Source organism: Pagrus major, chromosome 2 (assembly GCF_040436345.1).
Source record: "Pagrus major chromosome 2, Pma_NU_1.0".
Classification (NCBI taxonomy): Eukaryota; Metazoa; Chordata; class Actinopteri; order Spariformes; family Sparidae; genus Pagrus; species Pagrus major.
Genome location: NC_133216.1, coordinates 23,136,644 through 23,258,993, shown reverse-complemented (window position 1 = coordinate 23,258,993; position 122,350 = coordinate 23,136,644). Strand labels below are relative to the sequence as shown.

Below are 122,350 nucleotides of genomic sequence, written 5' to 3'. Positions count from 1 at the left end.
TCCCTGCGAAATCTTATGCAGCAGCTCACTCCGATAATCCACAAACACAGCCGAGATCAAAGCCGTGACGTGGTGCATTTTAAATCTGGGTTTAAAAAACAGGCTCCACTCCTGGTTCCTTTTGGCTAGAAAAACTATTAAATGGCCGATTGTTGACAATAGAGAGAGAGACAAAAGCTGTTGGATTGCTCACATTCTCATTAAAATGTTTTACTTGAATGAAAATATGAGGCAATGGAGGTTTTTTTCTTTCACAGTACATCTGGGCTAGCACATGTGTATAGAAGAGTTCTGTGGTACTTATTTTACTGGGGCTCATTTGCATGCTGCAGTGCTGTGTTGGGCCTCCAGTCTTGTTCGACAATGCTCTGTGAAACCTGCTGTGAAGCTCGGGCAAAACGCTTTTTAAAATTCCTAACTCCGCTCACAGTGAGAACATTACAGAAAAATGCTTTTTGAAGTCCCACAAATATTTCATCATTTAACTGTGGTTACTTTACCTCTGGGTTTTTCCACCTGTAGCTACTATTTAATATTTGACATGGGATATTTAGTTTCCCCACTATGTCTGTCAGGTAGGTCTTTGACACATTCCAGAGTCATGTAACTATTTGCATATAGACACAGAATAAAGTAAATGTTAGAAATATAATATTTGAAACAAATCGAAGCTGTCGATTTCTTAGTCATTCAACAGAAAAATTATTTGATTTCATCAAGGAGTGCAGGCAATTCAATGACATGATCTTGGTCTTTAGGAAATTGAGCTGGGTATTTTAAACTCTTTTCTGATCATTTAAAGGTCCAGTATGTAGGATTTAGTGGATTGCAACCAACTGAAAACTCACTCTCCCTTATGTTGGCCACTGAACATACAAAAAACCCCCACAATAGGCCCTCTTCAGAGCCAGCGTTTGGCTTGTCTGTTCTGGGATGCTGTAGAAACATGGTGTTGCACCCTGTCGGAGAGGACCCGCTCGCTCCGTAGATATAAAAGGCTTATTCTAAGGTAATGAAAACACGATTCTTATTTCAGGTGATTATACGCTAATGAAAACATAATTATGAATGTTATATTCCTGCCAATAGATCCCCCTAAATCCTACACACCTTTAAAGACCAAACGGTACTTCAATTGATAATCAACAGAGTAAATGTGATGAAAGTAATTGGTAGTTGTAGGCCTAAAATGGATGCTACTGCATATAGAGCTTGACTCTGCAACTGAAATGCCTGTCTATCTAGGAGAAATAATTGTTTGAAAATCAAGTGTAATATGTAAGTGTAAGTGTTAAACGGATGAGCAATGAATGATAAACAGGATGTGTGTGTGTGCACTACAATTACAGTATGATCACAGAAGAAGTGGCAGCATGACCAGTAGAGGGCATGTCTTTACACATGGGGCCACATTATACGACTTGCTGGCAACTAGTGTAGTGAGGGAAGGCTGGATAGGATGTGGCTGATTAGATTTAGTATCTGGAGATTGGAGATCATTATAGATTAAGTACAGGGAATTTGCTGTGTACAAGTCTAGAAGAAACAAAGGTGTGGAATACTTTCTTAAGTAGTTTGGAGAGCCAGTGTTGAATTTCCGCCATCTCCCGAAACTCCTTACTTGATATCAGTCAAATTTGAAACAGAAGGACCATTTAATGTTCCTTAGACAGCTGTATATACAGTAGTGAACCCTCACTTGTCTGTGACTTCAACTTTTATTTATTAAAAGTTCATTTCTGTAAAACAATGAATATTTAGCTGGTCGTTTGGTCCATAAATGATGAATTTTCCCGGTATTCAGCCGCTGAGCAATCAGGCTGATAGGCTGCAGAGTCAGTTAAGCTCCTCTGCAAGGTAATTAGATTCAGATAATCCAAACAACAAAAGCCATAATCCTGCTCAAATTCACTGCATTCTGTTGGTGTTGAACTGGCAGACCTGTTAACAAACTGCAGCCAGAGAGATTATAAAACTGAGCTGTTTATTGGATCATAAGGCACAAGTTTACCCACATTAATGTCATGCCATATGCCATAGTGAGAACTGGATAATGCCTCGCTGACACAGGGATATATAGATTTGTGTTTGTACTGCATATGTGTGTCATCCTTTGATACATCTTTTGTTGACTGATGTAAAGGGCTGGATAGTTTTATTATTTTTCAAAAAGATGCGGATGTGAAAAAGTTACAGATAAAGTAGAAAACAAATGAATAAATAGAATCATGAAGAAAGGATGAACCCGTAGCAATTAGTTTTGATTTGTGGTACAGTTTTGTTTCATGCCAGCATTGCTCAAGTTTAAATCTGTACCAGCAAAGCATCACGTCTGTCAGTACTTTGTTTCGTAATACCGTGTGTATGCATTTCACAGCCACGCTGCAAGTGTTCCTCTCCAAGGGCATCACCACGGAGCCTGGCTCACCCAAAGGCCCCAGCTAATGAGCCAACGCAGGGAAATTGATTTAGTCTCCACCTTCCTATCTCCATCCCATGCAGGCCAAAGATAAAACAGGGTGAGTCCCCGGGGTCATGGCTCAGTAAAGCCCTCCAAAGTCATTTCCTTCCCTCTGACTGAAGAGCCAGATTAATTATAGACCAATAAAAAGTACGATCAGGTCTAATTAGTGAGCATATTGAATAGATGGAATCCTGCACTGTTAGCAGTTACCTTAATGGTTGTAAAGATGCACCTGTGCCCTATTTTTCCTCAGGCTCCTGTAATTTATTTCTCTTGTATGACATTTAAAAGAACATTCAACATGCAAATCCAATATGTGTGAGGTGATATACTGAACGAGCTAATGTGCTAATCTTCATTAAAGATTTTCCAATATAGTCAAGGTTTTATTATCCTGTAAGGGAGTATTTGTGCGTCAATACCATCAGTGTCAAAGACAAAATATTTCAAAGCACAATACATTATACTGTAGAGGAAATATGAACAGTAAAAGCCCTAAAGATCTTCTCCTCCCACACACGGTGAGGTCAAATGTAAGCTGCTACAGGCTCCTAAAAATGCATATGATTTCCCAAAGCTTCCATTATGATGATTTCCTTGTTTGCTACTCAAGGTTAGATTATTCATCTTTCAAGCACACTGGACTTCTCATAGTAATTTCTGGGTCCTGCCTGTGTAGTAGACTCAAAAAAACAGTAAATGTATGTAAGAGTTTAATTGAATCTACAGATCAATGGTCAGTCTGTCCTGAGAAAAAAAGGGATGGATGTCTGTAGCATAACAATATGCTGCTGATCATCTCAAAGGTGAGTTTTGCATATGTGGCTTGAAAAAGGTTTTCGCTCACATTTAAGTGAGTAAAATCAAAAGAATATACATTTTAGAAAATCATCAGGAAGAAATACAATAATTACTTTTAAAATCTATTTGCTCTTTTACCTTAGAATAAATAAAATACACAACTTTTCTCAATTCTTGCCTACATCTCATATTCTTAAAGTAGTTAGTATTTTCACTGTTCATTGTTAGATTGTTAGTTTCCATAGCACTAAATGTGGTGTAGATTACTGTCCACATGGTGGCACAATAGCATCACTCTTACTAACACATACTGAGCAATTATTTATGAGCAGAGCACTGAAAGTTTAAATAATGCAGTCACTAAAGATTTTAAGCTTTTTAGTAACGGAGAGTTTGTCATCAGGTGAGGTCAGGGTCCTGCCAGACAAATGAAATGATGTTGAAGCTACAGGCCAAGGAGTAGTGCCAAAACAAATCTCTCACATCTCTGATACTCACACACACACACACAGACACACACCACATGCTGTTTCATGGTCCAGCTCCCAAGGTTAAGTAGAGTGTGGGAAATAAGCATGAAAGTTGCCTTTTAGCAGCATTCACAGGGTCCAGACATGTCAGGGACGATAAGTGGGGAGATGCTCTCTGTCTGCTGCTTCGGTGGTCTGGATTATTAATAGGGATCAAGAACAAGTTATGAAAGATGCCTATTTGAAGGAGGTGAGTCATGTGTAGCTGTCCAAAATTGCATTTGCAAACCTTAGCCTAGTTTTCAGCAGCTATGTGTGGAGCATACAGGAGAAAACATTGTATATTCCATAAGAATGTCACTTCAATGCACTCTCAAGTCATAATCACATTGCATTCCTCTGAATCCACCAAAATAATTATGCACCCTGAAAGGATATAAAATATTGATGAGTGATCCGTCTTGTTCTCCTCTCTGGTCATTAGACCACAAAAGTAAGACTCAAAATACTGCTTCAGCAAGCAGCTAATCTTGCTTGTCGCAATCTGTTTGCACACACACTGCTGGTGAAAAAAAACTATACTTCTGGGCATTAAAATATTAAAGGCTGGTCTGTTTATCACAGTGCAGCTATAATGTAGTAAAGCAATTGTTTCACAACCATGTATTTTATTGCTATATTCATCCCATGTGTGTAAATAAACAAAGCAATTTTATTTTTATTATGAACCTACTATCATAATACTTTAACAAGGCTCATCATATGAAGATATCCAGCACAGACACCTACAGACACCACATAAAACACGTACACAAAAGCACAACAAGTGAGTATACACACTACACTGTCATAAAATGTTTTTTGAAATGACAAACAGTTTTTGTTTTACCAATCCTCCCTTTAATAACAACGCGGCCATCTGTATTCTCTCCCAGGGCTGTAACTATGAGAAATATGATCGCAGGTATTCTATGCTTTTCTGTCACAGAGTTAGATAACATAGATACCACCCTCATCTGTCCTTAAAATATACAGTATGGCTATCACCAGCAGCCTGTTAGCTTACCTCAGCATAAAGACTGGAAACAGGGAGTAACAGCCAGCCCTGGCTCTGTCCAAAGGTAACAAAATCCACCTGTCACTAATTAACACGTTATGGCTCATCCAGGTGGTCACGTATTGGACTATTTCTCTGCCAGGAGCAGTTACCCAGTAACTAGTGGAGACTTCAGGAAGTTCCTGATCCCAGTTAAGAAATAGTCCACACCCCTGTAAAATTAGTTTTCGTGTGCTGCATTTGTCATCTTTTATGTGCGCCAGGCTAGCTACTTCCTCTTTTTTCCAGTCTTTTTGCTAAGCTAAGATAACTCGCTGCTGGCTGTAGCCTTACATTAAATGAACAGATATGGTGGTAAAGATATTAAACTTCTAATCTAACCCTCCGCCAGGGAACATATATGTTAATTTCCCAAAAGGACAAAATATTCGTTTAAGGCCTTGATTTCTGTGTCTAATTAAACAGCTGTCCTACAGTTAGGATCCTGCTGCTCCAGTCCATTTATATTGTGGATGCTGTTTTGTCGAATGATAGACGATTATCAAATCAAATGACACAGTGCCACAGAACCTAACAGCCTAACTGTATCATGTAAACTAGAAGACATTATCCGACAGCCATGATAACATACGCAAACCAATTCCCTTTTTTTGTACATACATCTGCATGGTGAATCACACAGCTGAAATACTGATCAGAATGATTCAATTCTAATACACCAGTGGAGCATATATAAACACACACACACTCTGAATTTTCCTCATCCTCGCTTCTCTCTTACAACACCCTGGGACTCCTCTCATGTACTTAAGCCTGGTAATGGCTCCTCTGTATTCAAACACCATTCATCCACCCTGAGAGGAATCAGCCTGTTCTGTCCCTAATTATACCTGTATTAACACCAAATACCCGTGCCTCCACACAGCTGCCTTATCAGAATCAAGCACATCATTTCATTCTCAGTGCATATGCAATATGAAGTAAAACTCATTTTACTAATCCTTCTCAAATGTATGACGTTGGGTTTTTTCCCTCTTGCTGACAAAGAGAAGAAGAGAGGGTGGGGTAAAGTGTCAGTCTGTGACAATTTCTTTCTCTGTGCCACGACTTTTATCTCCCTCGCCTCCCTTCTTTAATCATCGTCTTACATTTGCTTTCCTCTTTCATTGCTTTTCAAGAGAGAGGGGTTATATTGAGCACTATCTGCAGCGCAAGAGCCTTTCAATTGTGTTGTTGAAATGAGGGTTTTAAAAATGGAGAGGGGGTCACATTCATTTTCAGTTCTGTTAAATCAATGGGCATAAATGTTGGCTAATTTACACAAACTGAAAAATATGTTTACATTAGTGCTGAGTCGTTAAATGTTAAGCTGCAACCAGAAGCTCATGCAAGCATACAGCATTCTATTGTAAATCACTGTTGGGCAGAGCTGAAAAGGTTCTGTGAGCCTCCATGCTTTGGTTTTTAGTTTTGATCTGTTGGTGTAAATACAAAAAGGGGAATGTAAAAGTCCATCCACTTGGCAATTCATTTTTTCAAGTCTGTTCCCTCTAAAAACGTAGTTAAATAGGCCACACAATATATTTCCGGACAGTCTTAGACAGTACATTAATTTGTGCCTAATTTTGACTGTTATTCCTGCTTTTAATCTAGTCGACTAGCCTAAGTTTAAACTTTCCCTTTTAATGTCAGGGAAATCTTTCATTTGAAACATCCCTGGTCACCACAAACAACACAAACTTTATCTGTCAGCAGTTTGGTACTGGGCAAGAAGCATGTGGTCATGTGAGAGAGCGATGCAAGTGGTGTGGCTGAAACATACAGTTAATGTGCCGGCCCATAAAACCAAAACAGCAAACTGAAAAAGGCTTAGAAAAGAAGAGTTAGGTGATAACTCCCGGTGTATCTGTTTTTGCTGCCCCTTTTACATTACAGTGCATGTTTTAATTTAATTCAATTTAATATTATTTTATAGAATATTCATCAATGACCTTTAAATATACAGTCCTCCATCAGGGAAAGCACAGCATCATCACTGCGGACCAATGCACCAATCAATTGACGGTATGATATCAGTTTATTAATGTGGACCACCAAGTGACAGATGAGATGGCTTCTGATTTGATTGAAAGTGCAATCATGTTGATTGCTCTTCTGTGCTGTTTGTTTGCAATTAGAGCCTATTTAAAATGGATTGATTATGTTGTGGAGCTACATATACATTTGGATGAATGGGGTTGGTTGTATGGCACAGAAAAGCTTTTACACAGTCAGCAAAGACATGAATGTCATAGTGGCCATCACATCTCCCAAACTAAACAACAAAAATCTTTTTTAGGCCCCCCAAAACACCCATTTTCTGATATAACACTCTGCCGTGGTTAAGTGAGCTCAGGTTCAAGCAGTTTTAGGTTCTAAGTTTTAAAACAATCATATCAGGTGCAAAAAAAAGAAACAGAACTGAAACTGGTTGAAGGATATTTGCGTAGTCTTACCATAAAAGTTTGTCCCAAAATATACCACATAGTTGAATCAACACTATATACATCGACTAGACAAACAGTGTGCATTAAAAGCTTACCACAGGTAGCGTCTGTTGCAGGGTTATTCATTGAAGTGTGGTCCTATTCATCTCTCTACCATTATTTTGGCAGCAGTGCTCTCGAACATACATCTGAGACACCCACCTGGGTCAAGTGCACCTTATGACTATGAAAACATTTTTTGAATGCATTTTAGCCCTTTAGCCATGAGTTGAACTAACCACAGCTGATTTCAAAGAGATTTTCTCAAGGAGCTGGCGCCCAAGAATGGGTGGGGGTTACAGTTAGTACACAGTTTATCACTATGTGCACAGATGTTTTTCCTCATACCACAGCAAGTTCTAATATTCTGCAATGAAAAATATGTATTGAAAAATATGTACTATGGCTATTAAATATTTGGCATCTTATCTCAGATAATTGTTCAAAAACCTTTTTCCGTTAGTTGTTTATCTTTCAAATTATTACAGCTGTGGTATTGTAATTCCACAGAAGCATAGTAGTTTATCACAGTATCCACAGCTGTTATCCATATTACATGAAAGATGTCCAGGATTGTTTTGGCACATCCTGGACTTTTACTGTATATTTAAAGGTACCATGTGGAGTTTGTGACCAATAGTGGTGCCTAAGTTCTGAGGAGCCATTCCATGCATTGTAGTTACTGGTGTCACACTTTGCTATGACATTGATTTCTTAACACGGTCATTACCATTTTGAGTGTTTTAATTTGCCTTACTGTGGCTCCGGTAACTTGCAGTTAAAGGGCTGTACATGTACTCATTGAACTAAAGTTACATACAGTAACTACTCTTTTCCACAAAGGTGTTAAAAGTGAACAAAGCACCCTGATTTTTCTGTTGTTGTCTGCAAGAACCAACGCAAACATCTTTATCTACTCCCACCAGCAGAGGAAGTGAATACTGAGTAGATTATTATCAAGTGAGACCACAAAAACGCTAATTAAGTCGCAGTTGTATGGTGGTGTTAGATAGTTGCTTCTTTTACCTCATAAATCTTTGGCATAGTACAGACACAGGCTTGCAGAGAGTACCAAACAAATGCCAAGTTTATTTTTGGTCTGCCATTAAGTTACTCACAGAATTAATGTTAATTAGTGACAGCTAATATCACCTGCGACATTTTTTATTTTAACGAGTGAAAGGGAAGGTCAGCGCTGACTGAAAATGTGAAGCTGCTGCCTGAATGTTTTGTAAGTGTGAATGTCTGCCAGCTGGAGGGTGCTACAGTTGTTAAGGAAAGCAGTGCTGCAACAGTAGCAGACTGAAGTGGATCAAACACAGTAGTTTTGATCAGCTTTATTCTGCTTGATAACCATTCTTTAAAATATGTCCAGATCAGCCCTGATACCCATACACACAAGTGTTCTTTTATTTTAATCTAGCAGATGAGTTAAAAACTTGGAGACAATATATATCATGGAGTTTCTGCCATGCACTGGGATTGGGTCAAACTGACATTGGTTTCATGGTCAGGTTGGCATGGTTCATGTCTTTCCTTGTAAACTTAAATAAAAGCCCAGGAGAAGGCTACTTGGTCATACTTGAAAGAAGAGATGAAGAGGAGAGCAGGCTCATTATTGCAGGTACACAGTGAACACCAGCAGATGTTACTCAGCTGACTTGTGATCCTGAGCGAGGAAGAGATTTGCACGTACTGTACCTGTCAGTGTGACCTCACAGCCAGCTTAGTGTACCACATATTTGCATAGAGACTTTTTCAAACACTGCAACAAAGACTTAACTTGTAACTATTTAAATAGAAATAAGGAAAATTATTGATTATAGGTTACTAATTCTAATTTATTTGTGAGTTGTATCATTCTCTAATATAATGAACTGTTTTTGTAACTATGGACATGCTCGGGGACATGTTGCAACAACAGAAAAAACATCTATGAAGAATTACTAGCAAGATTAGACTCGGTTTACTCAGTTGATCCTGGATTCAACAAAAAGGAGAAAAACTCTGCTGACTGAGATTCAAGAGTTAAAGATCGGTCTGAAGTACTCTCGAAATGATATTGATGAAATGAAAGTTGATCAAACCATTTACTAAGCTGAGGTTAAGGATCCTGTAAAATTGGTCTTAGAAATGGACTCAATGGCAGTGGATTCAAATGGAGAACTAAACCTGGTGGAACAATATAGTCATTGAAGGCATCATGGCCGACAAAGCTGATGAGAACTGGGCTGGGACTGGCCACATTGTCTGCTTGTGTAGTGCAGGATGGCGATGTTGCTGAGCTGCTGCGGCTCACTTCCACATAGGCAGCATTGCTGCTACAGTGCGGCCCCAGCCTGCCCTATCTGTTTACATGGAGTTTGTCTTTGATAATTATCAATAAATATGATAATGTGAGAGTTTCTTTACCCCTTTTAAGAGAGAGAAAGCTGGAGGGGGAAAGACAGGGGGGGTGGGAGCGAAAAAAAAAGAGTGCACAGGAAAAAACTGCTCTTCACCTGTTGTGTATATTCTCTTCATGTCTGTGACATATTCTACAGATACAGACACTAAAACTGTAGTGAAATGCTGGTATGATGTTGATATGACTGTCTACAGGTTGTTTTCTGGCCTATTTTTGCCGAGAACCACACTGTCACTGTAAAAATAATCGAGTGTGAGAAGTGCCACTCATGTCGGCATTGTGGCTGCCCTAACCTGTAAACATGGAGGGTGAAATGAAAAGTAAAACGTTGCACCACGCACACGTGCTGCTCACGCAGCCACTTTGACCAGCCTGTAAGACCAAGGTCTGACAGGTATTCATCGCAAAGCTCAAATTGGGTTTGGGCACTTCAGAGTAGAGTGTGCACACGTGAATGCATCATTCAGGGGTGATGCTGGGAAGCCAAGGCTAGTTGTGGGTAAGCATTTGTGTTTAAAAGACAAACAACGTATTATGGCTGAGCCAAGAGCTACGCTTAAGAACACCAGTGTATATAAATGAAGAAGATCAACTGCGCAAAATGAAGAATAAGTTAATTAGGGACATAAATAAGGTAAATGGGAGTGCAATAACTGTGCTAAATAGATAATGCCCCCAGGAAATTCATAGTAAGCCATTCATTGTTGGGCAACTATCTCAGTAGAACCATGTAGATAAAATAATAGGAAAAATGGTTAGAGGAATATCCATTATAAGAAAATGCTCCTCTTTCTTTGCACTAAGTACCACTTTGCAGGTCATATAAGCCTTGGTATTGTCACTTCTTCAGTGCTGCCCAGCAAGCTGATCTTGCCTGGCTGAAAGTGGAAGACAGATTAAAATGCCAATCTTACTCACAATTTTACTCAGGAATATACTGTATGAGTTTCAAAACAACCCTGCTCCCTGTACTCAAGCATAACATTTTCTCCGAACATACTGTACATGATCATGAAAGAAGACAGATTACAAGGGATCAGTATGGAATGTTTTAAAAAAGCAACTAAAGAGGTTACTTTTAGGTAGAGGCCTGCGAAATATCTAGTTATTAACTTCTTCTCTTTTTGGTTTTGTGAAATATATAGTTTAAAGCATTTAGCAAGTGGGGTTATAGATACAACTATTAGTATGTATGCATGGCCAGTAGCTCCTTCAAGCTTTGCTAAATTTTCTTTTTTAATCTGTGATTTTTGCGCTGAAACGTGCATTAGTTATGACAGAAATACATTTGTCAGCATTGGAAAAGGCAGCGTAGTTTTTGGAGTAAGAGCAGCGGATTTAAAGACGATCACTGCCCGTGGCACCTTTCAAGCATCCAAGATGAATAACCGGACAACCGCAGGGGGGGTGAGAGCCGGGATAAGAGCCATGCTAATCCATCTGGGATTCAAGGCTGCTCCTGGCTAATGTGCGGTTGCTGGAAAATGAAATGAGAAGTTAGAAGTCAGAGACTGTTGGGCCCACATCTTTACAGCGACCTGTCTCCACCACAGCATCCTGGATCAAATTCCCGGACCATTTTCTGAGGCAACAGAGCGCTGGACTCAAGCACAACAAGGAGAGGTGGACTCTGTGTTTACATCATTGATGCTCGATGCTCAAACGCAGTCAAAGTTGATGGACAGTGTTTACCTGATGTCGAGCTTTTAATGTGAGGATGAATGCCAAATTATCATCACTATCTTGTCCCTGCTCTTTAAAATCACCACAGTGCAAATTCAAGAAATGCAATACAGAATAATTTCTTTGGTGTATACGTAATTATGTATGTATAAATAACTGTATATGATCTATGTTTGTGTAGCATGAAGGAACTACATACTTAAATTTTCTTATGCAACCCTTGTGTATAATGACAAATACATTTCCTTGATGCCTTGATCTGTGCTTGTATGTATGTATATATGTAAATAAAACTAAATATAAAATAATTTATAAAAAAAAGTACACTTTTTCTACTGTATTCACTGTAATTGTCTATGCATGTGTGCAAAGGGTTTGTATAAGTTACATGGATCCCAGGAAGAATAGTTGTCGCATTGAAACAGCTAATGAGGATGCAAATAAACAATAAACAATCCCAATCGGCTCCACCCAGCATTCCCACAAATCTCTGCAGGCTAATTTGTTCTGTGTCTTCAGGAGTTGTAGGCAGCAGCAGAGCAATTACTGTTATACACACAGTCAACCGAATGTAGAAATACATGACTGTAATATTTCCTTATTAGAACGTTAGACTGTTGAGTTCAGAGATTATGATACTGTCCTCCACATTTAAATGTTTTGTGGCTACACTGATTCCTCATAAGTCTTGCATCAGCTATAGGGTTTAACTTACAGTGTAATCATGAACAGTGCAACAAACAGTGTACGGTACGATGAGCTGCAGGCATAAAAGTGAAGCCATACATTATCAACACCTCTACATTAGTTCTGATGTTAAAGGTCACATTATTAACTAGATACAATCACTCCAATTAATTATAACAAAGTCTACAATATACAGGAGCACACAAGACTGCAGCACGTAACAATGAAAATTTTCAGTCAACAGGGGCACATTGTTCCCTGACCTTGTCAGCTCACATTGATAACATGAATGTATGTACCTGTTAACAACCACGACAGAAAGACTCCATAGCAACTAAGTTATTATTTTCCTATATTCCCAGTAAGATTTCTACAATGGCTGCACATGTAATTGCTGGTCTATATACTGTCAGATTGACTGGCTTGGTCTGAATACTATCACAAAATCACTTTAATGTTAAATCATTCAATGACTGCAGAAAATATTAGTGAATGCTGCAGCTTTACCAGATAAAAGAGCTTTCACGAGCATGGAAGTACAATTAATTATTAAGCATTCAATTTCAACCAGTGAGACATAGATTGAGATTAATTTTTTATTAAAACATGGCTGTTCTGCTTGTTAATCCTGCTTTATAGAGTTTGTGTTCAACTACTGCACTGTACTGTAAAAACACCTAAAAACTGCTTTTTAAGAGAGCTGAGTAAAGTTTCTCCCAGACTGAGGTTTTGTTTCTTGTTGGTCTCTAGCTGCCTGAAGGCAATAAGACTGGAGGCAGGTGACTTCCATCTCTATGTAAACCTCGAGCTAATCTACAGATTAGAGCCGCCATGCTTTACTTTTTAATCACAATGAATTGTTTGTGCCGTTTTAATTCTTGGAGGAATTTCAAGGCTCGTTTGATTCCAGCTTCATTAGGCTGGCTTTACACACATTTCAACATTTTAATTCTTCTTTATTGTTGTTAATTCTCCAACTTTACTGTTGGATTTTATCTACATATGCTTTATTGTGTGAATGGTTGACTTGTCTTCGTCTTTCTTTCATCATTATCACTGTGCATGGTGGGATTAACTGGACAAGGGTAGATATTTGTGTATTTAGTTGCTCTTGTGCGGATGTGGGCACTAATGAAAATCTTGTCCGGTCTTTGGTCCAGTCTCCAGGCCTACTGTTGTACACTTGTCAAAATGTTCGCTGCTCGTCCTTTCTCCACCACCTGCTAATGGTTCAAGTCACTCCAGCAGTATTTATATCCTTTAGACAGCTCTTTCCCTCCCTCCCTCCCTCCCTCCTGCTGTTATGCCCTTAAAGCATAGAGATTTCCAGCATGGAGAGAGAGGAGATGGGGAGGAAGGGAGGGGGGCGTAGTTTTAGGGGAGATTCTCATAATAGCGCCTTGCTGTCCTCTTTCTTCTGTTGTGCATTACGTCTAAAGGCTCAAAATAGAACATCTCCAGAGACCGTCCAATCACGCGTATAGCTTTATGCACACCCGCACACATACAATGTAGCCTATTTTTTTCGTGAGGGGAAATAGGATTTGAAGTCTTACTGTACAGTGACTCATTCTGGAAGACTTATTTTATTCATTACATCCATTTTTACATCACAGCAGAGGCATCCTCCGTTCGTTCTGAATCCCTCTGCACACACACACACACACACACACACACACACACACACTCCGCTTCTGGTTGAATGTGTGAGTACATTTTTTGTCACCCACAAAGCAGGGGATAAATATAATCCAGTTTAATTACAGCGGGAATAGGAAGCAAACATTTCTATCAGCCGAAAGAGCTTAGACTTTCGGACCCTCATATTGTGATATGTTTGAGAATATGCTGTAGTAGGAATATAACACAGAAGCACATGTTTCACTGTGTGGAAAGCAAATAGATTCAAGAGAAATGCTCTGCAAAGAAGCTGACAGGAGTTTGTTGCCTGTGTGTGTTATTTGCATATGTTTGTGTGTCTGTGGGTGCTTGAGCCACAGTGAATAAGAATGCATGCCAGAGCGAGCGAGCAGGCGAGCGAGTGTACAAACGGAGCGGGATCAGGAAGGAGAGCGAAAGAGAGCAGAGAAGGAGACAGAAGAAACACGGGGAGAGAGAGAGGGTGGGGGGGCTTTGTGCGGTGGCCGAGGAGCAGGAGCAAGTCGCGATTCCCCAGGAAAAGGGAGGTGCGTCCTTCCATCTCCTCATTGGGGATTTAAACTGGCTTCAGTCTGACAGAGGATTCCCCCTCGCTCGTGGAGTACGGCTCTCTCCTCTAATGTAACCAGGACTTTGTTGTGGAGCGAGAGAGGCGCACAGGAAGGAGGGAGAGGGACACTTGCTCCTACTTCCTTTGTACCCAACCTGCTTGACAGATGGCACTGGCAGAATGATCTTTGACTCTCACCCAGCGACCGGTCCTCGCTCCACTCACTGAGGTAACGTATGTCAGCTCCTCTCCACAGCTTATAGCAAGTAAAGAAGCCGCATGCTCATACATTCATTCTGCTGCACTGTTTGTCTTGGTTGTGCTTGAATGAATGTGCAGAATGATTACGGCAGATCAGTGTGCATGCAAGTGTGCCTGAAATTTTGGTTCAGAGGACAGGAAGTACTGTAGCTCAGTCACCACCTCATCAGCACCTAGTGAGTGGAGTTATTTATCACGGCTTAGTTGGTGGAAGTGTTTTATCAACTGTGTTTATCAGTGGCGTTTTCTCCTCCGGTGATAGAGGTTTGCTATGTCTGACCTTCATATACTGTGTGCCATGGTAACCTGAGGTCCAGAGTGAAGGGTGGTCGTGGCAAGCTGAAGGGCAGCATCCTGCTGACAGCACTTTTTCTACTGAGTCTGCACCCACCTGCACTTTCCTTTTACCCGCCACCCTCCGTAATTTAAACCGATGTTGCTTGTATCCGAGCCTCGACTGGCTGTAGCAGAGTTACAGATCATGGCGGCACAAGTTGCAACAGAAGCAGGTGCTGTGTTGAAAATACTAGGCAGTGTCCCTGGAGTGGAGTTGCATGTGATGTGGAGTGTTGCAGGTTAAGCATTTGTGGTGTCACGCTCAGAGAGTTTGGGATTTGTGTGGCTCTTGTTCTAGAGGAAGGCAAATAGTGCAGCCTGTCACCTGTCAGACTGGAAGAATTACTGCACAAGTAATTGTTTTGTTTGGCACTTTTTCAAGATACAAAAAGCTATCAAGAAACCAAATCAAGACTGGGGAAATCTTTGAATAATTGAAATAACAGATATATGAAGTGCATTATACTAATACGATATACGTATCTGTTTTAAGAGCAACTGTTATTGTACATTTGAGAAATAGTTGTTTTACTTTTGCACTCCTTCAAACTCAAGATTAACATCAGATGACTTGTTGGCCATTCGCCAGCCTTTCTTTTAAAACCCATGCTCTCAACACAATGTGCTAGCTTCTCTCAAGCAGCAAACACTGTTGGAAATGTATTGTTTAATTTCCTTAGAAAAATAGATGACAGTCTCCGTAATATCTAGTGAAAACCTGAGATTTTTGAATGTAGGGAAGTGTGCATCAGAAACAATAGCTGAGTAACCGAGCTTGTTCTGTGTGTAATAACTCACTCAGCGGCCCTCCCTCACACACAGTCTGTCTATGTCTCCTGTCCTCTAAACTCTGCTCTCAGTGTGAGGTTGATGTTCAGAGGGATCAGAACAGAACACTGATTGGACCTAATAAGTGAAATAAGACAGCGGTGTGACGCTGTAAAATGGATAGCCCAGGCTTTTAACAGCACAAATCTACTCCTGATATTTGGCCACCCACATTGGAGCTTATTCTGTCACCATGCCTTGCTCTGGCTTCACGGTGAATTAATGGATTAATGGAAGAAATGACAGAAATTCACTTCACTGTTGTTGGTAACCTTTCACCGAAGAACACTTTGTGTGGGTTTTTTTGGACTACAAATTTTTGTTTTTTAATGCACTGATGTAGTTTGTTTTACGGTAGATTTTCTAAGTTCTTATGAACAGATAGTCTCATGGATTTAGTCTCACTGGTACAATTTTCATCACAGTAACAGCGTGTCCTGTCATTGTGTCTTTGTGCAGGAAAATGATTCCCCACCTGCACGCTCGCCACAATATGTAGACTGTCAACTAAATGCATCAAGTGGAAATCCGCATCCCGACTGAGATCTATAAATACAAACTAGTTTTTCTCAAAGGATTTAGGACTCAGAAGTAATTAATATGACACATGGCAGCCATACGACAACTTTAAAGAGTATTAACAAAGGAAGGCTTTCCATATGTGCTATTTCTAAAGCACGTACGATTTGGAAAAAACAAAATCAGGGGCAAATCATTTGTGCCTAAACTGCAGGTGCATCCATCAACAAGACAAAACTCTATGAAAACCAAATATATGACACCATACTGTATTTATAAACAGTGTTGGGCATGTCAGTTGAAAACTGCCCACTGAAAAAGTAATTACAATACATTACTAATTACTAATTAATAGGAAAAGTATGTAACGCAGGCCAGAAATAGAAAATGAGATTTTGTTTTAACAAGCAGACTGGATGGTCAGATGTTCAGTATGTTGACCATCCAGCAGCTCACTTAGCCTCTGTGACTCCATACTGAAGCAGAAGTTCCATCCTTAGTTGCGCAGTAACACACCCACGAACAACCTTCCACAAAGCAAATGACTCCTGAATGTACCAGTAGCTAATGGTTATAAGCCACCAGAGAACACACAACACTACCACTATGGAATTACTGGGGGTGGCATTTCAGCTGAGACTAGCCACTTCCCACCACCTCCAGCTCCTCCACCTACAGTAACTCCCAGTAAGACAGCAAACAAGTTCGGCCATTAATGTTAAAGTAGTTATTAATAATGTGTAATCCCTCACACTACTCATTACTGTCTCGTGTCACAATGGTCATATGTTCAATTCAACCAACAGGAACCTGGTGGTCTTACTGTGTATGTACAGTATAAACAGAAACAGGTTGACAAATATTGCAACCTACACTGCGCCTATACCTACTATTCTGCAGCAGTTTGCACAGTGAGTATTAAACTACTAACATTCCCTTCTGTGGTAAGTTCCACACCAAAAAAAAACCTCTCTTTATTTCATCTATCGCTTGTTTGTATTCATTATTCATACTTTAAATAAGGTTTAATATGAATTCAGCATTCCTCTGATTTGAAAGGACTTTCTAGGGAACTGTAACTCTGAACGTCTAATAAAAACCAAATAGTAAGACCAAAAACTGCAAGGACACAAATAGCCTGGTTGTTTTTCCACATCACACCAGATAATAACAGAGCCATGCGAGTCATACAGAACTGAGACCCTCACAAAGCATGTGTACCAGAAATACTACACTTTGAGCTCATTAAATATTAAGCGGACATGGCAACACAGACGTCGGACCCTATTCAATCACAACAGATGAGGACAGCCCCGAGCCTTGATACTACAGTGTGTATAGGAAGAATAGTTTGACGTAGACACAAGAAAACCGGCGAGTGTTTAAATATTTTACTATTATTTCCATATGATTTCCTGAGGGCTGTGGTTCTGAGTTTTGATCATTTAGTTATTCGTATCAATACATATCGTCCCCCTTGTACAGAGGTATCTGCAGGTGCACAGCTCTTTGGTATTTCGCGAGTGTCATTCGAATGTGTTTATTTTTAGCGTTCATTGACCCTGCTCAGAATGAAGATTGATGTTGGATCGCCTCCCTCCGTATTCCCAGGGTCACTCTCCTGCTCTGTAGCACCCATACTGAAACTCACACCATAAGCTATAGATTAAGGACGCTCTGGCTTCCTGTGTCCTAGACAAAGTGGCAAAGCAGGTGATTTGTAGCCCCTGCAGTGCTGTAGTTGAACCAATTCCAGCCTCATGTGAGAGATCCGTGACAATGTGACTGTGAGATAAATGAATGCCCTGTAGGAGGTCAGAGGTAAGCAGAGATTAGAGGTTGTGCTTTGTTGTTTAAGTATGACCTTTTTCCTCAGGATGGAGAGATTACGTTCACAGTGTCCAGTATGTACAGAAGATCAGCTTTGCATCGTCTTTTTGCAATCGTTTTCACTTTCCTATTTGCATTTTAATATTACTATTTGTAGATTTAATCCACGGCGAATGACAGGTGTTTGCACAGATATATTTCATATATTTTTTCTTTCCTATTTTATTTCAGATTTCGAAACAAAACAATCTTCCATTTTGTCCTTTGTAGAAGCAATTATCAGCATTAAATACGAGAAGAAAATACACAAAATATGCTTTGTATTGAGTTAAGGTGCTTTACATAATTTTTCAGCACAATGCTCTGTACTGTTTTACGTTACCTCGTGTGTTCAGGTTTTCTTGTTTTCTGTTACGTTTGAGCTCAGAGAGGTTATGTGATGTAGAACCACCATCATCACATATTTATCCTTGCCAACAAGCGATGGCTATCCGCTTCGCCCCTCTCTGCTCACCATCTTGCTGTGAGCAGCTGCATTATCATTATCTTGACTCCTTCAGCCATCTGGAGAGCATACATTTTCTCCTCTTGGTGTGACACTCTCCTGTAGGAGTGTTTAGAAGCACCGTGTTACAGCACTGTTGGTTCAGACTGTTGTTACGTACTATAGGTGCTTGATGCTAAAGCCTTTTCTCTCTCTTCAAGTGCCATACAGTTCATTTAATGAAACCCAACACTCAAATGGCCTGTGTTGAAACTGTGTAATCCCTCTTCTAATAAACACTCTTTATTCACATTCCCTGACTGACTAATCACCTGCTCACTCCCTAATAAAAATCAAACGCTTGGAGGGGTTAGCATAGTTGGCATGTTTGACTGGTATTAACAGGTGATACTTTAAGCCAGATATCTAATTGCGGGAAGACATGCTGAGTTTTATTAAGTCCACAATTTAATTAGTACCACACAATGGATTACAAGTTACTGACTTACTTTAATGCTACTTTAAGATTGAGTGGCTGTTTTAAGTTACCTCAGGAATTTGGCATGTTAGCATGTTGCTAGTTTGTTTAATATGGTGAGTATTAAGATACAAATGAATATTATGATTTACTTAAATGATTCAGTTCTCACAACAAGGGCTTTACTTAACTGTTTGATGAATAAAAGTTGATTTTAATATAAAAGTCACTTGATATCAAAGCGCAGTAACAGGAACAAAGGCTCGCACTGTGTTCTCTGTTTTGAAGCATGTGGACTCTTCTGTGTCTTTTTGAGGCAGTAGTTTTTCTTACGGCAGCCTGGAGAAGTTGAATGAGTAGAATGGAGAACAGCCGAGGGGTGTTGCGGTTTTCATCTTAATCTCCTGAGATAGTGAGAGAAGATAGAAGACTCCACACTAATGAAAAAGAAAATTATATTTTAGAACAGTTGGGATTAGAGAATTTGTACTCCTTTCATAGATATCTTGCATTGACCAAAAACCCTCCTCCATCCTTTATATCAGTTAAAAAGGAAGAAAACTGACAAATTCTACTACCCCTGGTCGGTGGATTATCTGTCTTAAAACCTCTTTTTGTTATGTATAAGCCGAAATATTTGGACAGACAGCCATTAACAGAGCGAGATGGCAAGGGACGCATACATCTTGAATTACTTATGAAGACAGGAATCTTACATGACCTAAAACAATTTAGAAAATGGCTTATGTCAAAGGTCTATGCCCAGGAAATTGTATTTGCCCTTCCTGCTTACATCTCCCGCTTTGTGCTGATTGTGTGTGGGTAACTTTATTCCTGATATTATAAAACATATTTGTTCAATTATGCTGCTCTGTACTCTTTTTCTCAGCAAGTTGAATAGAAATTATACCATCCAATGATCGTTTAGCTAATGCAAGGAACCCGCTTAGTGTGCCTCTGGGAAATTAACAAGCGGCTAGCACGCAGAACCAACTTCCTACATGTCACACAAGAGAGCGGATAAGACAGAAACAAAAAGGAGAGGGTGGGCACGGCACTTGCTATAATTAGCAGCTGTCATCTTGATGCTCGTACGAGAGGAGAAAGTTTTTATGATTTTGCTTACTGCAAGCAGTGGTTGTCTATAAAAACTGCCCTGATGCCCATTTAACCGCAGCAATTTCCAAGTATTGTGTATATTCAGATTGCAGATGGTGACAAAGTCATGACTGCCCTTTCTGCCTTTGTGTGTTAGTTAAACCCTTTTCCACTTTGTAGATAACCTTTGGAGACTTGGCATCTACTGCCAGTGGTCAGCCCACACAATAGGCCGCAGTGGCAGTACAGTACAGCCCATAAGGAGCAGATGCTTGGCGTGCTGAAGTCTAGATTTAGATGCCACGGATAGATTTGGAGGATCTCTCTTCTACAGCTTCGAAAATTGAATCAACATAATTAATGACAGGCCTGGTGTTACACAACATCTGTTTGATGAGGCAAATTCCAGTTCCTGATAATGAAAATGGTGATTCAGAATGGAAAAGTGTGAAGGAGTCAGAGGAGGAAGGAGAGGAGGGGGAAGAGGTCCACAGGCAAGATAGAAAGGCTGGATGTATGAAAGATTAAATGTCTAGTACAGACATTCATACTTTGTAATGGGCTGTTGACATGTATTATGGCTCAGACATTCATGTCTCACTCAGGATGAATTGTGAGAACTAATGTGATTCCTTTACATCTTCATCATCAGGTCAATCCTTTAATATGCTGTTTGACCACATACGAGCAGAACTATCAATACTAATGGCACTAATGTACTTTGTATTTAGTGTTTATTAACGAATGTTAGCATGCTAACATGCTAAACTAAGATGGTGAACGTTGGAAATACTTGCTAAGCATCAATATGTTAGCATTGTTCCTGTTAGCATGTTAACATACAAATGTTAGCATTTAGCTCAGAACACTTCTGTGCAGCCTTACAGAGCTGCTAGCATGGCTGTGGACTCTTAGTCTTGTTTTTTACCCAATTTTGCAATTGATTTATTTACTTTGGGAGTTTTGTTGATGTAATCCTTTCCTCTTATACTACAAAATAATTACACTAACATCTACTTATCCCACAATTCATCCTCAGCACTCCACCATAAAAAATGTTTTCATTTAATGACTTACCTGATCTGGATAAGTCAGAATCTGACCCAGTGACAGACTTTAGGAGTAACTATAATATAATATTTTTTTTTTTGTTTAAAGGGAAATTAAACAGTAATCAATCACATAAAAGATATGTCTAAAACCCAGTCAATACTTATTATATTCAAAGTCTAGAAAAACAGATCCCAGGCTTCCAGACATTCTTTCAACAAACACAGCTTTCTCTATTTTTAGCCTTTCGCTCTCTCAAGAGAGTTCCCCCTCCTGTTCTTGTACATTTAGACCGGTTTTCCCAACAACACAGAGGTCTGTGTCTGACATCCCTTTTTTTGTAGGCAGGCCATACTGCCACTTGTGTGTCACTAAAATCCCCGTGTCACACAGTTAACTTGTTCCCCAACACTTGTTTCCAACCAAGCATCAGATGCACCATCACCACAGGAGACGCAGGTGCCTGGATTGTCTGTGGGCCTCGCTGTCTGCAGCGCTCACCTCCTCAGCATTGACATCAGATCCCTCAAGAACACCACTGACAGCAACCTTTCCTGTTACTGCTACCACCATTTTTTAATCTTTGTCTTGTTCGACCAGTTTGTCTCCTACTTTCATCCTCTTTTTTTATTGATGTTGCTGGAACAAACTGTTATTTTTGTCTTTGTTGTGGCTGATCTTTGATTACCCTCAAAGTTGTTAACTGTATTTGTTTTCTCTTGCTGCTTCTCTACTTTGGATTCTAGTGTTATGGACTGTTGCTTTTTGTTGAACTAGTTTTGCTGTTTCATACAGGGGAAATCCTATTGGTCAACAAAGATGTAAATAATTAATTTACATAGCTCTGTTGTTGCCGTGTTCTCCCTAATCACCCATTCCCTGCCTAAGACCAAGGCTTTTGAATTTGTAAACAGTAAACAGTTTTTACCGTACCAGAATTTTCAACTATACCTTAATATTTTAGTATGTTATATAAAAAGCAAGAGCTATTGATATTAAGCTGCAAATATCTGCTTTTAGGATATAATGGGAAAGACAAAATGAAGCAGAACTCCAAAAGCACTGGGGTGTGCTAGACTGTAAAGTGGTATGCAGGTGAGAGGGTGTGTGAACACTTTAGTGGTGTGAGGATGGCTGAGAGCAGAAGAGAAACACAGCACACAGACAGTCAGAAGGGAGTTATAGGAGCAGAGCTTTGAAGCACATCCATGCCCACCAGTCTACCTGCAAGACAGTCTAGACTACATGCAGGCCTCACACGCTGAGATAGCTGAAGCAGGCCGGAAGCTGTCAAACATATCACAAATTTAATGAAACAGGTCCCAGAATGGCATCATTGGCTACAATGACACTGTTCATTAAAATCGTCCAACTTTGGCTACTGAGCAGTCAAGCGTACCGAATTTGTTCCGAGTCTGTTTTTAATGAGACCCGGCAGCTCTATTCAGTCCCTCATGCAGTTTCTGGCTCCTTGATATCTGTTGCATTTCTTACTCTCTTTCTCCATTTTTGTGATATTATTTGAAACAACATAACACGGTACAGAGTTTTGAATTTTATGATATGTACTTTTTAAAACTTTTCTTTCACTCACTATCTTGGTTTGTTAGATGCAAGTTAACTGAAGAGATGGATGTGCACACCTGCAGTTCTCTCATACACTGACACGCTACACACACATCGGTCATGTGACAGTGTTTGCGTCATCAGCTCATCCATTGATAGGAAGATAATAAAGTGTTGTTCTATGGTTTTCTCACTGTGGTTGTGCCTCACCACTGGAAATCTAAATGAATGAGCACACGTTAAGACTTTCATAACGACCTTTAAGGGATGAGTGTTTTGTATTATGTCACTTTAACATTAACTGTAAGCATTTAAGTACACGCTATATAAAAATTTGGTCTATTGTTTGAGGTGCCTTTTTAACAGTTTTTACAGGTTAATTAACATGTATTCAGTGCTATCCAGACGGCATGTTGTTCTCTACAGTCGCAGTCAATACCTGTTTCTTTGATCTAGCTGTATAACGACAGTACAGCAGAGCGAACACAGACACATGATTGCAGATTTATGTGGAGCGAGAATATGCCAAATGGTGCTGATCCTAAGTGGAACTGAAAAATGTCTTTGTCCTGTCAATTAATTTATCATCTGGACGATGGACTGACTCCAGCTCTGCTCCATCTGTCGAGCTGTCATTGGTCGTCACAGACTAGTGATTCTGACCCCCCCCCCACAAGGTGACCGTTACATGTCCTCTTCAAAACGATACAGTAACCTGAGATTTGGCCAATTTGTTATGATGTTTTTTTCTGACTTGTAGCGTACATAAATGTCCATTTGGTTTTCAATATGAATGAGTTACAGAGTTATGAGTATTTCCCCACAGACACAAATCAGAGCAAATCCAGAAATATGGGAGTGAAAAAAAGTTTTGTTCCAAAATGTTTTATGCACATTAATTAGATCTTTCTTGTCCAGTTGACAGCATTTCAAAACCCTCCTCGCTTTTTAAGACCGCATTTAGACTTGCAGGACTCATTTTCAACATTATTGCAATTACGTATTTAAAAGATTACAGTCGGTCTCAGTGGACAGTCAGGCGGTAATTGTGACAATTATGAATGAGCTTTGGCTTGTGGATGATACACCCAAGGCTTTATGAATAAGATAAGAGGTGAGATCTGCTCAAGTGTTGCTAGAGAAGGAATTACACCATTTCCTTGAGTCTGGGGCTGTGACACCTGTTGACTAAATGTTTTTAATGCGGGATCCTAAGGCACTCCATTAAGTGCTATTATGGATAGGTAATGTAAAGTCTGCAAAGTATTGACTTCCTGTGTGCTTTTGTCGCGAAAATCAATATCTCATTGTAGCCTATATGTGGTAATTGTAGTCAGAGAGGTTGTTTAATTGAATATATTAGAGTTGTATTCTACAGCAACAGGACTGCATATTGATTCAGGGAAAATTCAACAGAATTGAAGACATCCATTACTGTCAAAAGTAAAACATTTCTCCATTAGTTTCTAATGAGCAGTTGATGCTGTGGTCTCCAGAGATGCTGAATATCTTCGACGTTTTCTTCAGCTACAGCTGGAAAGGTGCCTGCTATTTCAGCACTAATTACCTACTTGTAGCTGTTTCCAGGTGGTTATTCACTCCTGACGGGCGCTGCTTAATAACATGTCTCTGCTTTCACACTGACACATCAAGGTTTCTGGTGGCTTGTAAAGAACCTCAAGACATACATCAAACCCCAGTCTAAAAATAGCAAGTCAACTTTTGCAGTCTTGTGTTTTTCTCAGAACGCGTCGAAAAACATGCAAAAAGTAGATGATTCAAACTCCTGAAAGTGATATTAGAATTGTCACACTGATTTCATTACAGCTGCACAGTTCTCAACTTCTAATTAAATATATTGTGAAGGCTAAAAGAAAACAACCTGGTATATCAGCATTTTATTTATATCTACTTGTGCTGTTGTTACAATTATTACATTCTGTACTTAAGAGATGAACTCATTGACTTTCTTCTTCATTGCTCTTTCATATTACGTGTTATTGCGGGAGATCTCATTTGAAACAAATAACCCTAACATGGTTAACACTGAACCTGACTGTAATTACACTGCACATAATTAGACAATTTGAAATCTTCTCTGTAGCAATACAGTTAAAGGGCCACACTTGAGGGAGAAGGTTAGGTGAGGGTGTAGATAATTACATACTTTTATATTCGAGACGAGAGCGGTTGTCAGAGTTAATATATGTGATTACCCTGCCAGCATAACCTGCCCAGTGCTCTAAAGGCCCAGTCCGGATTGATAGCTGCATGGATAACTGGGCTAGCTAGCTAGCAGCTAAAGTTAGCAGCACTTAGCAGTTACTCTAGTGATATGCTACCCCTTGTTTGTTTGGGGTATGAATTTGACAGGTTGCCAATTCTCACGTATCGCACCTTTAAAGAGCTTTAAAAAAAAAAAAAAAATTACACATTTTTATTCAGTGACAACTGGGCAAACTCTATCTGCAGCAGGAGATCAAGGCAGAGTTTCTGTCAATGTCCAGATTCTCTGAATAAATAGCTAAATATGAATCAAGGTACTATTGAAAACATTATTTTCATAAATAATTCTGAAGAGCTAATATTAATTTCCCTTATCAAATCAACATCAGCCATATTATGAGGCCAAAAGAACTTTATATGACCATCAGTAAAACGTCCCCTGTGTTTTTTTCAGCCACTTACAGTCATTATAATAAGCCCACAGTGACAGTTTTATGTAAAAACGGTTCACTGTTTACTGTAGAGTGATAGAGTTAACATGCTCCATCACATCAAGAAGGGGATGCTCTGGAGGGGTAGATTGAAACATTCAAGGCTCATTATCTGTGCTGAAGTAGCACCCATGGGCACCATACCGTACAGACACTGAATCAGCCTCTAGTCTTCAACAATTAAAAAAAAAGAAACAAATTCTCTGATAACAGAAATAGCCACGGCTTCTGTCTGCCAGCTGACTTTAATTACCCAGTGACTCTTTATAGTTTCCAATCTCAGACACCGTCAGGTTTACGTTTAGTCAGTGCTCTTTCTATGATTATTTTCAGTCTATGACAGTAAGGTTGATAGATTCCTTAGAGTGAGTGTGTCTAATGATTTAAATCTATGGTAGAACTGCTATTGAAGGTGAAGATCATCACTTTACTGTGTCAGCCTGCACCTTTGGCTTTAGAGGTGTTAAAAAAAGTGTAAATCGAACATCAAATCAATATCTTCATCACCTCTTCTTGTTTCCAGTATTGTATGTTCTGTTTCATTATAATCACGTTCAGCCATTTCTCATGGCTGTCTGATCAGCATCCACATGTATGACAACACATCCCTGATACAGGATACGTTGAAGTAACTAAGTAAGTAAATCTGCATGAAGTGTAAAATACACACAGACAGAGCCACAGGGACATACTGAGCAGTTCACATGTCTCTGGGAGTGTGATTCTCACTCCTATGACTTCATCACAGTTTTGTAAAAGAATATTTTCTGCTTGTCATGGAAACAGCAGATTGTGTCTGTCTGCAGACTCAGTTGCACACTGTTTGTCATCTTGTTACAAAAAGAGTCATTTAACATATTCAATCACTGGAAAAGACTGGAGGATCGTTGCCAAAAGCTTTTCAAAAGAGACTGAAATCCTCAAAAAGTCAACAACTGAGTTTCAGCTTCATCCAACAATGTGCAGCTCCCCGAGGTGCTTCGCTCTACTGCTATGACCCAACAAACCAAGATACATACAGCAGATTTAAAGCTCTATATGCTATTATTTCCTGCTATAGAAACCAGTGCTGTGCTGGTGTATAATATAAAAACAACAAACGCGGTATAATTCACTTTGTTGCACAGAGATTTGCAGCTGGTTCATCTATAACAGTGGCAGGCCATAACGTCCAGGCGTCATTTTGCCATAATCTCGAGGATTTATGATCTGCGTTGCACTGTGTTGGGGAATGAAAGTATGGAGGAAGATGAGGATCAGTCTTTCAGGCAATGCCAAGCTTATTTGCGGCTATATTCTCATTGCTTGTGTCACCAGAACAAGATGTGATAAATTAGAGTTTGTCCTTGCTTTGTTTGCGGTTTGGGTATTGAAACTATTTGCATATGTTTTTGTGCATCCTCTCTGTACGTACTCTAGCTGCATGAAGACATGTAAGGTAAATTTGAAATATAAGGTTTGTATATTTAATTTACCATTGGCTGCCAGATGATTCTTATGTTTATTTATTAACAACACCTGTATTTTGGGAGAAAACTGGTTTTGTTTGTCACATTAACATAAAAGCAATCAATATCTGAAACTTTTTTAATTTGCATTCCTATCAGCTACTTTATAGCTTTGTCCATATTGCAAAATGCAAAACACTCTCCCTTACCCTTATCACATTTTCATCGGCGTAATCTTTTTATTGCCTCCCCACTCACCCATGCTGCAGATAAATCCCCCTTTCAAAACCTCAATTACGACAAATACAGCATGAAGACAAGTCTTCACATTCACAGTGCTCCTGCGGAATTTTCCGTTTTGCTTGCAACTACATTAATAATTCATGTCTGGCCCCATTCAGACAAGTGGCTAGGTGACTTCAAATGTTGTTTTATGTAATAAATCAGTGGTGTTCTTCTGGTACACGTGTTGTCAGAATTATGTCCTACAGTCTGCTGTGGAGCAGCCCAGTAAATTAACTTGTTAAGCAAAACATTTTTTTTTTAAAAAACGACCTCATTACTTCATACCTCATTTCATAACATGAACAAACACAACACAACACAGCCAGACTGATTTAAACAACACTGCTTCTGTTTTTTTGAGTGAGGCTAAATTAAACTCTACGTCTTCCTCTCCCTGTTGAACCACCTAGATGTCAACATTTATTTTGAGATTTTGTGTTTGCCTTCCCAAATTTAGTAGCTGCTGTGAGCGACTCCTTTAACAGCAAGCTACAGAGCTCCTCATGTGGTCAATTACCATGAAAACCTGAGAGGCCAATGTAACCGTTATGCATTTTTAACAACCAAATTATTCATCTGCACTGAATTTAAACCACTGGCCAGAAAATCTTCTGGGTATTTATACCGTCTATATCATATTATATAAACCTAACTAAATACTTTATTATCAGGGCCCCTGCTGTCTCTGCTCAGTAGGCATTTCAACACCAAGTTTTAACAGCTCTATGTCTCACTTCTCTCTACTTGCCCGCCCTTACAGCTCATATAAATACTGTCTGTCTGTCTTTTAGCAGGCACTCCCAACAAACATGAACAAATTTCTATGGAATTTTGTAGACAGATGAGGTTCTGCCAAGAAACGAGTGATATGACTTTCATGCCAGTAGATGATTACTATGTTACAGTGTAATTTGTGGCACTAAGGTCAAGACATACTTACAGTATGGACACTATGTAAACACTAACTGCTGCTAACTGTAATTGCTTTTAGCTCAGTTAGCCATCCAGCTAGTGGTCCTTAGCTGACTCTGACCAGACTGGGAGCTTGGGGCGAATGCTAATGAGGAGTTGTGCCAGAATGGCCACCAGAACCGAAGCTGGGCAGGTGGGTGAGCAGAACATGGCTCAGCAGCCTCCCAGCGAACACAGTGCCAGCAAACTTAGACTGCATCTGAGCACCGAGCATCAATGATATAAACACATAGTCCACCTCTTCTCATCACGTGTGCTGCGGTTTGTCAGCTCAGAACACGGTGGACCTGTCGAGTGCAACAGCTTGACAACTTGTTGAGGCGGAGACAGGTCTCTGTAAATATGTGGGCACAATAATCTCTGATTTCCCGTTGCTCGGCCAGCCAGAGTCTCATTTTGTCCATTTGATTTCCCTTCGAACAGACATTGGCCAGGAGCAGCCTTAAATCCAAGCTATATTAGCATGACTCTTATCCTGGCTCTCTTCCTCTCCTCCCTGTGGTGCTTTGGCTAGTCAAGATGGATGGTTGAAAGATGTCGTGGGCAGCGAGCATCCACTGCCCTAATCAAAAATCGCACTTCCTTTTCCAATGCTGATTAAAAAAAAATTCTGTTATAGGTAATCCGATTAAAAAAATAAATAACATATTAAAAATGAACATGTAGCTATGTTTGAAGGAGCTACCAGCAGCTATGTCTGCATGTTTCTTCTTCACATGCTCTAATACATTTTTGAGTGTAAAAATTAGACTAAATATGAGTCATTTTGTACATGTTGACTCTTCTGAAACTTGAAATTAGTGGGATCTCAAGGTTCAGCCGATAAAGAGACTGCAAGAGAGAGACTACAGTATGAGTGAAAAAGCATTAACCTTATGAGCCTATAATCCACGTACAGAAGTAGTTGCTCGTGATTTTCCTCACTGCAACATCATATTAGTGATAATTATGCAAATTCAGTCATTTATTTGTGTGTATGCAGATTTGTATACAGTAGATGTGTTGTTAGTATTAAGAGTGGCAAAACCTGCTTTGACACTTAGTGGGATGAAATGAAGGAAATCAATGTATTTTAAAACAACATTATTCTTCCACTATGCTGTGTTGAAAATAAAACCCACTAAAACAAGATTAGTGTCTTTTATCGCAGTTCTTTTAATCCAAACTCTTCTGCAATCAATAACAATACATGCAACATACCAGTGAACAAACTTTAATAATGCGAAAGAGAAACTGTTAAATACACCGTAGCAGTGAACGACCATCCATCTTGCTATTGTTACTGGGGAAACCAAGCAACATTATCTCAACCCCACGCCTGTTCTGTATATTTCTTACCTCATATCTTGTACACAAACTGTATGTGAAAGAGTCTTTTCATGAATCAGTGCGGGGAGGAGTGGGAGTAGAAAATAACAACCACAGATTCCTCTGTCTCCATTCTTCTGGAGCAGCCTGATAGGCGGCTGAAGATGAATGTGATGTTGGAGCACACTGCAATTATTTTAGCAGGATTGGTGCAAAGCCGGCATTTTCTCCTACATCCGCCACTGTTTGTCTTTCAGTTTCTCGCTCCGTTTTTTCCCCCGTTTTCCTCCTTTTTATTCTTTATCTCCGACACTCACAGACTCATAGGAGCACTCAGTCATACAGTGCAGCAGGGTGTGCAGTAAAGCTATATAGGCAATTTAGTTGCTTGTTTACCATATCGCTCACTATTGTTGCCAGTGCTGTCAGTGCCAGACAGCTTGAGTCTCAAAAGTGTACAGCGTTTCAGGTGATGGGTCAGTAACAGGGTAAACCTGACAGCAGTATAGAACTGAGAAATTAATGTGGTGAACCTGAGAGCAGTTCAGCCTTCAAGAGGAAAATAAGGTCCCCAGGACACTGTTTGAAGCTAGAAAGGTGGCAGGGTCCGCCAAATATAAACAAAGTAAAACAGTATGAAATTAAGTTGTCCTTTAAGGTCAGTTTGTTTATTCAGTTTATACAGTCATGAAAACGAAGCAAGTTTTTTGAATTTAGTTTGTTTAGACAAAAAAAATAAGATCTTTCTCTTCTGGTTAAAATTGGGTTGTTACATGTCAGGTCATGTGCAAACTCATACCAAATACACCTACAGTATACTCATAAGACTAATGAGTAAAATAATAGAAACACCCTGTAGAGTGATAAAATATCTTTTTGAGGCATGTTGTGCTTTGTCTTTAAGACAATTTTGGTTGCTGGACTTTGTGATGGAGCTTTTGGATGTGTACATACCACAGACACTACCTTTTCTTATTCCAGTGTAAAAAATAGAGGGCACCGTACAGTGGATAGAACTCACTTCCAGATTTCAGGCACCCAAATAAAATGGCGGAGGGTGAATAAAGTGCACTGTGTAGTAAACAGGGAGTGATTTGGGGCACAGCCATTGTATACCGAATCTGCTCTTATTTTGCCCGCCTTATCTCTATAGGCAAAGATGCTGCAGCCGCCCTGTGCATGTGGGCTAATAGAGAACTCATATGGGCTTTTATGAGTTCATAAGCTGACCAGTTGGCAGTAATGTGGCGTCTATGAATGGCAGAGTAGTTGCAGAGTGTGTGCCATGAATTACTCTCAGTGACTGCACATTACAACAACAGCACCTACAGTGATTTCCCATCCCTCCGAGCCCTGATTCGTTGAAACAGAAGCCTCTCACAGTCTGACCGGAGTCTCATCAAACAGTAGCAATGTCTATCCAACTTAGCACACGAGCACACGACTCTGGCACACGAACATGGAAAATGTGTAGGTGATTAGCAGGAGCAGGAAATTTGTTTTGAATCCAAATGAAAAGAAAAATCATTGTGTCTCTAATACGGAAGCCAAAAACGGCTGTAGGTTCAACTATTATTTTAGTGCCATTATCTCGAGATCACAGCTTATCTCGAGATAACAAAGCTCATTTTCTCGTGAAAACAGGTTTAATTAACTCGTTACCACAAGAAAACGAGCTTTGTTATCCCGAGATAACACAATAATTAACTGTTGATCTCAAGATAACAGTATTAAAAAATAATAGCACCTTTGGCTGTTCTTGACTTCCGTACTCCAAAGCTCTGATTACCCTCTTATCAGTCAATACCAGTTCTTCATAAAATTGGGATCTTATTGTCGTCACATTTTGAGCTGCAGTTCATCATAGAGGTTTGTGGCTAGCTTCAGGTTAGTTATTTTAAAATGTTAATTGCAAAATGTTAAACGTTATGTTTCTCTGCGCAAACCTTTATCTTACTTTTTAGCAGGACTACTCCAAATGCTGAAAATCACAAAATCTACATTTGCCTTAGATAATTAACTGACTTGAAGTTGAATATTTGATTCCTTTGCTGCGAATATCAAATGTATCTTAATCTCATTGCCCTCAAGGGTCAGGACCAATAGTTAAATATTCTTCATGCAAGTGTGAAAATCCATTAACTGTCCCAGTGGAGCGGTCTATATTTAGTATCTGTATGTCTGTGCTTCTTTCTTGTCTGTCTCTAAACATAAAATACAGTTAGAGTCATCCGACAGAAAGTTGCATATGTTGTTTTTAAAATATCATCTACTTTATATATGGCTATATAGCAAGTTTTTCCATTGTGTTTTGGAGTCTGAGGAAATGTGTTTGTTTGATGCATGGGCAGATCTTTGAAGTTACGTGGACTGAAGATGTAGAAGAACAAAACATGATTCATGCATCAGAATGCTGTTAACCCATCTTTTAGCCCGAGAAAAGCAGACTAATGGGAGTCAATCAGAAGCCGTGTTTTTGATGAGATATGGGAGTTAAAATATCTTAAGTGGATGGACTGCATAATATATTGAATTAATCTGCATGATAAAATAGCGCTGAAATGGAAATCCCAGGCCATTTGTGGTTGGTCTTTGTTCAGCAAATGCACCTGTGAGATCAAAATGCATCTCAAAAGTGAACCGACGCTTCAGTCAGCCTTTTTTCTCTCGTAAGAAGTCTTTTTTTGTGTGACAGTGAATGATGTTGATTGTAATCAGATAATAACTGCAGATCTGTCTCTGTCTCCTCTGTTGGACTGTCTGCCTTTTTCCCCTCGTTCTCTTTCTTTCTGTCACTTTCTCATCAATAGAGACATTGTTCAAGCAGTCCAAGAACTGAGTTGTTTCTGCCAGACAACAGCGTTTTGCATGCTCCGTGCACAAGGCTCCAGAAAAAGTCACACTCTGAGAGGGAGGGATTGAAATACACAAACACACACAGTTTAATCACACACTGGCAGTCAGACTGACAGCCCACATTGTTTGTCTGTAACCTTTAACCCTTTGTTCTCAAAAAGGCGGAAAACTTCAGACTTCATAATCTGTGACATAACAAGTCACTGCAGACTGTAATCTTCACTTTTTGTGCCATCTTTTGAAGCTTGTCAGTCGCTGATGAAGGTCAGCTTGATTCTGCTGAAGAGGATCAATTGAAATTTGGATCCATCTATTGGTTTTGGAAAGCTCACATAGGATTTGAAAGGGACATTTGGAAATGCACAAAATGAGAAAACATCCACACCGCAGGTCCAAGAAATCCTGCGAGACCATCACTGTCTCTTGAAGTCCACCTGCATGAGAAGGTACATTACAGGGGCAGCAGAAAGAAAACATGAAAGCAGACCTGGTCTATATCACAACACAAACACAGCACAGATTGTTAGAAAGTCTGGTGGTTCTCAGGTAGACATCTGAGTGAGTGTGCACCCTGCTGGTGTGCTTCTCTGCCTCTTTCTCTGTAGCCACTATACTACTGCTTTGTTGCACATATAACAAGAGACCATCTTGTGATGAGATCACACCAGCTGTCACACCCAACATGTTCTGACCTATAAGTACTCAGTAATCAGAACTACATTTTTACTTAAGTACCCAGTAGTCATGGGTCGGTCCATGCCCATCACCGAACTCAGCCTATATTTTAATCTCAACTACACACCTCTAAAGTCTCTTGTAAAGTTCAGTATGTTCTGCTGTATTGTATGAATGTTTTTTTATCTGTTTTCTATCCATTGTACTGTAGAGATGGGGTTGCTGTGGCTCATGAGGTAGACAGTCCATGTCCACGGGGGGTTATGAATCCCAATTTGCTACCAATAGCTGCTCCATGACTGTGTGTGTGTGTGTGTGTGTGTGTGTGTGTGTGTGTGTGTGTGTGTGTGTGTGTGTGCGTGTGTGTGTGTGTGTGTGTGTGTGTGTGTGTGTGTGTGTGTGTGTGAATGGCTGAGCAGAGATACTGTTGTGCCGTTTATTCAGGAAACCCTGGAATCCTGGTGAGCAGATCAGCACGGCAGCCTCTGCCATCAGTGTACGAACGTGCGTGCGTGGCTGAATGTGGCGAGTGATTTTGAGTGGTCTGTAGACCAGAAAAGCACTTCTGTATATATATGCAAGGCCATTTACAATTCATATTGTCTTTCTTGGAGCAACACTTATACAGCGCTTCTAAAAATTATTCACACTTCTTTTCCTATTTGATATTTTTTCAACATCGCCTTTTCACAGAGTTGCTTGGAGTGTCCCTTTGTCTTCATTGTGGAGGTTCTGCAATAATACTGACTCACCAAAGTTGGACCTTCCACATACAGTATTTATATTATAATCAATTAAAAAAGCCTCTGACTACAAACACTAGATGACACCATTTAATTATGACTTCTACCAGGTGGCTGCAACAGTGATGATTAAGATGTGTCCTATTAAAGCTGAGGCAAACATTTTGTATTTTATGTTTGTAATTAATATAGATTACTTTGTGAGATTAAACTGTCTTTTTGAATCATTACTGTCATTAAAGCCATATTGAATCTTTTTTTGATTCAGTGCTGTGAAACAATAAAACAAAAACTTAGATTATTTATGTTGACACTCTAAATCCCCCAAAAATATCTGATATCACAACTGCTGTAGAAATGTTTCTGTCCAGCCTGACCTGCGTGCTATCTGTGCTGCGTGTGGATGATCAGCAGCTCAGTGTTTAAACGCCAGAGCTGCTGATCCACGGATCCTACACTGCATGAATAACAATGAATTATAGCTGAGAAAGCAGGTGTATTTCCCGCAGCTCTCGGGCCAGTAAGAGGTTAAAAGAAGGGAGGTCATTCGCGGTGCTCGGTCAGACACTGATAGGTCACCGCTCAGTGGTCTGCTCTCCGCGGCTCTCATCCGTGAAGTAACGGGGCTGCGGGTCTCCGCCTTCGAGATGCACTGATTTGAGTCTGCCAAACAAAGCAGCCGACTTCAGCGGACTTATTTAACCTGTCAGCATGGATGAGGACCGTCTGTGAAGCTCTCCTCTGGGCTCGGAGCTGTGCGAGTTTAGCGGAGGGGAAGAAAGTTTGTGGAAGTTGTCGAGGTCGAGTCGAAGGTAAAAAAAAACAAAAAACATGTCAGACTTTAACCTTTTTTTTTTAGGTTTGCTGCTTTGCTAGAACTGATATGAGTTGCTTTGTCTTCACATGTCAATCTGAAATGTGAGTTAAAACCCGGAAAGACGAGACTTTAGTCGGTAACGAAAGACATTAGATGGATGAAAACTCAGCGCGACGTGCTGTAGATTGACACTTTGTAAGTCGTCACCGATGAATCACGCAGTTTTAACAGTGTGTCTCCAGGTAAACAGCGTTTCCCCACAGTAAAGACATAATGATAGGCTTTAATTTCCTGCATCGTAGTGAGTGAAAGGCTGTATGAGTGCAGTTCCTGTCTGAGACAGGTGCCGCTGTGTGCGCATCACCACACTTTATCCACTCTTACAATAAACACATCTATCTGAAAACCATTACTGTAATAAGAGACCTGCCTGCTGTGTGTCCGTACTGGAGCAGGGGATCCCTGAGTCTTTTAACTTGGGCTATCTCAATGAAAGAGGCTGTTGTTGTTGCATCAGTCGCGGGGTTGCGGGTTCGATCCCCGGCTCCTCCTGTCTGCATGTCAGTCCATTCACCTGGTGAGACCACCGTCTGATAGCTGACATGTCTCCATCCTGTGTAGCCAGAAAGAAGGTAATGGCTTCACCTGGGTATTTCTGTTTGTTTTCTTTTCGTCATGTTTTCATTTTTATTTTCAGTTTCTTTTTTATGTTGTTTTATTATATTTGCATTTTATTCATTAATTCTTATAAGTAAAGTGCAGTACACCTAAAAATACAACCAGTTGCAGTGTTGGGGGACTAGTTTGTACATGTACTTAAACTAGTACGCAAACTACATTTTGCAGTAGCTTGTTGGTAGTTCAGCTAAATTCATATTTGGATATTAATTCAAGTAGTGAAACCACTTTTTTGCCATTATTTTATGTGGTTGATGGTGGTGTGATACTGGAAACTACAGACATTTAAGGGCCATAAAAGGAAAGGTTTTTTTTTGTATTTCATCATCTGTAAGTCAGAGCTGACATTTCTTGCACTTTTCCATAAATACTGGAGTATTTTATTGTTCTGGTTGATGTATGACCAGTGAACATGTGGGCACTTTTTGCAATAAAGTCAACTGAGTGGCATGTTTTGCTGGCATGTGATGTTTTTGTATTGTATTTGTTTCTAATGTCCATTGGATACATTTTTAGTAGTCTCGTAGTTTGAACTACTTTTAATTAACCAAGCCAGATTTCTCCCTCGTGCAGCGATGCTGGCGTTCAACCTCTTCTCTTGCAAAGTAATTAAGTTTGCAAAGCTATGCTTTCAAAGTAGCTTCCCCAACAGTGACTACTCGTGTATCTTGTTTTCTCATATTTCACTTTGTAACTTTCACTTTCAAAAACCACAGTACTGATGATGCTGAACAGATCAAAATAGGATTGCAAGCTCTCCCTGTGTGAATGTAGGTCATAACTCGATACATGTAGCCACCTGTCAAACAGTGATCCTACTCGTTACGAGTCTTAACCTCAGCATTGTTTGCAATGATCGCTTGGCTGTACTGTGTTCGTTAGAAAGTTGTAACAAAACATTGCTGGTTTAAGTTCTATAAGTTTCAATAAAAGGCTTTGTGGAAGCCTTCCAGTAAGCATCTTGTTACAGTTTGGTCTCATTTGTTCCTGACTTTGGTCATATCTCCTGTGTACACCACCACTTTGTTTGTAGTTACCTGTACAGGTCTGCTGGTGTGAAGGTTAGGTCAAAGCACACATTTAATTCCCAGAGCCAAGCAGGGGCTAGTACTTTGAGGAAGCCGCAGACCAAAAGGAGACAAGTCACCATTTATGCATATGTAGCTAAGTAATTAGAATATAGTCTTGAGGAAAAACAACAAAAAACAAGCTTTGGTTCAGAAGCTATTGCAACTATTGTGAAATCGTAGCGATTTCTGAAGTCACAGATGTTTTTAATGAAGACTGTGTGGTGAGTGGGTGGTTTTTATAATGTCAGTGCTATCGTGCTGTTTTAGAGGACGTGTCTATGGTGTTATACACATGCAGCGCAGCATGTGTTGAGAAAAAACTCTTCAGGGGAGCTCAAGCTGAATTTTTAGTTTATCCCCATGTGTCACAGCATGAGCTTGTTCAGCGTGTGTGTATGTGTGTTTTAGTGTGGTTTTGTCTTTGCAGGTGCCCTTTGATTTACTTAGTGAGATACGATAGCCAGAATTCATCGTCTTTTATATTTTTGCTGTCAGACAGTATGAACATATGACATTTGATACAAGGATTTGTCCTTTCTGTACGGCTCGTAGCCCTGGGGTTTGTTTATCGTAGCTTAGCAAAAAATGGAAACATTTTAACAACCAACCTATTTATAGCACACATAATCCTTTACTCATTGCACTTGCAGAATATAAACAGTTTAACCATCATGTTTTGGGAAACAGTAACAGTGGGTGCTGGAGCTATTTTTTGACCAACACAGTGGAGCTGCCACCTCACACATCTCTACCATGAACTAGATCAAAGAAAGCATGAATGTGTCTCTGTTGTGGAGATTTGTTCCTTAGGGAAGGCCTGTAGCTGGCTGGCAGTGAGACAACAACATGCTCCCAACGAGAGCGGTCAGTACTTTGTTTGTGGCTGTCGCTGTAGCCAGCTCTCTCTCTCCCTCTGAATAAGACCACTTTGAATGCATCTCACAGTCTCAGTTTCCGACAGCTCCTCTTCTTCTCTCAGCTGTTTGTGGCTGTCAGGCCTGGGAAAATGCCTCTTAACCCCACAGGAAATGACAGTTGGTGAACAGACAGAGCTGTTGCTTGCAGTTGTCTCTACCTCAGTTGTGCTGCAGTTAAAATGGTTTTCTAGGTGCGTTCAAGGATGAGATTCTTGAGGGTGATTTGGGGTGTTTCTCTTTGGTTTGGTTGGGGTATTTTTTTTGGATAGAAACTTCAAAATCCCTTTGTTTGCACTTGCTGATTGTGTTTGTATTGATTATTTTCCTGTCTTTTACTTTGGTGACCCTCATTATAAACTTCTCTCAGAGTACATTTAACATGTAATACCTACAACCTACAACTACTGTCATTATTATTATTTACATTGTTCTAATGAAAATGTCTTTTACAGTTGACTGTATATACTATATACAACTATCAGTTGGAATACCTCACTATGAGAAGCAGATTAATGAATTCATGCAGAAACAAAGAGAAATAATGACAAAATTGTGTCAGCAAGCAGCGCACTCCACTGGATTGTGAGCTAATTAGTGAGTTCTGTGAAGTTTAAGCTGTGAAGACGAGTTGTGGGCTTGGATCTAGAAACTGGCACAGTTTCACATCCTCAGATGGAGAAGATTATTATGTCTGCAGGGGCTCCACAAGTGGCACCACCTGCTGATTTTTGTGTCATTTTCCGTTCCAGTGACAAGATAGGCTGGTATTTTGCTTTAAAGTCAGAAAAGGATGAAAAGATCTAATTAAGAGCATCTTCAAATCCAAAAAGAACAACCTGCCAGTTATTTTAGGTTTGATGTTTTCAGAACCTCCAGACTTCATCACAAGTTTGGAGCCACTCACACAGGATCAGTGCAGAGTTGGTGCAGCCAGATGGAGAACTACGACCACATAAGCACATCACTCATACTAGCAGCACCAAATGTAAGAGGCAGTATAGCATGACAGATCCAAATATAATGACTTGTCACCACTTCATTTACTACCATCACCTAATGGCTCTTAATTACTGCCGTAAAAATGAAATCTAATAGAGCCAATCGGACCTAATTCAGACAAATCTTGCTGTCATGTAGGTTAAAGCGCTGTAACGAACAATAAACTGTCTCTGTGTTTGGTACCTTGCATGCAGAATCCAGCACTCTGTAACTGAAGCCAGTTTGATTCCTCTTTATATCAGTGATTGACTTCTTCTTTTTCTTTTTTTATAGTATCACTGCATTTATTAAAGTTCTTTAGTGCTATTTTGGTTTTCTGGGATATGTATTGCGATATAAAAAAAAACAGGACTTTTTGCCAGATAACTTGAAAAGCTCAATAGAGGCTATACACATGATGACACAGAAGGCAGAATGACAATATTGTCAATATCTATCGAGTGCTGCAATCTTAATGCTCAGCATTAAAAAATACCTCTGAAATGTTAAAGAGCCGAGTAAATTTGCAATGCACATCCTGCAATGTCACTGTTGCGCACACATTGCAGTGTGGATGCAGAAATGATATATTGTTTCACCCTAACTCCTACACCTCCTACACTTTTTAGTTAAGTTCTTTAGTTTAATAATAGGCCATTTTATGGGTTTATTTTATGTTGTTGGATTCTCCTCAGTGTGTACTCTTTACCTTACTTTGCCTTGAAAATTATCCACTGTGAATCAATACAGCCTGATATGTGTACCAGTGGGGAGGATGTTACATGCTTCGTTTTGACATTTCTGAACTTTATGGAAAACATTTAGGTACAAAATGAGGCATTATTCTGCAACTCAATGACCTTCTTTTTTAAGGGCTGCAACTAAGGATTTATTGTTTTCAGGATTATTCAATTAATCGCTATAATGTCTATAAAATTTCAGTGACTCTTCATTCAAGAAAAACAGAAAATCTTTTATTTTGAGAAGCTGGGGCCAGCAAATGTTTGACGTTTTTGCTTGAAAAAGGACTACTATGTCACTATTTACTATTTTTTAATCTTAAATGTATCATTCCTAATGCATGCACTAAATTAAAATGCAACAATTGTGGAACCAACCAACAACCAGTCATTTGATTTATCTGGACTCCCTTTCATCATAGTTGTAACTCCAGTTCTGCTAATATGGGTCTCTACTACAGCCTCACAAACTGTATGCAATACCGCATGCTGTGTTATAAAGAGCTTTGCCTGTTTCCATAGTGTATCAAGGCTATTTTTAGATAGAAGGGTGTCTAAATAAGAGATGAAAGCACGGGTTTTGATCAGTTCAGCAAGTCTCTATGGATGTCGACCAAAGAGAAGGAGGAGGCAGCCCCTTTTTATGTTGAGAACTATGCGACATAGGATTGCCCGCCAGCTCTGATTAATAAGGATGCACTTTTGGCATATCATGATATGTCATGCCTTTTAAGTAGCTGTGTTGTTTTGTTTGTATATGAAGCCTAATGAAAACCCTTTAAGTGCACCTTGTAGCTTTGTTGTGTTAATGTAAGTAGTAAATGACTATTATGACTGTATTTATACTTACATTGAAGCCATTTCACAGTTAAATGGCTGGTGAAAGCATATTTGGGCTCCATTAAGAAAGAGAGTAGTCTGTTTTGAATGCAGTCATTCACAGTACAATGTGTTCCTTCACTCTTTACAGCGAGTTGGTGTGCAATCAGATCCCAATGTGACTGGAGCTCCAGTAAGATATACAGTAGATTAGCACAGGAAAGGGAAGAGGTAAGATGGGGTGAAGCCTGTTACGTGAGCAGGGTGTAAAATCTAATCATAGCCTCACAGTGTATGTAATATTCTTCCGTCACCCTACTAGCTCCCTAGTAATAACACACTGCAACCGTGTTTTGTTGCGTGATGCACTCCTTCATGAATGAGTAATTGCTCACTGATGAATTTTTGTTTGGGGAGCAGGTTGTTTTGTATGGATGACACATTGCAGCACATCAATAGCATCATGCCTGTGAGAAAGACATCAGTCAGACGAGTATAAATATTTCATGTGAAAACACTATTTCACCTAATTCATCTCTTTTGTCTTTTGTTCATTCTTTTTTAAAACAGCACTTTTGTTAGATGAAAGGGTCCCACATTAAATACATCAAATTTCCCTCTTACATTCTTTTTTGCACGTGTGGTTTATTTTCTCCAAGTATCATAATCACCATAAAACACATAATAATGTGTAATTGACAGAACTAGTCCAGTGCCCCTTTGAAAACATGCTGTTCGGCACAGATTATCTGATAATAGAGGGTTTACAGATCCAGCTATGTTTTATGTTAGAGTACTGAGGAGGAACTGAGGGGCCTCACTGCCTGAGGAAAGAAGCTGCTCTGTAGTCTGGTGATACAGTACTAAAACAAAGTTTATTTTATTTCACTATCCTAACTATACATGCAAACAGCTATGTTTAAAAAAAATTGTAATAAAAATATATTTGTTTTTCTTTCACTTGTTTCCAAAACGAATTCAGCGCCAGGTAAAGATCTTTAGACACAGGGCAGTGGTGTTCATACCGCTTTTGTCCACAGGGGCTGCCAGAACCAAGAAAGAATAAAAGTTCCTTGTCGCAGCTTTAATGCGACCGTTATACACACATTTAAAAACTGCTAGGGTCGGTATAAAAAGTTTTACTCTTGAGTGCACAGAGAGGACATACTTCCATACCCTTTGGCACTTCCTGTCATTTGCTTGTTGTTGCATTGGTCATAGATGTTTGCTGCAGATACCAATGCTGAATCTCTGATTCAGCCTTCCAGCAGCTCTCTGTCCATTACCTTCTTCAAATCTCTGCAAATGGTGTCAAAATACTTTTACTTACCAGGGAGAAGAGAGAATACGTGACAACATATGTACTCTCAAATTGCATTCACTATCACAGCTGTGATCAGTCGCATTGTAATCATTGTGCTTTAGTTTCATGGAACCCCTGTATCAGGTACATTTTTACTGCATCCAGTCCTTTATTATCTATACAGATATGTACATGATTAGTAAGGATTGTTCCAGCAGCCTGTTCATTGTTCTAGTTCATTTCATACTTTATCCACCATGTCAGAGATTTCCCAGTCCTAAGATGCTCTATGTCTTGTGGCCTTGTAAAGAATCCATCTGAGTAATCAGAGCACTTTATGCAGCATGTATTTTCATGAGTGTTAGTTTAATCAGCATTAGCATTCCTATGTAATCTGCCCACGGTCTTTGACATTGTGCTGATAGGGACACAGTGCTAAGAATAGAGAAGCAGGGAACAATAGAGCTGAACTCTGATGGTCAGTAATGACGCGTGAAAGGCAAGCAATCCCATGGTTGTTCTGTGCTGTGAAGCCATCACGGTGATGGAAAACTGTGCTCTCTGTCTCAGCTGTAACAGCAAAGCCTCTCTGTGGTAGGTCCATCTGTTGACTCCACTAACGTATGCATGGCAAAGTGCACGAGGCGCTGAGACACAAGATGGCTAGACCATTAGGGTCCGTCCCGCTGTGCACTTTATTTTTTAATATTGTGACAGTGTACTTACACTGCACAGGTGAATCAACATGCTCTCCAGCTAGAGAGCAGTGTTTCGCAGATTCATGCTGTTTCTCTTTTCTAACCCTCTTTCTGTAAAAGTATCAACACATGAAATCATGGCATGGGCCTTGAAACCACAGTCTTTAACTACATTCTCACCCATGTCCACTTGCTCAACCATGGCATCAGCTGTTCACCTGAGTTGAGCCCGGCGATGCCAGATTACGACCTGAGGCTGCTAGAACGTGTGAAACTGTAACTAGAAACGTTGTCTGGCCATGGTTAATGCATGATGTTCCCCCACTTCCACACTCAGCCTCCAGGTCGGTGTGTTCTGTGTGTGTGTGTGTGTGTTTGTGCGCGCATTTGCCAAGGTCTACTTTGCATTTGTTTATACAAACATAAACAATGCTGTGATGGAACATGCATGAATAATGTTGTCATCTTCAGCAATGCATTTGAGAACACCTACCATAATAAATATTAAACAATGAGATCATGATTATTTAATAATGCAAGTGGAATAAATTAATAGTTCATTATTATCTATATTAATCGATTCTAATTTAATCATGTGTAATGCCAAGGACATTACAAGTAAGAAACAATAGATTGTTTTGTTAGAAAATACATGATTTAAAAAGAAATGTTGGGTTCTGATAACTCTTTCATTTTGTGCGTGTAGTTAATTGTTGGGTTGTTAAAGCTCAGTATCTAACAGTTGATCAAATCTTTATGAGCCTTCTGTGTTTAGTAACAGAATGCAGTGTACAAAACGTGAGATCATTTAGATCATGTAATTATTGCGGAATATCATTCAATGAATAATATGCAGCTCAGGTTCAACATCTATTAACTTTTATTAAGGCCTCGAGGTTTTAGGTGTTAAACTTTCTCATTTCTGTCATTTAAAAACACTAAATGATGTTTTGGTCCTGCAATAATGTGCAAGAAGTTTAAATAAGCAGAAAGAGTTTCATTCACAAAGAACAGGAATTTGCACACTGAAGCACACAGTATTCCTGCCTTTTAGCATTGACCTTTAAACAGTCCAATAGCTTTAAGTCAAATATTTGTGAATGAATCCATGCTGACAAAATCCAAGGGGATTTGAAGGGCTATCTCTATTACACTGATAACAATGTTTGAAGTGGTGGGAAAGGGATAATCTGCCAGTTATTGCTCGTCTGACTCTATTTCAGGCCAGTATATGGTTATTACTGTGTCTTGGATAAATATAGGCAAATCTCCAAGTTACCTTTGTGTTCAAAGTTATTAAAAATGTCTCCATGCAAGTTCTAGTATGAGCCAAGCAAGTCTCAGTCATGTGCATAGTGCTCCGTGTCCCTGCTGATATTCTGATGGCTACAGTCAGTGTTCTGTGTTGGGGCTTGTTGACTTCAATGCTGCCTTTGATTCAACTGATCAGGCCACACTGATGAACAGAGTGATGCAGTGGGTTGGTGTGGTTTTAACGGTTAACATCTTTCTCTTTAAATAGACAACCTTTGGTTTTCATTTGAAAACCTTCACTTGCATGACTCAACGATTGATTATTAATCTTTTTCTGCAGTAATGTTCCCACTGAAACACACAGTATTTGTTAACAATACATTCAAATTCATTGGTACACTGAGGATAGTTGCAAGGGATAGACTCATTATCATCCTGGCAGATTTTCCGGGGTCAATATTCAGCATTTTTCCGACAATTGGTATTGGTGTTTTTTGTGTCTGCTTGCAGATAAAATGAATTGAGTAAAGAATGCACTTCTCTGGCCCTGATGCAGCATCCGTTCTCACGCTATAGTCTCACTCACCATCCCGCCCACATCGCTATCTGATTGTTACACCTCACAAATAATAACCTATCAGCACTGAATAATCTGAAACTGCAAAGTAGCTAATAACTAAAGTTATCAATTAAATTAATTAATTCAATTGTAGTTAGTTGCATTCCATAAATGGCTCATCTCAACTTTGACACTAAGAGTATCTGTCTGTTGATGGTTAAATGTTGAGTTTTATTAGAGACTAAAATGAGTGGCTCAGATGACATTTCTGTTGTTTTGCTTTTTAAAAAAATCAATACATAGTTGGACAGTGGACTTGGTGCAGAGAAGTAGAGTCACAGCACAGAGTAGCAGGAGTCACATTTAATTTGTAACAGGACAAGAGTAAGGACAGTTAACTGACAAGACAATGGTGGATGGTGGATGGTGGATTTGTTATGAAAGCGAAAAGCAAAAGCGCCTATTTAGCGATATTTTGGATTTAAGCCCAATGCAAATAGGAAACCTGATAACGTTAATGAGGAAAAAGGAGTTGGTTACCTCACTGAGAAGTTGTGTGCAGCTTGTTGCCTGCAGCTCATCATCTTAGATCTCCTCCTTGTACCATTACTTCCACAGACTGAATAAAACCACTCCCAGACATATTTAAAATGTATCCGCTGTCAACAGATGCCTGAAATGACCGTTATTTTGCTCCGTAGATGCAGTTTTGATGAACAGTGGTGGCACTAATCTCACAGAACAACGTATTTCCCGTCACTAGCCTACTTCAATAGTAAAATTCAACTCGTGTTTCTCCAGTGAAATGCTTTTAATGTGAAGCTGAAGCTGCATGAAATGTTCTTGTCTTCTCTTGTATAAAGACTGTGTACCAGTGCTGTCACAAGCTTTTTAATTGGTGGGAAAATGACGTCACTGCGGCAACCCTAGCTCCCAATTAATTTCTCCTGAACACAGAAAGTGATGAAAGTTAGCTTTGCCTTATTATATCGCAGCAGTTCTTGAAATCTATTTTTAAAGTCCAAGTTTCAGGAGGAAGATATGAGTTTTATAATCACTTAAGCTGCTTGGCTGCTCCTTCATAAAGCCCCCTGTGGAGTGCTTTTTGTTTTGGCCTTACATTTTCTTCCCTGTTGCTGTTGTCAAATCCCTCTTCTGTTAAGTCTTCTTGATCATCCTGGATAAGATCAGGCCTTTTCTCACTTTGTCCCATTTAAGAAAAGGCTTTTCATGCTTTCACTTCCTCCAGGCTAGATTACTGCATGGTCCTGTTCCTCTGTGAGTGAGAGCAGCAACAAAGCTTATATTTACATTAAAGAGCCCATTCATTCAGATTTCAAATTGATTACACTACTAGCCCTCTCCACATTTCTGATCTTCTAAATAAATGCCAGCTTCTACAGCAGAGATGTTGCTTCCTCTAAACCTTTAGGCCAGAACGTAAACTCTACTATGCTTTGCTGTGAGTTTTAGTAGATTAATTCAATTGGGAAATAGATTCACATATTCTCAGTAGTAGTGGTATTAGCAGTAATAAATGGTACTATTGAGTTGTGAAAATTTCTTTGCAAACACTGCATGCTCTCGCTTCTCTCTCAGTCTGCACATAACAGCTCCCCTTGCTTTTTTTTTTTTCTCACCTCATAGACGCCCAGCTGAGGAAGCCATATGTGCACAGCAATTATTCTAGTGATGCTAATGTCGCAGGCTGAGAAGAACGCAGATGGTTGTGCTTAGTATTGACTTTTTGTCTGCGTTATTTTTGATCTGGGTTTCCCAGAAGGCTCCCACTCAACCCTGACAGCTTGCTTTGTGATGGTTTTTCTCCTGTACTCCCATCATATTTTTATTTCTCTGCTCTGTTTGCTTGACAGTGTTGGCCCGCATTCAGCAAAACTCAAGAGTGTATCATTAAACAGGCAGTCAGCACATCGGCTCCTAAGTCAAGGTCAGACATTTGGTGAGAGGGTTCTTTGTAAGTCTCCCTCACTTCGGTATTAACCCATAAAGCAGTTAGCCACCACATGGGTAACTATTGTGTACCGAGGCAGTAATCAATAGAGGTTATCTCTGATTTTGTTTGTGGACATTGATAAAACATTCAAGGGTCTGTGATACATTTAATGTAATTTTGAGGGAAAAAAAGGTTTAAGGCATTGATTAACCTGGGCTGGTGAGTGGTGGTGAATAGGCACTGTATGTTTAGTAGATCAGACTTTGGTCATGTAAGTGTGTTTGTGAATCCCATCAGAGGTTCTGCCTGTTTCCTGTGATTGGTTATCGTGGTATCTGCCTGTGTGTGTGTGTTCCTGTACACGCCTACCTTTCTGATTATCTGCCTGTGTGGTTGTTTGGCTGCTTTACTTGGTCATCATCACCCTCAGCCTTGCCTGTACCTTGCAATCCTATCACCTCCCTTTAACCTGTAGGCATTAACCGCGTGGAGACAGCGACACACTGACTGGTGCAAGAGAGACTTCTGGGCACAACCTGGGCCGAAAGCGTCTTCTTCTGCTGCAGCAACTTCAAAATGGGCGCAAAGTGACAACAAACAACCTCCAAGCCTTTTCACAACATCAGCATCAATATTCAAGGGCTGACAGTTGGTGCCTTCCTCTTTAGCATTAGCAACAGCAGCTAAGGTAACAGCTTTGGCAGCTTAGACAGTAGCAGAGCCAATGTGTAAGTGCGGGTGTGTGTAATTTGGCCTGCCTGTCCCTGGGGAGGACCGGCAAAGGAGTTGTGTTACACTCCCCGTCAGGCCTTATACATGTTTCATCTGCTGCTCTCAGAACAGAAGCCCCCTTTGTTATCTAATCCAGCCCTCTCCTCCCCAGCCTGAGAGACTGAGTTTACTGCCACAAGACTGCTCTTCACAGTCTGTCAGCCAGCCACTGAACTGATACATATCAACCAGCAGCTGAGGAGCAGCACAAGGACTTGGTCAGCCCCAAGATACCTGCTATCAGGACTTTTAAGCTAGCCTTTCAGTCCATTGGCTGGCACATGGAGACGACTCTTAAATAAACAAGAACTGAGCGGGCTGTTTAAGGTCCACCAAAGATTGTCAACAACTCTATATTGTGCCTCATCTGTTTAGCACTGAACCTCAACTTTATCTAACAGCTCTTTAAGCTGCAGAACTGGAGAATTTTCAATTCTTGTAACCAAGGATCTCACAAAAAGACACTTTGAGGGTTGCATTTTAACTTTAGAAAGGTAGTCAGGACCATGAGTGACACTCTTAGACCCCCTTCACTCCAGGTAAGCGTTCCAAAGGATGCCCCAGCGTACTCAGACGGAGGAAGCAACGTCGTGTCAGATGGCTCCATGCGATCCAGCTCCTCAACCCCGACGCTCCGACGCAAGCGCTTCAAGATGCGGCGCATGAGGAACGTGCCCAGCGAGAGGGAGATGGAAAAGGGGCGGCTGACTGTGGGCCACGTTACGGCCCGATCACGCTCCAGCTCCAAGGAGTACCTCCAGCTTCCCTCCATTGAGATCACGCCATCCAGCGACGAAGATGCCGTCTCTTCCTGGTCGAGATGCTCCACGCCCAGCGCCTCTCCGCGTCGCAAGCGTTTCCTGTTGAGGAAGTGGCTGAAGGTCAGAGAGAAGAAGGAGCAAGCCAGTGACAGCAGGTTGGTATGGGCCCTCCCGAATCACCTCTCCCCATTCCCCTCTTCTCCCCACATCTTCCCTAATACCTTCATACTGCTTCAAGGCTCCTGCTACCTGCACTAATGTGTTGTATCACTAACTGAAAGAGGGGTAGTAGATAGTTTAATGCCTGTTCAACATTGGCCACTGAGAAACGAAAATGTCTTCCCTTCTTGTATATGAATGCTTCAACAACAAAGTACTCTTCAGTCTTATTACTTTGTGACTCAACAGTGATCTGATTAGGGGAAGAGTAATTCTGTCAGTAATTCATCTGGATGTGATGCATTCCCCTGTATTTTCTTCCAGTCTTGTGTTGTAGCATGTGTTGGACTACCTACACTCACTTGAATATAGTCCTGAAAAACAACATCCGTGTAGAAAACCCCAAATGACGCATGGCACCACTTTTAAGAAAGCTGAACGTAGATCTGAAATGAAAAGACCGTCTAATTAGTTTTTTTAAATTAAAGCTGATTCATCCTGATGCTTTCATTGATTTTGAGTCAACAAAGTGAACTTGTTGCTTCCTCTTGGGAGCATTAATGTACACTCAATGTTGTGTTTAAAACTAAGCGCTCAGGAGATACCGTACGGACATTCAAAACGTAAAGGTCAGCCTGACAGCAGTACTAGAAGAAAGGTCGAGGGGTTTACAAAATCAATACTTTTCATCCATTTGGATGCATTGTTGTGCAATAAACTGGCATCAAAGATACAGTATGTGTGGTGACACTAGAGGAAAGGTCATGGGGTCAATAAAGTTAATCAGCCCATTTAAAGTATTCAAACAGTTTCAGTAATGTGACTTTCTGCAGATTGAAGGTTAATAAAAATGCAGGTCAAAAGGTTTCCAAATACCTTTTGTCCTGCATTTTTATTCATCCTAGTTATGCAAAAGTTTCAGTTGTCAGTCTGAATTAAGGTTAGGCTGAATGTGAGACAGAACAAAAGTATTGTAACTGGATGTACTGTACTAAAGATTTCAATGAAGCCCTACAAAGCTGATGAAAATTTACAAAATCTCACAGACTCGATCAACTTCATTTATGGTTCTATGAGCTACTTATGTAGAGGGACCAATGTATTACAAAGATAACTTGATGAGTATACCGAAATAAAGTTCTGGTTTTATAGAGGGGTGCAAAGGATCACAAAACTCTTAAAATCTCAAAACATAAATGAATTATTCAATACTCAGTTGTTATATTAAAGTGGACAAACGACCCCACCTCTTGGCAGGAGATGTCATATGCTGACATACAATTACCTCACTGAATCTCCAGACTTTTTATTTTGCTTTTTTGGTAGTTTGTTCAATGTGACTGTAAACTAATTATATTGCTTTAATGACGCAGACCAGCTGTCTAGATTTTATAAGCTGTCGGTGTTTACGCAACCTTTTACTACAAGCAGAGAGATTGTTTTTGACATAATTCCTATACGTATTTATGCTGTTTACAAAGTTCATTATTAGAAGATAGGTCGGCTCAATTTATGTGAACTATTAATGCTAAAATACCCTCAGTTCCCGAATGCATAACCAAACTTCATTCTAAAATCATGTCTTTCAAATTTTGCAATTAATCCGCGGTTCACATGCGTGCCAAACCATGTGCAGCATCCATACGGATCACGGATGAACTACGTTCAGTTATACCACTCATGTTAGAAAAAGCTTTTTAAAAGGTTTTTAATAGTTTACTTTATGAGCATGTGTGTGTTTGTGCTGCAGCAATAAATTAAGTCTAGATTGTAATTTTACCTGAGAGTCTGTAGCACAGTGCTTAGAGCCTTCACTATGTTGCTGTTATGAAAATATTGTCAACTTGAGCAATTTTTTCCTTTTGCAGAATTCATACAGTATATCAATTTCAATTTGATCTTTTGCTTGATTCATTGTACTCTAATTAGCCACAGGAAAATTGGTCCAATGTGCCCCACTTTTGTCATTTTTGGCCATTATTGGACAAGTGCAGTTCTTAGAGATGACAAATTGTGTATCTGGTAGTTATTTCTCCTCTGTCATTGCTGCATCCTATGAGTTATCCCTGGTAACAGATGGCTGCCAGGAACAGGTTCATTACACACTCCATCAATGTGTTATCTTTGTCTGAGTGGAAGACACCATCTCTCCAGAGGCACGAGTGCATAACCCCCGACAGCCTCCCTGAGTGTGAAATACTGTCATTATCCAGCACATCATAAGTAAAGCTCGGCTCCTGCTCAGGGTGTAATGTGGCCTGTTCTAACAAGAGCTCCTCAGCTTAATACCACACTGTGGCGCTAAGATGACATGACTCCGCCTCAAGCTGCTGCTTGCTACTAGCTGCGTGTGGTATATAAAAAATTCTACAGGCTTAAAGCAGCGTAAGAGTGACATAAATAATCCAGATCTATATGTTTATCTTCATTTAAGTTGTACATGGTGTACAACTTTACATGACAAATTCTCCTTGTTATGCGTCCTTGCGTATAGATATGTTCTGATTAATGCCAGCACTGTTGCTCACATCCGTTTATTATTACAGCCTTGGGTGTCTTTATTTTTTATTGATGTACGTAGTTTTTGACAACCTGTTTCACAATAGCACCATGAATGCACATTGGTTCTGGTGTTATAGCCATGCAGAGTATGGAGCATGGTCATTTGTGAGCATAAGGAAGACTCTCACTGATGATATAATACATAAGATTCAGCTCATGTTGCTCTAATATTAGCTACACCTGCAGCAATGCAAGGCAAGGCACATTTATTAATAAACAGACTTTCAACAACAGTTCAAGGTGCTTGTCACAATAATAAATGCTATAAGAAGCTAAAATGTTATGCAGCAGAATAAACAGGGGAGTAAGAAATATAGTGCAGCTACTGTCTACGTCAACACACCCAGTTTAATTTCATAAAGGGCAGAATCATCAGAAAAGTTTTACTTAACTTAATAGAGTTAGAGACAAGGCTGCTGATTGTCTTACTGGTGCCCAGGACAAGACGTTCTCCAAAGATCTGAAAACTTGGATGATGTGTTTCACTTTCTTGGACACAGGGCCAGGTTACACTCAAACAGAACTAAGTACTTCAAAAAATCAAAGGTATTTATAGCGAGCAAGGTGAAAAGCCAACTGTCATAGATACACTGCCGCCAAATAACAATATTTTTATCAGAACATGCAGGTGATTTAAACGGATTCTTCTGACAGCTTGACTTCCCAGAAAAGCTACTTTATAACTCTTTGTGGTGTAAACTTGTGTTAACTTAATTTACGCAGATTGAAAAGATTGTAGTGAGCTGTGGTTGTATCCATCCTATAAACATTGTAACTCCAGAACTGTTCTGCCTTCTGGCAGTTTGGCTTTTTGCCTGTTTAAAGTTATTTTGCATGATAGCACATGTGGGCATGGACAGGTTGCAGTCAGTGTGTGATAAAGAGGCACTAAGTTAAGACTGTCTGCACTTTATATACATTGTTTCATCTCAGTTCATGTCAGATTCTATGAAACTGACACCACAGTGCGGTGGATAAATGCATAATTTCTGCACTTTGCCTTTTAAGGGTATTTTGTATTCTTCAGTTAGACAGATATTGCGATGTATTGTCAGATGATTCTCTTGCAATGTATTGGTCATCACAGAATGTATCCCGAATGCACAACATGTTGTGAATCATATGATATAGTGAGTTACTCTGTGATTCCCAACCCCGAGTCACAGAGAAGGGCGACATGGTGGCAAACGTTGAAATTATGGGAATAACGATACACATTGTCAGACAGTTTCTCCTGGAAGGCATTTATAATGTTGGACTTGGTTGATCATGTGAGCAGTGATAGAAATAGTTGTGTAACAAATAAAGTAAAGTGAGCTAGATAAAGTTCAAACCATGTATACTTCCTCACCTGGTGACCAATCACAATGTGAAGTGGGTGTGAGTGTCAGATTGTCCGTTTTGGAAAGTTCCTAGAAATTGACGGCTGCAGCTCCCCCCAACCATTCTGACGTCAAATTAGAGTGCTGTGAGGGGGTTTCATTTCCTTTTAGACCATTCAACAAGCACTGATGAAGCATAGTGGCTTAAGTGAGGACTGAAATGCAGCTACAGCTGTCTGGCTGGCATTTTAGACTTAAAATACAAAGATTACTATCACAATAGGTAAAATGAGGTCTGGCTCCCTGACTGCACAAAGAGTTCTGGCTTGGTTTATAAGGTGAGCTCACTTTTAATTTCCCTTCTTTGGCACCAGTGACTGATTGATGACATGTATCTTTTTTTTAACTACATGGTTTTGCTAAGGTATGTTCAAATAATACTTATTTTACTCACCATAACCTGCAAATGCGTTCTTAAGTGCACATGTCAAACAGCTGTACGTAGTGGAACAGGCAAAATCAAAGTGACACTACATCAATGTTGACCCACTAGTGTCTCATACAGTATAAATGGCTTGTTCTACAAAACAGGAATTTATTTTAATCTTTAAGGAGAAGAACTTTTGAAAACCACTTTTCAGATTTTCATTTTATTTTTTATGAATCATGTTTTGAATTTTAAATCTGAAAACACAATTGACTCAAGTACTAGTACATGAAGAGTTTATGTAGGTTGTTGACTAACGTATGCAGTTTGTTCCACTGCTGCCTGTGGTGATTGTGCCTGGACTATATACCATATATATTAAACCATTTTATTTAAATATTAACTCGAGGCAAGACACACTTATTGAATAATCCTATGTATGTATGTGTGTCAATTTAAGTCTGACTTAGCTATGATAATTGATTATAGTCTGACAAAAGTAGCAAATGTAGCAAAGTGTTGACTGTGTGACTGAATCTTAAACACCAGTGGTGTGTGGCAAGCCAGTGTAATGATTACATTGTTTCTAGCTGCAGCATTCCTGCCAGCTTCACAGATGCTGGACCTTTACCTCCAGCAAGGATAACACTCATGGCTGCACAGCACTTTGACCGTCTGGGTTTGTTTTTTTCCTTGAGTATTTTGGTTTAAGAAAAATGTTGTCGCGTAAACTGCAGCTTGTCATTATTTTCATCATGCAGTGTGAACACTCTTAACATGGTGTTCTGCTCATGGCAACAGCACAATTACTGTAAGTATTCAAACACATTTTATTAAGCTTTAACTGATTTTTTTATTTTTTTATTCTGCAGTGCAAAAGATGCATGAAGATATACAGCAATGATTAAAGGTGGTCAGAAATTAATTGATGTAAAAGCAGGCTAATTCAGCTGATGGAGAGATTATCTGAAATACTTTATGAAATGTAGTTATTGGTTTAAGCTTTTCTGATTGGGTGTAAAATCAAGAGAATATTTTTGATTTTGATTTGAATCTGCTCTGACCTCAAGTGGAGCCTGGTCCTCGATGTTGCATTGTTTTATCACATGTGTCGCTCACATCCTGTGTGTATGTGTGGATTGTCAACGTTTGTGTGTAAGATTGGGAACAGTGGAAGCTTGCAGACACAGTGGAATCTGCTGTTCAGCAGGCTGATAAGAGTAGAGCTATTTTGAGGAAGTGGTGCAGTATCTTTCACCAGGCTTCACTGCTTCCACCTCGCCCAAACATTTAAATATTTCAGACACACAACTGCGCGCAGTTACCATCAGAAGAAATGTTAATAAGTCTGCAAGTTCTTCAAATTGTTTCATCGCAGAAGCAGTAAGATGATGAAAAGTAGCTTCAATCACTTGTCAGTTGAGAACTAGCAATTTAACTGCCTCCATGGTCTTCAATAGAATGAAAAAGCGTCTTTGCAAACCATCAGTTCATACAACTTTCAATATATCAACATCAATGACAGCCACATATTTAAAGACTAGAAGTCTGTGACTGCAAGATAATGTGATGCTTAAACATGCAAATACTGTTTAATTTGTGGGGGTTTTACTGGGCACTGTAGATTGTTGTCACGGCAACTCCACATTGAAATTGAACGTGTTTTGTTCCGCCTCCTTGCTATCATATTCAAAGGGCACATCAATTGTTTATGAGTAATGAATAATTCGGTGAGGGCACATGTCAACTTTTTGTCCTCTTGATTTCGAACGAACATGCGCTTGAGACGGGGACGCGAGTAATAACACTTGCATAACTGGAAACAAACACATCTGCTTGTACAGCACACGTGTCTTCCCTCTGAGAGAACAGCTTGCAGACATGCCGCACCTGCTGCAGAGGAGACTGGAGCTGAGATATGAGGGAGTGGAGCTGAACTGATATTCCACAAAAATGATCTTTTTTCACCCAATGTGGGCTGTTATGTGATGGTGAAAAGTCAGCAGTTTCTAAATGAGTCCCCTGATAATATTCAGTGCGGAGTCTTTTAAAGAGCATTAATCTTATCTCTGTCCTGAGTCAGCATACATGTGCAGTATCATTTTAATATGGATCCATCACAGCTGCTTAAATGTAGGAATGGCACGTACACTGGACTTAAATTCTTACTTCTTAAGTCTTTTTTTTCATTGAAATATAACATTTTTCAACCTTAATGCAGCTATATTTCTCCCTTTTTTTAAAGCATAATACATTTGCCAAGCAGCTGAGATCATTTGTTTCCAGTATTAATTAGTTTAAGTGGGTAAAGATAAATAGATATTGAAAAGATTATTTCACCTCTTTTCAGAAAAAATAGCATTTCAATGCTTGACACAAGGTTAAGTGGTTGCATAATGTCTACTATAGCAAACTATATTCAGAGAGCATCTTTAGCGTACCAAAATTATCTCAACTCTCAAAATCGGCTTTTTTCATACATTAAAGCGTCCCCTCCAGCCTCGAGAAGCGCATTGCTACTGGTGGAATAGGATTAGAGCACCCTGTGGAGTTAGAGGGGGAATTAATGAAGAAACTTTCCCAACAGACCGGCTTTATTCTGGCAAGTGTTGCTGGAATGACAGGAGAATCCAAAAAAAGGGAAATCATTCACTGACAAATAATGTAATCTCAATCGTGTGCATCTTAAAGTAACTAGTTAACAATAATCTAAACATAAACTTGAACTTGCATCGTTATTTGTATGGTAATTACAGTCACATATCTCTTAAACATGCTTTCTTTAATGATGTAATGATTCATTGACACTCCTGTAACCCTCTTATGTATTATCAGAAGCCTTATCTCTTGCATAGCCCATGTCATGTAGCCCCCTCTAGTGTTATCACTTGATACTTGCATGTACAAGACAGGACTTCTGCCACTATGCGGACCAATATGCCATATACTGTACATATTGGCAGTTGCCGTATATTTTTGATTGTTGCTGTGTATATTTGATGAAGGATCTTGAATTGCTAATGTTTGGCCAAGCAACAAAACATTTATGACGGACACTGTGACATTTCCCTGCAGGTCCCTATAAAATGTTGTGTTAGTAAAACATTAATCGTTCAGTTTATACAAGGAGGTCTATTTATGCCATGCATGTTTGTCTCCTAGTGTTTCTTGTGTGCAGGGGCAAATATTTCATGGCAGTTTACATAGTAACTAATAGATGAGCTAAAAAGCCTGATTCATGAGATTTCTCACATTAACTTTTTCCTTGGATAACACAAGATGAAATGAACATGCACCATCAACCAACCGTGCCGTAATGATTGACAGCCTCACATCTCTTTTTTGCCATGCAGCAGCCAGCAGAGCAGTCAGCAAAGCAGCCTGCAGAGCAGCCACGAAGATGACAACACTCGCTTCCTGACTCCATTAATCCGAGAGGAGAGGTGAGCAACATGTGTATGTTGTTGTTTGTATGTGTGCATGTGTGTGTTATCTCTGATTGGGCCTCATTCTCAGAAGAGAGATTCAAAGAATTAATGAAAATGTGATTTGAGGCTGATGATTAAATGACTGCTCAGGCACTGAATGTTGGAGATATACAGTGAATGTTAAAACTTAAATTATTTTTTATAGCTTTGTTACAATGGGTTCAAGTCAGGACACACACAGGACAGTTTTTGTGTCTGGTCTACTAGGTCACGTTTAGCTTCATGCTACTGGGAAGAATAATCAACTCAAAATGTCAACATTCCCTAATTTCTGGCCACGTCAGTCTGTCTTGCATGTATTCTCCACCAGAGGGCGCTTCCTCTTCATATTAGTGCTCAAAAGCTTTGCTACATAACCCGTCTCTGTGTGTTTGTGGTGGCTTTTAATTGTTTTCCATTTTTTGTTCAAATGCAAGCCTTCAGCCAGCTAACATGATTGTGTTGGAAGAGACTTATCTGTGCAAATGAAGCAATGGCATGACATTAATGAGGACAAAAGAGCATAGAGGGTGTTTGTGTACTTGTACTTCAAAGGTATATTACAAAAAAAGCCTTTTTGTCAGTATGAACTGTCCTTTTTCCAGGTATCTGCCTATTTAATAGTATGTGTAACTACTCCTACAGCCTCTACTTCCCTATAGCTTATAGCTTGAGTTGAGAGACAGGCAGTATCATTAGCTCTGTATCCCCTTGGAATATGCTGCAGTTGTCACCGGGGCACCAGTGACGGGCTTGGACATAAAATCAGTCATTGAACCTGCTGTGTAGGTGTGTGTAGGTGTCTGTTTTAAGCACGTGTGTGTGTGTGTGTGTGTGTGTGTGTGTGTGTGTGTGTGTGTGTGTGTGTGTGTGCGCGCGCCTGGTGTCTTGGGATGTGATATGCGGTTTTATACCTCATACCTGCAGTGAAGTCATGTAGCCAGAAGGAAACTCAGCGAGTGATTTCTTGCCTACCGGGGGATTAGGAGGAGGATGTATCAGGAAAGTAGAACTATCTGGATTACAGAACTTTTCATATATATTCATTTTGCCTTGAGATAGTTTTAATTCACAGTATAAAGAGCAGATAAGTGCACTGGTGCAGGGCTCATTCTTCTTACTTGTCCTACAACCTACATTTTAGGGTCAATGATGATTAAAGATAGGATGAAAGAAGTCAGTGTCCAAATATTTAACAGTATCCTAAAGATACAGTCCTGATTGTGGTCTATGATTAGTTTTGTTTTTGTGTTTTTTTAGCCTGTCCTTGGATTAATACTGCTTAGCAGCTAAAAGCTTGCAGATGTTAGATTTTACCACCAGCACATAAATGCAGTTATGAAAATTAAGTGAAGTGAAGTTATTTTGACCTAATTAGATGGGTGTATGAAATGACTGAAGCATCTGATCTAAATCACTGTAAATCTTTAAACTGATTGTTGGACCGAGGACAGCCTTTACACCAAATCACGGCCAACTTTAACCCCGTCCAGCTCTTGGCGAAGGTATTGACCTTGAATTGTATAGTTCTGTCCTCTGGTCTAATACCTAATTTATCCCAAAAATGTTGAACGTTCTGATAAAAGTGGAACTGAAACAGAAAATGTGTAGGAATCCTCTTCGTCTAGCCTCATAATAAGCACCCACTCAGCTGCCTTTGCTCTCTTTGCTCTGTCTACCGTTCACTACACCTCCACTCTTTCTCTCTGTCCTGCACTCTTCCCCCATGTTCCTCTCTCTGGCTCTCCCTCCCGCGCACTCTCCTCGCTCGGTGTCTCCACTTGCTCGAATTAGGAAGCGGTATCTGTCAAACCTATGGGATTTCTCGCTGCTCTTCTCTTTGCTGTGCTGGTGATAGCTAGTGAGGGGCGTCTGCAGCAGCTGCAGGGAGAGCAGCGTTCTGTAGCCGGCTTTAGAGGGCACGGAATGTCATGTCTCCTCTGCAGGTAAAAACAGCTGCATTTCTTGCACCGCTGCCTCTCTACCTGTCTCGCCGCCTCCGTGTGCGCCAGGCTTGTTTTTTGCTCTCGCCGCATCTGTCTGTTTGTCTTGTGTGCTGCAGTTTGCTCACTGTGCTATGTGCAGCTACGTTTTCTGGTGAATTAACAGCAGGCTAATATGTACCACTAGCTGTGATTTTTTGGCTGCCTCTGCCAGATTTTCAGGGCATCTGCGGTGCTTCAGGGAGTGAAGACAGGAGGGCAAGTTTGCTCATTTGCAGTCATTTTTGTGTGTTTGCATCGGAGGCTTCTACTAAGTTCAACTCCCCCACTATAACTGCAGATAGGGTTATGTAATATCACAATGTGACTTTGCTGAGACAGTGTAATATGACTCATCAGTGAAGATGACGCAGCACATGAATGCGAGTTGTGAATCGGGATCACACATTGTGCCCTAAATGGGTCAATTTATAGTATTGTGTAATGTTTATGTAGCACAATGCAATTGCAGTATTTCACTCGAGGTTGTCTATTAAATGCATGCAAGAATCCCCATTATAAGCAAGGCAAGTTTATTTGTGTAGCACCTTTCAAGCACATGGTGATACATAAGACAATAAGACAAGAAATGAAAAAAACACAAGGCAATTAAAGAAGATATAATGAAGTAAGATACATAGGTAAATAGGATTTAATAAAATAAATAGAAGATAAGAATATAAGTTAATAATAAGCTAAAATAGAATTAGACTCATACTTAAAGTACAGCTATAGTGCAGCGCAGGATATAAATAATGGGTCCCAAATTTCATTTAATAAAATGCAGTGTCAAACAGAAAAGCAAACAAACTGCAAATTCTAGCAGATCTCAAGTTTTCTGTAACTTTGCTGCAGATGTGTGGTGCATAAAATCTGAATGCTGCTTCTCAATGTTTAGTTTGACAAACAGGAAGCCAGTGTAATGACCTGAGAACTGGAGTGGCAGCAGTGTTCTGAATCAGCTGCAGCTGTCTGATCTACTTTTTAGAGAGACCTGTAAGGTGTTACACCAGTTGAACCAACAAACGCATTGGACATGTTTTCTACAGTAAGTCCTGCTGAGACAAAAGTCCTTTAATTGTCCATATACTTGTAAGGTGATAGTAGGCTGATTGTGGAACTGTCTGGATGTTGTTATTAAAGTCTAAGTCTGAGTTCAATTATACCCCAAGATTTCTGGCTTGATTTGTGGTCAGCTGAGCACTGACATTTAATGGTTCTTCTCTGGCTCATTAACAGTTTTATCAATGTTTAACTGTAGAAGTTTTTGGCAGATCCAGTCATGGATTTGTTCAATGCACTTACTCAGTGCCTGTATGAGACCATTAGTCACCTGGTGATATTTGTTATATAAATCTGTGTGTCATCTGCATAATTATGGTGTGACAGTCTGTTGTTTTATTTAATCTGAGGTAGTGGCAGCATTTAGGTGTTGAACAGAAGAGGCCTGAGAATGGAGCGGTATGTTAACAGGTGTAACAACAATACAGTACTGTATAAAACACTACAATGTAAGCAGATACAAGGACATTTCTAACCTATGTTGAAATGTTTTATAAACCATATTTAAGCAGTTTTGTATGTTTGCAATTAGTTGATCTTTGAATATTATTTGGATGGCCATTATAAAGTTGCAACTGTTTATAAACTTAATAATTTATTTTTAAATTGTATATAAAGTAGCTCATTGTTTGATCCAGTGAAAAAACTATTAGCTAAGGTTTAATTAACCGTAAATGTACCAATTATTAATGATGGTTATCTTAAAGTGTTACTAATAAATGTGTTTGTAATGCTATTATTAACAATTTCAAGAAAAGAAAAAGTCTATTTTCACGTTCTTAAGCATCTATGCATTGTTAACAAGTTTGTTTATAAATTACACAATAAATGTGTATTAATACATAATAATAAGCATCTTGTTACCAGGAGTGTCACCATGTTATCAAACACTCATGAATTATTTATATAACAGTGGATGCTTCATAGAAGGAGTTGCATCTATTTACAAAGACGACACAAAACGTTCTTGATTTCTTCTTAATTATCAAAAAAAAAATTATCAACAGAATAACAAAATCAGTTTTAATAATGTGTCAAAGATGTCTATGCATTGTGTTGCGGACTTACATACTGAAGTTAGTATGCTAACCAGCTAGCCCCTACCAAAGCTTCTGAGGTAGTGGTGTGCGGTGCCCCAAGTCTGGACCACTAGCTGCACAGCTAACTGAGCTAACTAGCTACAGTAACTGCAGCTACAGGTGGTGATTACTCTGGGGGTTCGCTGCACCCCTATTTGTTTGGAGTATGAATTGCCAGATGTCCAGTTCTTACATATTGCACCTTTTAATAGTAGGTCATAATGTGTTATAAACCATTTGTTAATTGCTATCCTGTAAATATTTTGGGGATTTTATAATTGTTTCTATTGTGAGTGGTATTTGAAGAAGTAATGCAGTACATAAGACTACAATGAATCTAAGCTGAACTGAAATCGATCGATTCAGTGCCACATAACTGAATTCTCTCTCCTCTCTTCTCTTGTGCAGGTCTGACAGTGCAGCCGACAAAATCAGGTGAGTCTGTTTACTACCCGCTCTTTCTTTACCTAGATAGGTGTGACTATACATCACATGCTGGTGGGCTTGTGGGACCGGCCCTTGCTGTCACCCCATTTGCCCCGTCCCGCCCACCCCACATTTGACACAGATTCACGGCTTTGTCCACCAACCAAGGTGTCTGAATGCGCTTTACATTGGGAGAGGCCAGCAGTGAATACAGTTGCAAGCCATGGAATGCCATTGTTTGCTTTTATTGGACAAACAACATCAGACACAAACAGGGCTTTGTGAGCTGAACACTATTGTGGAGTTTTTAGTCTTTTAGCTAGCCAACCGGTGGCAGGTCAGCACTGTGGACGGACACACACTGTGGCCACGGACACTTCTTTCCTCAAGGTGTGAGGGCTTTGTGTCACAAGAGACGCTGTGCCAGTCCTGCAGCAGAGGGGTCCAAGGCACAAGCTGAAAAGGTGAGTGACAGGTGATGATGTATTTAATCTGTGGTGCAGCACATGAGAAATGTTGGGATGGGGATATTATGAATAGTTGGTCCTCCATGCCCAACCTTAGTGGAGAAGCACTTGAATTTGTTCTGGTGTAGTATCACAGCATAACAATAAATAAGGGACAACTTTTACCTGGATTTTCCATTGATTCCCTGATAATATCTACATGTATTACATGTTGGTTTGCATGTTTTTCTGTATGTGTGCATGAGTGGAACAGTAGAATTTTCCCGGCTGATGTCTGTGTCGAAGCCCTGACTATGTATTGTGCTTTGTTTAAGAGTAATTATGACAGTGAGAAGTGATATTATGGGCTTGTTACGAGGCCATAACCATGAAAGCGCTTTGCTTTTTGGCGGGTGAGTGTGTGATCAGTGATCAGTCAGAAGAAGTGGTGTTTGACTGGTGCGTTTTCTGAGCTGAGTGGACACTGTTATTTTTGGTGTATTTGTGTGTGTGCACTCTGGTATGTGTGTGTCTGGTTTGGTATGCTTTAAGTGGTCAGTCATGCGAGTTGGTTGACTAGCAGACTGGGTTTAAACCACCAGGAGTCTCTGTAGTCTAACAAACAACCAAGACATGGTTTATTTAACACGGTTTGGCAACTTCATCATAAAGTCTGTTCCCGTTGCCACATTACATGAATAAAACACAAACGTCTTCTTCTGTAAATAACTTTCTAACAGTGAATATAAGATTTGTTTTAGTACAATGTCTCTCAAGCCAGTAGTTGTGCATTCTAATGGAAATTAAGGGAAATTAAGCGTTTAAATTCCTGTTGTTGAATTGCTGCTGAATGAAGACACAGAACATATTCACTAAAAGTCAGATCACTTACCCGATGGACTGCAAAGTTTGAAAAACCACTTTCATATAAGAGTGAGTGAATTTTCTAATGTTGAGTATGCTATGTCGCAGGAAGTCGGCTATTAGACTGTGAAGTGGTGCTTCTTTTTGTGTTTGAGTGTCGAGTGTGCTGTCATCACTTAATCTCAAGCAAAGATGTGTTTGGTTGTTTCAGCTTCATGGTGCTGAATGATGTGTGTATTTCACATTCATCTGCTGAAGGGACAAAGTTCCATACGCTTGATCTGAGTTTAAAAACCTTTACCTGCATGATTTGGTGGCATTACATCTACTAAGCTAATTCTCTACAAATAGAGTTCACGCTGGTGCCAAAGTAACTGTAATTGGAAAGTGAAGTGAGAGAAAATCAGGAATAAATGATTCAGTATGAAAATGTCCTCAGGGTGGAACATGTTAAAAAAAGGGTTTGAATGGTTAACTAGCTCGAGCCACCCATAAAGTGAAAATGCAAATTAAACTATTGGCAGCTGTTGATATAATGGATACATGATCACACTAACAGAACAAAATTAACTAACTGTTCTGCAGCCTTACAGCACTCAGAATCCCATATGACATCTGTCTCATTTTATAATAATAAAATAATATGCTGTCCATCCTAGACATACAGGCTACATAATGTAAAAACGTCTCCGTCCTGCTTGTCCCCAAGCACATCTTTTGTACAATGTTTTGTTCCTGTGTCCCCTGTAACCCCACTGCAGCTATTTCCTAAGTGCTCATGAGTCACACAAACTTCACAAGATCGATACTCAGTTTGTTATAAAGCCAACTGTAAATAATGCATGCAAAAAGCCCTCTGGCTGGATTAAGCGAGCAGGATGCAAGTGCTTTTGGAAACTCTGGAGTTTGCATGTTTGAAAGGAGAGTCAGTTGTTGTCAGTTTGTCTACAGGCAGAAAGAAGCTGTGATGTATTCCATGGCTGATCAAATAAGTGGCTGCTGAGTTGACTAATGTGACAGTAACTGATCTTGTCTTTATATTGGCTATCATAGAGTTCTGCTGCTGAGATTCTCCCAAACAGTACTGTATTGTACTGCCTTTTCTGTCTCTGCTCTAATGTCCGCATTGCTCTTCCGCCGTCTCGATTGCTGGATTATCGATCATCATCTGTGGTTTGAGACATTAGCTTCCAGTGAAGGAGGTCAGCATAATCTGATCTCACTCTTTACTTTGTGCAGGAGCCTCAGAAAAGCAAGGATCCAACATACGGAGTAAATGATACCCACAAAATTGACGAGTTCCCGATTTCTTGTTCTGAATGACTTTCAGACAAGGAAAGGATGAGTCGAGCATAATCGACCCAAGATAGCATATTTTGAGAGACTTGACATTATTATTATCCAGTCCAGGCTTGATTCAAATCAGAAACTTTACTGAAATTTCCCCCAGATTTGTTATCTACACTCTTGAATTCCTACTCACAAAAAAAATGTTATCTATATTTACACATATTACACTTAATTTTCATCTAAATGTTTCATATCACTGACAAGGCAACAGTTTCTCTTTATTAGCCTTATAAGGGTACGTCTACAGCTTTGTTTTCTTTCTAATCTTATATTGTTTGTTCGTGGCATCTGATTCCTCAGGCCAATCTCCCCCCATGATACATGTAGTTGCACACCAGATTATATCAGCACATCCAAAAATGGTTATGGTGATGATGAAAATGATTTGAGTAGAGCTGTAAGAATTATCCAATTAATCAATTAGTTGGTAGAAAGAAAATCAATTGACAAGTATTTTTATAATTGATTAAAGGGTAGTTCCACCAAGTTTACACATTTAAGTGTGTTTACAGGTTTTAGGGAGTACTGCTGCATATGTGAAATACTAGTATGAAAACAAACCACTTCTCTGTTGCATTCCTGCAACACTGTCGGACTCATTGTGGGGATTGAAACAAATGTTTAAAATAGAACCAGAGATATCACCTTTTTTGTTCCAAAACCTGGTGCATACATTACCCACAATGCAACTTAGTCACTAGAGGCAATTTGTCAGATTACATGCAGCTTCCTCTGGAGCCACAAAAGCCTTAATGCTTCTTTTTTTTTACATATGTAGTAACACTTCCCAAGACCTGTAAATACAATTTAATGTGGAAAAATGGTGGAGTTACCCTTTAATTACTTAGCTCATTTTTCAAGCAAAAATGTTTGTAAACCATTTGCCAGTTTCAGCTTCTTTAATGTAAGGATTTGTAGCTCTTTGTCATTTATAATAGCAAAGGAAGAGTGGCTTTTTTACATTTTATAGATTAAATGAATCATTGTGAAAGTAATCGGCAGATTAATCGATAATGATGAATAATCATTATTTGCAGCCCTAGATGTAAGTGAGATTCTTGCTTAAATTAGGTCATTGGCTTTGCCAGGGTAGTTATGTCTGCAAGATGCTATGAATTCATGACGCAGTTGCTATCCGTTCTCCATATTCATCCGTGTATGTGTGTGCGTGCAGCCACCATATCGCTGATTTTGCTGCTCGCACAGATGCCGTGATGCTTTATAGTCGAGGATCGCGAATGCATGCCTGCAGCTTGTAGCGCAGACAAGAAGACGGAGGAGGAGGAGGAGAGACAGAGAAGAGAGCAGGGGAGGGAGGCTGATAAAGCAGGGAGACGAACGAGGAAAGGAGGCAGAGGACCACCCTTATCAAGCATAGCCAAAGGGACCTTCCCCCACACACACACCATGGCCCGCCAGCCAATCAGAGCGCTCGCATCCTTGACCCGTCCTCCCTCGTACAACTGCTCATCCATGGCTCAGCGAAGCAGATGTGAGGTGATGCAGGCAAAGGAGGAGAACACTGGTTTAGAGATATTTCTATCAGGATAGCGGCTTCTACTCAGTCTTGCGGCTCGTGAACAGGCATTTTAGCTGAACAAGTGTCGTCTGTATCACCTCTGTTGGCCACTCTCAGTCTCAGACATTATTTTTCCTCTGGCTGATTTTGGATGTGCTGTGTAAGAGAGGAGGACAAGGAGGGATTTTATGAGGCTTGGCGATGATGACAAAGCATGCTGGACAAGTGACAATCTGACAACGAGACAGCGGGACAGTGATTGAAGAGAGGCCATGAGAGCCAGGAGAGAGGCCAGGATGGTGTCTGCCTGTTCACCATGCACAAACATAAGGTCAGGTCTGATTTCTCTTACCTTTCTTTTAGCTGTGCTACTTTCTTATGCGGTGGTCTTTAGCGTGATCAAACAGCACATCACCTGACATGCATAGGGAAAATGTGCATGAGTCTATGGCTTTAATAACTTTTTAAATTAAGAAGAAATGGTGGAGGCATTGGTGCTGTAATTTTCATAAATATTTTGACATTAATATGAGAGATACAAGATAAAAAGATTTAACTACACAAGTATTAAATGTTGAAATGACTTATCTCTCCACATCTAATCTGATTTGCACTGTTACTGTATAAGAAACCCCACCCTGGATATTTTCATATATACTACTATATGTACTACAACTACTACTACTACTACTACTACAACAGGAAAAATTGTAAAGATAATCCATTATATACTATATAATCCAGAATTCGTCCTCTGGCTGTCTTGATAATCACCCTTTGATTATCTACTGAAGTAAGTGCTAATGTACTTTCCACTGACTAAATCACATAGCCGAGATGACCCCGTTATTGTTCTGCAGCTGTACCCTTTTCTGTGTGACCTTTGCTGAGAAAATGCTCCTGCTTTCTTTCTGTCCAAAGCAGACTTTCAAAATGTCAACGACAGTATTTTGACTTGCTTAAGAAATGTAGCGTTAAAAGATTTAAACCTGCATTTTACAACGGGAATAATCTAAAGCCGCATTGTTCCTGTTGTAAAAGGTATAACAAGCTATTTTTTTTTTTACATTGAGTACATCAGGGAGAACTGCCAAGCTGCACAGAACTCTGTGACCGCATTAGCTATTCCATATATTTTATTCTTGTGGGTGTGGCAGGGCTTTACATTAGTGTATTCAGTGACTACTGGGTAGCTTTTGCTTTATTCTGCAATTAAATCAAATAGGAGCAATATGTCTAAATGATTGATATACACATGCCTTTACCTTAACCTGATGAATACAGGGAATAAGTCACCCTATGTCCGTTTTTTGCTATATATCTCACACACACACGTTCGAGTCGAAGGGATTTTCCAGCTGGCTTCTGGGCCTCCTAAATCTCCACTGTGATCTCTGCTCCCCTGGTCCATTAAGGGCAATTTGGTTAGATTTACTGTGCCTGTCGATGGGGATACAGGGCAGTCCTAGCACTGCTTCAGGTTACCAGTCCGTGATAAATACTCCTGGCAGGTATTACTGCGTTACCCTCACATAACTATATCTTTAGCCCTTAAATGAATCACGTATGATAGTCATTATGGTGTGAAAAAGAAGTGCTAGTAGCTCAAGCACACTTTGATTCATTATTTCTATTATGAGACAATGAAATAATAGCTCACTTCATATGCTTTAATGGAAAAAAAGAGGGTCAGATTTCTTCTATTAAATGGGCCTGCTGCTTCACACATACATATAGTGTCAAGCTTTCATACAGGGAGACATTTACAGTATTTCTTTACAATTGCAGTTCATTAAATTCACCAAATATATTTTTTTTTTATTTGAATATGTCTATGTCTGCTATCTATATCATATCTATCAGTGTCTTCATAAGTCAGTTTGACATCATTTTAAACTAAATACCTCTGGCTGTGCAGTTCATTCATGTTATTATTAACACAACCTTTTGGCCATAGACATAAGATGGAATTTTATTGAATACAAAACAATTAAAAAAAACTAGTTCAAGCAGAATGAGAAGCCCTTGTATGTGTATAGATCTTATCATGCAAATGCAAACAAAATGCTAACTATATTTTCCCACATTTCACTAAGTGACTCAATAAGAGGCACATTATATGAAATTTATTGACATCAGAAATAAAAAAATAAAAATGTAATCAAATATCAGTGTCTTCAAAATGCTAAAAATGCCTCAGATATGCCTTGTAAAGAATCCTGTGAACAGCAGTGAGGTCAGCCACACAAAAGCTGAACCAGAGCTGAATCAGGCAATGAACTCCACTCTGGTGCTGTTGGTCAGTGAGATCAAAACCTCCTCTGACAACACTGTCCATTTAACCACTAAGTTCAGATTCAAACACACACTGTGTCATGTTACTGCCCTAAAATTCGATTTCATGTGTAAAAGAGTTCAAGTCAACAGTAAGTATTTAAACGTCTTCTAGTTTGACATTTTTAAATTTGTAATATCAGTTGAGGTAAACACCGTGTTAAGGGGATTAAATGTTGTTCAGGAGGGACCAGCCTTGCAGCATCTCTTGCCAGTTGGTACAGCACCCACTATGGGAACAACTGCTGTAGATACAGAATTTTAGAAATAAACCTCAGAACAGGACATATGGTTCTTTATCTGCAGACTCTAATTTTGCCTTCTCTAGTCTTAATAACTTCTTCCACAAATAAAACTACCAATCTGAGCCTGAGTCATTATCATGTCACGGCCTGTATTTTGGGCCAGCTGTTGATGTCCGTCAGTGTAGGTGATTCATTAAGCACTCCTGTCTGTGGAAAATCTGTCTGTCACCGGCACACCCACTTACCGCTTTTGTGAACGGCCGTGTTATCATGCTGGGTGGACATCTGCCTCACTGTAGAGTTACACAAGGAGATGTGCCATGGACATATGCCATTTAATGGTATGAGCTAAACTAAATTTAGACCCGTCTTTGTCTTTCAGTGATCATTTTTAGAGACGCGTCCGTCTGTTGGAGCTGAAACTGATACCAATCCATTTGTTAGTTGTCCAAAATCCACTTCATGTACTGTCTTATTAATGGAGTATTAGCTGCAGGAGGGACTTTAGGTCTGCAAGATAAAGAGGCCGGGGTTCATTCAAACCATTGTGCTAGCCAAAGTATTAAATTGGGGCACTTATATGAAGGCAAGTATAAGGATATAGGTAGTTTTTCACATCACCTTACAGCCCCTACTGTAAATATCTGAGTGGGCCGTGTGTCTGTCTTCAGGCCCTCACTGCTGACTAATGGTGACTCACAGTATAATTCACATATGTTCATCAGCAAATCAATCCCGCTGATCACGCTAAATGTGCCCCAGCAGGGCATCATTTAATGCGTTTTTTTTTTCTCTGCAAATAAGCAGTCTTATCCAGATGCGTATCCACAGGGATGAAACTCAAATATGTTGTAGGTGGAGATCCATCTGTCGTGTAAAACATCATAACACAATTGTTCAATGCTGAACACATCAGCTCCATCCAGGGGTTTAGCTCCATAGAGCTGTTGAGGATTAACACTAAACTCCAAAGATCTCCACGGTCCAATTCAATTCTCTGTGCCAGATTGGCTTTCTTAAACATATTTCGTCTTTAATGGAAAGCCTGTTCTTCAGGTTTCATAAATCACGCTGTGTAATCTGTAATCTGTCTCCTCTGAATTGCCTTCCTCTGTAGCAGCCATGATTGATTTCCCTTCTGGCTGATCCAAAGAGGCCATGGATTATTCTTACATAGGGCTTCCTCTGTTCCTCTGCATCCTAAGTGAGCAGAGCACCCAGGGTCAATTTAAACATCCACTTTCAAGCTCTCCGTAGTCTTGGGCGAATATTGAAGGATTTTGACACAGTGTGTTTATTATGCATCAAGCATTGGATAAAATGTTAATGCTTGTGTGTTTAATCTTAACAGAAATGTCCTCTGTTAATCAATTTCTCTCAGTGAGAAGATATTAAACTCGATTAGCTCACTGATAGGCATAACATCTGCAGAAGGTGTTGCACAGCTGAAAAAAATATCCCAATAGGCACTGAGAAGCTCAGTCAGGGGTAAAGGAGTGGGAAGAAATTGCTCTGACTGGAGAGGCAAATGTATTATAAGGTGCCACAGCAAAAAATGAATTGATTGAATAGATGGAGGAGTGGTTGAGGGCCTCTGATCACAGTGATTCATGGTACATGTGGGCGCTCTCTATTGAGTCACTGGCGGCTGCAGCGACTGGAGTGAAAGGACTGCACTCTGTAAACCCAATTACCCATTGCCTCGCTTTATACACACACACACACAAACACACGTAATTTTGTGTGAAATGTTAGCCTCAAACAATTTTGTTTGTTTTAAATTACCAGGATTAGAGAAGGACTAACAGCAAATGTCAGAGCATCTTTACAACCACGTTAGGGCTTTTCATTCGAAGTCGAGTGCTCATCAAATAACCACTGAGATGACAGAAAGTGAGTTTTTTGGTCCTCTCTGTTTTCTTATCAGTGAAAAGCTCATCTGAACCAACTACAGGAAACACCAAATAAAAAGTTTTGGTAACACTTTAGATAAGGATACACATACTCACCATTAACCTTTTGCTTATTAGCATGCACATAAGTAGCATATTGGCTAAAAAAAAAAGGCAGTTGAATAGTTGTTTTATCAGACTGATGATTATCATGTATTATTCACCCAATAACAATGATGAATTCCTGTTATAAAGGTCTAATACAACCATAAAGGTGGGACCAACCTGGGGGTAGGTAAAATAGCGTCCTCAGATGCCGCCATCTGAATGGACTAAACCTCCAGGAAGCTTGGTAACTGAGCTGGAGCTACTGTTAATTACTACGGCAGTAACAACACGACTGCTTTCTTGCAGGGATAGCGAAAGTCTTTCCTTCTCTAAATACCCTAAATTATGTTAATTTAACATGGCATAATGTAGAATAGGATTGTTTAAACAAATCTATTCTCAACAACGACTAAAGTTCTGTTCACCTTCTGTTGTCGGGCCCTCTGAAGAGCCCTGATTGGCCTGGTGTGATGCATTATGATGTGACTTATTACTACACTGTGCTAAAATCTCAGCTGAATGATTAGTCTACAACAGTACACAGTGTCAACAAGTGGTTGTGATAGTTGACTAATAGACTACTCTGTGAAACCCCTCTTGATAGTAAATAATAAGGTGGTACATATATTATGATCTGATTACATCTGATTTAGCCTTTTTGTGGGGGATACCGTGGACATGCTGTGTCCTCAGCCATGGCGACATGTGAAGATATTCACAATTATCATGATTGACCATTATCACGATAATGGAAATTCACCACACATAACTTACCCTGAGGGTTTTTATCACGATCCGCAATAATACAGTTTATTGCCCCATCCCTAACATGGGTCATATAAGATAGTAGTACCACAGAAACCACATTCACACTAAATTACACTTAACAGATATGGTCCATTCTCATAACTACTTCACTAGAACCTCTGTGGGTTGATAAGTGTGAGGTCTTGTTCAACTGTTTTACCAGTAGCTTTACACAGAGTACAATATTTAACATATTCTGAGTGAGAAAAACTTAACATTAAGTAGAATATCTCACAATTAAAAAGTTCACACCTTTGCAACCCTATCCTATACTGAGCAAAATATATCAATGTGGTAATTCATGTCCAACCACTTCCTAACTTACTATCAATAAGCAGTAATTAGGAGGATATTGAGGGAAAACTCCTCTAAGCAAACTGGCAAAGACTAGTAAAAAGCCACTAATATGCATGCTAATAACTAGTTAATGGTCAATTTGTGCACCCTAATATAAAGTGTTACCCAGGTTTCTCAAATTTGTGAGGACCAGAGATAATAGATGATAACAGAGTGCAGCCCATTATGATTGATTTTTTTGTTTTGTTTTTTTTGTCCTTTTTTTTGGGACTTCTGGAAACTGTAGCGGCTGAGAGGCATCGATACTCATGCATTTCAGTTAGCTTCAACAATCATATCATGAAAAAGTAAAGAAGATAACCTACCAAAACCTGTCATTCACTCTTCTTTACCTTCACTGATAGGCCAAGCAAAAGAAGTGGAAGAAACTGATATGGAAACCCCAAAGGTAGGATATAACTCAACAAGCAAAAGACACCTCCACACATGAGCAGTGACTTTATGTCATCAAACAAAGATATATAAAAGGTTGTGAAATATTATACCATCCTTCATCCTCTGCATATACTCCCCCTTTTTTAATAAAAGTATGTGTCTTAGTCATCATCAGTTGTAAGTAGTAAGAGTGATTCATCACATCTGAGAATGTCATACTCACACGCACCAAAAGAGGGAGCTGTTCCAGTAAGGCGCACTGTGTAGAAATCCCACAAGTGCATGTAGTTCCTCTCCACTTCTTTTGGTCCTCAGATTTCACTGTGTGTCAGATCCAGGAACAAAACTGCTGCAGCATCATTCACTGAAACACTGTCAGCATTGTCCTCGGCAGGAGCACTGCAGGGTTAGAGGTTGGGACACTGACATTTTGGTCCCAATATGGCCTGTCCCTGTTCTTACATATGACTCCTCAAAGTCCTTCTGCAAGGACAAGACTGTAGAGAAACTGGTAAAGCTCTCTGCTGTGATCAGTTTACTACTCAAGATGATTCCTACTCAGCTGGTGAGAACAGTTGTATAATGTGTTCTGTAGCACCGGAGGTGTTTTGTCATGTCTTATGACCTAATGATGTCATGATGATCAGCCCGGAAACTAGCCTGTGTGTCGAACCGGATTTGTTGAGTTTGAAGGACAATGACGTTCACCAGGCAGGGAGTCTAACAGCGGATGCTATCAAGTTGCATTATGGGAAATGTAGCATCCAGTGTTTTTGAAACTGGTCTTATACTAGGGACAAAAAGTCAGCATATCGCTCGAGTACCCTTTTAAACATTGAATAGAAATGTCCTATTTTCTCTGTCCTTTTTCGTTTATAAAAACTATTGCTCATTGCTTAAGGATGCGCATTCAAAAGCATTTTATGAAATGTAATTCAATATCAAATGTATAGAATAGCCTAATGACACTTTAAATTACAGACTAGTGATGTGCAGTAAGTATGCATTTAATTTACAATACTTGCATTTCTGGACACCTTGTGTTACTTTGTGTAATGTTAATGTGCTAGTAGAGAACAAATGTTGTTTCACAGGAAGAAATCATCATCATCAGCATGTCCGCTGGTTAGTGCAGTCTTAACTCAGCCTGATTTTTGCTGCGACTGAATGGTAACAGTAGAGATGACTAAAGAAAAGTGAATCTAAGGTTCTAATTAAGGTGGGGGCTAAAACATGAAAAGTATGCAGGAGCGGTGTGAAATTAATGCATTTGATAAAGCTACATGCTAAGCACTATCATATACACAAGACTGGACTGGTTGAGTGCTGACTGACATGACTTGTTGGTTTGAGATTGGATAGACGGCATCTCACCCTGCAAGGCCACTTGATTCACAAGATCACGTGATTTAAGCTGCAATTGACAATGATTTTCATTATCCATTCATCTGCTGATTATTTTCATAATTAATTGATTAATTGTTTAGTCTATGAAGTGTCAAAAATCAAAAATATTCTCACAATTTTCCAGAGCCCACAGTGAAGTCTTTAAATTGGTCATTTTGTCCAACTGACAGTCCAGAACACAAAGGCTCTTCATATACTGTCATTAATGACAAAGAAACTGGAACCAGCAAATGTTCCATGTGCTGGAAAAATAACTGAAACGATTAATCGGTCTTATCTTTCGATGGACTAGTTGATCAATAGAATAGTTGCAGCTCTACACGTGATCGTGATCATGTGATCTCACAAATCCATCCTTCCAAGCTTCAAGCCATGCGCCTGGGGCCAAGCACACTGTGGTTGAACCAATCAGCTTCCTGTGAGGAACTACTGGCAGCTATAGTTTATGCGCCCTTCTAAATCTTATTGACAGGATCAATGCAACAGTATTTTAGTTACTGCACATACATTTTATGATCATTAGGCACTATGGATGTGGTGAAGAATAAAAAGGTCAAATGGCAGATATAATGCTCCAAAGCATTTGTATCTTTGGTAAATATCATAAACTTGAATAGTATCGACTGGCCTACCTGAAGAGTTATGTAAGACAGAGCTGTTGCCTGTTGTCACCTGAGGACATTAGAGAACAGTCGCCCTTCTCTGCAATATTTAACCTTGTTGATGGAATCCAAAGTTTCAGGTTTTCATGTACAGCGTAGGCTTTATGTGGGAAAAGCAGTGGGTTTTCATTGTGATTCATGACATTAGCTTTGCAGATTTCATCAGTACAAACTTGAGGCCTTGCCGGGTGATTGTTGCTTTGTCACCATGAGTGACGTGGGTCATTTGTGAAGCTTGAAATAACTCAAGTGCCGTCCTTGAAGGCTTTGTGGGTGATAATGGCATAGCAACCAGTGGTAAGCAAATGTAAAGTGTGTGTGTGTGTTTCTGTGAGGCTCAGCTTTGTGTTTTCCCTGTTTACATCTGTATGTCTGACTGAAAAGAGCAAGGTCCGCATGTGGCCCTGAAGCAGCGGGCTGGGACGGCTCCCAGCTTCGATAATGACAGGGTCGTCTCTGTGGCAACAGCCCTGACTGACTGCATAGGATTGTCAGGGAGGGGCCAGTCAATATCTCTCCACCCGATCCCTTATCCCATCACCACTCCAGTCCTTTAATATAAAAATAGCTTTCCTCACTCTGACTTCAAGCCGTTGCTTCGGAGCACGTAAGTGTGTGCAAGCTCGTCCCACTTAAACACCAGAGAAAAGTTGGACGAAGACAGAATGAACATGGACTTAATTTAGACAGCATCATCCATACAGCGGCTGTGTTTTTAATCAGCTTGCCTGTTTGAATGAAGGTTAAACTAAAGTTCCTCCGAGGACGGAGCATGAGGACACAGATGGGGTTATTCTTTCACCCGAGGAGGTTCACTCTTGAGCATTAGCAACAGTGAACAACCCCTCAGCGACAGCCCATCTGAACACGTCACACCACAGTATCTTACGCTCATTGATGATGAGGTCATGTGGAGCTATTTCATAATTCAGTGACGACTGAGCTGGCATGGTTTAGTTATGTAATTAGGAACAATGTGGAAAAGGTGTCGATCATACTCAGTGTTTAGGGGGTTTGTGCCAGTTTTGTTTTAAAAAATAAAATTAACATTCCAGTGAGTATGGTCAAATAGCTCCTCTGAAGTAACTCTTTGACATTTTTGTCCCTAGACAACCGTGTCAGCAGTGCAGTGATACAGCAGCAGCTAAACTGTATAGCATACTTTACTGGATGTGGTGAAGATCTGGAGAGATCAGCTGAACCTGATCTCTCTGTGTCATGGCGTCATTTTTCTGAACAGAGAGGTTGTGTATTTGAGGAGCTCAGGGTTATGGATGTGATGAGTCATTGATGTACTGCATAATAGCTCCAGCTCCAGTGTAGGCTAGAGGTACATGTACACTCCTTTTTGCAGGTAACCCGTAGAGATATACTACACTGATTATTAGTTTGTTGATACTGATAATCACTTTTGATGAATCTCATTTACACTCACTTGCAGTGAATGGGCTCTTGTTCATTTCGAATTGTATTTATTATATTTATTATCTCTTTTATGTAGACAGTACACTCCATACAGATACACTGCCACTGCTGTATTATGTGTGGCATGGAAGCGATATGGGTCACTGAATTTAATGAATTTAATGTTTATCAGACCACAATGAGACAAGAATTAACTAGCTAGTGTTGTATTTCCTAATTGTGAAATGCAGTCAGTTCATAGTAATGTTAACTTATTGGTACGACAGTAACTGAAGGGATGTAATGGGGACGCCGGTGTTGAGATTTTCGTCTAGTTGCCCAGTTTCATCTAAAAAAGTTAGCTGATGGTTTTATTTTATTGCTTCATAATGTCTTTTGTAGAAGTACTTGGTAAACAGCCACTGGTGTTACTTCAAATACATTTTAGTTCACTGCAAGAGACGCACCAACTTTTAAGTCAAACTGCAGGTCTGATTTAGAAAGGCATTGTGCAAAAGGGACTGAGGTCCGATGCGATCAAATAAAGGTAGAATCATTGAATTTTATAATGACAGTGACTAAGAAGCAGTTTTTACTGTGTATTGGTGATTCAACGAATCTGGCTGACCCAGTCCACCTAGTAGGGTCAGTATTGGTGCACATATCGACATATAAGTACAAACAGAAAGCTTTTGAGAGTATCGGCAAATATGAAAACAGTGAAGGACAGACAGTACTCAAATAATATACTAATATTACCAATTAGTGGATAATTAAATTCAGTGGTGGTCTGTTTTCTCTCAAGACTAAACCTATTGTTTACAGGTGCATCTCAAAAAATTAGAATATCATGGAAAAGGTATCTATTGTCTCTCATCTTCCTCTTGACAATACTTCAGAGATCCTCTATGAGGTTCAGGTCAGGCGAGTTGGCTGGCCAATCAAGCACAGTAATACCATGGTCAGCAAACCAGTTACTAGTAGTTTTGGCACTGTGGGCAGGTGCCAAGTCCTGCTGGGAAAGGAAATCAGCATCTCCATACTGTATGGAGATGCCAACCCACCTGACATAAACCTCATAGAGAATCTATAGGGTATTGTCAAGAGGAAGATGAGCAGACACCAGACCCAACAATACAGACGAGCTGAGGGCGGCTATCAAAGCAACCTGGGCTTCTGTAACACCTCAGCAGCGCCACAGGCTGATCACCTCCATGCCACATTAATGCAGTAATTCATGCAAAAGGAGCCCTGACCAAGTATTGAGTGCATAAATGAACATACTTTTCAGAGCGTCGACATTTCTTTATTATAAATCCTTTTTTTGACTGGTCTTATGTAATATTCTGATATTTTGAGATACTGGATTATTGATTTGCATGTGCTTTAAGCGGTAATCATCAAAATTAAAACAAAAAAAGACTTGAAACATTTCCCTTTATGTGTAATGAATGTAGAATATATGAAAGTTTCACTTTTTGAATTAAGTTACAGAAAACATTGAACTTTTCCATGATCATTTTTTGAGATGCACCTGTAGATTAATAGAAATAATCCCAAGATCCATTTTCCACCACCTCTCTCTTCTCCTCCCCCTTGCTCCGCTTTGTTTAGTAATTATGAGTGTGTGTGTTGGACGTTTGTTGAAAAAGAAACCTCGGTCTATTTCCATCCTGCTGGCTGCAGCAGAAACAGGAAATGGAAGGCTTTTTTAAATGAGTGCTTTAATGTCAGCACGTGCGGTACTTTGTTCTTTTATTCATGGCACACGTGACAGCCATGCAGAAGGCCATCTGTATTTATCACTTTTTTGGGTTGGCCCGATATTGAACATAATGTCTATCCCCTCGCAGTGTTGCTAGTTTTGCTGCTGAACATATTATGTCATTCGTCATCACTGTCATTAATGTGTCTTTAGCTCTCCCTCCCTGGGATGCTTTTATGTTTAAGGGCTGTCTGCACAGTGTCTGTTCTGTCCTCAGTGGGATGTCTGCTGCTGGTGTGTTTTCTGCATAATATCAAATATACTCTGGCCTCCTACTGAGCCAGTTTCTGTTGTGCATGGCTGAGCCTTATTTGCACCTGTTTAGCCTCATTCTCACTGCTCCTCCTGGCTTATCTGTTGCCTGTGACTCTGTTCAACATCTTTATCTGTTTAAATTCACACCTCCTCATTCAAAAACATCAATAAACATGTGCACCCTGCAGGCTAATTGCAATTCCTACTTCACACAGTGGATTAAATACAAGTTAGATTCAAGTCAATTGATGGCTGCCCCATTTGATTTCTTTTTTGCACCATATCTCTCATACCAGAATATTTTTCTATGAGTAAACAGGGTGTATTTTTTCCCCTACTATCTATGCCTATCTTTGCAGACTGTGAATGCATTTCTGCTCTCTGTCTCCCCACTGTGGCCTTGAGGACTTGGATTATCCGACATGGTCAGTTCAACAATAAACAAACAGCCATCCAGTCACATGATCGCCCATTTCCTTTTGTGATTATGTACAGTAGAGATCAATCCATCGGGGGTTTATTCAACATGAACAGGAGAGCAGTAAATGCATAATCCATCCATACTGTGTTACAGAGTAAAGAACGCCCACTGAGCAGAATGAGAGAGTCAAGCTAGCCACAGCGTCCAATCACACAAAGCAGTGTAGAGGGATTAATCCAGATTATCTGCCAATGCTATTCTTAGAAATAAATGAAAAATCTCTGGGCCAGATTAGGGCTCAAGGAATGCTAAAAAAGAAGCTGATGCCGAAATCACATGACTGCTGTTTTACAAACCAATGAGACTACTCTGTCAGGGTGCGACTCCATGAAATATGAGTGTAACCCTCTATTTGTTTCACCTTTTCTGCAAGCAAACTTTAAACAAAGCAACCCAGAGGATATTTCTTTTAGAATCCATCCTATAAAGGGCACATTGAACATTGAGCAAGTGTTCACGAAAAAAATCATTTTAATTTTACATCTGAGTAATTATATTTCTGTTCTTTGTCTGATGCCATACAGTGGGAACACCTTTATTATCCAAAGATTTTTACTGTAGCAGAACTCAGCTATGATTCGGTCAGCAGGGGGCGTCAGTGAGAGGAAACATCTGACTCAGTGGATGACTCTTCTCTAGAGGAGCTGTCCATTCAGCACCACCCTGTCGCTGCTTCTCCTCAGCAGGCTGGACAGAGCACCAACAAGAGTCAAACTACAATCACACACAGCAACAAAGAAATAAAATAGAAAGAAACAAAATTTTACGAAAAATAAAGAGGGCAAGCTGCCAAATCCTCAAAACACTCAAATGTTTCCTCCTGTTGCATAAAATCTCTCAATAATCGGGATAACAAGTCTACTCTAATCTGTCACATCAATTGTCCAATCATTATTAATGACAGTGTGCTGCACCAATATTCTTTGCCTAAGTGATAAATGTCATAGTGACCATCCTGGCTGCTTTTAAGGTGATATTGATATAAATTAACAGTGCATGCTCTTAAATGCATCAGGCACAATAGTAGAGTAACCTGGGTCAAGATGAACTTATTCTAGATTGCAGAATGATACCCTCAGCGGCAGGTGTCTGAACTCTGCAGCCTTCCTGGCTGTTCCCAGGAATCATCATGTCTAATATGATTTATAATAACATGATGAAGATGTGCCAAGGCTTCAGGTATTGTTTTTCCCATGATGAGGTGGGCACCAGATGGACTCTGTGTGAGATGACTTACTGTCCTCTTGCTTGACTGAAGATCAGGCTACAGCACTCACTGGGAAGGGATTAGAGCGCTCTCATATCTTTTGCCTCTTTCCTTTTCTTTTCTCCTCCCGCAGTCCCACCACATTCACAGTAGCCCACTGGGAGAAACCGTGCTGGCTAACAGTGGAGAGCATGTGTCCTCCTGTCTGCTCGTGCCTGCCCAACAGCACACAGATGAATGATCCTCTTTCCTTTGAGAGGTTTTCATAATAAAAGTAATCACAATATGGTCCGAGGCGCTTTTAAGACTCAGGGGCTGCCAGCTATTGATCGCTAGTTATAGACTGTTTTATGAAGGCATCTTCAGACAAAGACACACATGTGCAAACACACACAGTGCACCTCCTACGTAGACATTAGATTGTAATTACCACTTTACACTTGAATGAAAATGAAATAATGGACCAATATCAACTAAGAGTCATATGAACAAAGTCATGATTAGAAATGTGTTTTCAACTGGCTTCCGTGAAAAGCACTATAACACACCAAACTCCAAGCCTGCGATTTTATTAGCCAAACTATATACCAGTCAGGCTCTAACATCAACATATCTTAGGCAATACAAATGCTGCTATTACCCCTGTCCTTTGACAGAAACCCCACACCCCCCCTGAAAAAGAACGTAACTAAAAAGCCATGTGTTGTGTAAAACTGGCATAAATGTCTGTTCACAGCTCCTTTGCTGTGTTGCTCTAAAAGGAGTTTCTGATTTGTTGTAATTTGACAAGAAGACTACTTTTTTAACCGGGGCAGGTGTTACCTTCTCTGTCTCTGTTTTAGACCGTGTTCAGAAGTGTCTGGAAAATTGATGTAACACCGATAAAGTCAAAGAGCTTCTCACTGTACACCTCACCAAAGAGCTTCTCACTGTACACCTCACCAAAGTTAGGTGTCAACTCAGAAGTGTTCACTGATCTTAGTTTTAAAGCACGTCCTGAACCTGGCATGGGGCCGACTTTCATGTGTCCTCCCAGACGGAGCCCGAGTGCGCCTGCATCATGTGCGTGCCATTATCTTTTTTTTTTGGTTGCTTGCCTCTCTATCAGTCAGTCATGCACTCGCTCTCTCCTGGCACCATCTGCATGTGAGAAAAGCCGAGTGAGTGAATGGAGCTCGGTGACTCAGCAGGCTGAGCTCAATAACAATAATAACTACAAGTTTCTATTGCGCTGCACTAGGTGTTTTACTGTATATTGCCATTACAAAACAAATAAAATCAAACAACAAAAGAGTATCAGTTACAGTAATCAATGAGCCAGGGGTTAAATTAATTAAATCAATCAATTAAATAACATACCATATTAAATCTGTAGATCATCAGAGCATGTTTTCAGGCCAACCTGAATCAGTTGTGATGCTGCAGAGTCGTTTGCATTAGCCGTAGCATTAGCCATCCCTAATGAGGTGTAATTTGCAACATGCAGGGCTCTAAGAAGATTAAAGAGGAAGAATGTGCTGCGTCCTGACCCAGTGCCTGTGGTCAGGTCAGCTATTGTTTCTGATGACAGCGCCGATTGAAGTGAATGGTTGGTTACTCTCTGACCCCTGCGGCCTGAAGTGGCAGGGGAAGAGATTAAGGATGTCAGTGGACCACTCCAAGTTCAAAGGTTAATCCGTTACAGATATAGTTTAGATTAGTCTGCATGGTGTTTGATTCAGATTGTTGTTCTCAATGTTAAAAGTATTTTTAGATGGTTTGCCTTGTGAAATCACAGTTTTTTTTACAGATGGGTAGCTGGGCATGCCAACGTTTGTAGCTTACATTAGAAGAAGACAAACACACAGTTGAATCCTTTCCCAACAGTTTTGCTCTTGTGTTTTGTGTTTTGCAAAGGCTGCATCACACTTATTAGAGACCTGTGCACATCGTTTCTGCATGTGGAGAAATCCACAGCTTGACAGGCCTGTCGTACCTTTCAATTAGACAATTAGGTTTGAATTCAGGTTATTGCAGTTATAAAACACTTAGTAGCCAACTAAGCAAGCTGAGTCACCATCGTGTCCATCTGATTAATTCTGTATGCAGCACACATACACAGCACACAGCTATAAACATGGGGAGTACCCCAGTACACTCAATGCATTAAGAGATTAACAGGGTTAGCTGCTGACACTGATCAGGGCTGGAGTCCAATACAAGAGGAAAGAATTGCAGCAGCCCCCCCCTCCCACTTAATACCCTTCTCATTCATAGCATGGAGGGTGGAGGTGGGGGTGGGGGTCACTGCACAGAGGATGTTACGGCCAGAGGCTGCAATCCTGCTCTAGTCCTCCACGCTGGGCCAGCTAGGCTTATCTCAGAGAGAAATAGAGAAAGAGAGCCATCTAGGGAAGAGGACAGAGAGAGCAGGAGAGAGGGAGGGAGGGAGGGGGGGAGAAGGGGAGAGATCCTGCGCCTGCTCACTGCGAGCACAGCAAGTGCAGCTTTCATCCGCAGCGGAGACTGACGGAGAGACGGAGAGAGTTTGAGCGAGCAAACAGAAGCTTTGAGGGACAGTGTGATAGCTTGACAGAAAAGACACAGATTTATAAAGGAATAAAAAAACAGCCATGGTGGCATTTATTTGCATTTGCTAGCCCTTCTGCCTCTGCTGCAGATTGCGTGGTGAATATTGCGGCGCAGGTCACCTCCTTCTCTTTTGGGAAAACTGAAGAACCCCAGGGAGGTGTGAATTTCTGGCACAGTTGCTCAGCACTGCGGCACCTCGATACAAGCGAAGGAATGTAGCGGAAAGGTGGGCAAAGCCAAGGATCGTCCTTCCAGACTTCGGTCCCCAACCATCCGTCTGCCTCTGCATCCACTCCTCCATCGTTCCCTGCGAGCATCTCTCCTGCTCTGTGTATGGGAGGTGAGGCTTTGGCAGGTCGTCAGTCAGCATGCGGCGGTGTGAACGGGCAGCCCAGTGCCCACAACACGCTATGGACATCAGACACTCCTCGCTGTACTAATGAAAGGCTTCAAGCTCGCCTGGTAAGGCTGAACAGAGAGCTGTTTTCATCTGATCGTGTGAATGTAACTTGTTTGTCTGTGTAGCTTTAAGGCTGTCATGTATGCAAAGCACAACCCAGACGTCTGTGACCATTTTCTGGTCATTTTCTGGCCACAGCTGTATTCATCATTCCAAGGCTACATGCTCTCTTTACAAGGCTGGATGGGCTGTCAAATATATATCTTTTTTTTATTATTTATTAGAAAAACAATTATATTTGTCTCCATCTGCACCGGTGCATTACTATTTGGTTACATAAATCTCCAAATGTGACAAGGACTAGATCAGGACACCATTAAGCTGTGACCAGTGTGTATATCCAGTGCAGCCAGTGTGGGCGAGTGTGTGTATGTTTCTTTTCTTTTTTCACTGTGACTGTGGCGACCCTGCTCTGCTCCCCTCTGGCGGGCTCAGTGTGAGCGGAGCAGCTGAGGAGCAGCGCTCACGTGGCTGCCTGGAAAAGAGCAGGCACATGCTCCGTCCGTCTCTCCCCGGCTTTCTCCCCTCGCTTGTTTTCCCCGTTCCCCCTCGTTATATCTCACACATGGACAAACAGATCCACATCCAGGTGGCCCCGCTCTCACTTTTCTTTTTTAACCTGTGTCGCTACGGCTCATGCTCTCCGTGCACTTTTCCCTCCTTCTCTCCTCTCCTCTCCTCCCCTTGTGTTTGTTTATGCTCCTCCTACTCCTCTTGCCTGATATTTTTAGAGACGAATTACAGAGCACTGCAGGAGGAAAAAAAAACGTAGGGGGAGCAGTTTCGGCAACGTGCGTCCCGCTTCCTTCCTTCTCACTTTCACGAGGACCTCTTCTTTTCCCTACAGGACCTCTTCTTTTTCCCTCACGTCTCTGGCTCTCTTTCATTCTCTCTATATTAGTCCGTGTCCTCCTCTCATTTACATCCCTCTCTTCTCTGCTCTCCTCTTATTTTTTTTTATGCCTCTCAAATCTATCACTTAATCCTCCAATCATTTTTTTTCTTTAGGCTGTGGATTGTAGCTTTGAAAATTTCCTCTAAGGGAGTCATAGCTTAATCAGACTGAGTGCATACTGTCTGTGTGTGTGTGTGTGTGTGTGTGTGTGTGTGTGTGTGTGTGTGTGTGTGTGTGTGTGTGTGTGTGCGTCAGCCGATGTGTCGTCCTGTTTCTCTATAGGGGTCTCTTCATCATTCTGCAGCACAGAAAACACTATTAAACCTGCCGTCACTTAATCTTTTTGCAGCCCCCTGATAGACACAGGTTGCTTCACCACTGTACGGCCATCTGCCCCATGGCCTCCTTAACATGGAGGTGAGCTATCTGGCCTGCTAGCTTGGTATAGTTTGCTGCCATGCTGTCATGTTATATAACAGCACGTTCTTGTGGTTGTTCTCCCAAATGTTTGAATATGTTTCCACCTTTTAGTCAGTGTTTTAATCCACCACAAAGCAAAACAAAAATCAGTCAAGGAGGGAATGATGACGATAAGATATCAGTTCCCTCTCGTAGATTCATTAATGAGAGGATGAAATCTCACTCTTGTTATTGGTCTCTATTAGAGCTGCATTCGGTTTTCTCCCAGGGACGATCTGCTACGTAGGCAAAACGGTGTGACCCAGAGGTCATTCGATCAATCAATATCTCAATAAGCACATTTGCTGTCCTCAGTGTTATAAACCACTCGCTGCCACTACACATAGCTTATTTATCTACACTGGATACAGTGATTTATCAGTGCAAACTGGTTTTAATGGTCTCCCAGTGGCTTTTTATTAGTGCAAAGATATTTGTTCTGACCATTTTAATGTCCGCTGACAAACGCTGACAAACGAGATAGCTTAAGATGATGAACTTCTCATTTCGCTATGTATGGAAAAAGGCTTTGCTTGCATGAGCCTCCAAGATACCACAAACTGTGTAAAACCAATGCAACTGATAATTTACCTGATCAGATTTTCAGACCTTCGTGTCTGCAACAACATTCATTAACCATACCATGAAAAGCCAATAATTGCAACCTGTATTTGAGTTTTAGTTCAGTTTATTTGCAGGTTTGCAAAAAAAAAAGAGGTTGAACACTGTGCAGGATGGGTCAGAAATGGCTTATTGAGATAGAATAGTTGAGATGATGAGTCTGGTCCGATGGAAACAACAAAATAAAAACATCTTGTGACGTACTGTGAGTTGATGTCAGGGGAAGCAAGTGTCGGACTGGAAACCAGGCAGCCCTGTCGGGTGTATGTTTGTCACAGTGCATGCTGTGATTGAGAGCGGGGGTGAGGGGGGTATTTTTGCGTCATTACTTGCTTGTCAGAGGACAAGGAAGAGATAAGAAGAGAGAGTTGGAGAGAGCATGTGTGCGTAATAGCATGAGTGTGAGAGAGGGAGATTGCTCAGGATTTGGCAGTGGCTCCAGTGTTGGGGGTGTTTGCTCTTGATATGACATTTGGTGTGACTTAAATCTGCACACAACCACACACACACACATACACTCAGACACAGATGTGCACACACAGCCAACAGCAGCAGCTGTAGCAACAGCAAGGCACTGACAGCAGGCTAGAGCTGGAGCTTACTCTCTGCACGTGGCATCATGGACTGTGGTGTTGCTGCAGGACAGTTGGACAGACTGCAAGTGCAGGCTTGCACACATAAATGCCTGTGTGTCTCTTTCCCCCTAACTTTTCTGGTCAGTTGTTCAGCTCCTTTATCTTATTGGTTGTTGCCAATCAGAGCAGGTGACTGCAGTGTTTAATGTTGCGGTCACAGAGCAACTGAGCAAAGGCTTATTAGACTGTAGAGAAGTCTTCCATCTGCGATTTCTGCTTCCTGTGAGACTGCAGTTTTTAACAGACACATATGTACTGCATGCATATACAATGCGTTGTACATGCTGTCATACACACAAACAGAACATCAAAGACACTTGGAAACTCACAGCATCCACTAACATATGCACGGATGCCTCAGATCCTCACGTACATACATGCAAACCACGTCCCCAGGCGTGTACCATCCAGAGCCGAGCCACTAATGTCTCTCTGGGCTATTTTAGACTGACTTGAAAATTGTAGCTCCCAGGCCTCTGCACCAAGAAGATTCATTTCATTATGTAAAGTATCGGAGAGGGAGAAGGAAAAGACCTTCTGCATTAATGGTTAAGGTGAACTGCTGGTCGATCAGCTGGAACTCTAGCTCTGCCATGGTCGTCAGAAGTGGTTATTAACGGCCTTCCCTCAAGCAAAAGTAGTTCTACTTGCCCTGAAAACAAAATGATGAAATTTCCACAACTACGAGTTTGTTAGGGATGTACTGGGAGGCTTGGAACCAGCTGCAGCCTTACAGATAAAGCACTGCATCAGACTGGGCCACCATGGACTTGAGAAAGTTCACAGCAGGAGCTCTGCAGTGGAGAGAAACTGCAGAATTGTTTCCCTACTGGCCACAGCTTATTAACTCTCTCTCTCTCTCTCTCTCTCTCTCTCGTCCCCTGTCCCCTTTTTCTTTTTTTTTACTACTGCATCCTTTCCCAGAAGCCATTTGTCATCGCTGATTATGCTCTATATTGTTCCCAGAAACACCGTTCTGCCTGCCCCCAATATAACCAGCTTTTTTTTTTTCTAAGCGGATATGATTGATGATGCATTGATTCTGCAAAGATTAGATAAGTCACTGAAGAGAACAGATGTTTATTAATGATAAAGGAATGGTGTCTAGATTGCATGTTCGTGCTAACAAGGCTAAAAGGCAGATCGTATTTGTATGTGTTTATGAAAAATTAACTTTGTCCGACAGACAGGTGCATTTACTTCCAGGTAACTTTTAAAACATCAGTCGTGCTTCGCTGTGGGAGCAAATGTCCCTGTTTGCCTCTGCCTCCATCAGCCTCATTATTAATGGACTAGAAGCTGCGTTCAGGGACAGACGGTCATGTGTACCTCTCCCTGATGGATGTCTGATGAAAAGACATCACATTAGCGTTCCATACACTTGTCTCTCAAATGAAGCCTGTCCAAACAATAAAGCCATTTTCCATTAAGCTTTTTAATAGCACAATCAGAACCCGCTCCCCTCGTCCTCCCTGCCTTGAATCCCAAACACTAATGTACGCCAGCAAAACATTACTTCCTGCTCACCTTAGCATCGTAAACCTTCATGTGTTTCTGTTTACATAGAGGCATTGTTTTCATATAATTCATTATCAGTATGTATTTGCTCTCTGCTGTGATACTCTCTTCTTCTTGCACCACCTGTAGACTGAAGCAAACAGTCTGTCAGTGCGCCCTTTGTTTCATTATACCTGCTAACATTTAGCATAAACAGCTGCAGTAAATATTGACATTATAAGAGTGGACAAAGTGGAGCTTTTCCCTTTTTGTGTGTTTTCTAAGTTACATGTTACATTAAAAAGAACACAATATTTGTCAATTTTAATGAAACGGCCCACACATTTTCAAAAGGGCTGCCAGTAAAACAATTCCTTATCAACTGATCTGCAGATTATTTTCTTGATTACTTGTGTCAGACAACCAACAGTCTAAATCCAGAGATATCCATATATCTGCTATCAAACAGTTTTATCGAATGCACACCTGGAAGACGGGTGCATAGAAGAATGAAACCATGTAAAAGAAAAGGTTAGATTCCTACATACTTTCCGGGCTGTGTTTATTGGAGACACGACATTTAAATGAAGAAATAGACATTTGTTTTTGTTTTTTTTTGACAGTGTTTAAAAGTGAATCTCAGGTTGTATTTTCTCATAGTTACCAGAGAGGAGCATTATCGCATTGTCAGTGAAATAAAACCACTGTTCTTTGACTGTTCAAACATCCATATATAGATTTGCACATTTAGGTGCACAAATCGAGCCCCTAATGGTACCAGAGACTTAAAAGATAAAACATTTGAACAAAACAGAAATCGTTGTATGTCAACACATTAGAAGCTAGGTCCACAATGGATTGATGTTGTGGTGACATACATGTAAGATGAGAGCATCAAAGCCTCGTATGTGGAATATTCTCTGGGAGAGATATTCAAAGTGACATCATTCTAAAAATACTTGCTGATTATTTTCAGTTAATTAAATAATTGATGAACTAAATAATAATTTCAGCTCTAATTTTGAGGGGCAGAATCATTTGCAGCACACCCAACTCATTCTTAAAGATGTTTCTGCATCTTGTGTTGTGTTGTGTTGCAGAATTAAAACAAAATGAAATACCCCTCGCGCTAAGATCACATACGCATGCGCTCTCTCTCTGCCCCTTGCCCTCTCTCTGCCCACTGCACTTTGTCACCCAGCTTGCTTCCTTCCGGCTATATATCCCCTGCAGATGGCAGTGGCTCTGTCCCGTCCCACTGGGACGACGTGTCCCACAGGGGCTTAATCCGGTTGCCAGTTTCCTGTCCCCTCCTGCCCCTCTCTGACATCTCCGCCGAGTCCTTGAATCACCTCGCCGGGCCGAGTTGTGCTCTTGAATTTAAATCAGTGTGTTTAATTATAGCTGCTTTTAAAACAGGTTCTTGTACCCAGAGGTACAGCAGGTTCAGTAAGAACCCAGAAATTGTCACAGGCCTGCCTTTCTCAGGTTGCCGCACATTGAGGATAATTAAGCACTTTAATTAAGCCTGGGACTAAATGCTGGAGTAATGCTCGTGGGGCTGGATTTAAATAGTCTTAGGAAAGGTATACAGTGGTTTCACTCAGTATTTGCTTGTTTTTGTACTTTACTGAGTGTCGTCCTGATCTTTCAAACTATCTTCTTGCTAAGAGTAAAATGGAGATATCAGCTGTCACTGCCCCACTGATGTGACTTCCTTTCACTCCAAACATGTTCACGCCAAAGTAGACTTACACTCCGGGGCTTTGTACATAACTAATTGTGTGTGTTCATGCTTTATGCAGCGCCGTCATCCCCTCACAGACACGCACCCTCCTCCAGCTCTGTCTTTCTCCCTCTAGTTGGGAACACTTCAAGTGGCGGTGCACATGAATGGCTTGACGGGCTGCCATGGCAACTGCAAGGCCGAGACACAGTCAGGCTGACAGACATTTCCGACCTAGCCAGGCGTTGCCACATTGATGTTGCCGTGGCAACTCGGTAAACAGCACGCCTTTTCCGCAAAAAGATGGAGACATTTGTTGGATTCTTTAACATTTGAGGTGTGTACGGCTTTAATCTACAGCAGAATTAATGAGGGGGAAAAAAATGAAATTGAAGCTGTGAAGTGTGTCAGCAATCAGTGACTAAGACGAATGAATCAGCAACTCAGTGCCCATGGCTGCTGTTACATACCATATCTGTGAGTGTGTGGTCAATCTGACCATCTGCATGTCCCCTGGGTGCAACAACAAAGAGAACAGAGGTCCCCTAAGTAGGTCAGTTGTTGGTGTGAGTCTGGGCAGGCTTATCTGGGCACACAGTGGTCCGGCTCAGTGGACCAGCTCCCTTTGTTCCACAGCACGGCTCCGCTCAGCGCTCCCACAGAGGCAGCCAGCATTGCTGCAGCCCCGGGGTCAGGTCTTTCCAGCAGCACAGCTCAGGACTCCATTTGCTTCTTTATAGAGATACAGAGGTGATTACTGACTGTGCTAATCTGTGTGTGTATGTGTGTTTGTGTGTGTGCATGCGTGTGTGTGTGAATGGATTACTTTAAAATGACCTTTCCTGGCATGTTCATGAGAATAATCAGTGCTGGGTTAGGGTTGATTGATTGTCACTCAAAACAGAATGAGCAGTGGAAGTGCTGTACTCCTTATTTTTGAATAAAGCAGGTTGTGTCAACAGGTAAATAATTCTATAACTGTCATTTTTTGATTATAAATGTGTTTCTCAACGCACATGGAAACAACAGTTAGTTCAGAAAACACAACATTAAGTGTGTAATCCACCATAACACTTGTAACCTAGTGTTGGGCACCCTGTGGATAAAGCCTTTCAGGGTATGGGTGACATTTTCTTGCAAGAGCTAAATGACTTGTGTGTATGAAATTAGGCCTCATTCAACTTCCTTATAGGTGAACCAAGCCGTTGAAATTATTTATATATATATATATATATACACACACACATATTAAACACACGCACACACAAGCATATATTTACATATAAAATAACACATTATGTATTGTGAGAGGATGTAAAAGGATTTACCAGCACACCTACAGACCAAGTGTGTGATTTAATCTACCAGATATTTGTTTGACGCCATGGCATTGCATGACAGTGGATGGTACCGCACATTCGTTTTCATTCATTCAAGCACACATTTAACCTTTATGCACTCATTTTCATTTATGTGGAGTACACTTAAACAGAATAAACGCACACAAATATAATAAATGAGAAAGGGAACAACTACAGTATACAGTTTGAGTTTTCTTTCGCCAATTTTCTGTAAATTTGGTTAAGATCTGCGCTACAATTGGATGGAAACCTGAGTGATGTGACAGTGAGTCAACGTGAACAACACCAGGACCCTGACACTGAAACAGGTCGACGGAATTCATCCATCATTTATTATATTACAAACTTCACAAAAAGTGCCAAAAGGGAAAGCGAGCTCATCTGAAGTTGAAATCACCATTTCCATACGTATTTAGGAGCATTATGTAGTTCATGTTACAGTCCTTCCTTCAAACACACAATAAATATGAGTGAAAACAACTGAATTAAGCACTTTACACTGCGGCAGGAATGACTAATCACATAGTTCTGCTTGACGATGCATTCAAATTCAGTTTGATTGCCTGTGGGTGTGGGTGAGACACAGTTTGATATTGATGGTAATGATGCACAACGGATAATATTTGATTATCTGTCATTCATCTTTATATACTAGACCATGCCACACTGTTGAAAGCACAGAATATATAAATTCATATTGTTTTTTTAATGGGGCATTTACACCTCTTGACACAGTTTCCTGCCACATTTAAAATATTGTTTGGACTCATGCCTGATATATATGTTAAATAAGTCATACTTCCTTTTTTTTCCATACTTGTATTCATTTTGAAAAACCTACGATTGTCCTTTTAGTGATTATGGACTGCATGATAATTTCTAATTTTCAAAGGAATGGAAGTTGATTTAAGTGAGAGTGAGAGTGTGTCTGAGTGTGGAACCATGAATTGTGTTTACCACAAAGCCCGGTCTAGCTTATTGTGAGATTTAGAGGGAGCTTCGAATGTAAAATGACCTGAATGCCGGTGATGTCAGCCCCTCCATTCATGAAACACATGAATAATTGAGGAAGCAGCAGGCTCAGTGCACCAGCACCAAGTAGAGGTGGAATGCAAAGTGAAAGCCATCTCTTTCCTCATTTGCTCTGTCTCTCACCCGCTCTCTCTCTTCTCTCTCTCTCTCTCTATCCGCTCACACATTCATCCTCAATCTCTTCCCATCTATTGTCAGTCTGCAGCCGTGAAATTCTGTGAACGAGGGGCTGAAATCGCGAGAGAAGAGCCTTGCTTGGATACAAGCGGATGCGGTAATCGGGAAGACGATCCAACGGCTGAGACAGCAGAGGAAGAAAAAGGGGGAATAGAAGAGTGCAGGTTGCTCAAGAGAACGGGAGCTTATCAGCCTCAATTAGACAAAGGAGGAGAGAGCGAGTGATAGGAAGAGAAAGAAAAAGACAGAGCCTGATCTCCAGCTTCAGTGGTTTCTCTCCGTCTGCCAGGAAAATACATTCTTTTCATCTGCCGCTGCTGCTGCGTCCGCTCCCCCCTCCATCTTCCTGGCATGCTCCAGATCTCGTCCACCCTGCTCCCTTTTATCCCTCTCTCCTTTCCCCCTCCTCCTCCTCCTCCTCAACTCCTCTCCTCCCTCTTATGCCTCATCCCGCTGCGTGAATGAAGCCGTTTGAAAAGGGCTGATCGCTGCGGAGCGGCTCTCTACATGGCTACGACCAGGTTAGTGCTGGGGACAACAGCCTGCCTACCTGCCTGCATTCACATGGAGCCTGCATAATGATTAGCTTCCCTGCTCGGCTAGATCAACATGTACTATTTACAAGGAGCGTCCAAGGGGAGGGCAGCTGCATCTCAGACCACCAATGCCTCTTCTTTGGCAGGTGGTGTTAAGGGCGATGTAAGCTGGTTATTAGGAGATCAGAGCTGGCCGGGGAAGATCAGTGGCCCTAAGCCTGCTGAGGAAAATCTCCCTGCCTGCCTCTTCCATCTTCTCTCTCCCCCTCCATTTATCTGTGCAGCTGCCTTTCTTCTTTTTTACGCTGAGAGAGAAAGGAAAGAGCAGGGCACAGTCCTTGGGATGATCCGCTGGATGAACAGCTCATTACTGGGGACTGACTACGAGGACATGGTGGTGTTTGAGTGCGTGACGGTGGCCAACGAGGGCTGTCGCTGCCTCGAGGGCTGCTACGGCGAGGTGTTGAGGGACTGTGTCTTTCAGCAGGGGTATGGCAGGCTCTGTGATGCATGAGAGTAGATGGGTGGAGTAGGATGGGTGTGATTATATGATATGTAAAGTTCTTGTTGCATTTGTAGTATTTGGTCGATCAGGTGTGTGACGGTGCAGAGTTTATCATTTAAGCAACAACAGAGTAAGCTGTGATGTATTTCTGCAGTGCGTGGGCGTATGTGTCCACACGCATGCCCATGTTTATGTCTGCCTCTGTGTACTGTATGCGCCATTCCTGTGCGGGCATGCGCAGTGGACGCTGGTGAGCGTGGTGTTCCTCATGGCCTTTTCAAACCAAGCGGAGCTGAAGGGCTGCTGCCAGATGGGTATTTTCCAGGGTCAGCAAAACTGTGAAAACAAGCAGGGCCTTTAGAAAGGCCCGGAACTCTGTTCTATTGTGAAGCAGAGCGATTGGACAGCTTGAGCCGGTTGGATTTAGAGCTTTAGAGCTTATTTAAAGAAAAGACTGTAACAAAGTGGCGCAAGTAGCATGCTTGTTTCTCTTGTATTTTTCTTTTCTTTCACTCTAGTTGTAATAACTTGACCTATTTTCAGTGACTGTGACGTGAAGGGGTCCTGTCTGATCAACACCTTGAAGTCATCAGTTTGTGCAGAGCTCTGTAATGCAGATGAGTTCTGTGTTTGAGCCTCGGGGACCAATCCCTCTGGCACAGTATGCAAATGAACATGCTGTGCTGTACCAAATATGAAATTTTAGTGTTTTATTAATCTAGTAAGATGGTAACAATGCTAGATGCAGTACGTTTTGATACAAATACGCTGTAATTCACTGTCTGTTAAACTATAATGTTACATTTTTAAGAGCTAAGTTATAGCATGGGGTTACAAAAAGCTAAGGTTATATTGTTCTCTCAGTTTAATTTAAAGTTAATGCCATATCCCACAGGGCATTGCTTATATTTTTAAATATGCAATATAAGTATCAAGAATGCATGCATTATTATTTATAGAATTAATTCAGTCAAGCAAAATATGTCAATGCTTATGCAAATTAAAAGAAAACCACAGAAAGAAGTACAAATAGGGTTTATAAAATCTTAACAGCCATATATTTAAATGATGGTTATTTGTATCAAGAAGTTGAGAAATCCATCAGTAAACGTACAAAAACAAAGCTCTGATGGGCCGTGAGGACATGTCTGTCACTTTGCTCCCTGCTGTATTTCCCGCTCAGACAGCATCTCTAACAGCAGAGCTGCTGAAGTATATTTAGTCCCACACTCTGAATATTTAAACCTCTCTCTCTCTCTCTCTCTCTCTCTCTCTCTCTCTGTTCACTGTTGCTATAGTGATATTCGAAGCGGAGCTTTGTTTGAGCTTCGTAGTTGTGTGGGCGGTGCTCTAAGTGAAATGGCTTTTTAATTGTTAAATTGTTTGTCATCTCTCTCGCTACAGTACATCACTGAAGTCCTCTGACCACTTTTCCACACAACCTTATAACTCAGCAGATGATAAACTCATGCGGGCGCTGCAGTTTACATTAGTGAAGCGCACGTTCCCATCACTGTCTCCAGCTCTGCTTGATTCTGATATTTGATTCCAATAAGCTTTTATAAATTGAAGAGAGAAGTGTATTGTTTTATCATCCTTTTAGAGATCAAAGCAGGGAATTAGTTACAATACATAAAGGGGGCACACAAATGTGCGAAAAGTGCCCCCTCCAATATATTATTATTATATTGATATCAAAAATGGAAATAAAAAGACATTTCTATGCGTCAACAGGCAACTAGTGCCGCCATCTGACATAATCATTAGCAACTATGACTAAACTTACCAAATCTTCACTATTACTTATTATGTATTACTAGCAGTTCTGGGTGTAGTTTGTCCAAGTGGTGTTGCCATACCCCAGCAAAAGCTGTTTGCTCGCCTGCTGTGGGTAGGTACAGTCAGTGTCAAACACTGATGTGACTCTTTATTTCATTGCTTTCAAATAAAAAGTGGAAAGCTGGAAAGAGTGTAATATGAGCGTTACATAAGCTATATCACTGTAGATTGTGATAGTTTATGTAATGTTACTGTGTTATGATCTTGAAAATGATAATTTTATGAACATTAGGAGAGGAGAGCGGAGGTAAGGAGAAGAAATGACTGAAAAGCAGGGGAAAGAGGGCGAGAATGAAGGGCTGAGGAGATGTTTGCAAAACTTGGCCACAATATCTGGAACTGTCTTTGTAAAGATGCATAGATTGCTGTTTATATGATCAGTGTTGCCTGATTGGTTTGATGTTTTACAGCCCAATAATTGCTCAAAATCCACCCAAATTGAAACAGATTATGTCCGCCCCAATGATGCCTCCATGGCTACATCATTCATCAATAGTAACTAGTATGTCATATGTTTATTGTAATAGAAAGCTATTTGGACAGGTAGCAACAGCTGTGTCCATTGTTCTCCAGCTGAATAACTCATTGTGCTTCTTCATTTAATTCCCCGAGCGTTACGGTCCGAAGATAAAGCCTCGGCAGGTACACTTGCTTTATGTCGTACTCTCCACGTTTTGTCTCATGAAGCCATTACTAACAAAGCAGCTGTGATAGAAGCTTTTGTGTGCTCCTCCGCAGGGTAGCGTCAGCTGCGTGTTCAATCTATCCACACCACCATGCTGGTTCAAAGAGCAAACTGTTGTGTGAATGGCTGATACCGGGCTTAGTCATCCATTTGCTGATGATGGAGCCATGTCCCCATTGTTTACTGCCGTGTATCTGGAAAGGCGAGGTGCTCCGTGAATTCCTCGTCCGCTAAAAACAACAAGTGGGGGCTCCTGAAGCAGATGAAATCCTGTTTCTTTCTGCACGGAGTGGAAGTATGAGCGATGGATGTTTTGTTTTATGTAGCACAGTTTTGTTTTTCTCTTGTTTTTTTTTAGTTTGGGTTTAACACCCAACCACAGCTCTATATCATAAAACTTGCTTTTCAGCAACATAGAAATAATTTGACTTACTACAATGTAGCTGTTATTTCTTATCCACCTACTATTTATGTTCAGTCCCAACCCATTTTGCCATACCACTGGCTAAACCTGTGTGGATACATAAAAGTCAAAAAGATTTTGAACCTGAGCCTGAGCCTGAACCTTAATCCCACCCAGTCTCACACCCATCCATGCTGACCATGTGACAGTGTGAGGGCAGTGTGTGCATTTCTGAGCATATGATGAAAGATGACTGAGACATTGTTAACCGAGACAGAGTAATGTGTCTATTTATGTTTGGGTGGTGCTTGTATCTTGTTTGCAGGAGAACATGGAGTGGTGGTGGATGCAGTTTCTTGAGAGATGGGAAAACAGTATGTGCACCGCAGTATGTCTGTGTTAAAATGTTAATATCTATAATGCATTATCCTCAGATCACTGTGTGCTGCCCTGTTCGCATGCTCTCGGGGTAGATAGGTTGCGGAAGACTGTCCTTCTTGACGATCCAGCTGTCCCAAGGTCAAACCTAATACAAATCGCTAAATAGATCTTCTGCAGCTGAAATCCATTCATTTTTAATAGATATATTATTGATACATCCATTGTATTTGCATAAACACAACAAACTGACTACCTTGCGAGGCGGCTGGATGCGCAAGATCACGTGATTCTTGCCAGGCTTCAACCAATCACTGGTTTGCTGGCAATGGTTGAACAAATCTATGAGGAATTACTAGCAGCAATGGGAGACGTTAAGTTGTGACGACCAAGGAGATTTGAAAACAACAATGGCAGCCCCTCAAGAGGTTATTATTATTGATTCTTCTATAATGGAGAAGGTAATTCATTGAAATAAGAGCACTGAAGGCTTTTCTCAATTGAAAACATGTTTTTGCTCTTCTCTCGACTGACTCAACTGAGTCTGATCTACCAACTGGCTGCACTGGAAGCACTTTCCTATTGTAGTTCTGATTGGTTAAAGTTGGCCCGCAATAGACGGCAATAAACAGATGGTTGGTCCAAACACCTGCCAAGTATTTTTCGAAAGCGTCTGCCCTTTTCCAAACAGTTTCTCTTTTTGGTGTAACGAACCATGTGACACGTCAGGTTTATAAACTGACACACCTACCATGATTTGAGACACTCTGTACTGTACTGTATATTTAGAAATGTTGATCCTCTTGTCTGGTTGTCCCCTGTCCTGGCAGACAATGCCAACTGTCAACAACTTGCAGAACTTACTGATGATCGGCTTTAAGCCTAATCACGTCATCATTTGCTTTCACCTCTCCCAATCAAGGTGCACATGGCACAAGAACACGTGCAGAAGCAGCTATTTTTAAATAGTTTTTCACCCCCCTTGTGCTGGATAATACACTTCTTTGCACTGCCATTCTGATGACCCCAAGTGACCAAAATGTGGCTTTAAGTACAAGCTTTATAAAGAGTATTATCTCTATCCAATCAGTTATTTCTTCATTTGTTTTGCTTTAATGCTAAGTTCTCCCTGCACTTACTGCATCAGTTACTGATGTTAACTCTGTTGTCTGTCTGAGATCAACCAATAGCAGCAATGACACAGTCAAAATCCCTCACCTGCTTCCCGCCAGGGATAATGGCCTGTAGACTTTTAACTAGTTTCACCCCCAGGTCTCTGCTGTGGTGAACAGATGTTTTTAAGCTGCTCCACTTTAAGCGGCTACAACTGTCCTGGATAACTTTGTTTTCACTTGTATTCAGGATATTGAAGAAGCTTCTTTGTACCTCTGCTGGATTAAAAAACACACATCCACAGTCATGACGTCTCATTGTATGCAATGTACACAAAATTACATAAAACGTCCTCCGGTGGCTAGGCTATAAAGGACTTTATAATTTTAGATGGACATGTAAACTGATGACCTTCCACAAGACATCCAGGATGGCCACAAGCAAATATACAGCATGTCTAATAAGAAGGCCACAGCATACAATGATGAAATTAGCCTGGGAGCAGATAACCCATTTTATTAATGTGTTGCGCTGACCCGAGGAGCACTGTTTTCACAGTGTAAGAAACGGTTCAGTGATATTAGACAAACAGAGCCAGAGGGCTTCCACCAGCCAGTACCTGACATGTAGAGAATATGGACACACCAGGCTACACACTGACTACCACTGAATGGCAGTCACCGACATTATAGACATAGACATAGACACTGTATGTATAATTACATGATCAGGACCATCGGTCCTGCACAACAAAATTGCTTTGTTCTGTTCGATTGTTACTGACTCATCCCATACAACACCTTTTCTATCCCACATCAGCATCATCAAATTTAAAGTCTCCAAAATACTCTCAAACTATACCCACCAGAAGGTCCACCAGATCTTGGATCAGCATCAAATTGTACTCACTCATACAAGCAAGCCACCTAAATACGCTTTACTTTTTTGATCATCATCCATGCATTAGTCCCTGAGAAATTAACAAAAATGTTGAAAAACGCCTTATCTCGCAATCTTAAAGAAACTGACGAAAAATTCCTGGATCCGTCCCTTTATCTGGATCCGCACCAAAAGTTAAAGTCTATTCTTGTACGAGACCCATCCTGCATCTAAGTGTCATGGAAATCCTTTTAGTAGTTTTTATGTAATCCTGCTGACCAACTAACCAACCAACAAACGGACATGGGTAAAAAAAATGAAAATCCTTGGTGGAGGTAATAAACATTCACCGTCATGGAAAAGCACAGGTACTCAAGGCGATATCTATTAACAAACTTCACAAGACAACATGTTACAGGTCTGCTCCAGACAAAGCATATGAAAAGTGTTAACACTTAACATGTGCAAAAAATGAATAGTGATATTTTCACAAACCCCATCTACTGTGGCTGTAACCCAGACAGTCTAGTGTCTGAGATTATCGTGCACGCTGAATATCAATGTCCTCTGCTTTCCGCCATCATAGTGAGCATTTGTATTCAGACTTCATACCCTGATGGAGGATGTACACCACGTGAAAAAAGCAGAGATTTGTATGAAGACATCCAGACGTGGGCCAAAGATAACACCAATAGAGGCAAAATAGGAACATGGAGATTACAATTTAAAACTGAAGCTTTGCTCCAGAGAGTCATCTCACATTCACCTGCCACTGAGCTGGAAGTATTTGAAGTTTACTTCAAATAATAAATGCCTCACCAATTACTCCAAATCAGGTCTGCAGGGACTAATCAGTAGTGAGTGCAGAGTACACAATGTGCAGTACAGATAATATGATCATCCACTGAACAACAGAGCCTTTCTTAATCATATAAATTGATGTCAGAGGTACCATAATATACCAGATGTGCATTATCTATCCCCATGCATTAAACAGATGTGCAGCTCTGTTGTGTTCTCCTTGCTGCCTTTTAAAATCAACCAGCTACTGGTACAACAGACCCTGACAATTAAACAGAAGCTGTCAACGCTGTCCTCTATGAGTCAGTGCTCTAAACTGCTCAGAAGTCCCGAATGTAACAGTAGATCAGTAATTCATGGCCACTATCAGCGGCCATTGGCTGGCAGTGACATAATGGCTTGCATAACGCCATGTCAAGTAACCGTGGCTGGCGGGCGCCCTGCCACACAGATCACTTACAGAGCCTTTTGTTAGCTTCTGTCAATGTGAGGAGAAGGCTTCTTGCTGAGCCATTGGTGTGTGTGTGTGTGTGTGTGTGTGTGTGTGTGTGTGTGTGTGTGTGTGTGTGTGTGTGTGTGTGTGTGTGTGTGTGTGTGTGTGTAGAGAGTGTCTAGTGCTGGATCACAGAGGCTACCTGATAGGAACTTTGTGTGCGATGGAAGGATAGGGACTACCTGTCTTAAGACAACAGTCCTTCCATTCGGCTGGAGAGCTGTTAGAGGAGGTTTTACAGCAGATCAGCACGTTAAAGTCAACATGTAGCTCAGTTTGAGATAATACAGTCATATGTTACGGGCCTACTTTAAAAGCCAAAGTGATGCTTTCCTCCTGGCTTTGTATCGCTGCTCATTTAATCCTTGTTATGTCTTCAGAGTCCAGAGTCGCTTTGCTAAAGCGATTGAAGCAGTTTTAATATTTCAGGGAAAAGAGTCCCTAATTATTGTAAGGCCTCATATTTCACACAGCTCGAAGTAAACAGCTCAATAAATGTCAGGGTCCAGAGAATATAAGCTGGATGTTTTTCCAGTCTCGGTACATTTCTTAATCAGATTGGTGATGGGCTCAAAAACAAACATATTGATTTCCTTGTTGCATTTAAAGTGCGGCATTAGTGAGAAAATCCTCAGGTCATGTGTGACGTGATGTATAACTACACATGTTTCCCTCGCTGCTGCTGCTGCTGCCGTCGTTGTTGTTGTTGGTTTCCCGTATTAGCTTAGCTGTTATTAGCAGGTTAGCACATGGTGCTTCAAGCCTGTTAAGCCTCAAATGATGTAAGCATGAGGAAACAGTGTATGTGCTGTCCACACTGACAACTGTAAACAAACGGCACTACCTTGCATGGTGTCTACATTCATACATTTAAGAAGTACCTGATGCAAGATTACATTACACTGTATTTTAACATTTGTTGTAAGAATAGACAACATTAAAATGACTGTGCAGATGATGTTCTCATCCCTCCTTCTCTCTGTTCTCTTTCAGCACTGCCAGTAACTCAAACAAGAGCACACCTGCCTGCTCACCAGTCCTGCGTAAACGCTCGCGCTCTCCCACACCACAGAGCCAGGAGGGCGAGAATATGGTCGAGAAGGGTTCAGACCACTCCTCTGACAAATCCCCCTCCACGCCTGAGCAGGTTGTCCAGAGAACATACTCCCTGCAGTCAGCAAGAAGCGGGGGAAAGAACTCAAAGGTAAGCGACCAGGAGATGCTCCTTTTTTTTTTTTTTAACCTGCTTGACACATTTACTCGGTACCTGTTTGAAGAGTGGTACACTTTTACTGGAGTTTAAAATATATTTAGTATCTAGCTGTCGGCACTAAAAGTTCTCAGCTCAGACAAGAATACCTAGCAGTGTGCTTTCCACTGAAAAGAGTTGGCACTGTGAGGAGAGATTCCCGGTAGAAAGCAATCATTCAAAGCTGTTCTAACATTTTCACAGAATAGCTGTTATAAAAGGCTTCACTGTGGGACACAAGGCGCCAATTTCACACACATGGATTAAGATTTGGACAGGTCAGGATAAGGCTTAAAACAGTCTCTGACCGAAAGCATAAACAGCACACACGCCGACATGTTGTTATATTCAGTGCAGCAATACAGCAGCAATACAGCATGAGCAATGTCACAAACTCACATCTGTATTTCTTATAAAGTTAAAGAGCATATCACATTCACTTTAATGCTAATGCAGTAAACCATGTGTGTGAGAGTGCATGTGAGATAACAATACATACAATTAGCCCTCTCTTCGGACAAAGGTGAAGCGAGGTTAGCAGCCGAGTGCTTATCTGTGATGTTCCATAGTGACATCGTACTGACTTTATGAGACTGTAGTCGACAGGATGTGTCAACTTGTGCAGCCATTCATAAACTGTGACTGCATAAACACGTCAGAGTCAGCCCAGCTGTATTCCTTTTTCCCAGCGTAGTGACGTACCCTTCGATTGGTTATTGACTTGTACATACTGATATGCAACCAGTGAGCTGCAGCTATCACTCTCCCCCCCTTAGGAGAGATTGCACCCTCCTCTCCATTCCAGCCTGTCATTTTTACATCCCATACACTCCCTAGTCTTTTACTCTGCCTTTCCTTTCCTAAAACTATAATTAAAGGATAGACAGAATAGTCCAATATGGAAATATTGAGAAGTGGAGGCATTCTTTGTATATTAATTTACTCCTTATTTTTTTATGCTCATCAAAAGGGGACACTAGAAATCGAGGTCAAAACAAGTGATGTAGTCGAAGAATTCTACAGTGAAACAGGGATGGGGGTATAAAGAGACAAAGTCCTCTTCCGGTGTGCACCATGGGGCCTTATTTCAGAAAAAGTATGTACGGTGTTTAAGAGACAAGTCATTTTTTGATCCAATGAAGTTTGTCAATTTAAAAGTTAATTTTGCAAGTCAGAAAAGTCGCAGTTTGTTGTAAAGATATGTCATATATGTAATTCATGAAACTGTTCAAACAGGATAAAAAATATAATATATATAAAATACTGTCCCCTGCCGTTCACTACCATACATACTTTTTCTGTAATAAGGACCCATGGGGGTTGACTGGAAGGGGCGTGACTTTGCCTGTCTATACAGTCTGGTGCACACAGTTATAGTCAAAGCTTTAAATAAGATGCAGGAACTAATAAAAAGCATTTCTTCATCAAAGCGCTGTACTATCAGAGTTACACTGTTGAAGAGATGTGGAAAGGTTAGTCTCTGCAGCTTATTAAAAACTTACCATTTGAACTGAAACCATGTGCTCCACACCACATACTTCCTAAACTAGTGATGTATTTGTAGCATCAGTGAAGGTAGTTTTGTTTTGGATCATTTTGGTTTGTTTGTATGTATGTTTAAAACAATGTACCGTCAGCATTTCTTCTCCTGATTCTATGGTTGTGTTTTGTTATCCAAGAAATAATTTCAGATTAACAAGAATGGTGTGTTTGGGTTTAAAGGGTCGGTTCACATTTTTTCAAGTCTGTCTTAAAACAGTGGCCATGTGCCCATATGAACATTGATGTCGAATTTACTTGCTATAATTCTTGTTCCTGCTAATACGAGCCATCAAAAGAGCACGATATCGCTGTGTTGGTGTTCACACATACACACACACATCAGGATTTCCACCAGTGTATTACTAGACCAGTGGCGTGTCGGGCCTAAGCATTGCAGATGTTAGTAGCAGAGCAGTGTGTGTACAGTTTAGACTCTTTATCATAAATAAATTCGACAACTCCTCAAGACCCAACCTGTGTCACGCTTGCAATCTACTGATTAAAGTGAGCCACAGAGTTAGCGACAACTTTGGCCCAAGAGGAAAAAAGTGTGATATTTAATGTTTACTGCAGTCGAAACTGCGATTGAAAATGTTATCAAATGGTGATATGCTTCAAGGTACTGTATCATGACAACACTAGTTCCTACAATATCATAAATAATGATGCTCCAGGACCGTCATTGCAACTGACCAATCACGATTGTATAATGTAATAGCAACATTAATAATGATGTTGTAGGAACAACACCAACACGGCACTATCAGATAAAAAACATCAAGAGATCCTGTGATGGGGGACAAAATCCATGAAACTCTTTCAAGAAAGGCTTGAAAAAAATGTGAACCAATCCTTTATCAGCAGTTTTGAGAACTTACTGCCTTCGACAGAGGTTTGGCGTGTTGTGTTTCCTGGGTACTGAATAGAGACATTAGCTGGGGGGCGTTTATTGCTATTCAGGCATATCTGCAGTGATTGCGGCAACTCTTTACAGATAAGAGAAGAGAGGAAGAGTAGAGCCCTCTCATCTGTTGACACCCCAAACTCTTAATGAAGAAAGCCTAGAAAACCAGAGAAGTTGTTCAGGTGTTGTAATTGCTGTCCTCCCCCTCATCTGCATCTTTCCTTCACATCTGAACTCTGATGTATCGATTAGTTCGGGTTGTTTCACAGAAGGAGCATGTGGCTCTAATGTTTTGCACGCTCAGCACTCATTTGAGCTTCCAAAATGTTAGAAATTCGCCATGTCACTCCCATCCTCATTGACCTTCTCATTGTGTCCTCGTCAGTTTTTTAAATCACTTGTTTTCGTCATCGTTTTCTGTCTCCACGACACATCGTGCACGCCTTCTCTCTCTGCTGCTGCTGCTACATGCCATATGATAACGTGTGCCATCTTGATAATGACTGTTCAGCTCTTCTGTTTGTACTTTCAGCTGTTTCTTCTTGCAGTTGATTTCCTTTTTATTTTCATTTTTTTCTATCTGATTTTTCTTTGTTCTTCTCCTGATTGCATGCTAGTCTCACAAGCGACTTTCCAAAGTAAGCATTACTCTTTTTTCTGTTCTTCAAATATCTCTGTGCCCACCTTCCCTCTGCCCCCACCTCTTGTCTTGTGAGCTGCTCTGTGGAAATGTCCAAACCCCCGTTTGCAATGCTTCACCCTGAACCCAGCTTGTTCCTGTGCACACTGCAACCGTTACAAGCCCCATCTGCACCCACAATCATAGCAGATGGACATTTCTTAACGCAGACAACCCCTCATAACTGCACTCACTTCCTCTCTTCTCCTGTCCTTTCCTTTCCTTTCTGGTGATATGCAATGTAGCAAATTCCTGATTACATTTTTCCAATAATGCTCTTTTTTGCTATTGAAGTGTCAAAAAATAAAAGAAAACAAATGAAAAAGCAAACTATCACTCGCATAGTGGAGAAATGGAGCTTTATTTTTTAGATTTTGTCAGACTCCAAGAATGAAAATGAACATTTTCTGATGCGAATCCCTAATGAACAATACTGCAAATAATTGTCTAAATTCCTTTTCTCTCTTCCTCTCTCTTTTGGCCCGTGCACTGTCCCTCTCTTTACAAACGTATCCCATTGTTACATTGCAGTAATGAGAGCTTTATATCTGTCATGCTGTGTCACTGCCCGGCTGCAGAGGGATAAACTCTTAAAAATCCTGCCAGCATCCCAGTCCAGAGCGCCAGGACTACATCATTATTTGAGCAGCCACTCTGTTGCCACATGAAAGGATCCCTCCCCCCAAACCCCCCTCCCCCTTCCTGTAAATATACTGCAGGCTGGTGTCACGTTTTAGTGCATCGCCCATATTCATCCATCCGATTTTGCTCCGTGTCAGGCTTCATCCCACTTTTTTTTTGTTTTGTTTTTGTTTTTTTTGTCGCTCGTTAAAGTTATTGCTGAGTAGCAGTGTATAGGGTCTCATTTGTGTCAAATTCTATAGACACAGGCAGAAATGGGACAGTAAATGGGAGGTCGGTGCTTCATGGTGCTCTATTTGCTGCTATGCAGTTGCACAATCTGTTACACACACACACACAAACACACATCCCAATTGATTACATCACTTTTTATTTCTGTGCCATACTCCAAGCCCCCACCCCTAGTGCAATCCCCCCCACGTGAGCCTCCGCAGTCAGCGGTGGTCACATGACCCCAGACATGGCGTGAGGTCGTCCCGGCAACGTGAGCTTGATCACCCTAGACCTAATGCAATCCAAATAAAAGAGTGCATTCAGAGAAAGGGCCTCTCTGCAGCAAGGGCCATATGACGATAACAGTGACGATAATCCAACAATAATCAATCAGGCTTCTCATGTAACATACGAGCTCGGTGGAGAGACAAATTTAGCAACGTTTTCAACATCAGACCTCTAGAAACTGTCGCTTTGTAACGCTTCGGAGTTGTGTATGAGCCCCACGCTCATCAGACCTCAGCTTCTTCTCTCTCATTTTCTGTTTCTTTCTGTGTTCATGCTGCTCACTGCTTTGGTTAACGTTTTGTTTTCTCTTTAATTTTCTTTCAGTATGACAGACTAAACCTGATTAAAGTAAGCATTTCTTCTTGTTTTCATTTGACCCATTGACAATCCCCGCTGGCCCCCATTAAATCCCCCTCGGCCCTCCACTTCCTCTGTAGCTGTGGGACTGTAGGATCCCCCTTGATAGTTTCAGTCCCTCGTGTCCTTTCCCCATGTTTTCCATCCCCTAAATTAATATGAAAGGACAGTGATTTGTGTACTGTGTTTCTTTAAAATGCTTTTTTTTATTGAAGGTTCTGCATTAATTAAAGCCTGTTGTGAGCAGATTCCTTTTTATGATCTAAAATCTGACGCCCCCCTTAAGTGCTTGTTTGCAGGGTAGTCCCATCACTTGCACAGTACTTTTAAACAGTGTTGCTGAATATGTTGTAATGACAAGACAATGTCAGTATCACACAGTACAGTATTTTTAATCGGCCTGCTTGCCATCGTGAAAGCTCTTGGCTGATTTCTCCACCCAAACTCGCTTTTTATTTAATGAAAAAAGAACAAAACTCAAAATTTGTGTCATATTGATTCTTTGGAAGCTGTGTAGCCAGCGAAAAAGTTCACATTTCCGTAATCCACTGCCCCAGTGTGTTGACATTTAAACAGAATATTATAGTTTAGAGAAAATCACAGGGGAGTCTCTCTCGCTCTTTCTCTCTCTCATGTTTTTTTCATCTGCATTTTTATCGGCACAATTTTACCAAAGCATCAGAGGACAATGTACAAAACAGTATTATTTTTGTAATATTATATAAATATATAATATTATATTTATCATCTTTCCCACTCTCTCTTTCCCTACGTATATACAGTCACAGTAAATAGTCTCTCCTATATAAAATGCTGTCATAACTGTCGCACATTCAGTAGTCACAAAAAGTCAAACATAATGGCGCACACCCACCTTATCCAGACGGGGGCCTCAAAGTAATTCCTCTCTCGTGTCTCTGTCACCTTCAAATCAGATTAGCCCACATTAGCACAGCTATCGTCACAGCCAGGCCTCAGGCCTGCTACTGCAGCTCACTGCCCGCTGACGCCACCCACCCACACACACACACCAAATAACCACCAAAGTCAGACACAGAGAAAACTCAGTCCACCCCAGGCACAAAAGAGAGATTGAACGTGTCACAGGTTCAATGAACAACAAACTCTGCTACATTTAGACACTTTTTTTAAGGCTATTTGTCTGCCAGGTCGAAATAAGTCAGGCTAAATGTTTACACCCTCTCTCAATCTTTAGTTATATTATGATAACCACGATAATCAAGTTTAGGAAAGGTCCAACTGCATCTCATCGTAAAACTGTCTCTAAAATAGGACAAATCTGATTCTGTTGCTAGTTTTTGATTTATTATTTTTTTTATATATTTATAAATTTGGTGCTTTTACTCATTGTACCACTGGAATCAGACACTGGATATCACTTTTGACCTATCTATCCTCTTCTCCCCCTGAATACCCTCTTCCTTGTTTCACCCTCTGAATGATCACCTGCATGTTTCCCCTCTGGGACTTTTGCTCTTCGACTGTTAGAGCGGAAGGTGTGTTTGATATGACTGGAAAATGTTGTAATGTCATGATATAGTCATGATTAAGATATATCTCTGCTGCCCTCTGCTGTTGCACTACTGCAACAGAACCAATGGGTTGTTTATGTAGCGCACATAAAATCAGACGTGATGAGAAGTCCCAAAACTGCTACAAAGAGGAACTTATTATTAACTTGCTCTTTTTGAATTATAAAATGTTGTACAGTATTCAACATTTCTAGAAAATGCTTGGAATAATTTCTCAGCACTTATTTGATGAAACAATTTTTAGATAAATTATACTGCAGGTGTTTGAATAATAGCTAAAGACAAAGAGATATTGTAGTAAGTTTGTTAAATCAAAACACAGGAACAGTGTGTATATTTAATGCAGTATGCGGCAGGTTTGGAGTGAAATTACTTTCAGTTCCACCAAAACAGGAAGCAGATTTTCCTCAGAATTCCTCTTATTTTGAAAGATTTCTACATTTGATGAATCGTTAAATGTTTGAATCAATGTCATTCTGTAAATACCAGAATGAATTGAGTGCCGTGATGAGCAAACTGAAAGAGAATTTCACTGTGTTTACTTCAGCACTTCAAGCAATGTTGACAGTTTCCTGCTTTTTACACATTGTTGACACCTTCCTGTAATTCCTGGCAGGAAAGTGTTTGAGGTACAGTATGACCTGGACGCCACACCCCCTTTATGTCTGCTGCAGTTTGTGCAAGTTATCATGAAGTTAAACACATGCTCTGTCTCTCTTTCTCTCTCCACAGAAGAGCCAAAGCTGGTACAATGTAAGTCAAACCTCATTATTTACATTGTAAACACTTGTGATTTTCTATGTCCTATATGGGTGTGTGTGTGCTGGTGTGAGCAAGTTGATGTCATTAGTGTGACTCCTACAAGTCTCTTGGAGTTGTAATGGTGGCGAGTTTAGTCCTTGTCCTTGACCCTGTTCACTGGAGCACCAAGTCACCAGTGTGGGTTACTGGTCCTCCAGGCAGGGATTAGCCTGGGCTTAAAAGAGCAACAGGTGGACATTTCTGATGCCGGGAATGGAAGGAATGGGAAGATTACAGTAGGATTTTTAAACACTAGTTGTGATACTTACTAATTTGTCCAAGGTTTCTTTTTCGTGGTTCATACAATATAGGCTTAACAAAGCCTGAGTGTTGCACTTTTTTATTGTGCCACAAGATGGTGTCATAACACTATTTCTGCCCCCACTATAATTCTTTTACATGTGTCCAGTCGCTGAACAACCCCTTGATAAATGTTTTTACCCCAGAAAGGTGCCTGTTGTGTTAATTAAGCCCGCAGAGTGAGAAAGAATGAGAATGTTGGACTTTACACCTCTCAGTGTGAAACCCTAGTCTCTCCAGAAGTGTCTTTATTGGACTTTTTCCCATTTTATGTTGTTTTATTTCTTTTTTTTATTCCCTGTGTATACACTCTTCCCCTCTCTCCCCAGCATGAAAGACAACACATCCTGAGAGTAAGCATGACTTGTATTCTTGTGCAACCCCAGATATCTTTCTGTCTCTCTCTCGCTCTGTATTTTCTCAGACCGGTGGAATGAAAATAATCCCTCCTGCCTGTTTTTCATCCCATTGACTTCAGTCAGTGTTGTTACCGCCTAACAGCAAAGCCACATGTTGGAGGAACTCATTATGACATGTTGAAATAAACATAAAAAAAGAACTGTTTGTCTAACTTAAGCCCTATAGTTAAATTGTATTAACAGTAGGAGAGATCTGGATTTGCCTTTGACCTAATTTAAGTCCCTTACATGTCACCACACAAACTTCTAAATCTGGCACGCAACAGGTGGTAACAAGCGCACTGACTTTCTCACTGTACTAAACGAATCAACAGACCATCACAAGGGCCTCTGGACGAGCCTTGAATGCCTTTGAACAGCAGGGGAATGGAGCATGGTGCTTTAGGTCGTGGCATGTTTCCCTCAGCCTGACTTTCTGTGTCCATGTTCTTACAAACATCTATACTGGGATATTTAGGCTTCAGGGTCTGAGTGTGACATTCAGAAGAAAGCACAGGGAACCTGGAGAAATGCTGTTGAGTTCAAAAGAGGCTTGGTCCAAAAAGCCCAGACAGCTTCTTAAATACTTTTCTAACGCACTCAGCTGTAGTAGGCAACTCACATTTCCTCTACTGACCAAGTAACAATGTAGAGTCGATGTTGCTCTGACACTTTTTAATGTCTAACAGATGTAAATGTCATGTTTACAGATGACGAAGAGCTGGCCCTCATCCAATACACTGCAAAATACTTGATTATGTTTTTTTTTATAACTCTTAACTTACACTGCCTACTAGTTAGTCCTAAAATCCTATTCTGTTGAAGGATAGAGCTGGTGATATCATTTTTATTTTACACTGCGAGTATGAAAGTCAGAAAAGGATCAAGAGAGTTGGTTTTGGCCCGTTCGTGGGATTTGTTGACAGTAAGAAAAACACAGAGCAACACCAGTCTTATCCTTTAAAACAAGTGAGTAATTAACCTGCTTCCATTACAAGTTGCTTTAAAAAATATATAAAATACTACTACCCTGTGTCATCATCAAACCACACTGACGTAGTCTTTAAACCATTACAAGCTGAGTGTCAGACCAAATTGCTTGTGTAGACAAATTTGTCTCCATATTAGGGCTGTGTTCCTGACATCTTGTAGACTCATCCTTACTCATACAGTAAACACTGAAGCTCAATCAATAAGTCAAATATTATCACTGGTACTGTTACTTAGTTGGCTGTGACTGTATGTACCTGCATGGAGGACTGCGTGTGCGTGCGTATGAGTATGTGTGCACCTCTACATGGCAATGATGACCTCCCATGGCACTGAACCCACAGTGATTAAAAATAAATCCGTCCCAATGTGAGTTCTGAGCCTGTTAGAGATGCGTACAGTGGCCATCTTTCCTCTGACAGCGCCCGGTTATTCGCTCTGCATCTGCACGAGTTTGTTGCATTGCTTCTATGGCAACCATACCCTCAGGCTGCAGGAAGTAAGCAACAAGGGGGAAAACACCGACAAACAGAGCATTGATAAGCGAGACTAGTACTGTAGACAGTGAATTTGTTTGGATCGATGCAGTGTTCGTCAGTTTTTGCTCTGACACACTCACACGCCAAAACCCCACCCTGCATTACAGTACCAGTCTCCTCCATCTCCTACTGTTTGTCTAGCCAGTTAATGGTTAACCAGATCTATAAACACGCTGTCCAACCTCATCCCAAGTCTCATACTGTCACCTGAACACTGGACGCTGCATCAGTTTAACAGTGGCCTCTTTCTTTGCTTGATTTATTTGAGGAAATGAGTTGAATAAGCAGGAGTGATAAAGGACTACTCTCAGCCTGGAAGTAGTTTTGAGGGACGGTTTGTTCTATTGGGGATTTTTAGCCGATGAAACACTCATTCCACTGAAATTTCATCCTCATGATGTGAAGGGTGAAGGCCTTTTCAGGGGCTGCGTGTGAATGATCTGCACTGTTTTCCAAAGAGGCCCGCTGCTGAAGATTATTTTCCAAGTCTCGTCTATTTTTCCTGCCTCAGATTGCCTCCGCAGCGTCTGCATAAAGTGGGCATTGGGAAATAGCAGCGGAGGAAGCCGTGGCTGGATTCCAGTGTAGAAATGTGGCCTACACATTTTGAGTCAATGAACTGCAAGCTGTAGTAACACTGGTGGTTTTTTTTGTCATTGCCGCTGGGACCTCCAACACTACGCTCACCTTCTTGACTCTTGAAATACTTTTGGTTAAGAATAGTGGGAGGACGTGCTTACCATTTTTTGGAGCCAGCGAAAATAGAAGTTGCTAGTACATGAGTGACCTCAATACCAAGACGGGGAGAAAGGACGGGATGCCTTTCATACCACCAATACCTTCAAATCATTGCTGATTGTTGCTTTTGGTACCTTTGGGATTCCAGCAGCTTTTCCATCTGAAAAGGAACGATCGAATGACACGTGAAATAAAGAAATATTTACAGTATGTTAGTGCAGCCACTTCACCATGCGATTTAAAGCTCTGGACTGCAGAACCAGTTCAGGCCCTGTCAAGATTGATGGTGTTGTTTTGCAGGCGGAGGTAACTGGAGGTTATGCTCACATCTGTTCTCTGTAACTCAATCACTCGGTTGAGCAGCAAGAAGGACTCAACACACACTTCCCCGGACTGAAAACATTTCTCTCTTTTATTCAGTCCGTCTTCTTACTGTAGCCTCTTTCTTCCCAGTCCTGTCTTTGTTTGCATTAGTTGTCCGCAAAGTAAACTTGCTTCATTCTTTGCTGGTTGTAAACTGGGTAATTACAAGGCACTCAGACCTGGACAGCGCCACACACACACACACACTCGGCTCACACACTTACTAGGAGGAGTAAGCAGGGGGAAAAAAAGGAAAAGCTACTGGCATGATAATAAAGGACTTGTTGGCTGGGGGTTACTAGAGGGCAACGGCCGTAACTCCTCTCCCTGTGTGTGAAAGGAAGAGAGAGAGAGAGAGAGAGCCAGAGAACGACGGAGCTAGAAGAGGATCATGTGGCTGGAGTGTGCCGTGTCCACCGCTCAACACCGAACTGGGAGCAGCACCCAAAACAAGGGGGGCGGATACTGAAGCTTCCAAACCACTGGACTCACAAACTCTGTCTACTGTTGTTTTCCAAAACAACTGTAACTGACAAGTCCTCGGACGTCAGGAGAGCCCACTGGGGCCCTTCATTTTGGAAAAATCTTCTTCCATCCAGGCGCCAAAAAAGGATTCGGCGCGGCGGAATATGGAGCTGTACGAAGATTGTACGATGTCGGACTGGGAGGCCGTGCTGGAGCTGGATGAGGCATTGGCAGGGTGGCTTCTGCAGGGTCCAGCTAGAGGGGAGTGGGGCTGGGAGTGGGGCTGGGCTGCCTCAGACCTTCAGGACCCCGAGTGTGACTCTGAGGAGATCCCCGCTGTAAGTTGAAAACTACAAGGAGAGGAGTGAACGAAACAATGTGGAGGAGTTAAAAAAATGCTTTCGAAAACTGATTACTGAGCTCTTTTAAAGCATAGATAAGTCAGGAGAGAGGGGAGAAGGCTTTATTGCACGCTGCTGTAAGCATTCTGTGGTAATTCCCCACTACTAAAGAAAACAACTGGTTTGGGTATGAGTCATAGCTATTTGAAATCTCCCAGTGCTCATAGAGGCCTGTAGTTTAGAGCGGTCATCAGGTTAAGTGCAAGTGACTTGATGTACGAGCAGTTTAAGTGTTTGTCGGTGGATCTTGATCATCTTGATGATGTGTGCAGTAAAATTTGATTTCCAGGCGATCAGCAAAAGGCTGTCAGAGATTTCACAGAGCAGTTTTTCTCATCACATCGGCGAGTAGAAGCAGAAACAGATACTCCCAAGTAGTATTTCAAACATTTAACAAGGGAAGCACATGCAGAGATTTTTAATGTGAACAAGCTGTTCTTTTCCCACCAGGCCTGATCCAATGGACTACATTTCTCTATTGTCTCAGTTTACGTCTTGTTACTGTATTGGCAGCTATTGTTTCCTGAAGCTTTCCTGTTGAAGGAAAGCATCTGGCGCAGACAGTGAGAGCCGTCGCCTTGGCACACATTTTGGAGATTTTCTACCTCTCAGGCTCTCTGTAAATAAAGTCTGCTGACGCCAAGCAAAGCAAAAGTGTTCATGTTGAATGCAGCGCTGAAAAGTTTGTTGTGTTTGGTCAGGTTAATCAAACCACTATGCACAGTTTGGTTTGCATCTCATCAGCTGTCCTACCCCTTGTCACTAAACAAAAGCCTCATTGTCAGACACATGTTGCTCTGCGATGCAAATCTGAGAATGTGACCCACATTAGAAAAGCTCATAGTCACGGCAGCATGTGCATTGAATGATGTGCAGCCGGCTGATGTTTTTGGAATTGCGCTTATCATTAATGATGATAAAGATAACTCAGGCTAACACACCTCTGCTTGCCATTCACTATACATCCATTTCCAGTGCCTGTCAAAATCACCCACAGAATGAAATCCACAGTGTGATCAGAGTAAACCAGACATCCAGATCAAACCTGTGGGTGGTTTTAACAAGGTTATGTGACATGCTCATGGAATCAAATAACCTGGGCTGCGTGACGGAGACAACACTTGTGAGTGAGCGAGTCAGAGAGCATGAAGAGAGTGAGTTTTGGAGGTGTACGTGTCTGTGTGTGTGTGTGTGTGTGTGTGTGTGTGTACGTGTGTGTGTGGTGGTATTTCTGACTCTGCTTGTCACTGCAGGTGCTGAGCCCGACATACAAGCAGCGCAATGAGGACTTTAGGAAACTCTTCAAGCAGCTCCCCGACACAGAGAGACTCATTGTGGGTGAGTGGGTGCCATACACAAACAGAGGCCATGCGAGGACAGGCAGGGTGCAGCCCAGTTATTACTGATAAGAAAATGATTGATCCTTACAGGACAAGGAGAGGTCTAAAACAAATATTGGACATACCATCAGTTACATCAGTAATGTTAAACTACTCCACTGTTTTTAACCTGATAATGAACCTTCCCAGCAGTTTAAGCCACATACCACACTCTGCCATGAACACATAGTGTCACAAGTTCAGTTGATTTGTTGTTGCATGTTTTTCCCCAACTCTCAAATGAATACTGTCCTTGTCTGAAATGCCTCGAAAAGATAAAGCTGGAGGGTACAACTAAGCTCAAGTGTCACTTTGACTTTGTCATGGTTTGGTAATGATATACACTTAGTCAGGAGTACTGTGTGGTTATGTGTCTGGATCTTAGCATGTCCTTATGTCTGATCTAATGATGGACATACTTTTTTTAGGATTTGGATCTCACTGATGCAGATGTCATTTGTGATTTGTTGTATTTTTGTCGTCTTTATTTCCAGACTACTCGTGTGCTCTTCAGCGGGACATCCTCCTGCAGGGACGACTCTACCTCTCTGAGAACTGGATCTGCTTCTATAGCAACATCTTCCGCTGGGAAACGCTGGTACGCATGCTGACACTCAGCACCTCTGTGCAGTCACGTGGTTTTTTTTATATTGGCAGTATTGGGTCATAATTGGAACTACAATGTGTGTGTGATAATCGTGTGTATGCGTCTGTGTAGCTGACAGTGCGGCTAAAGGACATCTGCTCAATGACGAAAGAGAAGACTGCCCGCCTCATTCCCAATGCCATCCAGGTCTGCACGGACACTGAGAAGGTAAAAGATACAGACTGATGAAAGACAAGCGTTTAAAGATGATTGCAAAGTCTGACTGGAAGAAAGATTGGTCATTAAATCTTGAGTTCCAACAGTGGGGACATGTTCCTGCCCTGAATTGGGAACTGGAGAATTGTTGGCACTTGTTAATGCTCAGCGTCATTGCCAAAATGTGTCACTACTAATTAAGATAATCCCAGTGTAGAAGGGTTTAAATCGTGCTTCTCAAAAACGGCCCTTATATTTCCAGTTTGTGTGATTTCATTGCAGGGCTAACTAGACTCAAATATGTTTTTTGCAGCACTTTTTCACCTCATTTGGAGCCAGAGACAGGACTTACATGATGATGTTCAGACTGTGGCAGAACGCTCTGCTGGACAAGGTGAGAAAATCTCATCTAGTACATTCATTGCATTTACACTATGCTATGTTACATATTGCATTAGCATTATTACATCATTAGCATTATTATTGTTATTATTGTATTATTTATAATCACATGAGTATAGTATTGTATTACAGGTATACTATATTATACTATATTACATTATTTATTTAACTATTGCAACTCCGCTGACACCGATATACTAGTACTGCACTGTCATTTTGGGTTTACTGCACCTTGCTGACTCCTGTATACTTATAGCTACATCATACCGCTGCACTACAAAACAGTCCTACAATTGTTTACTATTGTCCTGCACCACTATGTTGCACTATTGTACTGCATGTATTGTATGATGTACCACAACTGAGAGAGTGTTGGTATAATGAAAATAAAGTTGAATTGAATTAGATTTAAATTCTTACTTTGATTGGACGCACTTGCAGCCCCTGTGCCCCAAGGAACTGTGGCACTTTGTCCATCAGTGCTATGGCAACGAGCTCGGCCTAACCAGTGACGACGAGGACTACGTTCCCCCTGATGACGACTTCAACACCATGGGGTGAGTCTGTTTGAGCTGCAGCATCAGTCACTGTGGTTACTCATATAAACATTTGTTGGCCAATGAGCTAATTACCCAAATTACAAAATGATTAGAGGTCCAGTGTGAGCTGCAAGAAGCAGTGCACACACTCAGTGACATACAAGCACACACACCCTCTCCAGCTGTCTCGGCTAATCCAGTTAGATGCACAATTACACACAACATCTTTCTCAGCTTTTCTGCTGATTTACACCGCAATTTGTTGCATTTGTTTTAAAGCAGTAATAAGATAGAATAGAATAAAATTGTTATCAAGAATATAATAGGCATTAAATACACACTCAAAATAGAATTAAAGATTTAGAAGTAGAAGGCTGGGAGAATTTTAAGGATGCAACGCAGCAAATACTGGACACGTCCGAAGGCCTCAAAGATCACTCCCTTCCTTCATTTGCATTTTCCCCTTCATTTGTGAAGTGGATTTGCTGGCTGAAATCAATACGAGGTCACGGCCTCCAGGGCACTCACAATACCCGACCTTTTCTGTCAACTCACCTTTGAAGAAACGTGGGTTACATACTCAAACTGACAATTAGAGAGGAAAGATTTACTTCAAAAGCTGAACTGAGGTCAAATTAGATGCTCCTGAAGTGATTTGTGGTTTTGTTTGTGAGCGATAATAATCTAAATACTTATTAGTAAAGTGAAGTGGAGATCATTTGCAAATGTTTCCCCCACATACAGACTTTTGATTAAATCAAAAAACATGTACTCTTTGGGTTTGAGCTTCTTTAATATGCACACAAGTATAGTAGGCCGATTTTGCTTTTGCGATTTTATTGTGATATCCGTTTTACCAAATGTCAAATACTGCCCACCTAGCACCTAACGAAGCCAAATCACACCATTAAAATTCTGCAAAAACTATGTGACACTTGTTTTACAAGAACCTCATTCATGATGTGAGATGATATTAGGAGTAGAAGTGAGTAAAGTTCTCGCCTGTCACCGTTCTGACGTGCCTTCAGGTTCAGTGAAGAGATTCCCAATGAAGAAAATGAGATCAACAATGACAACTTGTCCAAGAGCAGCGCCGAGGCCAAGCCTGAGGGGAGCCCACCACTGCTACATAAGAAGGTCGTCCCAAACAGCACCATCCCCAGCCCAGGGGACACACCCATCGCAGTAAGTTACATAACACCTACACCAACGTATATACACATATCTATACATGTGGAATCAGGTGCAACTACGAGACATTTCCTTGACACAAAAAAACATTATTGATGATGTCGATTTGTCTTTTCCACAGTTTGACCTCCCAGCAGAAGAGTTCGCAGACTTCCTGCCAGATGGCGAGCTGCTAACCGTGCCACTGGTGGTGGAAGAGAAGAACAACGATACCAGCGGGCCTGGTGGTCCTGTCCCCTCACCCTCTCTGGACTTCAACGACAACGAAGACATCCCCACTGAGCTCAGCGACTCCTCGGAAACACACGATGAAGGTACAGAACATAACAAAAGCATTACCATTTGCTTTTATCATAAATACACAATGTAGTGGACAGTCTGCTTGTTTATTGATGTCAGCACTCATAACAGGATGATGGTAGTAACAAGATCTGAAAACAAACTTGTGAAGGCACATCTGATTATATTTGCGTCTTTTTCGGACTTATAGGTGAAGTACAGGCCTTCCATGAGGATCTGAATGGCAGGCAGCACATCAACGAGGTCTACAAGTTCAGTGTGGACAAGCTCTACGACATCCTCTTCACAGAGTCACAGTTCATGAGTGACTTCATGGAACAGAGACGGATCTCAGGTCAGTATTTCTGATGCTTGTACAGCTGACCGCTGACCTCTGAGTAAATATGCTCCCCTGCAGGCTTCATAAATTCATTAATGTTTCCCTCTCTCATCATTCCGCCTTTTAGATGTGGTGTACCACCCGTGGAAGAAGGAGGATGCTGGGGACCAGACCAGAGAGATCATGTACACCATCTCACTATCCAATCCTCTGGCCCCCAAAACATCCACAGCCAGTGAGACACAGGTACAGTAAACTCCAGTTTATCAAGCTTCTCTTATTATTTTGATCTCCTTAGTTTGAAACTGCTTCCAAAATAACAGCCAAATACACCACATTTTCCTTCTTTATCAGACTCTGTACAAAATCAGTCAGGAGAGCGAGTGCTACGTCATCGACGCTGAGGTCATCACACATGACGTGCCCTACCACGATTACTTCTACACTCTCAACCACTACATGCTCACCAGGGTGGCCAAGAACAAGTGTCGGTTACGGTGAGTAAGACGTGGTCAGATACCCACAGCTCACACCAGCCAAATGACCTGTTGTATTGTGTCAATTGTTCAATTTGATATTTTACCTTCTTATATTTCTTGTATAAGACTGTCTATCTATATGTGTAAATACATTTCTTTCCGTCTGTCTGTCAGGGTATCGACAGAGCTGCGCTACAGGAAACAGCCGTGGGGGCTGGTGAAAGGCTTCATAGAGAGAAACTTCTGGAGCGGGATAGAAGATAACTTCCGCCATCTTGGTAAATTTTAGTGTATATATATATATTCGAACTGTAATGCTGCACATCTTTTCCTTTTTCCATTGTTTTGGGGGGGTTTCTGCCCATCATTCTGCTCAAACCCAGTTACTTGAACAGTTGCAGATAAATGTAGAAATACATTCAGTGGTGGCTGTGTAGGATTCTTTCCGACTTCTGTTTTCAAACATTCCAGTTCTACTCCAGAGCGCTTCAAAGTCCAAAAGTCAAACTTAATTAAAAATTTACAACATTTTATTATCTAACAACATATTCTGTTTCAACTCATATTTGTTGGCATTAAGCCTTTCAAAAACGACAGTCAAAAATCAGTCCTTTCCTCTTGAGACAAGGACAAAAACAGCACAATAAATTACATTTATATAATCACCGTCTCAAAAAGTCTATTTTAGCTTTAACACTATATTGAGTAAATAACTTAAGTCACTACAAAAGGACACAAAAAGACCATATTATGTATCTGCATGTGCCTTGCGCTCCATCAAGACGTCATCACTTTCATACCGACAACAACTGTAAAAAAGATGTCAAAGAAATCAGCAGTTTGGTTCAGTTATCTTCATTAAAGAAAGTTGATATAATATTTTAGAAAAAGACCAACTCATTCCAATAAATCACTTTATTCAAATTGAGAATTTTGCTGGAGGATTTATTTGTATACTTTTTTAGGATAATGACATTATAAAATATGACAACAGACATTTGAAGCTTCTACTACTAATGTAAAAAGAAAACTGGCATTCAGTCCAGCACTTGAAGTTGTTTTTTCTCTTTGGATCATACACACATATGTAACTATGTTTGAACAGATATGTCAGTGGGGAGAAGCAAACGATACTGCCTGTAACTGTTTTCAACAAGTCAAGCACCCTGTAATTGAATCTGGATGACATTAGAAGTGAACATGTGACATCGTTTTCCTCTTCCCTCTCAGAGTTGGCGCTGACCAAGCTGGAGGAGATTCTGAACGAGTCCCACCAGCTGTCTCCGAAGGCCAAGGTGGTGAAAAACTCCACGGTGAGGCGGAAGAAGAGGCCACTCCCCCACATGCGCAGCCAGCACCTCGACGAGGCCCTTAGCCCCGTTACCACGCCGACAGATGAGGAAGTGATTCAGAGGATCAAACAGGTGGCAGGCTCCACACAGACCAGACACCAGAGTCCAGAACACCATCACCTGCCCGGAGGCCTCGCTTTCTACAGCGTCTCCAAACTGCTGCTCATCATCAGCTTTGTGTAAGCAACTGAACACACACACACGCACACAAACACGAGTGCACAATCACTCGTATAGGGATGCTTGTATGTCTGGCTATGAGGATGCACACATAGATTGGACACATGCTGACATGATACACAGATTAATGCTCATATCACTTAAAACAGTTTTGTCTGAGTCTCTTGTTTCATGATTTCATCAATTTTTCCAGTAGGCTCTAGAGTTTTTGTCTACAACAAAAAAGTAAACGCAACACTTGGGGGTGGTGAAATGAACATTGAATTAAGTGGCAACAGCTCTGATGGACATTCATGCAATCAACATGCCAACTGGATGCCAATCTGTGGCTTTGTTTCTCACTAACACAGATTTCAACAAATTTGTGCTCAAAATTTTAGAAAAATAATTCTTAAATGTGTGCAGAAAAAGTCTTCGATCTTCTAATTCAACTCAGAAAAAGTTGGAGTGGAAAAAAAAGTGTTGTGTTTTTATTTTTTGTTGAGTGTAATTTAGAATAGAAAAATTGTTTTGCTTTCGTATAAATATCTCATTGTTGGTGTCTTGAGTGTAATCTCTCTCTCCTCTCCTTTCATTGCCATCCGTAGGATCTGTCTAAGGTACATGATCTGATCAGTCAGCATAGCCAGATACAGACAACAAAAGTAACCCCAGCACAGTGTAATTGCCATGTACAGATTAGGGGAATGATAAATGACTGAAAAGCAAAAGGAAAGACTTATTTGTTGACTCTCCCTTCAGCCTGGTCCTGCTGGTGTTCCTCAACATGATGCTCTTCTACAAGCTGTGGATGCTGGAGTACTCTGCACAGTCCTTAACGACCTGGCAGGGGCTGCGGCTTCATGAAAGGTACAAACACCTTTACATTTTTAGCACAGGTTTATACAAAACTCATTTATTAAAGAAAATCAACATGGTTAATAGATATTTTGGGCATTTTAGAGTACAAGTTCTACTGTAGTGTTTTGCCTGTTTTGACCACACATAAATATACACACACAGTCACAGACATATGCACACACACACAGTTAAACATACACACTAAACTATATCCATATGACTGAGCTCCTGAAATTCCCCCTGAATGCCTCTGGACTTATTGAAACAATTTACCAAACTGTTTGTTGGCAGTCCCTCAAAATGGAAGTCACGCTTCAGCGGCTTCACCCTGATGTTGCTAATGTGTGTGTGTGTGTGTGTGTGTGTGTGTGTGTGTGTGTGTGTGTGTGTGTGTGTGTGTGTGTGGTTCCCAGTAAACTGCCTCAGACGCAGATGGAGTGGGCCCAGCTCCTGGAGGCACAGCAGCGTTACCATGACGCTGAGCTGCAGAAGTGGAGGGAGATTATCAAGTCATCAGTGGTGCTGCTAGACCAGGTACAGCTGCCAGAGACTGTGTCTGCCTTTGATTTTGGGATATGGGAAGACACGGCATGTGTAACTTAATGTGACTGAGTTCAGCCGGATAGTTCTCCAACCCCCTGACTCCGTGTTGTGTACCGTCAGGGAGGTATGACGGACAGGAGCTGTACATCTATAAATGGAACAGAACATACAGAATATACTGTTCTGTCGTACAGTCGACTCAGAACTAGGACACTGTAAAAGTTATGTTAGCACCACAGCTAGCCAGCTTGTTTGACAAGTGCACTATTCCATAATATATGGCCAATTCAGCACTGTAAATTTTAATTAATTGAATATATATCAGGTGGAATAACACATTATACAAACAGAAGGCAAACAAAAGAACCATAGCTCGTCTTGTGGCTAAAGGAACCTAATGGACCGCTATAGTCAGCGAGGACACTTGTAAGTTGTAACGCTACATTTTGTAAAGTGAATTTCTCACAATATGATTTTGACGTCTGGATATGACTGGATATAACCTGTACATAAATTAACTACAAGGAAGCTAGGACTAGAACTAGGGGGAACATTTAATGAAATTATCTTAAAAGAAGTGGGCGATTGTTCCTTGTTCCATGCATTAATGTAGATCAGGGTCATTTGACTGTTCTCCCCCCTTGTTTCTCTCCTCCAGATGAAAGACTCTTTATTGAACCTCCAGCGGGGCATTGGTTTAAGGGACTACAGCTCTGAGGCTGAAGAGAAGAGAAGTCGCTACCACTGACACACCACCAGAAGGCCATGAGGGCATGCTGTGCAATATAGGACCTGTTTTGTTTGTGAACCAGTATGCAGGCAGCAGCAAGACAGACAGACAGAGAGGACAGAGGGGGAGGCGGGACCAACAGTGAGCTGGTCCAATAGACACAAAGAGAGGAACAGTCGTCTCCAGCGCACAGAGGTTAGAACCCCCCAGGAGGAGGAAATCATGGACAGAAAGTGCCCCGACCGCACAAAGGAACTGAGGTGTCCCTAACATCACTGAGGCATTGTGGGAAGGTGCGAGACTGGCTCCTTCTCTACACATCTGTGGGATAACCGTTTTCTTCTACTCTCTTATTTCCAAGTGCATCCTACTGTAAGCCATGTCGACCAGACAGAGAGAACGGAGGAAAACTACTGCATGCATTTAGACAACCTAGCTCCCCTCAGTCAGTGTTAATGTGGTCCAGTTCCAGTCTATGTGTGTCAAAAAAAGAAGAACAGAAGACGAGGAGAGATCCAGTCAAAGAAGGGGGGGTCCTTTCAAGTCTTTATGGCTTTCTACACTCTCTAGACTGTTCCAAACCTATCGTCCCCGAAAGGTCCTCGCTGCAGCGTCCCTTTTTGTAGACCTCCGTGTGATCCAAGCACAGTATCGCCACCAAAACAGAGAGGAAGTGTTCAGCGATCAGTCCCTATTGCCTTGTTTGAACCTGGTCCCTGTCAGGGCTGGTTCCCTGTCAGACCGCTGTGTTAAAATATTTATTTAGTAAAATCTTCAGACTGATGGGACCTAAGCCAGTACTTGAACCTTAAACACAATTTACCTCATCAGTTGCCCCTGCCATAGTGTTAGCTACCTTACACCGCATTATTCCTCACCCTCCTTGTGAAGCAGAATGTATTAGCCCGGACAAAAAGGCCAGACTTTGATCACAACTTAATGATCCTAGACAAAGGGATGCTGCAGCTCGACTTAAGGGAGACCTGTGTTCTTACATGTTTTATTACTAAACTGTGACTATATCTCTTTAAAAATGTTTCAAATTAGAAAGAATTCTATGAATATATTTGAAATATATAAGAATATTTCATTATTTAATATATATATATTTCAAAATATATAAACATTACCTATATTTATTGTTAATTTATGTACATAAAGAAATTATCAGAGCTCTAGACCAGTTAAAGAATTTCTAACAAAAAGTGTTTTCTTCTAAAAAAAAAAAATGCATGCCAGATATGTCTGTGACATGTCCAGTGTGCAAGTATGATTCCGCATTTGCGCGGTTATGTTCGCGCATGTGTATGTGCGTGCGTGCGTGTGTGAAAGAGAGAGAGAGAACGCGAGTGTGAATGTGTGTGCGAGTGTGAGTGTGTGTGTATGCGTGCTGTAAAGCGTGATGACATTTTTACCATTCCTCACTTGTATGTTTCTTAATTTTTCTTTTCTGGCTCGTGCAGCCAGACTGCCTTTTTTAATGCTAATGCATTTGGATGCCGCCTTGCATTAGCCCCACCAGGGTACAGTTTACAATCGAAGAGTTTTGTTCCAAAATGACATATCCAACATTTGAAAACAAAGTTACGCCGACTTTTACAAACTTTGATTGAATGCTTAAACTGTCTATTAATGTCACGTGCTAAGTAGCTTAAATCCATGGTTAACAAAAAGGAAGACGACATCTAAATTTTGTACGATTGAATGATGAACTTGATGATTTTTCTCTTGTAAATGGATATACAACATTTTGGAGATGAACCCTTCATTTCCCCTTTTTAAGCAACCCTTTGTCCGCGTCACCACATTAGTGGCTTGACGAGTATTTGTTGAAAAGAGCAGTTTGACATTGTGAGAAATATCCATATTTTCTTTTCTTCCTGAAAGTTAGACGAGAAGATTGATACCAATCTCACGTGTGAGGGTGATACAAATCGTCTCCTCTAACTCTCAGAAAGAAAGCAAAAAAGCTTATTTTCCAAAATGTCCAACTATTCCTTTAAAAACCTACTTCGACCCATATTATATTCTACCTTCCCCCGTTTCAAGTGTCTGTCTTGGATGCAATGAAAGCATGAGAATTAACTTTACGCAACTAAAATCGAACCAAAAGAAAGAAGTAGAAATGTACCTTCACGAATTATCATGTTGTTTTAAATGAAGTATTTATCATGTATGTCATGTATTATATATATAAGTGGATTTGGGGGGCGGTAAAGAGCATCTCTTAAGAGTTTGTCAACAGAGACCCCTGACATCTGACAGACTTCAGCGATGAAAGCACTTCCAAAACTAAGAAAAACTTCCTTGTGTTAAGAAAAAAAAAAAGAGATAGTTACGCACTTTAAGGCCTTTTCAGGTAAAGAATGAAAGAAAGAAATGGCAGCGGGCTGAGGGAATAGTTTCTGTGCTGTATTTTAGTTTATTTGACAATCACGCTGGTGATTTACAACTTCCACACTCAGTAGAAGTAGCTGGATTTTAATCCTGCTGGTTTGTTGCTACTCAAAAATAGTGTTCCCTATGCCTGAATAGAAGATCTGATTACATTTGAATCTCTTCAAAGGCCAATCTGACACTGACACGTTCTTAATCTGTTGGAGGGCAAGGCGAGAATGACGGATCTGTATGAGGGAAAAGGTGTCTTTACTGTGTGCCTGCATGGCGTGTCACTGACTGACTTACTGAAAACAGCAGAAAAAGCTTCAGGATTGGACCCCTGCTGTGTGTGCGTGTGTGTGTGTGTGTGTGCGTATATATTACATTTGAAGAGGGCACTGAGTAATGATAACACAGGGAAACCTTAAGGCCTGAATGTGAGTGGTTGGAAATGTTTTCTGTTTTATAGAAATCACAATCCCGACGACACTGAAAGATTATGGTGGTACAGAGATGTCATATGTGTGAAAAAATGTGATTGAAACGCTTTAAAGAGTTTGTTTTTCGAGGTGTATGATGAAATGGATTTTTCTTTTTCAGATGCTTGAATTCTATTGTTTTGTTTAAAAATGACTGTTTTGAAGGAGACGTGGTGAACGCTTGATGCTGCCCAACTCTGGTTTTATTGACATCTTGTGACATTTTATTTCATTGTCAAGGCTGAACTGCTGTAAAAACACACACGCTCCCGAGTCCAAATTAAAATATTCACTCCGGCCTCTGAGGAACTGACACAGCTGACCTGAATCTAATTCCCTCAATCTCCACAATTATGAAAATAAGGTATTTTTTTACCTTCATCGTTCTCTTCAAAACTCCCATGTTTCTCATTGGTACCAACAAATTCGACTAAATCAAATCTAAGCTACGATCTCTCACAGCTAACTCCTATTTGTTGTTTTCTTGCTTTGTTTCTTTTCTCTTGTGCACTCACACAGTTACACAAATGATTGTATGATTGCTATCGCTGCACAGCTGTGGAACCAAGGTGACCCGAGAGTTCTGGATGCCACTGTTTTGTCACTGACAACTAATGAATTGTGCGCTTCGTTGACTGTATTAATTGGCATTTGCCTTGCCGTCGCAGAGCCGGCTAGACACGAGTGCCACCCTCACAACACAGTACTAACTAACAGCCTTGGTTAACAGACGGTAGGAATCACACACGACCTCCCGAAAAACGACCACTGATCAAACTCATAGCAAATGCTCTCCTTGGAGTGTGTCTTGATAAAAATATGTACTGGTGTAGTTCTGTTCAAAAAGAATTCTACTGTATGTTCTTTCTTTTTTTTAGAAAAATGTTTTGATCTCTAGAGAGACTTTTAGTGAAATTTATACATGAGATAAATATACTGTAAGTATATGTTGTGTATATCTGCAGTGTGTGCACACACACACACACTGACAAAAGAATCCAACCTGCGCTGCGCGTAGGTTTTGACTTGCCGATGACTTTGCCTCATAGACTGAAGATGAAAGTGGCTTTCTGGTTCATGTGAAGTAGAGATTGGAAGTATGAATAAAAAAATATACCATATACAAACAGCGTTGCTTCTTTATTTTTGACAAATCACACGTATTTCCGTGAAATTTTTGACTGATTCTCATGTAGATATATTTAAAGACTTTAAGAGATTTAAAGGCATACATCAGAATTCTCTAATGTGTACGTCTAAAAACATATAATTAGCACATTAAAATTCTTAAAATGGCACCTGCTCCTTCCCCCTCATTAAAATGTCCAGAATATATAAATATACAAACACTGCTGGAGACAAGATGTCTCCTCCTGACGTCACAGATCATGCTCGTAGGCCCACTTCTAACAAGAACACAGTTTAGACTGGAGGGGTGCTTTAAGGTTTCAGTTGCTATCCTTAAAGATCCAGTATGTCTGACCTCAGGACACTTTACATTGGAGTAGCACAGAGGAAACAGGATGAAATATTCATCCCTTAGTGCACTTAAAAAGTAAAATCAAATCAAAAGGCTTTAAAATATTGATGCTAGCTATTGAAAGCATTGTTATTTTGGGAGCTGTACGTATAGCACGAGCTTCCCACAAACCTGCTGTATGTTCAGAGCAGTGTGTCCAGAGGATTCATGTGGCTCCCTGTTGTCTCACTTTAATTACACTTGCATAAATTAACTAACACTGTCTTTATGTTAAAGCTGCTACAAGGAAATTTCATATTTATTCTGGCGGCCCCCTGTGGACAAAAGATGACGATGGTGAAACAAAGTAAAGTTTTAGCGCGTGACCAGACTACAGAGCACTCAGTACTCTGGCATACAAAATAGTTTTATTCTTATGACTCATCCAA

General features: G+C 40.7%; 1 protein-coding gene across 2 annotated transcripts; it reads left to right on the top strand.

Annotated features, from left to right (window-relative positions):
* Positions 1-46,821: 46,821 nt before the first annotated feature.
* On the top strand, positions 46,822-121,569 carry gramd1bb (GRAM domain containing 1Bb). Of its 2 annotated transcripts, XM_073484178.1 has the most exons (23): positions 46,822-47,231; positions 54,900-54,989; positions 59,545-59,571; positions 97,100-97,310; positions 100,419-100,439; positions 104,266-104,286; positions 104,964-104,987; positions 109,782-109,866; positions 110,402-110,505; positions 110,626-110,721; positions 111,023-111,103; positions 111,553-111,668; positions 112,679-112,835; positions 112,963-113,155; positions 113,332-113,475; positions 113,588-113,706; positions 113,815-113,957; positions 114,114-114,217; positions 115,170-115,470; positions 116,059-116,070; positions 116,213-116,320; positions 116,725-116,845; positions 117,513-121,569. In XM_073484178.1, the coding sequence occupies exons 1-23, from the start codon at positions 46,822-46,824 to the stop codon at positions 117,600-117,602; spliced, it is 2,778 nt and encodes a 925-aa protein (XP_073340279.1). In that variant the 3' UTR covers positions 117,603-121,569. The 2 variants fall into 2 exon arrangements, with proteins under 2 accessions (XP_073340279.1, XP_073340270.1); XM_073484169.1 differs by lacking the exons at positions 59,545-59,571; positions 100,419-100,439; positions 104,964-104,987; positions 116,059-116,070 and having other exon boundaries at positions 54,912-54,989; positions 116,213-116,373; positions 116,718-116,845.
* The last annotated feature ends 781 nt before the right edge of the window (positions 121,570-122,350 follow it).

Coding starts and splice junctions, on each gene's coding strand:
- gramd1bb (XM_073484178.1), top strand. CDS start 46,822: ATGAGTGACACTCTTAGACCCCCTTCACTCCAGGTAAGCGTTCCAAAG. Junction 59,572..97,099: donor AGTGCAGCCGACAAAATCAG/GTGAGTCTGTTT, acceptor GTTCTCTTTCAG/CACTGCCAGTAACTCAAACA. Junction 100,440..104,265: donor CTCACAAGCGACTTTCCAAA/GTAAGCATTACT, acceptor CTCTCTCCACAG/AAGAGCCAAAGCTGGTACAA.